Source organism: Clupea harengus, chromosome 10 (assembly GCF_900700415.2).
Source record: "Clupea harengus chromosome 10, Ch_v2.0.2, whole genome shotgun sequence".
Classification (NCBI taxonomy): Eukaryota; Metazoa; Chordata; class Actinopteri; order Clupeiformes; family Clupeidae; genus Clupea; species Clupea harengus.
The window spans coordinates 23,551,448-23,667,026 of record NC_045161.1 but is presented as its reverse complement, the minus strand read 5'-3'; the positions used below and the strand labels follow the sequence as shown (position 1 = coordinate 23,667,026).

At 43.9% G+C, this 115,579-nt stretch overlaps 8 protein-coding genes across 18 annotated transcripts; 7 read left to right on the top strand and 1 right to left on the bottom strand.

Annotated features, from left to right (window-relative positions):
- The first annotated feature begins 7,614 nt into the window (after positions 1-7,614).
- Positions 7,615-18,988, top strand: st6galnac5b (ST6 (alpha-N-acetyl-neuraminyl-2,3-beta-galactosyl-1,3)-N-acetylgalactosaminide alpha-2,6-sialyltransferase 5b). 2 transcript variants are annotated; one of them, XM_012821765.2, is made up of 5 exons: positions 7,615-7,831; positions 9,242-9,418; positions 14,332-14,735; positions 15,792-15,899; positions 16,314-18,988. In XM_012821765.2, the coding sequence occupies exons 1-5, from the start codon at positions 7,823-7,825 to the stop codon at positions 16,546-16,548; spliced, it is 933 nt and encodes a 310-aa protein (XP_012677219.1). In that variant the 5' UTR covers positions 7,615-7,822; the 3' UTR covers positions 16,549-18,988. The 2 variants fall into 2 exon arrangements, with proteins under 2 accessions (XP_012677219.1, XP_012677220.1); XM_012821766.2 differs by having other exon boundaries at positions 7,615-8,982.
- Positions 18,989-26,347: 7,359 nt separating this feature from the next.
- Positions 26,348-29,807, top strand: ptgfr (prostaglandin F receptor (FP)). Its single transcript, XM_012821598.2, has 2 exons — positions 26,348-27,160; positions 29,475-29,807. Exons 1-2 carry the CDS (start codon positions 26,348-26,350, stop codon positions 29,805-29,807), a joined length of 1,146 nt encoding a protein of 381 aa, XP_012677052.2.
- Positions 29,808-31,136: 1,329 nt separating this feature from the next.
- On the top strand, positions 31,137-35,274 carry btf3l4 (basic transcription factor 3-like 4). 3 transcript variants are annotated; one of them, XM_012821768.3, is made up of 6 exons: positions 31,137-31,235; positions 31,788-31,849; positions 32,279-32,392; positions 33,948-34,149; positions 34,351-34,410; positions 34,699-35,274. In XM_012821768.3, exons 2-6 carry the CDS (start codon positions 31,796-31,798, stop codon positions 34,743-34,745), a joined length of 477 nt encoding a protein of 158 aa, XP_012677222.1. In that variant the 5' UTR covers positions 31,137-31,235; positions 31,788-31,795; the 3' UTR covers positions 34,746-35,274. The 3 variants fall into 3 exon arrangements, with proteins under 3 accessions (XP_012677222.1, XP_031430328.1, XP_031430329.1); XM_031574468.2 differs by lacking the exon at positions 31,137-31,235 and adding an exon at positions 31,333-31,410; XM_031574469.2 differs by lacking the exon at positions 31,137-31,235 and adding an exon at positions 31,362-31,386.
- A 104-nt stretch (positions 35,275-35,378) lies between these two features.
- Positions 35,379-45,089, top strand: zfyve9b (zinc finger, FYVE domain containing 9b). Of its 3 annotated transcripts, XM_031574465.2 has the most exons (17): positions 35,379-35,720; positions 36,950-37,010; positions 37,220-37,820; positions 38,157-38,256; positions 38,442-38,596; positions 38,791-38,914; positions 39,079-39,201; positions 39,408-39,563; positions 39,956-40,180; positions 40,808-40,890; positions 41,009-41,113; positions 41,327-41,477; positions 41,782-41,862; positions 42,149-42,311; positions 42,445-42,550; positions 43,129-43,305; positions 44,066-45,089. In XM_031574465.2, exons 3-17 carry the CDS (start codon positions 37,224-37,226, stop codon positions 44,225-44,227), a joined length of 2,508 nt encoding a protein of 835 aa, XP_031430325.1. In that variant the 5' UTR covers positions 35,379-35,720; positions 36,950-37,010; positions 37,220-37,223; the 3' UTR covers positions 44,228-45,089. The 3 variants fall into 3 exon arrangements, with proteins under 3 accessions (XP_031430325.1, XP_031430326.1, XP_012677053.2); XM_031574466.2 differs by having other exon boundaries at positions 36,950-37,820; positions 38,442-38,590; XM_012821599.3 differs by having other exon boundaries at positions 36,950-37,820.
- An 804-nt stretch (positions 45,090-45,893) lies between these two features.
- Positions 45,894-62,401, bottom strand: elovl1b (ELOVL fatty acid elongase 1b). 2 transcript variants are annotated; one of them, XM_012821865.3, is made up of 10 exons: positions 62,266-62,401; positions 61,718-61,831; positions 55,317-55,425; positions 50,584-50,686; positions 49,452-49,642; positions 48,164-48,244; positions 47,997-48,053; positions 47,776-47,881; positions 47,069-47,205; positions 45,894-46,774 (listed from the first exon to the last, which is right to left on the bottom strand). In XM_012821865.3, exons 4-10 carry the CDS (start codon positions 50,642-50,644, stop codon positions 46,424-46,426), a joined length of 984 nt encoding a protein of 327 aa, XP_012677319.1. In that variant the 5' UTR covers positions 50,645-50,686; positions 55,317-55,425; positions 61,718-61,831; positions 62,266-62,401; the 3' UTR covers positions 45,894-46,423. The 2 variants fall into 2 exon arrangements, with proteins under 2 accessions (XP_012677319.1, XP_031430327.1); XM_031574467.2 differs by lacking the exon at positions 55,317-55,425.
- A 1,417-nt stretch (positions 62,402-63,818) lies between these two features.
- mob3c (MOB kinase activator 3C) lies at positions 63,819-70,525 on the top strand. Its single transcript, XM_012821825.3, has 4 exons — positions 63,819-65,388; positions 68,080-68,594; positions 69,454-69,656; positions 69,851-70,525. The coding sequence occupies exons 2-4, from the start codon at positions 68,177-68,179 to the stop codon at positions 69,878-69,880; spliced, it is 651 nt and encodes a 216-aa protein (XP_012677279.1). The 5' UTR covers positions 63,819-65,388; positions 68,080-68,176; the 3' UTR covers positions 69,881-70,525.
- Positions 70,526-70,920: 395 nt separating this feature from the next.
- On the top strand, positions 70,921-79,708 carry mknk1 (MAPK interacting serine/threonine kinase 1). The gene is made up of 14 exons (XM_012821824.3): positions 70,921-71,051; positions 71,906-71,968; positions 72,990-73,089; positions 73,216-73,317; positions 73,492-73,589; positions 73,713-73,792; positions 73,900-73,973; positions 74,220-74,324; positions 74,416-74,471; positions 74,897-74,992; positions 75,754-75,948; positions 76,741-76,905; positions 77,094-77,137; positions 77,715-79,708. The coding sequence occupies exons 1-14, from the start codon at positions 70,932-70,934 to the stop codon at positions 77,932-77,934; spliced, it is 1,518 nt and encodes a 505-aa protein (XP_012677278.2). The 5' UTR covers positions 70,921-70,931; the 3' UTR covers positions 77,935-79,708.
- Positions 79,709-80,108: 400 nt separating this feature from the next.
- On the top strand, positions 80,109-84,356 carry LOC116222039 (transmembrane protein 275). 5 transcript variants are annotated; one of them, XM_031574464.1, is made up of 2 exons: positions 80,109-81,450; positions 82,564-84,356. In XM_031574464.1, exon 2 carries the CDS (start codon positions 82,648-82,650, stop codon positions 83,245-83,247), a length of 600 nt encoding a protein of 199 aa, XP_031430324.1. In that variant the 5' UTR covers positions 80,109-81,450; positions 82,564-82,647; the 3' UTR covers positions 83,248-84,356. The 5 variants fall into 5 exon arrangements, with proteins under 5 accessions (XP_031430324.1, XP_031430321.1, XP_031430323.1 ...); XM_031574461.1 differs by having other exon boundaries at positions 82,262-84,356; XM_031574463.1 differs by lacking the exon at positions 80,109-81,450 and adding an exon at positions 81,474-82,329.
- Positions 84,357-115,579: the final 31,223 nt, after the last annotated feature.

Genomic DNA, 115,579 nt, shown 5'->3' with positions numbered 1-115,579 from the left:
ACCAGATATGAATTTCTGTGTTACATTGTGAGTGTATTTGCACCGTTGCATTTGCAGCTGATGATACTGACTGACACCAAAATGCCATATCTGTGGTCTGAACATATCTGTGCAGAGCCAGCAATAAGTGCAGATAAGTGTTGCATCACTTCAAACGGACTAGAATCTGGAATGACCTGAGGTAACAGTAAAAGAGACGATTTTGATAACATTATCTCTAAACAGTTTTAGGTCATAAACTCAATGACCCATATTTTAGTACAAGTATTGACTTCAATGCATCTAGGTCCTGGTAGCTGGTAATATACCATTATGATCGTGATCAATTTACTTCAAAGGCACTGTATGACTGAATCCATGGTTTGGCACCCCAGGGTTGGCCTGCATACATACTTCTGTGCATTATGGCAGTGATAAAAAATCTTATTTTAAAAGCATAAAACATTGTCAAATTTCTATTATCTCTCGAGAAGAACCCTACTACTAAACTACTAAATCCCATATTTTTAAAAAGAGAGAAAATCTGAGCGTATCTCCAGTGAAAATGTGTTCATGTATGACTTCGATTATAAGAGAACTAATTCACGCTGAGCCATTTACTCCCACAAGGGGGCAGTATAACATTACTCTTAGTTACTAATTGAAATTTCCACTCAAAAGTTTCACCATGGTGAAAGCTTAATCACAAACACTGTGGTGTAAAAACTGCACAGAAGCTGTTTAAAGTTTGTGAGGTCAGCAGCTAAAAACAGCATTAGTCTGCATGCTCTCTCTTTTTGCCAGTTACTGTTTAACAAAGTTGTTCAAACTATTTTTTGTCAAATGTGACACGAATTAATGATTACGTAGTTGGCTCCTATACCAATACTTTAATGAAGCTCTAGGCATCTGCTGTGAAATGTACATTTTTAAATTAAAAGTGGTTTTCATAAATATACATTTTTTTTAATTGAATTGAATCAATTGTATTACTCTGATGAGACTAATGTCAGCATGTATACCTCACTACCATCAGTGCTATTTCCACATTTTAAACACAATCCTCTGTCTAAAACATATACATAAGGAATGTGATCTACTTGCATAGTATCACACTGCTGCATCACTTCATGATTCAGTGCACAGGTGCAACGGTTAAAGACAATCAATGCCAAGTGGCATGTCAACGAACATCTATTAAAGTGCAAATCAGAACTCCACCGCGCAGAGAAAAAAATGGAGCTGCGCTGGGCTCAGCGAGGTGGCAGCCAGAGTCTTGGGGTGTTTAATCTCTTCTCCTAGGGTGCAGTGCTCCCAGGAGGCCTGAGCACATTTCTGTTCTCAGGGGGCAAAGAGCAGGGAGGGAGGGCAGGGCGGGCACCGCCTGGGCTCTGCCAGACATCTGCTGTGAATATATTAACATCCAAAGGCTCTCCAAGTGGCTGCCCCTGTTCCCTCTCTCCCATCTCTGCCGTGATGCCAGGGTGTCTCAGAAAAACACACTCGTTGGAACGGGATAGAAGCAGATTGTAAGCATATTTTTGACCCCAAGCACAATTCAAGGCAACGGAAAATACAATGATGATCATAACTAGTTCAAAGCAAACACAGTTTTTATCCATTGGTTTTTATGTGAGGTATAAACATGTCCTACCATTAAGTACAATTACTTCTCTCAGTTGTTCATGCATAATATTTCTAAGTATTCTGGATGGCAATTAACTGACTGCATATTTATAAAATAAAAACATAATTTGCCATGGCACCCCACATGAATTGTTTGGAACTGCTTGAGTGCATATGCAGTCTGTCGTGTCATTGGAAAGGAGGACTAGCTTCATTAAAATAGTGCCTGTTCCAGAGACAGCATTTGCAATCATGGCCACGAAATAGAGCCTAAGCCTGTAGCCACAGGGAGCAGTTTAATTACACACATATTGATCATAAACAGTGTAAAACTAAAGGGAGTGATAAAAGAATGCTGCAGATGAAAAATAATAACATTCCATTATTATTCCTATCTCATGCTTTAAGTGTGCTCCATATGGTCTTTGTTTCTTCTTTGCCAGTCTGAACTACATTTCAAATGAACTCCAACTGCTGGGTTTATTAGTGTTGCTGTCAATGAAGTTGCTGCTTGATTAAAGGTGCCAACGCCTCAGGGAGAACTCTATTTCTGAGGAACAGATCCTTTTCGGTTCTGCTCGGTGATTCTTTATCACTGCACTGGCATTAAACTCTCAGACAGGAGTCTGGCAGTCCTCATTGGAAACACGCACAGAAGACCCCATTGCTGCCAATCTTAGGATTGTTCAAGCGTTATTGCATTATATTTGAGCCAAAGCACACATCCATACCCTTCAACTCTTCAAGCTTCTAGCTAAACTAACCTCTTAAGGTGACTCCCCTCCACCGTGTAAGCAGTTTCCTGGGTCTTTCATTGACCATTTTATTAAACATTTAACATAATGAACTGCTAATCTTTTTTGGCAACTACAACTACATTTGTAACATGAATAGGGATGAGAATCGAGAACCGGTCTTTTTTAGAACCGGTTCCTAGTGAACCGATTGTTTGGAATCGTCAGCCAAATTCTTTAACGGTTCTGCTATCGGTCCTTTGTGGCGTTGCGCATGCGCGAACTTTTTTAGTTTCTTCTTCAGACTGCAGCAAACATGGCAACTAGGCAGAAGCGTTCTAAAGTTTGGCTCTATTTCACACGACAAAAATGACACCTACGCCACTTGTAACCTGTGTAAAAAGTCTATTTCGTCGAAGGGAGGAAATACAACAAATATGAATAAGCATTTGAACACACAGCATGGAATTAAATTACAGGAATGTCATGTCTTCGATGCATGCAGCAGCTCAGCTAATGTCGGCGCTTCATCTCTTTCTGTCCAAGGTAAACTCTTCAAAAGTGATCACAACCACTCACTGTGTGAAGCAATTTGCCTTTATTGTGTGTAGTCGATCAAGTTATCTTCTGTCCCTTCGTTTGAAGCATACATTTTAGCTCCGGCATTGGTCTCCCATTATTGATCACTTCACGTTGGATTGAAAGTCCAGTTTTGAGAAATGTTTGATCGTAACGGTGTTAATTATCGGAGGGCGTGTGTTATCAGCAAACGTTCGCGTTTTCGTGTCAACCCATTATTAAACTGAGCATATCGTCTTTTAATCAATTATTAAACTTAGCATATAGCTACGCTAGCTTGACTATAGAATCTTCCATTTTCAGCCCCCTACATTGAGGCAGAGGTAGTGTTTGCCTCCCCTCTTAATGTGGCTTTATGTCAGCTCAGCAAATTCAGCGATTTTGTTAGTGCCATTTGTTTCATTGTGTAAACGAGCTTTCACTATATAGATAATTTCCATCCAATTTAGCTGATGACGTTCAGTCAGACCAGTTCAGAGGCTGGTAGTCTGTCTGGGTCACAGGCTACAGCTAGCACGTCATGTACACCTCTAGCCCATCCTTTCTTCGAGGCAGGGAAAAATAAAATTACCGAGGAGAGGATCAACGAATGTCACCGAGCAGTGACTAAGTTTGTGGTGAAAGGTTTGCACCCTTTTACTACGGTTGATGCCCCAGATTTTCGTTAGGTTAATTTCTAGGAACATGTTTAAATTAAACCGAATACATTTTATTTAAGTTATGTAAGTTTTATTTTAAGTTCAAGAGGAATATGTATAAATGTTTTTGGATGTGTATATACATACTGTATATGGTGTGTGCAGCATTATAGAAAATTATATAAAAGAAAATTAATGTAAATAAACTCTTTTTTTCACCCCTTGCCCAATAAGAATCGATAAAAGAATCGATAAGGAATCAAATCGATAAGCAGGAATCGATAAGGCATCGGAATCGTTAAAATCTTATCAATTCTCATCCCTAATAGTATATGGGGTTGGAATGCTCACCCGTTCTATATTTTGGGTGACACTTTTGGTGCCTATTTCAACAGAACTGTCCTGTCCCAATCTTTAACAGAATGAGCACACAAAATAGCATGTTTGCGTAGGGCACTCAGTAAGACAGGACCACTGCCGCTGAACCAAGTTCAACTTGTTTGTTTTCAAAATGCAATCAGTGTTTACCCCAAAGCGTTCACCCACAGTTCCTGTAATCAGACCGTGAAGTCACAATCCTTGTAACCGTGGGCATGGGTTTGTAGGTTTGTACTGCACAGATTCATGTGAAGCTCCACAGCCTTCTGGTACAAACTTAATTTGACACGGTATGGGGGCGCATCAGTGCCCACGGCATGGGTGACTTGCATATGTGTGAGGGTATCACTGATGCAGAGGTGTGTGCAGGGATTTGAAGAGAGACATACAGTATGCTGCCATCAAGGCAACGTATTTTCCCGGGAAGTCCATGGTTATTTCAGCAAGACAATGCCAGGCCTGATTCTGCATGTGCTTCAACTGGGTGGCTTCGTAGGTACAGAGTGTATGAGCTTGACTGGCCTGCCAAAAGTCCAGATCTTTTTCCTATTGAAAATGTATGGCGAATCATGAAAAGGGAGAATCAGACGATGGCAACCACTGACTGTTGAGCAGCTGAAGTCTTGTATCAAGCATAGAATAGGCAAAAACTCCAATTGCAAAACCGCAACAATTAGTACCCTCATTTCCCAAACTATTAAAAGTTCAAAGTACTTTATTTGTCATTGTCACAAAAACAACGAGACAGTAGAGGCAGCATCAGACAGCTAAAAACTAAAGTTGCTGTGGACATTAACTGCCACAGCTAAATAATAATAAATAGCAATTAATAAATAGATTAAATTAAAAATAAATATATACATTGAGGTGCATCAATAGTTGCAGGGTGTTAAGAAGTGTAATTATAAGGTGATTAGTGGTAAACTTGCCTCTGTCCCAACCTTTTTTTTGTATATTGCAGGTGTCAAATTCTAAATTTGTTCATATTTACAAAATACATTTAAATTTGTCAGTAAAAACATTGGAACTCTTTTGTTTGTACTCTTGTCAATCAAAGGGTCAGGTGAATTAACAGATCACAGATTCTTGTGTTCATTCATGTTAAGTTCAGTTGTTTACATGACACAAGCCAACGATATTTCCCTATAGGTTAATATGTTGTAATGATGTAGCAAAATATTAACATTCACATTTAGGGGCCACTTTCACTCTATAGTGCAACCTAGTGGTAAAGTAGTCTTGCCTTTTAAGTGTATCAGTGCAATTATACGGCATGGAAATCAGAGATGGAAAGAAAAGAACGATCATCCTCATTTCCCAGCATTTCCAGGCTATGCTATAGCTTCCAGCAAATCTGCCCTCCCCTGAGGAGCTCCACTGAACCGTTTGCCATTTTTAGAGGACGGGTGGGGAGATGGTATCTTTTACATCATTTACTCCCTCTACTCCGGACGCTCTTTAGCACATTAGCTTCCACTGTTTTAAAAGACACACACTTAGTCCTCTCCCCAGATGTGGCAACCCATCAGTCCTCTCCCCAGATGTGTTAGAAATACAACTTCTCAGAGTCCCCTCTGAATGTAATTGCAACTTGTGTAACTGTTGAGTAACTGTTGGTTTGTATTGTGACACATATAAAATCCCCAGTCGCTATGCCGGAAGCAGAGATAAAGGACTGACACAGATGTCATGAGTAAGAACAAAGGCCTATTGGAAGAGAGGCCTATTGGAACAGAGGCCTATTGTCCAAACCCTTGTTCACTTGTTTATGGTGCCTCTGAATTGCAGGCACTTCATGTGTCCCTCTTCATACCATTATATTAGGGGTCCTGTGGAAGAATCCATCCCCACTGGTAGGTTTTGTGTGTTTTATCAGCCATGGCTATTGGTCCCCGCCGAAGCACCCCCACCCTTTCCTTCCCTCCCTCTCCTGTGCTTAAAAATTTGACTGACATTAAAGGGGCCCAATCCCTGACTTTTATCTTCTGATGGGTCACAGGCCGTGCCTTGCTGAGAAATTTCATATCTCTTTAAGACTGTCCAGGCTGTCTTACAAAAGTCTTCATGACTGCTACCAATGGGGTGCATCTGGTGCGGTTCTGATCGGGGCTGCTACCAATGGGGTCCATCTGGTGCGGTTCTGATCGGTTGCTACCACTGGGGTCCATCTGGTGCGGTTCTGATCGGGGCTGGACCCCCTTGTGACTCATCTGTTATCTGAGATTTACAGTAATAGACATTTAAGAGCTGAGCCTCCATGTTTGGTTTAAGAAATACAGCTTTAACGCAGACATATAAATATATATGAAAAGGGTACATTTCTAACTCTGAAGACATACACCTACGTACATGCATCATCCATCAAACAAAGTCAACATGCTTTTGCAAACTGTGAAGATATACAGCCTCTGTTTTCTATTTGTTTTTTATATTTTATTGTGATTTAATTGTACAGCACTTGGGCAGCGTGTGTTGTTTTTAACAACAATAAATGTGCTTTATAAAAAAATTGGACTTGACTTGACATCATATCTCTGTTTGCTCTGAGCTAGCATATTTTCCATCTGCAGGTTTACACTACACTACAACATCTCTTAGTAATGCCTAGGCCTATATGAATGTGCTTTTGTATGTGTGAACTTATTAAACATAGTGTGTTCCAATTAACCTATTTCTTTCTGTGTCAGACCCTTGATAATAGCTTGTTGTGACAAACCGATCTACTTCAGAAACTGGTAACAGACTAATTATGGTATATGGGTCGAATTTTACAAATGAGTACATGGGTATCAGCTACCCCTCTGTGTTTTCACTTAATAAATGATGGCAAGCCACTGGTGCCCTGCAGAATGAGCTAACACTTTAAATCTTTAAAGAATGTCATGCTGGGCCTTAAACGCTTGCTTCAGTGTCATGTTATGAAACAAACACAGTCGTGCTATTTGTTGTTACAGCAGTTTTATTCTCCAGAAATCAAATCACATAATGAGTTATCCGGTTCAGAGCAATGCCCTGCTCACAAATAAGGCCTCTGTTAAAGGCCAATCGAATAACAAGAGCATTATTTTTCATGATGTTCCCAAACGAGACCTTGCAGTGCTGTGGCTGTCCTAGGGTCACCCCAGAAGGGGACACACACTGATGAAAGATCCGATAATTAATTATGTGGTACATTCAGTGACGGCAGATTAGATTAGTTTTAGGCTAGATTGATTTTTTGAATTCAGAAATGCCTTGCCTCCAGTGATCACTGTTATAAATTTCAAGAAAAAACTGGGTTGTGATGTCTGTGTGTGTCCGGACTCAACTGATAAAAGTTTCTTTTTGTGTCAGTTTCTGATAATATACACAAATCAAAACTCGGTAAAAAGTGATGAGAATGAGAAAAGTAATGAGGTAATCTTGGACATTGTGTTGTTCACAAACCACTATAACTCACAAACAAAGCAGGGTTGTACTAGCCTATACGCACTATGAGTCAATATCATGACTTTATTTTCCAACGCAGCAACGTCGTTACAAAAATCAACAATAGTACAGTGTGTCACACAAAACATGCATATCCTGCATATTTATCAAGTATTTAAAGTGGCAAACGAATAGATAAAAGATATAGCCTCAAGCGTTACAGACGGATACAGAACTGTCTTTGCTCATTGGACCGTGTGTCAACTCCCCGTGGTGAGGGGCTACGGTAGCCTATCTGCGAATACGGCGCGTTTTAAGACCATGCTTGCACAGTTGAGTCCGTAACATCGAGTACAGCACTCACTGCACACCCTCACTATTATTTTTTTGGTTTTGGTTTTCAATTTCCGTTGAAAAGTCGAGATGTTGAGGGAAGAAGACAACGTGTGTTGAAAAAAGGGATACAACATTCTCTCAAAAATGAAAACGGTAATGTAGGCCACAGAAACACAGTAAGCTCTTCATGTATGTTTGTGGCGTTTTTGACGTAGTTTGGTGGCCGGTAAACATTGTCATTTCTCTCTCAATCGTTCCCACAGTCAGATAATTAATATAATATTTTGTAATATTTTCATGTACTCGTTAAAAAATGATTTCAGGTCTATACAGGAAATGTTAATGTTAGGTAAACTTTAGGTGCTCTTGTCGCGATGTCTGCGCGAGCTGTCAGTGGGACTTGGACTTTGTGTCAGTGGGATCGGTAGTGCCGTAAGATGCAGTTTAACTTTGATGGTCTGGTAGGCTTACACGATGTGTCAGGATAACCACTTGCCTACACTTACGAGACAGATCATGTGGGTTTGTGTTAAACATTAAAAACCGTTTTATAAGATGCGTAGGTGCATTAGAACAGCTAATGCTGTCAGCAATGTGTAAGTTGTTCTGACAAAATGCGACTACTGCGAATAAAAGAAGGACAAATTGCAACTGCTGCGTCTTAAAATATTATTTTTTCCACTGGTAAACTTTTTTTATAAATCAATTATATACGTTGGAAATGTGAATGCAATTTGACTTTTGGAGTGATATGCCAGTAGTACTTTGCATGCGAGTAAGATAAGATGTGATAAACTTTTATTAATCCCGTGAGGGAAATTCAGTTGTCATAGCAGCAAGGTAGTAGGAATAGGAATCAAGTCCACCACCAGCTCTTTGGTCTTTCTGATGTTGAGCTGGAGGTGATTGGTGTCACACCACCCTACAAAACTCTCTACCAGAGCTCTGTACTCCACCTCGTTGTCATCCGTGATGCAGCTGACGATGGAGGAGTCATCGGAAAACTTCTGTAGGTGGCATGTACTTGAATTGAAGCGGAAGTCGGAGGAGTAGAGGGTGAAGAGGAAAGGTGACAGCACAGTTCCTTGGGGGGCGCCGGTGCTGCTCACCAGCACATCCGACAGGCTGCCCTGCAGTCTCACGTATTGTGGTCTGCTGGTGAGGTAGTCCGTGATCCAGGCCACCAGGCCATGGTCCACCTGCATCACTGAGAGCTTCTCAGCTAGCCGAGGTGGCTGGATGGTGTTGAAAGCGCTGGAGAAGTCAAAGAACATGACTCTCAAGGTGCTGCGCGGCTTCTCCAGGTGTGTGTAGGCTCTGTGGAGCATGTAGATGATTGCATCATCCACACCAATGCTTGCCTGATATGCGAACTGCAAGGGGTCCAGGAAATCATTCACCAGGGGCTTGAGGTGCTGCAAGACCAGACTCTCAAAGCTCTGCATGATGTGTGACGTCAGACTAACTGGCCTGTAGTCATTGAGGTACAATACAATATACTGATACAATGTATCCCAGATTTTCATTGTATTGCTGTTATCGCTTGTTTGCCTCTGATTCCAGTGTCATGTGTTGCTCCTTGCTGTGATCACCACCATGTGCACGTGCCTGTTGCTCATGTACAAGAGCACCTTGACTGACCCACCCGCTCCTCAGACCAGACCCACCACACCCCAGACCTCACCATGGAGATCTTCACCATTAATCTTGGATGGTTACAACAGCATTGTTGACAATCAGGTACTAAGACAACTTACTATAATTAAGAATTAAGTAAGAATAGTAACGTCTGTAAAGTCATTTTAAAAAGTGTACACCAGTATGTATATTGCATTGAATTTAATGCATGTCCAATAGTTCATAACAAATACACTTCATATAAATCAGTAGATTCCACAGGCTCAGAAGTAGGTCTTTGGGGTGTCTCTGACTGTAAAATACTGGACATTCTCACTGATTTCCTCACTCCACCAAACTGACTCATGGCAGGGGTCCTGTAGAGCACAGGCATGCATGGCCCAAACTGACTCATGGCAGTTGTCCTGTAGCGTGGGAACACAGGCATGCATGGCCCAGAGGTGTGTTTAGCTCTGCAGAATGGCAGCACCTTTATGTGGTAAATTGCTTCCAGTAACAGAACTTGCAGACTCATAAGCTGTGTTTGTATTGTGTTGGCTTTCTAATTAAGTCATTTTAAAGTGCCCCTCATATCTTCATTTGCACAATTACTGCTATTATTGCAGTGTGGTGAGAGCACCCTTTTCCATTTGGCCAGCTTTTTTTTCTGGCAGGTCCAATTTATATGTTAATATACTCCCACAATTCTACATGGATTTTTTTAAAGCAGGGATTGTAATGTGAAAGGCTTCATGCACTCTGTCCTCCCTTTCTGTAATAGGCATACCTGTCTGCTGTGCAATTTAAAAAGAAAAAAAAATCACTTCACCTTTCCTTTTCCCATTCGGTTGTGAATGAGCCCAGGCTGCTCGGCCACGCTAGTTTACCCCAGGCATCCGAGTTAGACTTCACCAGGCATCCGAGTTAGACTTCACCAGGCATCCTCTAAACATGCACGGCAGCCCACTGCACCTCTGTTCATTTCCTTCTCTTCGACCGAAGCGCGGAGAATCGCTAAATTGATCCGGAGACCTTTCGCGCCCGGTATCAATCTCCAGATGGTGGTGAAAGCTGCAGTCTCCAGACTCCCCTGTCAGATAACGCTACCTCTGAGAGTCCGAGGAGGCTTTCAGCTGTATCCCCGTGGTGATCCATCACTTTACTACCTATTAACTCACACACAGGGGTCATTCAGCACACGACCAGGAGGATCTGTAAGAACACCACTCTGTGTTATTTTGTGTTAGTGTTATTGAGCCTGTTCTTAATACAGCAATCGATACTGGAAAGCTATGCTGTGCTGTTGACTACATCATGTTTATTCAAGATATTCGGTGTATTGTGCATGGGGTGAGGTCCAGAAATGACTGTTTAAAAGTATTTATGTATAAGTGTGCATGTATTAGCTATGGCTTAGTAAGTGTGTAGGTCACTTATGCCCTCCCCTGATTTCCTCCATGTTTGGTTTCTTAATTGCTTAGTTGTCCTGGCATGAGGTCTGTTGGGTTGAGTTGCACTCTCAGATTTCGCTATGGCTGAGGATCTGTTCTGTTGATGATTGATTGGATTTAGTAGATTTCCAACAGGAACAATCAGTGTATTACAGGGACCATGAGGAGCAATTTGCTGACAAGTATATAGATTTAGCAATTAGATCCTTGTAATCAGTCATGCGCATAAAGTATTAATACCTGTGCAGAAAATTGTATTTAAGGGCTAAAAATCTCGCTCTCCCCCATGGGTTTGGGTTAAGTATGAACCAGCCCACTCTACTTATCTTTCTCACAAGCACAGTTCCATACACCATATAAAAGTGCCAGCTCATTTAGAGTAACTTTGGCCTGTGTCCATTAGCGATGACTCTAAACCAAAGGACTGCTTATGGAGGTAAGCCAGACCATTGTGAATCCAGTGAAAACTGGAGGATGGCAATACCAGGTCAGCCAAATGCATTATGGTTGGCGACTGGATAGCTGCTACTTACAGGAACAAGTAGCCCTTAAAACAGCTGTTTCGGTGAGTGAACGTTATGCATTATGCAGTGTTTGCCTACTCTGTCTGTCTGATGGAGTGACAACAACTAAAATACAAACTGTCGTGTTAAAATATGAGTATAGCAGATGAGACAAACAGATCGATAGAAAGACGCATGCTAATAGAGAATGATTGGTTATTATTAGTTTGGGTAAAGGGCAAAACAGATTGATGCTGGCAAGTGAAAGCATCTCATTCTTTTAACCCGGAGTGGATTAAAACGGTTGTCTCGTTACAAAGGCCCTTAAGTTCTAATATTTCAGTGAATGTTTTTTTCTCCTCTTAAGCAAGTTATAGGGATTATACTTCTCAGTGATTCTAAAGAATGAAGGTTGGACTCATGTCCCCTGAGTTATATGATCTGCCCTATTTGATATTATGATGACATTAATGTTCACTACGCCACCTTTTCACCAGCTCAGACCACCTCTATAAACTTCTTAGTTACCTCTGAAGATTATAGTTTTACCGTTTGACCTACGTCCTCCTCCATTGGCTGGCCGTTTGACCTACGTCCTCATCCATTGGCTACTCAAACCGTTCAGTTGGCTTTTTGTGTTTGTAAGGGATTGAGCAAAAGTGGTGCAGAGATGTTTTTGTCGTGGCCATGGTGTAATGGTCAAGGATGCTGAATCATTACTGGCCTGACTGTAGCCCATTTCAGAACCTGTGTAATTTGACTGAAGTGTTTATTTATTTATTTATTTATTTATTTATGTTTACAGTTGACTCAGACCAGGGGCTTCCTTTAGATAAGAAAGGCTCAATCTAACAAATAGCAAAAAGCAATTTGATTTTCAAAGTGGCATTGAAGTTGAGATGCTCATTTTAGTGAGTGTTCTGTCATAAACTGTTTGTTGTATAAGGGGAATTTTCTCTCTCTTATATTGTTTATTTAAACATTTTCACATTTTAGTCTATTATCTAACTGTTTGAAGCTGAGTCATCCATCAGCACACATAATATATTTCTGGAAAAGTCAATGGCACCTAAAGCTAAAGTGAAAACTAGCTGCACGTAATTGTTCTAAAAGCCAAGTGCTCTCCCGTTATTCTGTGAGTGTTGAGCAGCGTAAGGCTAATGTCTCCATGTGGGTGTGAATTCACAGTCTTAGAACTACAATGCAGCGAGTCCATCGCCCTCACAGACAAGGCCCTGTTCCCGAAAGAGCATCAGATAATGTGTTGAAAATGTCAGGCCAAAAGGCGGCCATATGACTCCAGTAGACTCCAGTCTGTCTGAGCTGCCTACACTTCAAGTCTGTGGTATTTTCTTTCCTCTGTGACTTTTATGAGTCTATTAGTCTTACTTCTATCACAGGGACGGCCAGGTCTGGAAATGGTCTCCATTCTGAACCTTTTTCCATTTTTATCTTGAAACCAACCCACAATTCCTTGGAACAACACTTTAGAAAACTGAAAGGAGGATAAAAAAAACTGTCCAGTATGGATTTACCGATGAGCACAGAACCTTTGTGTCGGTATGGATCGTAATGAAATCAGATTTGGAATACAGGAAAGTACCCAGTAGTGAAGAATTGATTAAATAAGCCCTGTATGCCTGTCTTACATCTTTTTCAATGTAACGTATTGACTGTATTGCGGAAACCGATGTGTGTGTGTTTGGACTGTATTAGCATTTCTATGCATGAGAGGGTGTGTGTTTCGCAGTTTGACTTCTCCCAGTGGGGATGTGATGTCCTCTTTGTCCACATACACTGTAAGCCCCAATAAGTTGAGTTTACTTAAAACATTTGAGGAAAGTGGTTGCCTTAAAAACATCGAGTAATGTCTAATGAAAACTTGAGTACATTTAACTTAAAATCTATTGCAATATCAACTGCTTTGCATAGTGACTACACTTAAAGCATTAAGTTCAATGAACATTAAAATTCCAAGTTGATTCAACTTAAAATCTATTGCAATACACTAAGCCCAGATAAGTTGAGTTTACTTAAAAAAATTGAGGAAAGTGGTTGCCTTAAAAACATCAAGTAATGTGTAATGAAAACTTGAGTACATTTAACTTAAAATCTATTGCAATATCAACTACTTTGCATAGTGATTAAACTTAAAGCATTAAGTTCAATGCACTTAATTCCAAAGTTGATTTCACTTAAAATAAAATCGCTAAAAAAATCGCTTTGCATAATTACTACGCTTAAGTGTGTAAGTTCAATGCACTTAATTACAAGTTCAAAATTACAAGTTTTTTTATTTCACTTTCATTTCAACACTTTTTAGAAAACCAAAAATACAAAAACGTAAAAAATAAATAAAAAAATAAACGTTTTTTTTTATTATTGCAACCAGTTAGCACCTACTCGCAAGCGTGCATCTTGTGTCAGCTTGCATTTCCCCAAATTAAGCATAACCTGAACGTACACAGACATTACTGATATAAACATGGAAAAGGCTCTGTTCTTGCTTAACTTCCATGTTTTAGTCTATAATGTTTAAATAGCTGTGCTCTCTTTTCACAGCTATGAGGACAGTACTTGCACTTCCAAAACATTGTAAAAAAACAAGAGGAGCGATTCAATTAAACATGCTCCGCATTCAAGTTGTGACCACGTTAGGTTAACCACGGCTGATTTGTAGTTTGTTTTTTTGCCAAATTAATTACAGACTTAATTTACTTAATGCTTTTCAGCTGTCAAGAGCATTCACATTCCCACAATGCACTCTGGTCATTATCTACAAAGTAGTAGAATATACTTAGAATTTTTTGGTAGTAATATCATAAAACTTAAATTCTTTTAGTGAAAAAAACTCAGTAATTTAAAGCCATTTCACTTAAAGTCATTCACACATTCGACTATATCTACAAATTGGTAGAATATACTTAGAAACTTGTAGTAATGTCATCACACTTAGTAGAATATACTTAACATTTAGTAGTAATGTCATAAAACTTAATTTTTTTAAGTGCACTGTAATTAAATTGTTTACGCACAGTAGACTTGATAAGAAATTGGGGCTAACAGTGTACCTCCCTTTCAGCCCCTGGGGATGCACTGTAACTCCTGTTCCCTGGTGACGAGCTCCGGTCACCTCACAGGCAGCGGGCGGGGAGTGGACATCGACCGCGCAGACTGTGTGATCCGGATGAACGACGCCCCGACCGAGGGCCACGAGCAGGACGTGGGCCGGCGCACCAGCCTGCGCGTGGTGGCCCATTCCAGCATGAACCAGGTGCTGCGGAACCGCCAGAACCTGCTCCAGTCCCGCCAGGACTCGGTCTTCGTGTTCTGGGGTCCCAGCTCCTTGATGAGTCTACAGGGCTCAGTCTATAAGAAACTACAAGGTATCAAGAAGGCATTGCCCAAGCTCAAGGTGTATATAATTTCCCAGAAGAAGATGCAGCAGCTGGACAAGGTCTTTAAAGAAGAGACTGGGAAGGACAGGTGAGCCAAAGGTGTTCAGTCTGCTGGCAGCTTAGGCCCTAAGTTCTGTGAAGCACCAGGAAACAATGTTCATTGTTAATGGCAATATTTAAACAAATAGTTAGAAGAAAAGGGGCTTTGATGGAGTGTGCACTCCATATTTGACATTCATGCAAGCTTCTTTGATCAGACTTCAGTCGCAGTTAATTGTTTAAGTATACGTGCCTGAAGATGCAATTTGGAGGGTTCCTGAGAGTTCAAATACTAAAAACTGACTACACAGGCCCAGGAGAAGCCTTTGGTACCGTGGTTCTCAAACTCTAATATATGTTGCATCTTGACAAACTATATTATTAGGTGAAAGAGAGCACTCACTTATAAACCCAGATCCAATTGCAAATTTGATTGCACAAAATCAGATTGTCCTGAAGATTGTATTCCAAGAAAGAAGAAATTCTACTGCCATTGATTCAGCCTATATGGCCTTCACCAGGGCATCAGTATAGGGTTACAGTGTGTATTTTAAGACATGTGTCAGCATGGAGATGTTTAAAGGTCAACCACTACATGGTAGACCAAGGCCTGTTAGACTCTTTTAGGTAGTCTGACATGCCTTGATGTTTTTGTATATTTCACTGTATATCTCACTAAAAACATTGATGCATTGTGGCATATATGATTATATTCTCGAAGACCTCAGCAATAATAACATGAGAGTAAAAGGAATGTAGTAAAATAATGTTTTATTTAAATCAAATGTAAACATACCCTTATAAAACCTACTTTCAGAGGTGCTCAGACTCTGTACATACATACATTGTAAAGATTTCGGGCCAAGACTTTTGAACACCTGGTAAACATATGTGTTAGCTATATATAGGCTCTTTTAGCATTCAGAAAGTGTGTGTGGTTTCACTACAAAATATTAGTAACTTCAGAGTAACCTTTTCTCCTCCTAAACCTACTACTACTACACTGGCGCTGTAACCCATTGCTAACCTGCGCTAACCTAAAATAGAATATATGTCTCTTTCTTAAATTCTTGTTTTCTGTGTGTTTTTTAATTCCACTCCGCAGACGAATATCTCAATCCTGGCTGAGTACTGGCTGGTTCACCATGATTCTTGCCATTGAGCTTTGTAACAGGGTTAATGTGTATGGCATGGTCTCACCTGAATTTTGTCAGTAAGTTACTCTTGAACTTCAGTACTGCTTTCCTCTCTCTCGTTGTTGCAGCTGATTTTAGTTTAGTTTAGTTAGTAAGTCAAAAAACAGGCTGTAACTCAGCCATATAAACTACTGCTTTCCCCTCTCTCATTGTTGCAGCTGATTTCAGTTCTCAAGTCAATAACACGCTGTAACCCAGCCATATAAACTACTGCTTTCCCCTCTCTCATTGTCGCAGCTGGTTTTAGTTCTCAAGTCAATAACGCGCTGTAACTCAGCCATATGAACTACTGCTTGTGGGCCGCATGTTGTAGATCAGCATCTCTGACTCTCAAAGCCAGAGCATGTTTATTTCCTTGTTTAGTAGATTTTATCTCGGGATAGGAAGTGTTCAGGAGCTCTAATAGCTTCCCCCTTACTTTTTTTGCACAGGGATTCCACCCACACTGTCCCCTACCACTACTACGGGCCCTCAAAGATCCTGGAATGCGCCATGTATCTGTCTCACGAGCGTGGCAAGCGTGGAGGCCACCATCGCTTCATCACAGAGAAACAGGTGTTTGCCAGCTGGGCCAGAACTTTTAACATCCACTTCCACCAGCCCGACTGGACTCCCATGCTGCCTGCACAGAACAGCACAAGTACCTCAGTTACCCAGGGGTCCTGATACGGTGTGCAGAGTGTCTGATGGTCTGACTGCGACTGACTGCCCTGTGGGGAAACCTGGACACGAGATGGAGGTTCTCTTGATGTATTATTCTTGCTGTCAGGCTAGGCTGTTCGTGGCTCATTTCGTGCCAATCTGGGCGAACAGACAGACAATCTGAATCCAGTTACTGCAGCAGAGAGCTGTGTTACATAAGGTCTGAGAGGCCAATAGAGGAGTCAAAGCCAGGACACTGCCAACTGTAACGAGCTGCAGGTTTGCTAAGAAGGCCATTGCAGTGAAATAGAAGTGAACGTTTGTCTTGAATTTAGTTTTTCATCAGGGGGATGTTACAGTGACGCCTGTGTTTGTTAATCAACCAACATGAATGTTAATGGGAGAGTGATTGACACAGATATGTGTATTTGGGCAGCAACAAACAATGGAATTTTGACCAGTGGCCATAAAAAGGTCCAGCAGACTCACGATTTTATTATAATTTAAAAATTGATGATGCGTTTCTTCTGACATTGGAGGAAAGATTTGCGCAATTCACATAACAGATAACCATTCATCATGAAGACTTCAATTAGGCCCATGCAATATACTAATACAAATTCCAAAAAACATCCAAAGAGATAATCAGCACATTACACATACAAATGCTGGAGCCACATGGTCATACTAAAGAAGAAATCCAGTTTCAGTCTTAATAATAAGTGAAATATGAAATAATAGTGAAATATGAAAGAGACACCCAGCCAAAATTAAACCACAGTGCGCCACAGGAAGGTGTAGAGAGCATTCATGCATCAAGGCCTTGAGAAAATAGTTTAATATGCGGTTAGGCAGGTCTGAACTGCTTGAGGCAGCATGTTAAAACACAGTTTTACAGCAGGACGGTTTAAAATAATTTCTGAACATGGTGCATTACATCTTGAAAACAATCTTCATGTTACGTGCCTGTGAGCTGTCAGTTGTTTTAGAAGGATTATATTTAAAAGGTCTTTATTTTAAATAAGGTGTCAGGGTGTTATAAGAGTCAGGTGCTCTTTGGTGTCAAGGGAAAAGGGACAAGGTACGAGCTACTACGCGTGGGCACTTTAGCCCAGTTAGGACATGTCGATATAATAAAAACATTTTTTTCTAGCTTTTTCTTCAGCTGTCAGTTGGTACTTCAGCTTCAGTTGTCAGCTTTAAGAGAAGGAGACTAAAAGTGGATGAAAAATGGTTGTAGAATGTACCACTGCTCATGTTTTGGTATTTCCATTCCTCTGACTCTGCTTCTGCTTCTGTTAAATTATTTAATAATTTGTGCTTTTAGCAACAACTAGAAAGATATTTAGGTCACATTGTTCTTAATCTAAAAATGTAATCGAGTCATGTTCATAGCATAGAAACTGCCAGGCCTGACGAGGCTGACTCTTCATTAAGCATAAGTGGGTCTAGTGGGAAATTCAAAGGTAAAATTCCATTTTGTGGTCATTAAAAACAAACAACACTTCTATGAGGCGTTGACCATCACGGTTTCTGTTTCTCCTTTGGTTTGGCTCACTTAGCAGAGGCAGGTGTTTGTTTACGTAACTTCACACCCAGGTGCTCCTTCCTCTGCTTCCTTGTAACAGTTGCTGGCATGTCACCTGACCTAAACCTCTTTTTTATTATTATTATTTTTTTTTGCCTTTAATCAGATAGGATAGTGAAGGTTTTGACATTAAATTAGCTGGAGAGAAGAGGTGGGGAGTGGGATCGGGACATGAACACGGGTTCGGATTCGAACCCGGGTCCCCGTGGGCGTTCAGGCCCGTATATGGTACGGGGCTGCTGCTTGCGCCACAGCTCCTTTAGGAAGCAGCTTACTTTGGGATGGGTCTGTCCTGTTCCGGCCACAGCTACTATTTGAGGACAGCTCAGTGATCAGAGAGCCTAAGTGAAATGCTAATGCGCTGTCATTCACCCCTTTGCCTCCACTCCTGCCCAGAAATGCCATGCTGAGTGCATTTGTTCTCTCTGGAGCTCAATTGCTTTACTCAACAGTGCCTTTATAAATGACAGTGGGACTTTTGGGACATTTCGATTTTAAGGCTTCAAAGAGAGTCCTCTTCCCCAGCTCCCCTGCTATCAGACCACCCCAGGGTGGCACCGTGATTACTTCTGACCTTCCTACATTAAAGAGAAGGGGGATGGGAGCCTGCTGGACGTATTTCCGGGTAGGAAATTAAGCTCACCCCAAAACTGACCCTGAAACAGTAGTGATGGTGTATAAATGAGGACATAGTTTTTATCCTTTCATGCATGGACATGCTGTTGATTTGTGGTAGTCTTTATTGGTTTGGGTGGTTTAATAATTGAATCCAAAGCATGTAACTGTGATCTGTGCTGTAAGTTGAACAGGTCAGTCATCCTTCCTCTGAGAGGGCAATGCTGATATGACAATAAAGTTGATCTGTTTGGGACTGCACTCTGGGAAAGTAGTTCGATTATGGTAACAGATTGATTTTTGCTAAATTGATCTAAGTAATGTAATGTTGTTAAACCAAATGGGTCATAGCCTCTGTCAAGCTCATACCTCTTTTGCATGAGTTCCATGTCACTTGATTATGGCATGTCTTCCAGATTCCACAGAGGATGATCCAATATTTGCCTTTGGTGATATAACAATTGCCTTACATCACTGGATAATTACGAGGCCATTTTAGATCAAAAGCACAAGCTGAAGTTAAACACTTTCAATCTGCAGCTCCTTGCAATATAAATGTTCCAACAATGAAGATTATGTTGTTATGGAAACACCCACCGTGTTTCAGCTTGTTTGAGCTGGTGAGTCCCCAGATTCAGAATATTTTAGTTGCAAGGAGTCGCACGTAGGTTGCAACGTATCTTTAACATAAGCCTCTGAGGCCGTGTCGCTCTGCTTACTTTATCTTTTCAGCTTTAATCTGCTACATGTCTTTCTCCTTGCACTGATCATACTAGTCTTGTCTTTCAACTGCAAATAACAAAATAGTTTATAATGTTGTATTGTTGGATGTGTAGCAAAGGAGGATATGTTTCATCCCTTCCCCGTATTTATTCATCACCCTAGTCATTAACTACAACATTCCTATTTGAATTCTAATCTTTGGTTAGATTCAAATCCCTCACATTTATTACTTTCAAGCCTTTGTTTATTTAACATTGTACAGACACACAGTATAAACAGTGTGTGTGCAGACTTACTATGACAGTGCCATGGAGTACACCCATGTAAGTCTATCTCATTTAACTCAACATACACATCATTAACAGCTAGTGATTGCAGTACCCAACATACACATCAACAGCTTCTGATGGCAGTGAGTATTTATATAATTTAACTCAACATACACATCATTAACAGCTAGTGATAGCAGTACCCAACATACACATCATTAACAGCTAGTGATAGCAGTACCCAACATACACATCATTAACAGCTAGTGACATATCATTAACAGCTAGTGATAGCAGTACCCAACATACACATCATTAACAGCTAGTGATAGCAGTACCCAACATACACATCATTAACAGCTAGTGATAGCAGTAAGTATTTTTCAGTGTGTTGAGCTATTGGAATATTTCCTCCACAGTCTTGTAGGTCTGTGATGGATGGCCTACACCCTGTGCCAGGATGGAGAAGGGGATCAAGCAGAACAAAGCACAGAGGGAGCATGAAAACCTCCTATGAGATATGGGTCCTCATCAAGATGACAGACAGTCAGATTCTGTTGACTAGAGAGGAGGCAACACAATATTTTAATATTTATCTTTTCATCTATGTATCATAGATGGATGAGGACTCCAGGACTATGTGCACTGCAATATTTATAATAATAAGGATTTATAGAAGAGAAAGAAAGAAAGAAAGAAAGAAAATGATTACAGTGGAGTTAACCTCAATGTTATTGCAATGTTTACTAAATAATCGTGGCTCTTAGTAATGGGCTGCAGAAAGATTTGAAGTTGAGGGATACTGCCAATGTATTAATGCCAGAGATGGAGCATTGCTAAATAAAGTGAAACCAATGACTGTATCTGTCCATGAGTGAAACTAGCAGACAAAACACTGAGCTTGTTTCCCCATCTAGTGGTCAATCATGGCTTCACACTGTGTTTTAATTTGGTTGTAAAGGTCCTGTCATATACTGCGTCTTCAAATGAGCCAATAAACACAGACAAGACCCAGCAATCCGTTTGTATTGATTGTGCTTTTCACAGTTTGTACAGCTCTTGTTCCCTGAATTGAGAAATTGTTAAATGGGGACATTTTGGGGATACATCCCTGTTTTCCTTTACGTCCTGCTTTTCTCAGGTCATCCCAAAACTAGACATACCCAGCCTGAGATTTAGTTTTGATATAAAATCACACATTTTTCTAATTACTGGTTGAAGAATGAAGGCCTATTCACTATTCTTAGAAACCCATCAGCACATGCACAATGGGAAATCTCACAGTCCCTGACAGTTTAAGATAAGGCTGATGACATGAGCATTAGTACGCTACACTCTGTGCTTGAACACCATGTGCCGGTGACAAGATATTTCTCAGAAACTCACATCTCATACTCATTTCAGCCACCTGGAAATGGCAGGTAACGTGACATCTGTTGTATCATCACAGACACAGCAAAGTAAGGGTGGCAGGCCTACGTAGTTTTCCATTGTATCTCAGTGATGTGGTGGCAGAAGCAGCACTTGGCGATTAAGTTTCCATGTTACTGAACATCCATTATGACTGTATGACTGCCTCCCAGACACGGGCCAGATGAAGACGGCATGTGGTCCGATAGCAGCAGCTCCTCTCCAGGCTTCTGCATGCATGGCTGGACTTAGGGGTGCAGGGAAGAAGATGACGGTTGACAGGAACAGAGTAATTGAGCCTGGTTAGCAGACCTGATGCCATTGGTTTGGTATTAATGAAAATCAGAAAGCTCAAATTGCAGGGCCATTTCTCCTTCAGTCTCCAATCCCGTTGTGTCCAAGAGCATTACCGGAGACCCCATTTGGCGCCACTCAGAAGTGCTGGTGATTGCCGCCGCGTCCGTGCCGGTTGCTGTGACCTAACACCCACAGACTCTTGTGCCAGAGGAAGTCTTCCCTTAGCACCACTGCCACATTACCCACTTAAAGAGGCCTGCTGCTTTCAGCAGTGCTCCATAGCCCGGGGTTTCAGACAAAAAAAGAAAGAGAGACGGAAAACTATCATCTCCCGATGCTGTGATGAAGACATGGTTCCCATCAGCCTCTTCAGAGGAAAGGAACATTAGAGGAGCTCTCAGGAAAGACATTTCTGGGTTTTTTTTTCTCTCTAGAAAGGAGCCTTATGTTTCTGACAGATAGATTCACTCCTCCAATTTACTTCCATCTGTGATATCCAACACCTCCTCCCCTTAGGACCAGGTAACAATGGCAGTTGTATGTGAGTGACAGGTTTTCTGATTGGGTAGGTCATCCTGAAACTGCTGCACTCCAAGCCTTACCAGGTAGAAATCTTCAGGCAAAACAAGGTGGGGGGGGGGGGGGGGGGGGGGGGGGGGGGGGGGGGGGGGGGGGGGGGGGGGGGGGGGGGGGGGGGGGGGTCCATGTTGTTCATCTTCATTAATACTATTTTGGAATTTCACTTAAAAAACTCAAGCATCCTGAATGAAAATAACTTAGTTATGTTTAAGTTTTAGCAACATTGCTGATGTTTTAGACTTAGTAAATTGAGTTTGATTCTTTGGGAAACATTTTTGCATGCATTTTTAACCATATTCGAAGCACCGGTTGAGCATTTCAGACTCGCCCTATGAACTTCTCACAACAGGGGAGTTTGTATTTGTCCCATGTTCAGCAGACACAACACAAACATAACTTGTCCATCCGTATGGAAGACACAGAACTTCTTGAGTTAATGCCGTCTCCATAGTTACAGTGCAACTTCATATTGCCTCAACAGAAATACGGTATCATTAAAGCTGATTAATGATAGAAATGTCTTCAGCTGTTTTGACATGGCTGGAACTCTCTAATGACTAATTTACTTCCCTGCAGCCACTAGATGGAATAGAAACATATTTAGTTTAGCCACAAACCACATAAGCCAGTTACTGAAAACGCGTTCACTTTCACTTTCCCTGAGTTTGAAAGGTACTCATATTGAAAACCCTTTCCCTGAGTTGCTGGAAGTGTTCCCTGTCAGTTACAAATCAACATTACTGTGCTGGTAAACAAACAGCTCGCCAGACAGTGTAATTAGAATAAAAGAGCTCAATCTGTTAGACAATTACTCCGAGCAAAAAAAAAAAAAGGATTCATGGCAACAAGGGAGTCGATTTTGAATCCCAGTCCAACCCAGTAACATCATTTACAAGACATATTACTGTCTTATAGTGTTATTTACCATGGGAACATGACATGGACTGCTACTTCATAAATTGTCATACATAATTGGCGTCTGGTCTGGATGAGGTACATTTTTTAAAGTTACACCTTTGCACAACAAAATATAATTTACCAAAGGGCATTGCCATTGATTATATCGTTTCTATGGAAGTAAATGTCTGTACAAAAACACACAGGAAATTTGCAGCTGCAGTGATATTTCGCTGGCTACATTTGTTTGGGAGGACTGAGAGAGAATGAGCCTTGTGGATCAATGCACTGCCTTCTTCTTCCCATTATCTGAGAAGTTGGAGGATGACAAGCTGCACCCCTCTCCACACACAAAACTGAATTCATGTCTACCTCTCGAAGAATACTTGGAAATCCTGCCATACATACCAAAGTAACTACACAGGTAATGCTAGTGTCCCCGAGCTTAACAAAGACAGGTTTACTTCGAGCTTGTGGTGCTGTACATGCCATACGTTATTGTCTCCCCATTACGGTTTGTCTACCAAAAACATGTCAATACAAATACTGCGGTATTCCCAGGAGGATTCTCATGATTGCACAAGACCACCACAACATTACTGAAGTAATCTATTAGGTCCATTATCTGTGCCTGCACCATTAAAGGTGATTGTGGGTGAATCAATAGAGGTTCATTCAACCGCATTGAGAGCTCTTTGCTATTGTAAGACTAAATCATAGGCCTATTTCTACTGCTAGTATATTATCAGTCTTGACTAATGCCTTTGCATTGAGTTACATATACATTATATACATGTATACATATAAACATTTATTACAAATGGCTTAATGTAAGGGAGATCAGGTACAGTTGTACCTTGCTAGTTGCTTGCTGGATAGTTTTACCTTGCTTAATTTTTAGTTGGCATCTTAAACTCACATCCTCAGCATGCTAAATTTCAGTCTGTGTATCAATCTCTGTCAAAACGTATTGACAGCAGATGTTTTGTGGGGCACATTTATAACTTGTTTGCACAAATGCGATTTGCAATTTTGACTGCAGAATTGGTGCATTTTGGCAGGGACACAAGTAACAGGTGGTTATGATCAATGGTTTCCGAACTAGATGCTAGTATAATTATTAGCTGCAATATGTTATATTCCAACTATTTCACCAAATATAAGGAGAGGTCGGCTGGGGACAATTGTAACTGTGTGTGCTGGGGAGGCAACATAAAGAAGAGGGATGCAGGGCGACTAGACAGGCTGGTGAGAAGGGCAGGAGCTGGCACCAAACTGGACTGCCTAACAACAGTGGCGGAGAGAAGGACCCTGAGTAGGCTGCTGACCATCTTGGACAATGACCACCACCCACCACCCACCACCCACTACACAGTACTCTTAACGGACAGAGGAGCATATTCAGTGGCAGACTCCTGTCACTGTCATGCTCATCGGACAGGCTGAGGAAGTCATTTGTCCCCAGGGCCATACAGCTTTATAACGCCACGCAGAAGGGGAGGGGGAGGGAGATGGACTTCTCTGCATGAATCTACCTCAGTCTGCCCTTCTCTTCTCATCTCATTATATTCCACTTTCTACTGGCTATACTAGCCCCTTGCACAGACTTGACTTTACTATTTATATCACTTTGCACTATCCTCACACACACAAGCACAAGTACTCTATCTTTGCACTATCCACACAAGCACATGAACACTATCTCTCTGCACTCTTTGCACTAGTTTTCTCGTGGACATCAACACTGTCACAATCAATGCACACTGTAATATAGGGCCAGATCTATCCTGTATCTGTATACACCCCACTCCCTGTGAACATGTTCTCCCTATGTGTATTGTTTTTTTACTGTGATTTATGTATGTATGTTTGTGAGTTAAGTGTATAAGCTACTGGATGACCTAAATTTCCCTCGGGATTAATAAAGTATCCATCTATCTATCTATCTATCTATCTGTAACATGCATTACAATCGGTTGCAATCAGCAGCAGGTGCAATAGGCTAGCCACTTTGCAAAAACGTGACACCCTTGGTTTGTAAGCTCCCCTACTGCATGTACATTAATCCACACTTATACATTTTTTCAAATTAATTTTCATCCACCATGACAAAACAACAATATAAAGTGCAGCACTAACAAACGCTGAAAGCAATATATGTGGTGATGCATAATTGAGGGTCAACGCCAGAACATTACTTGAGGGATAATAATTATATTTTGGCAGCGGCATTATTCATTTGCTCACTCAGCTTCCAGGTATTTGTAGCCTGGGTATACTTCACCGTGTCTAGCCTCAAACACTGCCACTTGTTGACAGAACCTGTTCAACCAAAGACGGGCAACAGCACGTCCAGTCGCTGTGTGTGTGTGTGTCAGCACATGCAGCTCTCAGTGTCTCATCTTCAGCTTCAAGGGTATACAGAAGTTTTACTGGCACCAGCCAGGGTTCATCAGGTGCGGCACACGGAACCTTGTGCATCTAAGTAAGAGAAAGGACCGACCTCTCGACTAACGAAGATTAGTTAAATCACACAGGCCCATGGATGTTACACTTGTGTTTCCCACGAAAGTTAAAGAGTTATCACGCTTTTGGAGGATGCGATGTGTATCGCCTCGTTAATGAAACTAGCCTATTCTTGCAGTCCTAATTCCATTCATTTGGATCGTCGCCTTCCTCCGTGAAAGTCACCGATGGTAAATAAGAGAACTGAGATCGTCCTGATCAGCAACATCACAGAGTGTGTAGTCATGGTCGATATAATCGGAAGCTATTATTGTCATTACTAAAGAAAATCTTCTGAAGATACACACTCACTCGTCAAAGGTAAGACACTTTATAACTGGGGAGACCTTTCATCTGCTACACTAGCCTACCCTAAAAGTTAAATGAATGTATGTTTTAGTTTCTGTTAGAGGATGAATACGTGCGTTTTGCTATTTACTCTAATAGGCTACAGCATAGGAACAGGGAAATTATAATTATGTTATTCAGTTATAATTAAAAACAAAGTTGTGTAGTAGAGATGCAATATCTCGGCACATATTACCTGAGACGATATTTTAAACATTTATCATAGAAATTTTACTATCAGGTCAGAATTAAAATGTAGCTATTTCAGAATTATGAGAGTGATTTGATTTTACTTCACTTCAAAGCATAACTGTACTTGTAGCATATATTTCGTAGCTTTTGAATGTCTTTTCGCAAAATGTTTTAGAATAATAAGGCGTTTAAGAAAATAAACTTATTGATGAATTATATTTCTTTTGTCATTTATAATATATAATATCACAATATAACTGAAAAGGCTGGTTTAAAATGTATCTTCTATTCTGTGTGTATAAATGGCATACTTATATATCACAGAAATAAAAGACAACAATCTTACCAATCTTGTCCATGCTTGCATTATGTCCACTGCAGGTAAACCTGTTGGCTAAGAATGATCCAGAACAGGAGCTCAGAGACAGGGTGTCTCTCAGGTGGCAGCACCTCCAACGGCACCAGAAGCCAAGCCGAAGTCGCTGTCATTTCCTCAGTCATATCCATGTCTGTGGGCATCCTCTCCAATACTCTCGCCCTCTTCATCCTGGTCAAAGCTTACAAGCGCTTCCGCCTTAAGTCCAAGGCCTGCTTCCTGCTCTTCGCCAGTGGCCTGGTGGTCACCGACTGCCTGGGCCACCTCATCAACGGCTCCCTGGTGTTTTATGTCTACGGCTACAGCAAGGACTGGGAGGCCTTTGACCCCAAGCGGATCCTGTGTGGCGTCTTCGGCGCCTCCATGGTCTTCTTCGGCCTGAGCCCCTTGCTCCTGGGGGGCGTGATGGCCGTTGAGCGCTACCTCGGGGTGACCCACCCTTTCTTCCACGCGGCCTTCATCGCCTCGCACCACATGAAGACGCTCATGGGCTCCACCTGGCTCCTGGCCCTGTTTGTGGCCCTGTTGCCCATCCTGCTCCGCCGGCCGTACCAGGTGCAGTGCTCGCGCAGCTGGTGTTTCTTTCGGATGGTGGGCGAGCGCGACTGGCTGGACGCCCTCTCTCCGGTGCTCTTCTCCACCCTGGGGCTGCTGGCGTTGCTCGTGTCCATCGTGTGCAACACCATGACCGGGTTTGCCCTCCTGCAGTCAAGGCAACACAGCCATCGTGACCGACCCCGTCATCACCACCGGAAAAGCTCTGGCCACCACTCTGAAATGATCTGCCAGCTGTTGGTCATCATGATCGTGTCCTGTGTTTGCTGGGGCCCCTTTCTGGTAAGAGGGGGTTATTTTCTGGGATTCTGGGAACTCTTATCTCTGGCATGCGCATAACAACAAGAGAATGTCAAGTTAAATTTCGGCAAGTACTCTGACATTTATCTTGTTGGGACGATATGAGGGATAAAAGCAAACTATGCGTGACAAATAGTTTGCGCTTAATGTTTGATCTAATGATTCTAATGAGAAGATGTAGAGGTGGATCTCAAAAAATTTGAATATCGTGGAAAAGTTAATTCAAAAAGTGACACCTTCATATATCCTAGAATCATTATACATAAAGTGGCATGTTTCAAGCCTTTTTTGTTTCAATCTGGATGATTACGGTTTACAGCTCATGGAAATCAAAAATCCAGTATCTCAAAATGTTAGAATAAAGAATTTAAAATACAGAAATGTCAACCTGAGAAGAGCTCTAATCAGCTAATTAAATAAAAATACCTGCAAAGGTTTCCTGAGCCTTCAATGTCTCAGTCTGGTTCAGTACACACAACCACATTCATGGGGAAGACTGCTGACTTGACAGTTGTCCAGAAGACACTCATTGACACCCTCAATGAGGAGGGTAAGCCACAGAAAGTAATTGCTGAAAGGGTTGGCTCTTCGCAGAGTGCTGTATCAAAACATATTTATGAAAAGTTAACTGGAAGGGAAAAGTGTGGTTGGAAACAGTGCACAGGCAACAGGGATGACCGCAGCCTTGAGAGGATTGTCAAGCAAAGACTGATTCAAGGCCGGAATCAGTGCATCAAGAGCCACCACGCACAGATGTGTCCAGGAAATGGGCTACAAGTGACGCATTCCTCGTGTCAAGCCACTCCTGAACCAGAGACAACGTCAGAAGCATCTTACCTGAGCAAAGGAGAAAAAGAACTGAACAGTTGCTCAGTGGAAATTTTGCATTTCATTTGGAAATCAAGGTCCCAGAGTCTGGAGGAAGAGTGGAGAGGCACAGAATCCAAGTTGCTTGAAGTCCAGTGTGAAGTTTCCACAGTCAGTGATGATTTGGGGCGCCATGTCATCTGCTGGTGTGGGTCCACTGTGTTTTATCAAGTCCAGAGTAAATGCAGCAGTCTACCAGGAGATTTTAGAGCACTTCATGCTTCCATCTGCTGACAAGGAAAATGAGATCCACCAGACCCAACAATACAGACGAGCTGTAGGCCGCTATCAAAGCAACCTGGGCTTCCATAACACCTCAGTAGTGCCACATTGCCTCCCTGTCACGCCGCATTGATGCAGTAATTTGTGCTAAAGGAACCCCAACCAAGTATTGGGTAAACAAATGAACATACTTTTTCGTGTTTTGAGTTAATGAGTTGATTAGACCTCTTCTCAGGTCGACATTTCTGTATTTTAAATTCTTTATTCTAATATTTTGAGATACTGGATTTTTGATTTCCATGAGCTGTAAGCCGTGATCATCAAGATTAAAACAAAAAAAGCTTGAAACATACCACTTTATGTGTAATGATTCTAGAAAAAATGAAGATGTCACTTTTTGTATTAAATTACAGAAAAAAATTAGCTTTTCTACGATATTCAAATTTTTTGAGATGCACCTGTACTATCTTTAGCTACATTTGTGTCATTGGCTTGAACATTTAAGGGACCCACATTGCATTTGTTTTCTGTAATACATGCTATACATTACATGCATTTTATTGTTTAATTACATAACCTGTTAATTGTGTACCTGACCTACTTTTACAGCTGGCCATAACCAGATGTTAAGGTCCCTTGGTAATCCCTGCAATAAAACACAGTATATTCTTTTGAATGATATGAAGATTTCTGTAATTAAGTGATCAGTAAATTTTATTGCATTGTCAAAACAGCTGATAGGTACAGATGAAGGTCACCTGAATAGGTGTAGCAGTGCTCTGCCTCTTCATGTCTTGTGTGTCAGGGTTTAAAAGCCAAATAGCCTTAAGATATGTACAGTTTCTAAGGTGGTTCAGTAAGGGTTAAGTATAACTGCGCATGTGACATAAACACCAATTATCAGTAAGTACAAGCCAAACAATGGGTGTCATTCCCCTGTGGGGAAGAATTTACAGCACAAGACACGTGGCCAAGTGAGAGGAGCAAAGCCATTGTTTTCTGCTCCTAGCACTTCAACTATGTGGAGCTGTTGCCATTGATCTTAGAGGCTACCAGAAGAATCCTCTCTGTTGCCCCTGCTGAAATGGCTGAGTTTTTGCATCATTAAGGAACTGATAAGTAAAGTACAGCATGTGGTCTTTACATGTCACTTGTGCAGGATGTTGTTGGTATGATCTACATCCTAACAGGCTTTCTATCCCTCCAGGTCAATGTCATTATCCTGAGCATCAATGATCAAGATCAGCGCGCCTACACCCGTATGCTTCTCACAGTGCGCATAGCTACATGGAACCAAATTCTGGACCCGTGGGTTTACATCCTCTTGCGCAAGGCCGTCCTGAGGAAGCTGTTCCTGGTCACCCACCGATGCTGTGGCTCACACCCTCAACGACTGTACACCTGGAGGTGTGAAACTCTGATGAGGTCGGTGGAGATCAGCACGTCTGTCATCAGCAGACCTGAGTCTCTTTGTCCAGATGAGGGCGCTATACCTGAGAGTGACACACAGTCTGCTGTTAACCCTGAAAACAGGATATGACAAGACATGGCCCCTGAGATTAAACTAAGTGGGATGCATAGCATAGACATATATACATGTATATGTATACTATGTCTATGATGCATAGTATATAGACCATAGACATATATAGGCCCTATATACGTCTATGGTGTACACCCTATATTACTGAAGGTGTCTCAAGGTCATTGTGTCACTGGCAAGACAGACATAAAAGTGCGAATCACATAGTATTACCATTCTGCCATTTAACAGATATGTGGACACAAGAAAAAATAAACAAAATAAAAGATTATTTTCACCACATAATTAAACCAATGTCTATAAGTTAAACCTTTGTATTTTACTGTGGCATTGTGGCATTTTTTGTTTTGTTTGTTACAACCTCTTGCAGAGTTGACAGGCCAACGTGCTTGAAATTCACCAATCTAGGTAACTCTTAAACTATATCACACTTGAGTGGTATAAGGACTGTGATACAACAGTTATAGGTAATACCCGTGCAGAAATGCTTCTTGGAGAGACTGATCAAATTCAGCAAGCAATGCACTTGCCAGATCTCAATTCATGTTAAGCATATTCAAATCTTATTTTATTTTATTTGACTGTGGAAATACTCATAAATGAATTCAGGCAGTTGAAAATTAACCACAACAATGCCCCCAAAAGCATTTGTTGTGTTTAATATCATGCAAAGCACAATTAAACTGACCCCAACCCTGGGTTGCATCATATCTAAAACATTTGTTATCATAATGTTTGCATGCAACATAAATTATTTGGACACATTTGTGAATATGTGTAACTGATACAAAGTTCATAAAATTGGCTTTGAAAGAGTTAGCTTTGTGTTATTAGCCTAATGTCAACGTAATTACGTAAGGTAAGCCTAATGTCGTAATGTAAACAACTGACTGCAGGAACAAACTATTGGACTGTACCGTGTATTCTTTTTTTTGCCAAATTTGTATGTAAATTGCCATTTTGTTTTATTCTTGATTGTTTGGCCAATATAAGTGTTAATTTGTATATGCTGTAATACATTTGATCATGCTGTGTAAATTATATGATTTAAATAATGTTTTAATTTTCTATGTGCTTTGCATTTCCTGTGGAAATGTTTTTTTTTGCAAATTGCATATTGAAATGTTTTAATGATATATAATTATTTCCAATAAGTTTCCTGTTATACACATGTGAAAAATCATGGAAAACAAAGTAAAAAAAATAAATGTGTGACGTAGAAGCAGGCTCTTGGTCACTGTTGTTAGACCCATGAACATATAAGACAAATGTCATTACATCATAATTTCACTGCAGGCAGACCATACACGAATCGCCGCATCCCAGCTTCTAAAAAAAGAAAAGTCACGTGATAGCTAACGTCAACATTTCCTCATATCCGCCATCTTCCTCCGCCGCATGCTTTCTCGTCTGATTGTGGAACAGGTCTGTGAAAACAAAATGCTCTTGGTTCGCTAACATGTAATGTGCGATCTAATTTGATGACGACACCTATTTATTTCATAATTTCGGTTTCCGTCGCAGTAATGTCTATAAGATTTGACTAGCTATCGATTAATATCTAAAGACTTTGCAGGTAACTTCGCTAGTTAGCAACGCGGTAAGCAGCTGGGAGGTTAGCTAGCTAACATCATGTTGGCACTTGTGAGCTGACGTTTTGTCAGATTGATGCTGTATTTTGGTCAGCTGCTCAGTTCATGCCTTTGTTACTAAAATATTCAGTATCTATCTTAAGTATACATTGGCAGCGTTTCGGCTAGCCATCTTGGCAATTAAATATCACAATGTGCTAGCGAGTATTTGCTAACTTGTTCGTTAACATTAGAGATTGTCTGATGGATGTAACGGTAGCATGCCTGCTCAGCGATATTCCTAGCTAACGTTAACGCGTTTACTGGGTAATCCTCTGCTTACCTGCTTGTCATGCGATTTTATTGTTGACATCCCCTCTTAACTATACGGTGTCCTTCATTGCAGGTTACATCATGAATCAAGAAAAATTAGCCAAACTTCAAGCCCAAGTCCGAATAGGAGGCAAGGTGAGGTAACGTTACTCGGGTTCGGCTATTCAACCAACGTTAGCTGTCGAGTAATGGCTGTATCTTTTATATCCTGAATTATTCAATTTAACGTTGTCTTATTTCACAGAATTATCACCTTGTGTGTAGATGCTAATGGTAAAACTATACTTAACGATCCAAACCAATGGTCGTGAGTTTCAGCTGCTGCTGAGTCGTTTTGTGATTACTGTGGCTAACTAGCTAGTTAGCTAGCTAGCATAATTAAAGAGGGTCTGGCACTGTATAAGCAGCATAATGGTTTTAGACACTTTCATGGTTCCATTTTGTCATAAATTAAAGCACAATATTGAGTTACTTTGACCAAATTAGGAATAGTGAATATGTCCTGTTGCAGTCTTTGTAGACATTACATTTCCTTTGCCTAACATGTTTATATATTGCGTGTAGGGCACAGCACGTAGGAAGAAGAAGGTTGTGCACAGAACGGCAACTGCTGATGACAAGAAACTGCAGAGTTCTCTGAAGAAACTTGCAGTCAATAACATTGCTGGTATCGAGGAGGTAAGGATTCTGAGTTTGTTTGTTAGCTAATAGTTAACAAAAGCCTTTGTGGTGAACATGAGGTAAAATTGTATAATAATAATATAGGCTGTGTGGTAAGCACAGTAGACCTACATATAGGACACATCTACATGTAAGTGGCACCTATTCACACTAGGGATGAGAATTGATTTTTCCGATTCCTGCTTATCGATACGATTCCCTATCGATTCTTTATCAAGTACAAACGGGTTTATTTACATTATTTTTCTTTTATATAATATTCTCTGAATAGATGATGCACAGCATATACAGTATGTATGTATACATTTACATGTTTTAAAAAACCAAAAACAAATATTGACATCCTCACGAATAGTTCAACAAACTCTCAAAGTTGGGTCCAGAGACCCATAGCTTAGGGATCCTTTTCCTTGATGGGGTGCCAGGGGATCATAACAAAGAAAACAATTATTAGTTTTAACTATAATTCCAACCATAAGTAACAGAATGTTTGACTGATTTGGTAATGGGATTCATACAATTTTTGTAATAAAACATCTAAACTCAAAAATCTCATCAGATGGGGAGCCTGGAAAATAATCTATCATATAGGGGTCTCTCCCTGGTCTAATTAGTGGCAGTTTAGGGGGCCTTGAAATACAACCGTTTGAGAACCGCTGTGCTAAATAATATTTGAACATGCCAATTACTGTTTTAAAAAAATTAAAATTATAAACAAATTCACCTTAAACTAAAAATATAACTGACATAAACAAATAGTGAAAGATGGTTTACACAATGAAACAAATGGCACTAAAACAAGACTGTTGGAGTTTATCTTCCATATTAACAGATGAAGCGCTAACGTTAGCCACGCTGCTGTTGCTTGGTTGAGCTTCATTAACGTTATTGTCACTCCGTAGCGCTCAAAAACGTGACATTCCTGTAAAGTTATTGCATGCTGTATGGACAAATGTTTTCGGCATAATGGTAGTATATCCACCCTTTGCGAAATAGAGTTTTTGCAAGCATTGCAAGTGCCCCTGTGGTCATCTTTTCGCGTGAAATATAACCACACTTTTGAACGCCTCTGCCTAGACACCATGTTGGCTGCAGTCTAAACAAAACAAAGCTGCATCCGCGTGACGTCATCACGCATGCGCAAACGGCACCTACATCGATAGCGGAATCGTAAAGGACTTTGGCTAACGATTCCAAAGAATCGGTCCACTGGATCTACCTTACAAAATCAAAAGCATTTTAATGTGATTCACAGACTTTTAAACCACAAGCAAACCTGTGATGTTTTTAAATGCTATAGGATCTGATGTAAGAATAATGTTAGGAAAGGGAAAACTGGGAAAAGAAATGTGACTATCTCTCTTATTGTGATGCACCTGTTGGCATGGCACATTTTGAGTTGTGCTAATTTCTAAACATGTTCTACTTTTGAGGAAGCACGCCAGAAAATATGTTATTGTGTTTATGTGACTTGTGAAATGAAGCGCTCATAAATAAAGCATTATTCCCTAAAATTAGTTTCTGTCCAAATCCTTTCCCATTTTCTCTTCAGGTGAACATGATCAAAGATGACGGCACTGTGATCCACTTCAACAACCCCAAAGTGCAAGCGTCTTTGTCGGCCAACACTTTCGCCATCACAGGCCACGCTGAGACCAAGCAGCTCACAGAGATGCTCCCGGGCATCCTCAGTCAGCTGGGAGCAGACAGCCTCACAAGCCTGCGCAAACTGGCGGAACAGTACCCGCGGCAAGGTGCGTGTTGGAGGGCACGTTGGCACACAAATGCTATAAATGGACTGCAGCATGGGGTGGTGAGGGCAGGCGGGGTGGTGGGGGGGTGGTGGATTGCTACAGACACAAGAGTGATTTTATGCATAGGTGATCTAGCTGAAGTTTTTGTGTGGGGGTGAAAATCAGCTCAACCCTTTTTTTTTTTCCTGCTGTCATTTTTAGGCCTTGACAACAAAGCACCAAAGGCAGAAGATATTGAGGAAGAAGATGATGACGTCCCAGGTAATGACTGAGTCCGATTTGGGCTTTTAAATGGGTTTCACAACTGTTTACTTTTATTCACTTAGCAGGAATGCTTTTCTTTGCCTTATTTTATAGTTAACTTGATACATTTTATTAGTATGTTTACTCTCTGGGAATTGAATCCATGACCCCTAGTTTCGTTGTATGCAAATACAATGACACTAAAGGCTTTTCTATTTTATTCTAAAAGCTTTGGCACATAAATAGTTCAGTTGGATTCTGAGTGTTTTAGAGGTTTCTAACATGGGTTTTATTTTTTTACCACAGATCTCGTGGAGAACTTTGACGAAGCTTCGAAAAACGAGGCGAACTGAGTCCCGTCACGTTTTTGAATGGGACTGCAATTTCAAGTCGTGGCTTGTCAATTCAGTGTTTTTAATTTAGATGAACGTGACATCATTTCAATGCTATCCAGCAAACCAGAGAGACTTTTGTATTGTGACCGGAAGTCTGACCCAGATTATCCTCTTCAAAAACGGTCTTATGCACTTAAAATAAAGACCACGCTATAGTCGAAAAGGGGGGATTGTGTTACGCTATTCCTGAAGAGCTGGGGTGTGGGGGGTTTAGTGCACCCCTCTTCTGATTTGATGGTAGAAATAGTTTGGTGAGAGAAAAGGCTGGCGCTTATTCAGGCCTTAATTGCTTGGAGACTTGAAGGTTACCCAGAAAACCAGCACGCTGCAGTTGTCCGGGAATAGGGTGCCCTTCCTTGGCCCAATTAACGGTTCAGTACCTTTTACCACATTGCCAGTCTTGATTGCAGTGGTTATGAAATGTAGTCTTAATTATTATGTTTATTTTTTTTTGGTTTATGAAACACAATAAAACTAATTAACCTTTTTACATGGTGCTGTGGTCAATATAATGGAAAGTAAAATAAAAAAAATACCTCCGATGTGTAAGGGTGAATGTTGAGTTATGAATTGTATAGAATTAAATCTTATTCCCAGGGGGTTTGACAACCGTCGCCCCGTAAGTAGCGGGTAGTGATGAAAACGCGTTTCAGGTCAGTTTATATTACGTATATAATCCTATGCATTGCAGTCAGTTTGAAGGTATAGGGACTACTGCTGGCGTAGTTCAGCAGCACATGAAAGGTGTTTGGCAGAAAAATTATTCAGAGACGACTGAGACCACAACTCGGTTCAGCAGACCCTGCGAAATCTGGTGGGAGGGATTGTGATGTGAACGCTTTCCGTCAGGTGTTTTGGTTTGTCGCCACTGCAAATGCACAATTCATTCGTCTGCACAGAAGCGCCCAGGTGCTGGACACGAAGGAGAAGCGGGTAAGCTGTAAATGCGTGCCTTGTTTCGACTGGGGATTTTAAAAATAAGTTTTTGAAATATATTTAGTAGGTTAGCTCACGGCTATTTTGCCATATGGCGATTTTTTTATCGTATGAATCAGCATGCATCAAATCATGCCGCTCCTATTTCTTATAAATCACTGGAAATCGCTAGGCCTATTCTAATTGGTTGGTGTTAAATTATATGTCCTGATCCGGACAACAACGATGGAAAAGCTTACAGATGAGAATCCTAGGACTGACAAATTGTCGCATTGCCGTATTCAGTGGTCGATATAGCAATTAATTGCCATCGCGACAAGAGGGGCACCACACGTGCACCAGTTATTTACAAGCGCGTTACATTTGCGTAGCATTTCCGTGTAATCTTTCATAAAAGCAATGTTGTGGTGTACCGTGCATTGAACAGTCAGTATAATATCATGACATGTAACGAAAGGAGGGGGTTTCGATGAGGGGAAAAGAGTCTGCAATGCAGTTGTCAGATATTTTTACAGAATGTAGAAGAGGTTATTTCATCAGTGGAATTATATTCCAAAGTTAATAGTAGGTTTGACCATTGGTGTGACGACACTTTTCGCTTATAGTGAGGAAAGACCGTGCTTTATCCTGTATATTTGCGCCCATTGATCGAGTAGTTTGACGACCAGTTTCTGTCACTAGCTTAGCTGTTGGAGTGGCGTGAGATTAGCTTCCCAGTGTTTTCGTCGTCATATAAACCAGAAATTAATTTTTAACAATGAAGGAATCGTTACACATTATTGAAATAAGAAAATCAGCGTTTCCTATATCGTATTGATACTGCAATTAAACATGTGGCATATGACAAGGAAGCTTTGCACCGTCGGTGTTACTGCAGTGGGTTCATGAAGCGTATAGGCTACAGCAGCCTCAATGATTGGTGTTATGGGGCTGAGTAGCATCCAGCTTACTGCAGCTGCAGGGAAGAACTCTCGCAAACTCAGCAGAATCACCCACAGACAGTTGTAGGATTGTGTGTGGTATGCATGTTTGACGAGTGAGTGCTTGTAACGCCTCCTAGGGTGAGAGATGAGTGGGCAAAAAAGGGAAAGGCTATGTCTCACTGGGGTGGAGATAAGGGATGCTACAGTCTGATAAGGAAGGGAATGAAGCAAAAAGATGTCCACCAGGTATGCAGAATTATAAACAACGATCTCATTTTTAATGATTTGGACTCTCTTTCACAGGCACCAGTGAATTTAATGGTGAAAAGTGATGTACAACTCTGAACATTTTCCTTGAAGAAAAGTGAGTTTATTTAATCCACTTATGCACTGCATCAGCATGGATCCCACTGATTCAAGACTTATAAATGGAAAAACCTTTAGCTTGCACCTAACCCTGAAAAGCATGCAGAAAATACAATGATTTGCCCAAAGCTCTTTGGCCACTTTAGCATTGAAAGTAATGGTGAATAATGACCAGTTTGGAAAAAGGATGTGACTTGCCCCGTCAAGCATTATGAGACAAGCGGTGACCACGCTCTCAATGTGGGGGGAGAGGCACTTTGGCTACACCACCTTGAGGGATTCCACCGAGACACTGGGCGACGAGAGATGGCCCCAGATACCCCGTCTGAAGGAGGACTCCGTCATTGAGGAGAAGGAGGTGGAGGAGGACAGCGGCCTGGAGCAGACGCCCACCTCCGAGGAGCACGATGCCGTGGTGGGGCTGGCCTCTGTCCTGCCGATGGACTCTCCCCACGGAGGAGAGCAGGACCACGACCTCAGGCGCCAGCTGGAAGCCCAGCCCAAAGTCTGCAAGCTGCCTTTCGTCGCCAAGTCCGAGAAGGAGCCAGGTATGGATGGAAGGGGTGGCGTGGGTGGAGGAGGAGGAGGAGGAGGAGGAGGAGAAGGAGCAGCGAACTGTGTGGCTACTCCCAGCCCTGACAATGACCACCCGGCTGGGATCCTCGATGAAGCCGCCACGCCGCCTTCCGACTCCCTGGGAGAAGTGGCCCCCGTGTGGGTCCCCGACTCCCAGGCTCCGGCCTGCATGAAGTGCGGGGCCAAGTTCACGTTCACCAAGAGGAGGCACCACTGTAGGGCCTGCGGAAAGGTCAGTGTGAGCGAAGCCGGAGTGCGATAACAAGCCTACTTTACTCTCTCAATTACACAGAACAATGGAGTCTAATGACTCTTGGGGCTAGCTGCTGCTCTTGTATGATAAAATCCTGTGGATTAGCATTCGTATTTGTGTGTGTGTCTGTGTATTTCTCAGAGTGTGTGTCGTGTGCATATGTCTCTGTGTGTGTGTGTGTGTGTGTGTGTGTGTGTGTGTGTGTGTGTGTGTGTGTGTGTGTGTGTGCACGTGGGTGTGTATTGTGTGTGGGGGTGTGGGTGTGCATTGTGTGTGTATGTCTCCTCTGACGGTGCTTCTGTCTGTGGCATGCAGGTGTTCTGTGTAGTTTGCTGCGATCAGAGGTGCAGATTAACACACCTGGATGGGAAGGAGGGGCGTGTCTGTGTCAGCTGTCACTTCACTCTCATGAACCGTGGGTATTATTGGGCAGTGGTGGAGGTGGATGTAGTCACCAAACGCACACAAAATAAAATAGCTTGCAGTTGCTTACAGAGTTAAATGGCCTCGTTTGTGGGTTTAAATTTCTTAAAAGGTGTCCCCCCTCATCTACATTCATCCGTCTGTGTTCGTGTCTTCGGTGTGACTCGCCTTGTACAGGGTCGGCCCCCAAAGATCAGAGAAGGGTGTGGTTTGCAGACGGCCTCTTGCCTGACTCGGACGCCAGGGACTCCACTGGAACGCTAGATCATAGACCGTCCAACTCCTCTCAGCCAAGAAGACCTTCAGTGCTGGGGACAGGAGGAGAGGTTGTGGTAAACCATCTATCTGTTTGCTTACACGCCCATCATAGCTGCTGGTATGGTGCGCTCCACTGCCAAGACACACTGCTTCTCATTCCCATTATATTCTCCAAACAATATATAAGCAGTAAGTAAGTTGGAAATGTATAACACAGAGAATGCAGCGCTTAATTGCTGGTAAATGTGAATGTTTGTGCTCCTAACAGGATGCGGATGCTCCGTCTGGCTGGGGTATGGGTGCTCTGGTGGGAAGTCCCATTGGCAGCTCATCCAACCTGATCCCATCAGAAGGCCTTCCTCCTATTCTTACATCGACTGGAGTCAAGGGAGGTATGGATATGTCAGGTCCAAATTTTAGTCCAAAGAAGTCCAAGAGTTCATCGTGATATCCTCCTGGAGGATGTTGCTAAAGGGCTAGTTGATGCTACAGCTGTGTTTATATACATTGGAATGTCCAGCTGGGCCTTAGCCTCATCTTCCCCTCCCTACCTCAGACTACACCGTGGAGGAGAGGCCCTCTGAGATGTCCTTGATGGTGGAGCTGGAGGGGGGCAGAGCAGAGCCGCTGGTCTTCGTCCTCAACGCCAATCTCTTGGCCATGGTCAAGCTTATCAACTGTACGTCAGCTAATACGTGATTTTAATATCAAACACATTTGACTGATTTAGTCTACCAACTACATATTTCATTATATGATGATAAATATTTATAAATAGATGATATACGTCAAATTAGTACGACAAGTCAAACACACTGCATTATTACGATGTTGGCTGGTTGTTTGAAGCTGTGAGCTGTGAACACTATGCTGTGCTGTGTGCAGATGTGAACAGGAGGTGCTGGTGCGTCATGACCAAGGGGATGCACGCGGTGGGCCAGGCCGAGGTGGTGGTTCTGCTGCAGTGCCTGCCCGACGAGAAGACCTTTCCCCGGGACATCTTCACCCACTTCATCCAGCTTTATCGAGACGCCCTCGCAGGTAACCCCTGCGGCACCACTATATCGACAGGGCCCTTGTTAGGATGCTCGCCTCTGACTCGTATTTAAAGGTCAGGGATTTGAATAGAATCCATTGTACATTCCATTAAATTCAGCAAAATTCTCCTCATGCTCCTAGCTGTTTATACAGTGTGTGTGCGCTTTAAAAAGCTCTTGTGCACATTCCTGGTGCACAGTCCTGGTGCACAGTCCTGGTGGCTGGGACCAGGCATACATTATTCCTGCCAATCAACAGAAAGACTGCCAGGACTGATCCTTTTACTGTGGAAATTTGCTTTTAAATACTACAACTTTTCTCTCAGTCTCACTTGTGATATGAAATGTTTTATTTAACATTAAACACGTTTTTTTGCCAATTTCTCCTGTGACCAGGGAAGGTTTTAAATCACCTCAGCCACTCCACGGTGAGCAGAGGCCTGCTGGGTAGCAAAGAGCACGCCGGGTTCCTCTACATCCGCCCGACCTTCCAGTCCCTGGACGGTCTCCCGCTGCCCAGCCAACCCTTCCTCTTCGGGATCCTGATCCTGAGAGCCGAAACCCCCTGGGCCAAGGCCTTCCCCCTGCGCCTCATGCTTCGCCTGGGGGCCGAGTACAGGTGTAAGTGTCCCTTTCGCTCCACTGGTAGAGCAGTTGGTTGAGATTAGTGCTAACAACACCAAGACCATGGGTTCAATCGCCAATGGGCACACATTACCTATTGGTGAAAATGTACATCTGTACTGCAGGATAAAAGCGCCTGCTAAATGAGCGCTACATGTAATGTAATACAGTCATGGACAAAAATATTTGCACCCCTGCACTTCTGTCAGATAATGCACCATTTCTCCCAGAAAATTGTTGCAATGACAAATGCTTTGGTATTCACATGTTTATTTCTTTTGTTTGCATTGGAACAACACAAAAAATCTGAGAAAAAATGCCAAATCTGACTTGATTCTGACTTGAATATATATCTATGAGTTAAGTTCGTTGCAAGATCCGGAGTCAAGCACCTGATAACACTCAAATGTAGTCGCAAATCTCTGTAAACGGATACGCCTAAGCCAGAGAGGACTCAATGAGTCTTGGCATAATTGTTTTTTGTTTTTGTTCCATTCCAATTTCACAGTAATGTTTTGTGTGATTGAAATAACATATCTGGTTTCTTCCTCTATGTCAGTGGTTTCTTCAAGGAAGGGAAATGGCTGCGGACTGATCTCATTATTGTTTGTCTTCTGTTCGCAGTTTACCCTTGTCCTCTGTTCAGTGTACGCTTCCGGAAGGCTCTGTTTGGAGAAACCAGCCACACTATCATGAGATTGCTTGTGGTGAGACACACTGATCTTGACCGACCTTGAGCCTTCATTGGATCTGTGTGTTTTTTTTCAAAAGTGCATTTGTAAATCAGATGACCATGTCTTGTGTCTGGGCCTTTGTCATTTAAAGGACTTCCGTTTCTACCGCTACACGTTGCCAGTGGTAACGGGCCTGATGGTGGACATGGAGGCTCGGAGCACCTGTATTAAAATCCCCAAAGCCCGGCACAGTGAGGTAACAACCATATTTATAATAGGGACTAAAAAAATAACCTTCACAGTCTCTGTTCAATAAAGCCAGCCTGAAATGTTGTTCATTTAACAAATACTTATGCTTGTTTTAGTAATACATAAGTATACCTACTTGGTTGTGCTTTGTGGAAGTTGCGTTCAGTGAAAACATCAGGTTTATCTGCGAATTAAAAAGAATATATTTATTTTTCCACAGCTGTTAAAGGCCCTGAACAAGTCCAATGAGCATGTGTTGGCCATGGGCGCATGCTTTAATGAGAATGCAGACTCGCACCTGATCTGTGTACAGAGCGAGAACGGACAGTACCAGACCCAGGCCATTAGCATCCATAACAAGCCCCGGAGAGGTACGCACCCACACACTGCTTCAATGAGTAAGACTGAACGGTCCTGAGCAAATCACTTTATCCACTCATGGATGTATTTATGTGCATGTATGTATTCAAATATATTATAAAAATGAACAACTTCATACAACACTTAAAAGAGGTATTTTACATGTATAGAGTATGTGAAACACCCCTTATAAATCTGACATTTTCAAGATTTCAATGACAAGCTGATGCCACTAGGGGGCAGTATGTGTCTGTAGACATATTCTAGACCGCCTGTGTTTGGAGCTATTGTAAGTTGTGTGTTTATTTGTTTCAGTTACCGGCGCCTGCTTTTTTGTGTTTAGTGGAGCTCTGAAAATATCCTCTGGATACCTCGCCAAGTCGAGCATTGTCGAAGGTAACATTGTCTTTGGTGTCTGAGGTGAAGTCTGTTTTGCATCATATCAATCAGCCCGTTTTATCTTTTGCCTCTCTTACCATGTCGGTGAATGATAATCGACCTTTGTCATGTCACTGCTTTATACTGACATTTGTCTGACAATGTCTGACATTTTGGGTGTGTGTGTGTGTGTGTGTGTGTGTGTGTGTGTGTGTGTGTGTGTGTGTGTGTGTGTGTGTGTGTGTGTGTGTGTGTGTGTGTGTGTGTGTGTGTGATCATGCATGCCATTTTATCCTCCACACAGATGGTCTGATGGTTCAGATCACCATGGAGAGCATGGTGGAGCTTCGGCGCTCCTTACGGGAGATGAAGGACTTCACCGTCACCTGTGGAAAGCTCGACCAATCGGACAACCAGGAGTGTGTGTACATCCAGTGGTTGGACCAAGAGCCACGCTTCAACAAAGGGTGATGATTAACACACACACACACACACACACACACACACACAGATCCCAATGTGTCTCCGTTAGCTCAGTGACTCGCAGCGTCCCCCTGCTCTCCATCATCCTCACTGCTGTTGTCTGTCGCTGTGCCGCAGGATCTCCAGTCCCATCGATGGTAAATCCATGGAGTCCATCACCAGCATCAAGATGTTCCAGAAGTCAGAGTACCGGGCCAACGGCAAGGTCATCCGCTGGACAGAGGTGAACGAGAGAGAGAGAGGGAGGGAGGGAGGGAGAGGGAGAGGGAGACAGATTATTATTTATTATGAATCGAAAGAAAATATAACATTCTTCATTATGAGATTTGAAAAAAACTATATAATAATTGCAGAATTCCTGACCTGATAGTCCAAGAATGGAAAAAGATCATTATGCAAATAACACTACTCCATTTAGCGAATAACAAAACAAAACAATTTTGCTTGCAAAACAGTGGAGTTGTTATTATTTATATTATTTTCTGTTGTATCTAGTGATGGCATCAGCATTTAACCTGCTTCCATTCTGCATGTAGAAAGACAAACAGTCAAAGGCATGAAGGTGTAGCATCTGTCATCACAAGGCTATCAAAGCCATTAGGATGTTTATCCAGTCCTTTTGTGGTGCAGATGTGACCTGAACAGGTGTGCATGTGCGCCCACAAGTCCTGTTACCGGAGCATGCTCTACCCGTGCCGTGCCATCACGCACCCGTGAACATTAGGAACATTAAGCTTGTTTTTCTGTGTTATGTTTTTTATTTTATTTTGGGCTCATCTGGAAATACTGTGTGTGTTGCAGGTGTTCTTCCTGCAGAGGGACAAGCAGGCCAATGGGCCGGCGAACCCCACCAGTTACAGCCGGCTGACGGAGAGGCTGGCGCGGGCGTTCTGCCTGGCCTTGTGCTCCTATCTCAAGCTGCTGAAAGAGGACGGCATGGCCAAGCTAGGATTGCGGGTCACGCTGGACACCCAGCGCGTAAGAGCCTTTGTGATTGGACCACAGGGATATTTGGTCACCCTACTGCTTAAAAGAAATAGTCAGACAAGCAAGTTACACCACTTGTGCAGATAGCTATATAGTAACAGCAGTAGTTACTTGTTTTTCCACCTTCACTATACAGGGTGCAGGCAAGGATATCTTTATAACAAAAACAAAGTATCCCATGTATAGCTCCGTTTCCATCCAACTTTTCAATGCGCATTTCGAATAAGAACTCCAGAAATACTTGAAAATCGCGTAAAATCTTCTAATGCGAATACAAATGGGATTCGCTAGAGTGCGGTGGATTATCTCCCAATTTGCATAGGGTGTAATGAAACAAAGGTTGATCGAAACAGATTTATTCATATCAATTCACATTTGCTGTAATTTTGGCAGGTGTTTCTTTTAAAGTTGCCCTGACAACCTTACATTTTGAGCCCACAGCTGTTCACAACTCCTTCCTTGATTAGGAAGGCATCCATTTTTAATCTGCACAGCGGATGGCAACCCGCACAGACTCACATTTTCTTTAGCAGAATTTTAATGAATACACTTGAAATGTGCAAATGATGGAAACCCAGCTACTTACACTAAACTCAGTAGTTACTCATCCTACTGCACAATTACATTAATCACATAATATGATAATCCAGACTGGTATATATAACAATTGAGAATAAGTAAGAGAATGGTTTAAGTATGGACTCCTGTGACCATGATGATGTTGATCTAATAGGACTTGTTTACCCCTCAGACGGATTACCTCGCGGGCAGCAACGGGCAGGCCTTGCCCTCTCAGTACATGAAGATACTGGACAGCGCCCTGATGCCAGTGATTCAGGCTGGGGCCCTCCAGCGAGGCGAGGGACCCCTGGAGATGGAGTTCATCTTCTACATCCAGGAGAACATCTCCTAGAGATGGAGTTCATCGTCTACATCCAGGACAACATCTCCTAGAGATGGAGTTCATCCCTTACACCCAGGAGTCCATCTCCTATGTCCAGGAGTTCATCTTCTGCATCTAAAAGAGAACATCTCCTATGTCCAGGAGTTCATCTTCTGCATCTAAACGAGAACATCTCCTAAAGATGGAGTTCATGTTCTGCATCTAAACGAGAACATCTCCTAAAGATGGAGTTCATCTTCTGCATCTAAAAGAGAACATCTCCTAAAGATGGATTTCTCCACTTTCTCTCCCCCTGCCTGCCTCTTTTTTTCTTTTGTTTATACCTGCATCCCCTACTCTCATAGAACCCATTAGTGCCAACTGCCTCATCAACGGCAATCACCCTGCCCCAGCTGGCAGAGAACATCGCAAGCATGGTGCCATTCTTCCTGCTCCCGACAAATCATTCCCATCAAGTAGATGCCGCATGACCAGTGGCCATCTTGATTTTATTTTGAAAATACAATGCCAGTATTTTGAATAGGCCCTCCAGCTGCAGTAATCAGCCTTTAAATAAATCATGGATTCTTGGTTGGGGGAGAATATGGAAGTCTATTTTACTTTCTCCAAGCTGAAGAAAAAAAAAGACTGAGTGTCAAAATTGTTATTTATTTCTTTGAGAGAAACACGTAGACAAAACAGCTTCAATGTAACACCAAGGTCCTTTTAAAAAACGGACTTCAGATGCAATACAGTCTGTATCAGTCTCTTATCCATGTAACAGCTCATGCTCAAGTACTACTTTCTCAACTGTGAAACCCCAGGATTAAAATGCACACTTAGGCCATGGATGGAAAACAAGACAAAATAAATGGCCATGAATAATAGGCAACAGTTCTGCATGCAAGTTGTGAGCAACTAAGTTTGAGAGGCGTGTTGTTTACCCCATGCATGCATGTATGTATTAAGTAGTACCTGAAATGGAAAGGGGTGTGCACCCTTGTTTGCATGGTAGGGGAAAAAAAAGAAAAGAAAAACTTTCAAACATTCTGGCAGGCCTTGAACAAACACTGTGTCTGTGTGTCAAACACAACTCTGAATCACAAAAAGAAAAGCTGGGGAAAAAAAATAACCACGACTCACAAGTTGGTTTTGTTGCCGACCTTACGCAACCCTGTCACTGGTGGTTGTCACCCCCACACACGCTTGCTGCTGTGGGCTGCTGCGGATCTACAGGATGCTTGTTCTCCGGCTCGTCTTTCTGTAGCCTGGCCGGTCCCTCAGACAAAGGCAGAATGGTGCCCTTGTTCGAGTTCAGCGTGCTCGACATTTTTTGGATCGCAAAGACCAACGCTGCACAATATGCTCACCCACGGCCATGCTTACACAAAGTCCAAACTTTAAGTGAGCGCTTTCTTGTAGTTTTGCAGCGAGGGGTATTTTACACCATCAGTGACCTGTGGTTACATGCACTCAGGAGGACGTTTGTGGTATGTGCTGTGACCATCTTCACTCAGGGCCATTCATCTTAGTAACTTCGAGGCAGTTTAAGTTACCATAAAACCTTACTCTGTGGCTGGTATCAAAGTTAGAGAAACGTGAATGTATTGCCAGTGGTTTCCATACCAAATAGAACACTTGTAATACACTTTTGAAAACAAAATCACTCTTTTCACCTCAATTCAATAAGCACAACTTATTTTAAAATTAACTTTATTCATCACTTAATTTAGCATAGGTACTATAACAAAATTCTGCAGGACTTAACCATATGAATCTCCATTAGTCATGAAAAAGTAAAACTATTTACAGGATGTCTTCAAGTCTGTCTGACTGTACAGTGTAGTTTGCCTTTTAGCAGGGACTGTCAGGAGGGGAGACTGAGCAGAGTAGGGAGGGCCTGTGATGGCTGACAGTCAGGCCATGATGCAACTTCAGTGAACACCTAAACTCATCATTTCTCTTCATTCGTTGTGCTACATATTTACCTTCCCGAATTCAAATAATTAAATTATTGATAAAAACGAAAAATATACAAAATTAAATGAAAAAAAAAATAAAAAATACTGGGGTCTCACTCATCTCCCCATGTTTCTTGTTTTCTGTGAATATGAAAAACAAAAATACCAGAAAAGAGACACGACCAAAACATTTCTTTGGAATCCGTGGCTGGTTGTACAGGCTCTCATTTTCATGCGTTTTGGGGTGTTCTTTCCTGTGTGGGCCCTAGGCCTTCTTCATCTTGCTGCTGTGGGTGCAGCCATTCTCATGGTGGGCACTACCATTCTTGTGGGCACTGCCATTCTCCAGATGCTTGTGGCTACCGTTGGCGACCTTGGTGGCTCCGTTGGCGACCGTGCCGTTGGAGCTGGTCCCCTTGTTTTTACCGCTGAGTTCCTGGTTGTTCTTGGGCAGCCTCTTGCCCTTGGTGTAGGCCTGGTACCAGAAGTTGGAGAACAGCACGAAGAAGAAGGTGCCGTACACCCAGATGAGATGTAAGATGAGTGGGGCCTGGTAGCCACAGCTCCTCATGAAGTAATACTGGGTAGCGTGAATGGACACCAGCACAAACTGGACCTGGGGGGGGGGGGGGGGGGGAGGGAAATAAAAACCAGATTATACAGAGCTCCTTCAGCATCAATATCTACAATCTTAAAATATTCCAAGTCATCATCCCCAACATGAGGGGAAAAAGTGTGCTACTACTGAGATCATTATCTCACTTGGTGATCACACTTATGCTTCATTATTTAAGGGAGTAAATGATTAAGGGGGTCCAGGCACTGGGCTCTAAAAGCGCCTTGAGACAATTTTATTGTTTTGGTACTATATAAATAAAATTGAAATGAGTTATTTAAAACATCCCCGTACCAGCTGAATGGCAGTCATGTACTTCTTCCACCAGAGAAACTTCTGGAAGCGTGGTCCAGCAGCAGACAGGCCGTAGTAAGAGTACATGATGACGTGAACGAAGGAGTTCACCATGGCATGAAAGGAGCCCATTCCACCTGGAGAAACCAGTCAAGGATGTCCCATCAACAAACACAAGGATCTCCCATCAACAAACACAAGGATCTCCCATCAACAAACACAAGGATGTCCCATCAACAAACACAAGGATCTCCCATCAACAAACACAAGGATCTCCCATCAACAAACACAAGCACTTCCTTATCAGCACAACACATTTCAGGAGCCACTTCAAGAGGATGCAGAAGGGAATGTTATTTCGTAATCCCTTGATGCAAACTTCAAGGCTATCAAAATATCCAATCACTAGCATACATAATACCCTATTCATACCTAATTATTTTGTGCTTCCACTGTTTAATTTGGCTAGCACACCTAGCATTGTGTTTATTTTTGTTTCACAATCTGTCAAAAGTGTGGGCCAATATGTTTTTCTTCACTTGGTTAAAGATATGAAGCTGCAGATTTGTTTGATGGTTGCTTGTGCAAGGAGTTTAGTTTTGCAAATTCACCAAGTGTCAGTCAGTCAGTACACAAACTGGTGCGTCTTTAGAAAAACGAAGGCGGCCAGGATGTGGCCAATCCGCAGGGACTGATCCTGAACTCACCAGGGGCATGGCTGACACCCCACCACCAGCTCCAGGGCATGATGGAGTGATGGAAGATGTGCAGGAAGGTGATCTGGCCATGTTTCTTGCGCAGCACAAAGAACACCTGTCCAAAGCCAACGGAGAACAAGATGTGAGTTAGGATGTGAACATGCACGATAGCCCCCCTGGGGGTTTATTCTGCTGTTAAATTAAAAAGGTAAGCAACAAGAAGCTCTTACCGTGTCCATCAGCTCAATGAACTTGGAGAAAAGGAACAACCAGGCAACCTGGACCATCTGGGGGTAACCAACAAAAAAAAAAAAAAAAAAAAGATGTGAAGGATTGGCCACGGGACAGGTTTAGATTTCCAGATTTAAAAACATCTAGATATGACTCTCAGACTTACACGCTGTCCCTGAGGGCTGTCGGAGTAGTCAACCGGGTCACACCTCCAGGTGTATGTGGTTGCCCAGCCAGACATCATGAACTACAGGGGAATGAAACATTACATACTTAAAAGCATTCATCCCAACAGCATTCATCCAAGTACCCACATCACTGTTCCAAGTACCCACATTCATCCCCTTAGAATGACTGATGGGGTGTTTCGAAGGGTTCATTCCCCTCCTCTTGGCCTTGTCTAGTAACTTCCACATTACTGACCCATTTAGAGAGAGACACCACATTCCCCACTGAGTGGATCACAATGCGCTCCCACCACAGGAAAGCCAGACTGGCCAAAGAAGCCTCTAATCATTTAGAAATGTAAAAGTCCCACCAGGATTTTTGACAAAATGACAAACACTGTGTGTGCAGACGTGTACAGCACTTTTAAGTGTCCTCTAGAAACACTTCCGTTGTCGTTTGGTGTACTTACAGCACGCAGCTAATGTGTAGTCTGAATTTGCCGCATGTTTTCTAAATGCTGCAGGTGTGTTGTCAAATTGTGACGATGACATTTTCTTAATTTGCATGTGTTTTGTCAATTTGCATGCGTTTTCTTAAATTGCAGTGCATTGAGCTCTCAGTGCCACCATATCCTGGATATCCTAGATCAAGCTAGCTTGACCGCAGTCATCAGTCCATCGCGTACCCGACACCATACAAATGGGACATGAGCCGTGGCAGTGAGTGAGACAGACTGCAGAACCTTATACCACCATCAGGAGGCCACCGTCCCTTGTGCTCTCCGAAAGCCATTATTCCAGGCTACATTAAGGTCCCTCTCCTGGCATTGACTAACCCCCAAAAAACTCATCTCTGTTCCTCAAAATTACATGTTTATACTTTTTAGTTTTAATGGAAAAAAAACATCCCTTTTTGGTCTCAATATGGCTTTGATGTAGCTCTACACCTTTGCCTCATTTAGTATTTGCAGATCTATGAATATGCAAATTAAACACAGACTGTCAGGTTCCGTGTTTTTGACACCGTCGTTGGTCCGCAGCAGTTCCATGGTGGATATACTCAGACATGGCGGAGTCGCTTACATTGCTCATGGTATGTTGTATATCACATAAAACACCCCGTATGGACGTTAACAAGGTTAAAAACTTGATTGGGTCTTTAAAAAGAAAGGCCAACTGAATGAATTGGAGTTGTTGTCGTCCTAGCAGAATGCTCACACATGCATTACAGCTTGCAAGACATTTTATGGTGGTATTCACTGAAGAGGGAATGTTGGACTCTCTCACCTCATAGACTATGTATATAGACACGGCCACCAGGGAGAAGTTGTACACAATCATGACCTCCTTGAGCTGGTAGGGTTTCCGGTTGGCCATGAAGCGCGGCCCGATGTACAGCACGAATGCGAGGTAGGCAAGCAAAATGGCCGACATGTTCACAGGACTCTCCATTAGAGGGTACCCCTTTATTCTGGGGTCTAGGAAGAGAAGAGAGGATGAGGAAGAGAGGCGGTGGATAAAGCTCAGCACCACTCTGAAAGCTACCCTGTGACTGTTAGGTGGAAATTCACTCAACCTCAGGACTTGCATAATATCCTTAACCCTCCTATTACCTTCAAATTTACTAACATCTTTTATCCTTGGGGTCAATTTGACCCCAGCAATTTAAACCTCCAAAACATTATTATAATTAAATGTTTTTACCCAAGTTTATGTGTCAGGTACTTAGGTTTGTTTGTTGACTACCTAAATAGCCCTTTAAATAAAACAATCCCCCCCACCCCCCTTATACATCCAGAATACATGTTACGCGACTATGGAGAAATATCACCATAAAATCTCACTGATTGACCTAAAATTGGAATGAGATATCCTTCTGGTGTTTTATGGCTTCATATTTTTTCTAAGTACATATTGTTGTTATCTATAACATTTGGAATAAAAAACTATTTCTGTTATCAGGAATAGTAACAATGTGATGAAAAAAGTTGATATTTCTTGTATATTTTATACAATTAAAACAGCCTGGGGTCAAATTGACAGCATGTGTACAGGACATTGAAAACATATCATGTTAAATTTGTGTTTACCCAATTGTCCCCATTAAATTAGGAAAAGCAAAACAAATATGTCAATCATTTATTTAGAGACGTTAAACCTTAAATGGGGTCAAATTGACCCCAAACATAATAGGAGGGTTAAGTCATTAACAGTGTTTCGAAATGATCTCCATCAGTGACCTTGGACTTACGTATAATTCTCAAATGTCCACGTAGCACTCCCACAGTAATAATTTGCTCAGTCACATCCCAGTGACGGTACAATAGGCCATACGATCATGCGTTATGACCATCCCTAGTCCTGACTTGAGGCCCACAACATTTTCCTTAGAGCAGAGACTAATCAGAAACGTCCTTACCTGCTCCAGCCAACAGGGAGTCATAGACCTCCATGATCCTCGTTCTCGCAGCCTCAAGCATGTTGACCTGCCCTCTGCTCCAATCTCAACAAAATAAAAGCACCTGGAGAGACAATAATGAAGGCCATAAGCTCAGCTACAGCTTCATATAAAAGTCCACTGGACACTTTTTATGCAAGTTAAGCATTACCAGCATAAGATGTTGATGATAATACCAAGGACACTCATTCATAAAGACCAGGAAAAGCCTCAGTACAACCAAACAAATGTGACATTGAAGAAAAAGACATTTTTATGAGTTACAGAAGCTCTGGAGTCAGTATTAAGTTAGGACAGTTGTCATGTGATATCAGCATGTTTATGAGTAATAAAGCAGTGAGCAACATGGCTGCCCCTGAAAGACCCAGGAGGCATTTCTCCCTCAGGAGTCAGCTGTTCCCTCGACAGACATGGCCTGATGAGGGAGGGGCGGGACTACAGCCTCAGGGAGGAGCTTCCCTCCAGATGCAGATCTTAACATTCCGGCAGAAGTCAATGAGGATAAAGACATTAAAGTTTAACCATGAGCCAACCAGGCTTTATAATGCATAGCAGAGTGAATAGGCATTCGTTGTGGGGAATACTGACCAGATTAAAGATAATCTTTGATCATCTTTGAAAAAGAAACCAAGGTTTGGTTGAAAGACAGCTGCATACAATACACCACTGTTCCTGAAACCCCAGGTGTTGACCCTCAAGTGGTAGGATAAAGGGTTACCAACGTTTTTATTGTACACCAAGGACATGGGAGGAACTCCATCCGTGACAAAAATTGATTTACCAAAATGAGGAAATGAGAAACGGCCAAACGCAAAATGCACACCCAGCTTCATTTGCACAAGGTCAAAACTTCCCTCCAATCATTTGTAAGATCTGAGCCAGTTATGTAACATTTCTCACTCCTGCATTGGCGTACCCCAACACAGGGCTAAACACAGATAAAGCCAAACTAAAGCACAGGTCACGGCGTGTCACATCAGAGGCGACACTTATCATCCAAGGGCTCGACTTTAGGACTCACACCGGAGCTAATTATGAGCAAACAGAGGAGGGATGCAGGTGTGGCCCTCAATCCAGGGTACAGGCCAGGAGCCAGGGAACAGTGACACAATCGACTTTAACCGTTTGAAAAGAAAGGCAAGGAAGTGAAGGACAAGGAGGAGTCAGTCAGTCACTGACCACGCAGTTGGCAGGAATTTTACAGATAAATCGCGTTCCTTCACAACTGCCATGCGGTCGAATACCAGAACAACTGATTGCCAAGGTTACCGAGTTTAGCAACATGGCTATAGACATGCGCATTTCAAATGAGACAGACAATCGTTTCCATGACTGCAGGAAAAAGAAAGCTCTCTGAAATAATGCATTAGTGCTCGGCTCAATAGTATGACAGAAATCTAAAACAAACAGTCACTTAAGACCAATCACCAAGGAGCAGGAGGATCAGACGTCACTGTAAGGTCAAAGAGGCCATTTAATCTACCAAGTAAATATTAGCTTAAATATGAGCCATAAAGGACATACAAACCTCAAGACGTACAAAAACACTTCTTACCAAATGTTCATGTCAAGTAAAATCTGGGTAACAAATAGCTGAAAGACTTATCACCTGGTAAAGCCAAACTCACAGTAGCACACAACTCGCTAGAACGCACAACATAATACATCCCCATTTATTGTGTCCAGGTTGATTACCCCACTAAACCAAAAAACTGAAGCAACAGATTAGAAATTACACACCTCAGTTCTGGAAAAAAAGCACCAAGGTCACAACAGGTCCTCTTTACACATTAACTGGCAAAGCCAAAAGGTGTCACACACCTATTGCCAAGTACGACATCATACCCTTTGGACACTTCCCCCTGAAGTCAGACTGGATCACCTTCCTACAGGGACATTCTGCGACGGTGACTATCCGATGGGATATCAGGTTAAACCACTTTCCTCCTCGATGCCCTTGTCCTGATCCCTCACGTGATTGACTGGCGATGGCAGCATTCCTGAGATTTGTATACAAAACCTAACGGATGCAACGTCATGTCTGGATTGTGGGTACATGCGTGATGAGGTTCCATAGGGGCCAGCAGCAAGATTAGACTTTGAGGTGCGGCTTGATGGCACATTGACGATAACAGTTACGTGAAAGCCTGACCTCCTTCTGCAACCACTGCTATGGAGAATGTAGGTTAGAGGTCATTGTAGAAACGCCCGTGGATCCAACCACGAACATTCTTTTAAACCACCATATGTGCAAAAGACACCTCGTACAATAAGACAAACCCACCAGCCAGGATACAGGAGACACCAAACAGAAAGCTCTTACACAAACAGCTTGCAGATCCAGGGGAAACTAGAGAATGAGGCCATTGAGGCGGTGTGCCCGTCCCATTTCAACCCCAGCACGGGGGGAGGGGGGGGGGGGGCACTGGGTGGGCATGACTGGCGGCCTAAGCCAGGGCGGTGGCCCGCAGGCCGTGGCACAATCAGACATCAACTGTGTCATGGCAGCAATCTTGTTCTGAGGAGAAACATCACTAGTAGATTATTAGATAACACCAGAACGGCACAATTCCTGAAAACCTGTCTGTTCTTCCCCTCTCTAAAGGTGGCACACTGGGCTCTGTAGTGTCACTCTGGGAGGACAGGTTGGTGGTAGTTTCAATAAGGAACGAGCTGAAAACAGCCCACTGAAAACTACCCAGGGTGGCAGTACTTATTTTAAAAATCCAATCCAATAAATAGAAAAAAATACAAGGAATCAATAAAGAATCAGATCCCCATGTCACCAGTGTCAAGGACCATTAGGTCCAAGTGGGACTCATTTTGCCAATCATATTTTCCACTCTGCCTTGCAGCTGACTTACAGTGCTGCATCTGGGGAGGGGTAGACAGAGGAGCTTTGTGGCATTCACTACAAAAACTTTGTGTGTAGGGCTGCACAAGAACATATGAGGGATGGAATGTTATCAGTCAGAGTTTCAGTGGATACAGAATAAAAAGACAGCTTTCTTTTTTATTAATCCACATCCCAAGGCAGTAAGTAGAAGACGTACATGGTACGGAGAAAGGAAGATCGTGGTTGGGAGGAGGAGTGGGGGAGAGCCACTAACAAATTTGACACTCGACAGGAGGACAGCCTCCTCGAGCAAAACAGGCGTCTCTGCCCATATCTGCACCAGATCCATGTTCCCCAGTCATCCTTCACTTGGGGGGCAGCTCCATTGCGCCGCCCTTGTGGGCCTTCTCCAAACCCATCCCTCACACAGAAGCCAGGCTCCAGGCCCCAGGGTGAAAGCACCGCACCAAGACACCAAAGCCCAGTGTAATCATGTGAGGACAAACCCAGAGGCACACCATAGACTTAAACAGACAAGACAAGACTTAAAAGGCACTTTGTGTAGCATGGTATGACCCAAGTAGTATGCATAACATTTTAGTGACTTTGTTATAGTACAATTTAATAGCTTAGTACAAATTGCCGATCACATTCCAATAATAATCCCATGCTATCTACTTTGTACACTTGAGAATGCCACTTTGTCCTCCACTTTACAGTAAGTACTGAATCCGGAATACTACACTCAATCCAAGAGTACTACGCTCAAAAAATATTAAAAAAAAAAAAAAAAAATCACCCAAACCCCTCCAGGCAACGACGTGTATTACACGTCATCCCACACATGCTCAACCACATCTTGCAACATTTCCTTGGGTGTGATCTTCTCTGGCTGGGAGTCAATGAGCCAAATCTCTGCCCAGCCTACAAGACCTCCCAGCATCCTTTAAAGTTTAAAAGCTCTTAAAACACAGTGTGTGCTGCGGTTCCTGCTGCGGAGAAGAGGGGGTTGTAGGGAATACCGGCGCTCCTCCCTCAGGAGCAGCTGGAGTGTCTTCCCCCGGCATGGACCATGTGAGTCATGTGAGACCACTGCCTGCCCTGCCATCAGCTCCACTGGGTCAACAGTCTTAACAGTAAAATAAGGGCACAGCACAGTATAATGGATCAAGACACACAAACACACACCTTGTGCCAGCAACTGAATCTGATAAAAACAGGACCAAATGACATAGATCGATGAGGTTTATGGCTTGTATTTGAATAGGGCTGTTGGGGAGTGGTACTGTAGATTGTAGACTGCAACTGGGCTGCAACCTGACATTCCACAAACAGAACAAGAGGCAACGCGGTTCAGTGTGCCATCGAGGGAGGGAAGACTGGGAATGAATGGAAATGGGTGGCGTGCGTGAATTTGTAAAGTCTCTCCTGTAAATGAGTCATGGAAAACAGGGAACACATTCACGAGGTGGGAGTTAATAATGAACAGTGAGCAAAGTGAGGCAAAGAAGAAGAAGACATTCCAGCCTCAGACCCCATTGGGCAAACACACGGCCTAGCATCTGTTTGAACGGGTTGACAAGGTTGATCGCCTTCATGGATTAACGGAAACACACATACGCTGTAAAGTAGAACCCTCAGCCAACACAGAAGCCCACATACCATCCATGAGAAAGCACGATAAACGTTGATGCCAAAACAGTGTTATGCAGGCCCGGCAAGTCTAAGCAACACCTACTTGGCTCAGGTTTTGAGAGTGGAAAAGTTTGGGAAAAAACAACCCGACACTCAAGAACAAGTTTCACCCGATATCTGCCCAGTACAAACAGAAACAGAAGAAGTAGTCAACTCAACTCACCTTTTTTTCCTTCAGATGTTTAACCCCCCCCCTTCCTCTTCAGGGAGTGACAGTCAACGGCTGTACAATCAAAAACTCCTTCTTGCCAAGACGACCGTCTCTCTCAAACCTGAGGAGAGGAGAGGCCAGAGCAGTAGCCGGTACAGAGGGGGGAGCCAATGTGAGAAAGGGAGACAGAGAGTCAACAGGAGGGAAACACACACACAGACACACACACACAGAGAAGGAGGGCGGGAGAGAGAGTGAGAGCGTTGACGGAGTGCGACTGGTACTGCTGTCCTCCAAGGCCCCACCCTCCCTGACTCACACCAGACTGAGATGAATAACTGGCTCAGAGACACAGAGAAAGAGAGAGAGAGGGAGGGAGAGAGGGAGGGAGAGAGGGAGGGAGAGAGGGAGGGAGGGAGGGAGAGAGAGAGGGAGGGAGCAAGAACCAACAGAGGGTGAGGAAGTGAGTGAGTGAGAGAGAGAGGGAGAGAACGAGGGAGAGAGAGAGAGAGAATGAGGGAGAGAGAGAGCGAGGGAGCGAGAGAGAGAGAGAGAGGGAGAGAACGAGGGATAACTGTGCCCTTTTGACCCCCTGTGGCACAGTGCGACATGCAGCAAGCTCTCAGTTTAAAGGGACAACAAAAAGGCATTTTATGATTGGCTGGTGGCGGGTCGAGTCAACACCCTGATCTGGGTGTGGCTGTTGATGGGAGGGACGGGTAAGCTTGGACCAGCAACCCATTCGCCCCTTAGATACACTGGTACTGTACTCCCCCCCCACTCCCAGTTTGTCCTGAGCCTGATTATATTGTTCACAGGCAGAGGGCGAGAAATCAGTAGCGACTCTGTCATCATGAAGAGAACCATTGTGAAACCACCCTCTCGCTCACCTTCTTTCTCCCCCCTCCTCCTCCTCCTCCTCCTCCTCCTCCTCCTCCTCCTCCTCTCTGGGCAACATCACAACACACTCTCATCCAGGCACAAAACTATCCAGTTAACCCTCACTGCCCCCTCAAACTAAATATATCACTGAGAAGAGAAGATATGAGAATTCTTCGCCTTCTGAAATAAGTTCAGGAGTCCTTTAATGTGTGGTCCAGCTGGGTAATATGGAAAGTAAAAACCATCCCCTCCCCACTAGATGAAACACAGCCGGACTGACAGACTATCTGTGTGAAAGGCCACAAGCTCAATAAGCCACCATAATATACTGTTTATTCAAGGCTGGCCATTAAATCGAACAACCATCTCAGACTCTACCATTACGGACATGAAACACTGACTCACAGTAACTGTGTGCACACACACACACACACACACACACACACACACACACACACACACACACACACACACACACACACACACACACACACACACACACACACACACACACACACACACACACACACACACACACACACACGCGTATGTATTCAGTGCAACATTGGTGAACCACACCTTATTTTGTGCTAGTAACCGAGATATTGCCTCATTGCAGTGCCCTCAGCACAAGTATGCAGTTATGTCTACCAACACTATAATTTCCAATACCTTCACATCAGTATTTTGCTGTTGTTGGCACACTGACATCCTACACAAATTTAAAACAAAATCAAAAAGCATTTCAGAAACTTGGCAGGACAGAGCTTGTCTATACACATAGTTATACACTGTTTTGCAGTTCACAGAAAAGCGAATCAAGTGCAGTGACAACAGATAATCATCTTTATCACAGGTATAATTACTACAATAATAAGTACAATGAAGAAACTTACGAAAGTCTAAATTTAGCTTTTAAACTAGGCTTAACATGGACAGTTACATTTACACAACCGTTTTGTTTATAAACTAGGCTTAACGTGGACAGTTATATTTACACAACTATTTTGTTTATAAACTAGGCTTAGCAAAGACAGTTACGCTTACACAACCATTTTGACACATGGATTTCAAGACATGGTATTAACTTTGCATAGGTGAACTTGTCTCAAGGTAAAACTGCTGTCAGCATCCAGAGCCAGTTAGACCAGTTCTTCGGGCCAGGATAAGGGGAGAGGGGTGGGAAAGACCATGGGAAGAGGGGGAGGGGAGGAAAATTAAGCTGGCACGCACTCTCCCCCTCCTTTCTCAGTCTCCCTCCCTCACTCAGGTCACACACACACACACACATGTCTTTCTCTCTCACTCTCTTTTACCCTCCCTCCCTTAGTCAGTCTCTTTCTCCCTCTCTCTTTCTTTCTTTCTTTCTTCCTCTCACTCTGTCCTTCTCGTGAAAACTATTGGCTACTCCAGATAACTGACACACTGACAGCAAATCTCTGAAAAATGCCAATAATGTAAGCCTTTGGCTGAGGTTATGAACATAGTATTCATGATTCACTAGAGACAGAAATCCAAAATAATTGGATTCAAAATGACAGAATTCTTATTTTGATCCTTTTTTGAAGAAAAAAAAAAAACTTTAGTGACTACTTTAAAAAGTATTTTGGGGAGTCGAAGCAATCCAAACTCACGGAATATGCCTTTATCAAAACTTCACTACAAACTCTACACGTCATTGGACAGAAGACCATCCCTTTTGTAGGAGGTCATTTCTTCACAAGACACAATGCAATCTATCTAAAACTAGGCAATTCCTAAATCTTGGAAAATACAAATCATACGGTTGGCAAAGAATAGCAGACCAAGGCAACACGCAGAACAGTGAGTCCATATAGCCAGCACACACTGAACATAAGAATCAAAATGATCACATCTAACAACATCCACAACCATAATCCACTTTAAGCCTCTAATTGTTGAAGCAATGCTTAGTGCCACTATATGAAGTCTCAGCCATTATAGAAGCTGCGCCTGAATAGTGTGAGGGCCTATGGGAGGCCTGGCTGTCAGCACCTCACACCAAAGTGAGAGTACTGCAGCCCTACTGCCACAGAGAGCTCATGTTGACTTGGGACAACTCCATAGAAACAGCACAATGGCATATCAGGTTTCATAGGAAAAGCTAGTGTTAGCGTCATGGTCGATTATGGACATGATTAGCCAAGCTTCTTAATACATCTGTAGCAAAGACCAAATGGTTTCAGACAAACATGTTGGGTGTGTGTATCTTGGTAGAAATTCAAGATAAAGTGATGTGAAAAACAAACAAACAGCCAAAGCAAGATGGCAACTTCCTATGTAATGCTGTTGAACATTCAAAACAGCAAATCTGTTTGACCCTTAACATAACATAAAGTGCAACACTACAATAAAGTGCAATATCTACATACTTGATCTATGGAATGAACACAGAGTGTTCCTCTGCATGTGTTAAAACATTATTAAGTAATGTATTGGCAAAAACAATTATAAATTATAATTCCAAACACTCCACGGGGATAAAAAAAAAAAAAAACTTGCTTGACTGAAACCGATGCATCAGTCAAATTTCCAACTCAGTTTATGGCCGTAGGACAAGTCACTCACTAAGCTCTCATGCATGTGTAGACCTGCGTAGAACAGGAAGGTCTTAAGATCCTGTTATGGAAATTAAAAAGTCACAGTCATTTAAAGTCAGAATCACTAAAAACAACAGTGGGAATTAGGCCCATCTCGCTGTGCCAGCTCAAATCAAATGGTTATGCTACGCAAAACACAGAGGACGTTTCATAATCCTAAGGTAAGTTTAACGCCATAACACCCAAACAAATTAAATATTTAATTAGTCCATTCTTCTCACAAATACTCATAAACCAAGTGCCATGAACACAAATGACTACTGAGCAATCAAATGAGCAATCAATGACTGATTCTAAAAAGCCAAAACACAAGAGTGCCTCAAGGAAAAATACAACTTTGGATTTCCCTCAAGTCAAAGCCATTCACTGTTATTACAGGGCAAACACGCAATTCAACATCAAACCACAGATTGACAGGCAGCAATGCTGAAAATGACACTGCATCTGACTAACCCCTGCAGGATGGGGCTGGTATTGCTGGTTTGGCAGGAGGAGGAGGAGAAGGGTTGGGGGCAGCACCTGGATAGCCTGTCTCACACACACACACACACAAACACACACACACACAAACACACTCCCTTCCTCCCTCTCAACACTCCTATCCGCCTCTTCTGGCTGCTTCCATCAACAGGTTCCCAGCTCAGGTTTCAAACATATTCCATTGTGTTCCCACAGAGATGCTACATGTTTCTATGGGGGGGGGGGGGGGGGGGGGGGGGGGGGATAGCAAACATATGCATGTTTTACTGTACACAAAAGAACACCTGGCTGGTGAATGGTAACGATTTAGAGAACTGCCACTGGAATGGGGTGCAAAAGGGGCTCCCAAGCCACCATAGGCCAAACTGGAAGAGTACTACAGAGACATAAGATCTACAAAAATATTTTTTATAACAATCACTCGTGACTCCTTCCATCTAAATAATTAGCATCTACTGCTGCCCCTATAAGGGGCAAATTAAGGGTGTATACTATACAAGTGGAGGGCAAAAAAGCCCTTCACATTAATAATGGCCTAAAAAAAATGACAGCTAACCTCCGCCTTGCCATCGGCAATCACACCTGCTAGTGATGGATGCATGTGTGCCAATAAGACAGGCTGCATGGTTTAGAGTCTAGTGTTTAGAGTCTAGAGTTTAGAGTTTAGACAATGGTTACGAATACGACTCATTTCCAAAACTTTTCCCCCAAATGAACTCACACGAGGACAAACTAAAATGGAGACATGACAAAATGTAAAATGTCATGTAAAGTCACACGTGGGGCTCGTTGTGGTGCAAGTTAGATATAGACCTCCTAGTAACTAGCCTAGCCTATATATCTACACTAAGATTCAAGGCTTTCCCCATCTGATAAACACAGGGCAGACACTGAACTAAATGAAGACGAAAATCTCACTTCAACAAGATCAATGAGAAAAAAACTACATGCTGCTTAAGAGGCAAACTTGACATGTCAGGAAGGTAAACTGCCGTTATTGCTTAACACGATACAATGAATGGAATGACACCGTATCTCAAGAATGCATACCCTGTGGTATGAAAAGCATTAGCTACAACACAATGCTTAAAGCATGAATCACTTCCCACAATGACATCAAACACTGAAGAGAGATTATTCTATAACCCTTAATGGATATTTAAAATTCCTTCAGTCCCCTACCCACACAGAAGACATAGGTCTAACAAAGCTAGGCCTAGAAAATAAATGTACAAACTAATAGCACTTTGTGCATCAGTTATTTTATTTGAAACGTCCTTAATGGATGCATCTCAAACTCCATACCACAGATTACAATACTGAAAACAGGAACAAAAATCTCTCTCAAACACCAAAATGAAGCAATAACATCAGCTGCAATATCACAACGGAAATTGTGAAACTGAACTGAAAACTGCGACCACACAAGCATATTACTATTAAAACACCCTCTGCAAACTTCTCTCATTTCTCCAATTGTTTACACCACAAACCCCGCGGCAGAAATTGACACCTGAAACCGAGCCAAAACAAGGGAGTCTAGAGGTGGCTAAGGGAGGGAAACGCAAACAAAAGTAATAGAATCACGCGGGATCGCCCCCAGGCCTTGGCACCCAGTCACAGGGTACAACTACAGTTGCATTCGGCCGCTCAAATCAGTGAGCGCCATTGAGATCCCATTTCATCCAAGCAACTGGACGAACCCATTGAGTCAGCTGATTTACTCCGAATCTCAACAGAGGGAAGATTTTCACTGTGTTGGACAGGCAGACGGGCCTTGGCCTCTTTGTGTAATATCCCATTCCTGCTCACGAGTTGGGAGAAATGGGCCAATTCAATTTCACCATCACATGATTAAGGAACATGTGCTGGCTGAATGACTGTAATGGTATGAACACACACACAAATCTAGAGTGACTCAAACCATCAACTCAACAAATTCCTTTGCTTGCTTGATTATAAAAGTACTATAGAAAAAGAATGTCACCAATGACGATCATGCCATTAATCAAACTGACTTCAGTCACATTGTGCCACAGATATAGCAATAAGCCTAACCCACCTTAAACCACATTATAGTACTTGCTAAATAGCTTTGTATACTTGATTACAGCATTGAATTCATATTACCTCAGTAACACTTTAGATTCACCAATAATCTGCGCTTTTGAGACACTGCTGGACTCAAAGGACTGCATTTGATGTCATTTAATATGGAGCACCACCACTACTTTAAATATCCATGGGGAAAAAACAACAACAATTATCTAGCAATTAAAAAAACCATGCCAGAAAAATACACTACTGATAAATTCACTCCCATGTTTTAACACTGAAAATGTGTGGCTGACAGTTGTACATATTTGCTATAAATAAATGTATTTAGGATGAAACAGGTGAAGCTAGAGCTTGCTCGGTAGAAGTGCTTACATTGAACCGCAGTTGCCCCTTCCTTCCTCTCAACCCGTCTCTCTAAACTGCAAAAGTTCGGTGCCTGAAGCGGAGATGATGTGCAACAGGTGGGATCTGCACGGCTTGATGCACCTGAAAACGAAGACAGACGGAGAGCTCGCATAAACGCGAGTCAAACAGATATTCAGGTATTTTCAAATCAAAACAAATGCCATATAGGACGCACGGGTGGGCGAAATGGATAGGACAAACATTCGAAATGTAGGTTATCGTTAACTAATTTGCGCTGTCAAGAAACCCACGGTGCTTTCCTGGCCTACATCCGCTCGAAGTTTAAACAAGTGCAGTTTCAGAGTTCATCAAATGGGATACTGTATTATGTGCACAATTTGTAAACCAGGAACAGACCCCAATAACAATAGGCGAAATCTTCGTAAATGTTATGATTCGGTGTAAAGACATAACACTTTAAATAAAGTATTTTAACCACAATCTGTTATGTAGGCTGCAACATCCATCATACACGTGTCTGTTTGAATTGAAAGCATTTCACCGATGTCACCTACCTGGATTAGATGCGAAAACAATTTGGGTGGAACCAGTCGCGACAGCCTATGTAACAGCTCACTTCCTCTCCTCACAAGTGATTTCCTTTCAAAGCCTTTCCTTCCTCTTTCACTTTGTAGCCTCCTATACCCAGCCCTTCGAGACATGAAAGGGGCGGTCAACACAGGAAGCCACAGGGACCATTCATAGTTGATTTCAGTAAACAGCACCTTTATTTGACAGCTACACAGGTACACGCAATACACATGACCAATTGTAAATATGTCAGTTTAGAACTTGTTTAAAAGGTCAGGTGTATAGAAAAACGACATAGAAAGAAAAAGAGGAAAAAAGTGCAGGAATGTAACTGCTGAAGTGCAAGTTAAGTACTAGTCAAGGTGCCAGTTAGGAGGGGAGGTGCTCTCTGAAGAGTTGGGTCTTTAAAAGCTTCTTGAAGGCCCTTGAGATGGAGCAGGAGGAGGAGTTGGTGATGTTCTAATGGTATGTGAGCAATGAGAAGCTTCAACAAAAGTAGTGCAGGAAGTCTGATCATAGACATATATGTCTATGGGTCTGATCAAAGGCAGAGTGGGCTGGGAGGAAGGTCAGGGGTCAGACAGAGTCATGAGGGGGGCTGGCTGACTGGTTTCACTTCCTGTTCCGCTGGCAAGAATGAAAAGGTTGAGATGCCAGTGGCCTTTCTCATGGCAATAGCAAGTTAAACCAAATCTAGACCAAAGGTAAGATGATACAGGTGTACGTACAGATGGAGCTTATGCAAGAGGGTGAATGTTGTGTTGACACCTATTTTACCCACACAAGCGCTCACATGTACAATCACAAACATGTGATGCATGAACAAATACACAACTAGGCCCTGAAAGTATTGTTTTCTTTTAATTGTGTAACCTTCATATAAATAAACAAAGCTTTTTTTTACGTTTAAGTTTAACCACCAATTCTGATTAGGAGTAACACTGGGGGGAAATTGATCAAGCTACATTTGGAAGCTACATTGTTTTCATCTCACTTGCAGAAAAACTAGGACCCATCCGGCAGTCCCTTCTTCTCTGTGATGGCTTAAAAATGCTGAAAAGAGTACAGATTGTTACTGTTACCTAACCTTATTGCAAACTCTATGGGTATCAACTCAATCGGACCATTTTTATATAGATGGACCCATTTTGCACTATACTGCGCCCTAGTGGCCATATGCCACATAGTATCCCTGTAACTTTTGAGCACACAGGGAAACTAAAGAGGCATTTCTCTCTCCCTCTCTCTCTCTCTCTCTCTCTCTCTCTCTGTCTGTCTGTCTGTCTGTCTGTCTATCTAACAGCTTGTTAGTGTAAGGAAGATATACTAAGCATAGTAAAAAATGAAGATCTATTTTGATCATTCTATTCTGTAAGATCATTCTATTCTGTAAGTATTTGGTAGTTGATGCATGTGTTTTGGTGCAGTTTGCAGCATGTGATTTGAAATTATTGAAAGCAGTTTAACACGTGCTTTCAGTGACAGCCTTCAGCTGTTATTTGATAGTGCCTATAATATAAACTTTATATCCATGCTGACTTAACAGTGTAAGAACTACAGCTCTTTTTGTACGTAAAATAAATGCGTCGTTGTTCATGCATACTTATGCACATAAAACCGCCTCTGTGTACTGTTAGCATACATGCACTCTTGTTGACCACTGAGATGCTTATCAGCCATTGAAATCCCAAATTACAAATTGCAGGATGAGAAAATAGCTCCATCTAGTGACACTTTTAGGTTTTGCATCGACTCATATCATGGAATGATTCTTCAAGGACAGAAGTTATATTCTGGGATTCCTGAAAGCATTATTTCACCAATTTATATCGTTTTAAGTTAAATTAATTATTTTAACATTAGTCGATCATAGTTTACTGGTATTCATCTTACGGCAACCCCAATGGCTAAACCTATCAGAAAGCCATTCAGATCACTCAGTAAAAATCAGCCTTCCACTCTCTTATCTCACTCTACAGCCATTCATGTGCAGTTCAGCAAACAGTTATCAGTCCAGACCCGGCCTCCACCAGTCCAGTTGTGAATAGGTTTGGTTCACTGCAAACACTGTCAAATCAGGCAATCAGGACAAGAGCCTTCCTGGAACACACCTGGACTTACAATAAAGAATAAGCAATTGGTTCAGTCAAACCTTAGTGACCGGAGTATCTTTATCCTTGCTTGCCATGTATGAGTGGTATGTGTTTTCTCAGAAAGTATGTGTTAAAAAGGATAAACAAATACACTTTTGTCTGATTTTATGGGGTGTATCAGATGTCATTTAACAGAAAATAGATGACTGCTCATGTTTTCAAATGCATTGAAATGTTGTTTTTCAGAATGAATGCTCATTGTGGAAAATCAAGTATGCTGTGTGTCTTGGTACTGAGAAGCAGCAAGTGGTGGGAAATGGTTGTAAGTTCCTCAGCCTAGGGCTTAAAATGCATAAGCAGAGCCCACCACTGAAACTCTGCCCTGTTTGGGCAGTGGGGTGTCTGAGGAGGGTGGAGGGGGTGAGAGGGGAGCACAGGAATGAGAAGGAGGAAGGAGGAGCATGAGGAGGGCCTAAGACGGCCCCCTTGGTTCCGCTACTTGCAACTCAGTTCTTCCCCCTCCTCTCAAACTTTATAGTTCCTCTCAGCACACAAGTCCAGACTATTCCACCACACACACACACACACATACACACACACACACGCACGCACAAGAACACACACACACACACACACACACGCATGCACAAGAACACAGTCACAGACAGCGGCAGAAGGGGGCCAACCAGACAAAATCAGGATGTGACATCATTCCTAGGAAGAAAAGCCAAACAACTTTTTTTTTTCTCGTATTTTCTTTCACTTTTTCCCCCTCCATTGCTCCGTTGTGTTGTGTGCCACTGAGTGAGATCGGAGCCTCCAGGTCTGGTCTGCTCGGGTCTGGTCGGGTGCCGTCTGAAAGGGAGGGAGTGCCCGGAGGCGAAAGAGGGGACAAATCAAATCAGGATCCCGTTCGTGGCGAGTTCTATTTAAGCCACTGACACAGGAATTCTCCCGAGCCTTCCCACGACTCGCCATAACATTCCAAGCCATTCAAAGTGGGACTCAGGCCAGGTACTGTAGGAAAATCTCTTTCATTTTCTCTCTCTCTCTCTCTCTCTCTCATGTGCGCTCTCTCTTTGATGTGTGAAACTTATTTGTTGCCAACTTACTTTTGAGACAATGGCATGAAAGTGTTCAGTAAACACTCAGATATAGGAGGCTTCTCAGAAGGGATTCTTTGGAACACGGCAAGACAAGTAGATATCTAGAAGAGTGCGACTAAAGAAAAAGAGCCTAAAACTAAGCTCAAACAGATTGTTTTTTATATATATATTTATGTATATATGGCCCAGGACATCAACAGTAACCCCAGTAACAGGACCAGTAACCTCATAAGGCAGAGAAGTACTAACTATTGCTATTGTGGGGAAAACAGTAACTGTCTGTTTTTATGTAGAAAGGCTCTGCATTTTCAGGCCTCCGACTCCAGACCAGTTTCAAAATCTGGAGTTTTCAGAATCAGCAGAAACTCTTCACTAATGCTGTCTTCAATAACTCTTCACTAAGGTGGTCTTCACTAACTCTTCACTAAGGTGGTCTTCACTAACTCTTCACTAAGGCTGTCTTCACTAACTCTTCACTAAGGTGGTCTTCACTAACTCTTCACTAAGGTGGTCTTCAATAACTTCACTAACTCTTGACTAATGCTGTCATTACTAACTCTTCACTAAGGTGGTCTTCAATAACATTTCTCTAAGGCTGTCTTCACTAATGCAGTCTTCACTAACTCTTCACTAAGGCAGGTTTCACTTACTTTTCACTAAGGCGGTCTTCACCAACTCTTCCCTTACTTTTCACTAAGGTGGTCTTCACTAACTCTTCACTAAGGTGGTCTTCACTAACTCTTCACTAAGGCGGTCTTCACCAACTCTTCCCTTACTCTTCCCTAAGGCGGTCTTCACTAACTCTTCACTAAGGTGGTCTTCAATAACTCTTCACTAACTCTTGACTAATGCTGTCTTTACTAACTCTTCACTAAGGCGGTCTTCACATACTCTTCACTAAGGCGGTCTTCACCAACTCTTCACAGAGAAAATGTTAAAGAGGAGGGCAAAATTGTCTTTTGACCAGTAAAAGAGCGAAAGAATTAGCCAATAGCATGTGACAGTGTTAGTTTTTTGTTTTGGTTGCACAGGCATGTATTGTGCTGTTGTGGGTGACTGGTCTGAGGCAGGTCAGATTACTTCCTGATGTATGAACAGAGGGGAAGTGTATTGCTCTCAATATCTGAGTGCATTTGAAAGACCTCCAGACAAACAAGGCTTACTGTGGCTTTCGGACACTCAGGCGATGGGAGAACAAACACAGGAAGTGTCAGAAAGCCGTGATGTAAAACAGGACATGGGTCCCTCATGAGGACGCAGCTCTAGCAATTGGGAAGCTCTATGGGACTTGTCAGGTCACAGTCCTCTTCCAGGATGCTGCACAATAGTAGCTCTGGAATTGATCCTTATCACATTTCATAATAGTTTCTTGTCCTGATTGTTTATTTCCTCTGGACTGTTTTCCCTCCAATATGGTATCTGTCTGATGAGCCTAGATTTCATTAGGAACTCGTGTATACACTGGGCTGTTCACTTGATACCCAGCACATGGTGTGTTTATCTAGGGTACCAAATGGGCAATTACACGTAGCCCCTCCAGAATCACGCTTATTTTCTCTCTGAAACAATTAGACGTTTTTCAGCCCTCCCCCTCATCAACATCAAGTCATTTTCAGTTTTTTTTTTACGTTTGCTGCGCCATGCAGAAATGTCAGCTCCATTCGATTCAATTTGATTGCTCTTGAACTCTGGGGAGGGCTAATGTTTACCCATTATCTTCCTGATAGACTCATGGCTAATTGCTGTCAGAAAGGGCCCACATCAAGCGCATCATCACGGTTTTCTCATACAGGCTTGCAGTCGTTGCTTTGTTGTTTTCTGCTGAGGTCTGCAACGTATTTAATGTGATTACTGACGGGTCCCTTGTTACTCAAAGCTCAAAATGTATTAATTATTTAAACACCAAACTAAACTGGAATATAAATTTGCATTAATTAACAGCAACACTGTTCTCCCATGAAGTAATACTTTCCTTCCTGTTTGGCATTTGTTGGCATAGGGAATAATTTGTCTGTCGTTATTACCACTCTCTCTGCTATCCAACAATTCAAAGGCGGTTAAGAGAACAGAAGTACAAGGTGGTGAGACACATTGTGCTGAGGCACACAAGATCTAGGTAAAAGCTGCTTCCTCCTGTATTCACGGACTCTTAGCTCCGGGCAGTGTGCCTCTAATTTACTAAATTACATATGAAGCCCTGTGTAGATCAGACTTCAGCTCTATTTCTGTACAGCTCCATTTCTGTGCTCTTAACATATCCTAATTTCATTTCAGATCTTGTGACAATCGCACACAAAAAATGTTGAGGTGGATTTAATCTACTATAATCCTTTAAAAAACCTGTGTGTGTACAATTTGGTAGTCTCTCACCCGTATTTTAAGCTATGTCATTTAAAAACTGGATGCATTTATTTGGCTTTTTGTGATAAATTATGTTTTTTGATGGAAAAACAGTGGATGGTACCAGTGGTGATACAAACACAATAGTATTTTGTCTTTTGTGTGATAAGTCAGAAATTATAGAACCACACAGTTGTTGGTAGTCAAAAGGCTACTGTATTTCTTTCAAGGTATCAATATGTATCTTATTTTTTCCTAGGGAGAGTTTCCACAGTCCACAGCATGAAATAAAGATCCTGAAAGAGGATACTTCACAACATTCCTGTTGTTCCACTTTGGCTGAAAAAAAAACCAAGATGAACCTCTGCCTTGGGCAAGTCTTCAGCAAAGATAAGACGTTCAGGCCGCGGAAGCGCTTCGAGCCCGGCACCCAGAGGTTCGAGCTGTATAAGAAAGCCCAGGCCTCGCTCAAGTCAGGCCTGGACCTGCGCAAAGTGGTGCAGCTCCCTGAGGGTGAGAGCATCAACGACTGGATCGCCGTGCATGTGGTGGACTTCTTCAACCGCATCAACCTCATCTACGGCACCGTCAGTGAGTTCTGCTCCGAGCGCACCTGCCCCATCATGTCCGGCGGCCCGCGCTACGAGTACCGCTGGCAGGACGGGGACCACTACAAGAGGCCCACCAAGCTGCCCGCCCTCATGTACATGAACCTGCTCATGGGCTGGATCGAGACGCTAATCAACAACGAGAACATCTTCCCCACACAAATAGGTGTGTGTGTGACGTCTGCAGCGTTGTTTTGGAATTTCCAATTAACCATTGGGAGCTGGGAGGGAGGGACGGGGTTGGGTTGGGTTGGGTTGGGTTGGGCGCCTGTCATGGCAGTTGACAAGTGGAAACAGCAAATCACTGATAAATGGTCAAGGCCCTAGAGGTTGTGTTGCCATAAGCTCTGAGGCACTTGACGTCAGTCCAGCAAAAGGCCAACAGCACATCAGATTGGTTATGTAAATTACTCGTTCAGTGCGCTGCGATGCTTTGGCACCAAAGGAATCGAGACTGACAGTCATATTATGTGTGTGTGTGTGTGTGTGTGTGTGTGTGTGTGTGCGCGTGTGTGTGTTTGTGTGTGTTAATAACTATGTGTGTCAAAGTGGGATCACAAAGAGGTTAATTACACAGTGTTCAAATGACATTTGAAACTAATTGTGTGGCAAAATAAGGAGCAGTTCATTGTCAAGCAGACATTGGTGTTTCACAAGGAGCATAGCCTACCTTAAACATCGATTACAGATGTGAAAGAGGCAATTAGTTTATACTATGGAAGTCTTCACTCTACTGGCAGATACACTTGGTGTAGATCCATTTCCCTGAACCTCAAAAGCCAATAAACCCCAGGACATCAGTCATTTTTCCCCATACACAAAGAAAGTGTCTAAGCATTATCACACATGTGAACAGACAGTGGTTATTTAACAGTTCGTCCTTATTAAATTATTATTTAATAATATTATTATTAAAAAAAATGCTTTTCAACAACTTATAATTTTCGAAAATTAAATTAGATTTATAAAGCAAAAAGCAATGAATATACATCCAATGTAACACAGTGTTTTCTTATTCTTTGTAGGTGTTCCCTTCCCAAAGAACTTTCAGCAGGTGTGCAAGAAGATCCTGAGCCGACTGTTCCGAGTCTTCGTCCACGTATACATCCATCATTTTGATGTTATTTGCAGTATGGGTGCTGAGGCCCACATTAACACCTGCTACAAACACTACTATTTCTTCATCTCTGAGTTCAGCCTCATCGAACACTCTGAACTTGAGCCTCTGGTGAGGAAGAGATTGAGAGAATATTGATATTAAGAGATCATTTTACAGCGGATAGACATTTGAGTTTAGGCAGTTTTTTTTTAAATAAAATAACATTAAGCAAATAACATTTGTTCAATACTCTGACCAGAAAGTGAGTAACTCTGTAGAGATGTGTTTCTAATCTGGATTTATCCTCTATCTTCCAACAACAGAAAGAAATGACAGAAAAAATCTGTACCTAAGGAGTGACTGTGGAGCCTTAGAGAACTAATGGACCACCAGCATCACACCAAAAACCAAGATCCAATGAAGTGGACTGTAGCATACTTCAAGAGACTCTGATTCATTCTGATGATGGCATGCCCCTTTTCTTGACTTTCGTATTACGGTCATAATAATTATTGATGCTGTTTCTGCAACTGTGTTTGCTATCTGTTTTTTTCCCCAGGGTTATTTATGCATGTTAAGTTTCAGTACAGTTTTGGACAAGAAATGTGATTTTTCTCTTAAACAATACTTTTTTTCTGCATGACTTGGATAGCAGGAAAGATGAGCCAGAATTCTTATACTACGTTCACTTGAACCACTCCATTCCAGTGTTGTATATGTTGTTGTTAAAATATGTCTCCGAACACACAGTTTGGGATAGGCACTGTGAAACGATGTCTCACCACAACAATTGTTTCCGCTGAAAGTGTTTATCAAGAATCCTTGTTCTAGAGGTGCCAGTTGGCTAGTAGCTTTATTTATTGTTCAGATTAAATCTCAACCAACCTTTAAATAGTTCATCTTGGTACCATGCTTAAGAAGCAGTGTATTATTTTTGGCATTTGTCATGACGCTGATTTTTATTACAAATAAATGCAGTATTAATTGTATTTTGAAAATGTCTTGCTTACTGAGTTATTATACTTTAAGACATGGGCTACGTAGGTCTTCCCCCAGCAGGATTGAATTATAATTCTATGAATACACCTGGGGTGCACAATCGGCCGTTGTTGATAAACGTTTTAATATAGAGCAGTTTCACTGCCTTTATTATTATCAGGCTATATTTAGCACCGAATCACTGACTTTTGAATTCTAGTGACATCTTCACATTATCCAACATCAACACCTGTCTCTCAAAACCTGTGTGTGACGTAAAATGGGCTTGGCAATGCAATCTCTCTCTGCAATCCTGCAATCTTCTAGCGACATCGACGTGTACTTTCCCCAAATATATGACGCAGAATCGTCCTCTGTGTTGGACCAATAGAAATCAAGTGTTCTCCATGGGGGTGGGACTAAATAATGTTTTGCATTTGCAGTTCATCTGCAGCAGCGGCGCGCCAAGAATCACGAACAAAACGCTATGAAAAGGGAATGGCAGAAGGGCTCACTATCGATTCATTTGGACATTCCATATCACAGGTTTGATTTATAACGTATAAGAAAACAGCATTATATTGTAGATATAATTGTTGAAACTACGATGTCTAACTAGTTAGGAGTCGTTGAGGTAATGGTAAGCTATATTATACTCACGGCTGATAGGAGGACAGACTTCACATTACGCAGCTATCACCCGTTAGCTAAATTAGTGTTAATCGACGACGATGTTATTTTAATTCAGATTGGTTTACACTCAGAATGAGTGAGCTTTTCTTTTCATAAGCGTACTTGTCGCGGAAATATTTAGAGCTGATGTAATGGTAAGGCATAAAGCTATGTCTATGGTAACGTTAAATAAATTAGTGATGTCTTCACCGAATGCTAGCTAGAAAAAGCGTCACTTTAGCAAAACGATTATCTGGGAAGCTCATTCAAAGATTATAAAAGTGTCCGTTTTTCCCTAATCGATGCTCCAATTTATTTATAATCTTGGTAGGTAGCCGCCACCTCACCTGTATGAGTAAATATAGCTAGCCAGCTGAGTGGCTTGAAAGCGCTAACCTAGCCAGAAGTTTGCTAAGACTGCTATTAATAAACAGCCAGCTAACAGCTTGCTACTGTGTCAGCTGCATGTTTATCCACAGTTCCAGTTACTTTTCGGTTATGTAGAAAGGCAGGCTCTTTGCTTTCAGTGGTGACTGGACCTTTTACAATTTTATATGAATTCGAAGTTTTAGCATGTCTTAAAGCGGGAAAGCGGGTGGTATAAAGGGTGAAAAGCAGTCAGTCTTCTGTGAAATACCTTTGCAAGAGAACGCCTGTCAGCGTCACAGTTGGTATCTTCAAATCTCCCGTTGCCTGTGGCTGATTCGGGACTGTTCTCTGTGTTGCAGTTAGCAGACATGGTGAGACACAGCCAGATTGCCGAGCTGCAGGCTTTCCAGTACTCCCTTCAGGTAATATTCAATAAACCTGACAGACTGTGTATCACTCCAGTTTTAACATACCCATGGCATTTAAAAAACATAATTTTTGGTGAAGGTGTAATGTAGTAGTTATAACTCAAAATAAAACGTGGTTCCCTTACAGTATTTTACATGTACATGTTGTTTTGATTCTGCTGGTTTTAACTTAAAATCTGCTAAACTTAAAAGTTTTTCTTGAAAGTTGAAAATCTAATATTGTAAATGGTCTAGATTGCCTTTTAACCATGGTGATACATTTTTACTGTATAGGCCAAGTTGTGAAGGTGTCACTTACACCTTCCTGTGGGAAGGTTTTAGCATAAGTAAATAACTAAACCTTGTTAAGACTTGGCCAGAAAGCTTGTGTACTTTATCTAGTGGACCTTCTCTGACCAACTTCCTGTAAGCTCATGCAACACTGTGGCATAGTGAGTTTGAGGAACAAACTCTGCAGAGCTCATCAGTATATCTGATCGGAAGTGTTACCACACTCCCTGTGAAGTTACGAAAGAGCAAATAGAACCGGGAATCTCCCCATGTCAGTTAAGGACTGACTGACCGACTATCTTCTCCATACCCACATATCATATCACCTCATTTCCCGTGACTACTGCATTTGGCTGCCTGCCTGCCACGTGAATAGACGGTCTTCTTTGAACGCCGCAGGCTGGGTTGGGCCGCTCTTTGTAATTACACAGTTCACTGGCTGTTTGTATCCAGAATGTAGCTCCCCGCAGTTTATGGGTCTGCTGCAATACAGCCTGGAACTTTGTTTTTGTTCTTACTGTGACACCTCACACAATGATCTCTGTTATTTTTGCTCTTTATTTCACTTTTTTTTTTCCTTACCTTCTGTCTCACACCATTACTCTCTTTCTCTCTCACTTGCTCTCTCCCTCACTCCTTTACTCTCTTCTCCTTTTCTTGACTTTGCGTCTTTTTCTTTTTTTTCCCATGTATGTGTGTGTTACGTGTTGTTTATATTTCCACCCTCATCCCTCTGCTTCCTCAGAGTAACTCCCTGGCGTCGGGCTCAGTGGGAGATTGCCTGCCAGCCGCCAGTGTCTCCTCTGCTCAGGCGCCTCACTGCTATCCTCAGTCCTCCACAACAGGTATCCCATCCCACCAGCCAGGCTCTGAAAAATTATGTTTTATCTCTGTCTAGACACGTCTCAGGCAGAGGCTGTTTTTGTTTTATTTCATTTTGTTTATCTCCTTCCTTGTCTTGTTGTTTCCAGCCATGGAAGCCAGCAAGCCTGTTGATATCGCAGAGCACCCAATGAGGAGGAAGAAGAAGAGGAGGACGAGAGCGACGGACAGCTTCACTGGAACCTTTACCGGTACGGCTTTAGGAAAGGTCACTCATCTCACATCGGATGGGAAATATGGAGTTGGTTCATCCCCAGTGCACTCACAGAGTCTCCGCTTGTATACTTAAAAAGAAGTTTCCATTGGCAACCTTTAAGTTGAAAGGTTTGAAGGTCATGTTTTTTTCACACCTCATTTTCCCGTAGATCTGTACAAGCTGACTGAGGAGATGCTTGGACAGGGTGCGTACGCAAAGGTGCAAGGTTGCATAAGCCTGCAGAATGGGAATGAGTACGCTGTGAAGGTGAGTGTGTGTTTGGTCAAGGTCGTAGGTTGCCTTAAAACAACCTGTATTTTGTGAGTGGAAAACATGATTCACCCTTGATCCTCTTGCTAATCAGTAGTGTGTCATTGCCCTTTCCCGTAGATCATTGAGAAGAAGGCCGGACACAGTCGCAGCCGAGTTTTCAGGGAGGTGGAAACACTCTACCAGTGCCAAGGCAACAAGTAAGAGCTCTTGAGTTGTTTACCGAGATAAACTAACTCTTAATGGCATCACATTTACTGGGATTTACTGAGTGTTTGTTCATGTTTTTTTTTTTTTTTGGTCTTAGGAACATTCTGGAACTAATTCAGTTCTTTGAAGATGATAATTGCTTCTACTTGGTGTTTGAGAAGTTAAAAGGAGGTATGCTCTTAATGTGTTCACCTTTTTCCCTTAAAATGTGCACTCTTTAGAGACACTAAATCCATCCAGAAAATAAGCACACTGGTAAACAAATTGAGTATATAGAATATAACAAACAGTATATACAAGTGTCTGTATGTAAGTCATATTATATATGTTGTGTGTTTGTGCTTATTGTTATATGGACCGCTATATATATTTATATATATATATTTGATATAACTTTCAACCTATTTTTTTGTCAAGGGTCTATTCTGACCCACATCCAGAACCGTAAGCACTTTGATGAACTGGAGGCCAGTCGAGTGGTCAGGGACATAGCTCAAGCACTTGACTTCCTTCATACCAAAGGTAGGAATCCACATCAGTTGTGTACGTTTCCTATGTGAGCTGAGCACAGTTGGAGTCAGAGTTTTGTAATGTGTGTCTGTGTTATACACAGGTATTGCTCATCGTGACCTCAAGCCTGAAAACATCCTGTGTGAATACCCTGACAAGGTAAAAAAAATGCTTTTGACTGCAGATAAATTATATCAAATTAGATAAATTAGATAAAATTATGCCTATAAATGATCAAGCTGTCCTTGTCCGTGTTTATTACCTCTCCAAAAGTAAATGTTGCTCATGTGAAATGAAATTCAGCTGTTACTGTGGACAAGCCGTGACTGTACAACGCTTTGGTACAAGTTGGTACATGTTTTTTGGTTGTTGCCACAGCACTTCTGAGGAATCTTCGTCTGGGTGAAACGCTTGTCAGTTACCCTCAATGCTAGTTTCAGTTTCCCCTCCATCGGACCACACTTGCCACATCAGAGACAACTGCTGCATCCTCATTTTGCAACTGTAAACTCTTACACGCATTGAGCTCAGGCGTGTTGCACAGACTGGTGTGTTCCTCACAGTGATGTTCCCCTCTCCTGCAGGTGTCTTCGGTGAAGATCTGCGACTTTGACCTGGGCAGTGGCATGAAGCTGAGCAGCGCCTGTACCCCCATCACCACACCTGAGCTCACCACACCTGTGAGTCCAGGCTCTCTGACTCTTGTGTCATTGGTTGATGTGGACCACAGTTCGAGTGGAGTTTAAAGTAAAGGCCACACATGTGACATAGTAGCTGAAAATTATGGTCGCTGTGTGTAAACTAACGCTAACATTTTTTTGAAGAGGCCCAGGTTGTGACATGATCCGCATGTCTGAGGTATGCTTAAATTTAGCAGGTGATGTTTCTGTCTAACGTCAGTAGTTTTCTGTTGCGGGACTTAAAAGTTCTGTCGTTATGACCGATTTCCGTCAATTGGTTTCCAGAGAGAGAGAGTGTGTGTGTGTGTGTGTGTGTGTGTGTGTGTGTGTGTGTGTGTGTGTGTGTGTGTGTGTGTGGTCTATAAAGCTTGATGATGTGTTCATGCCCTAATTTGGGCAACTGTAACCTGTTTTACAGATTGTAGATGGGGACTTAGCTTGAAAAAATATATATGATAGAGAAATGTGAAACTCTGACTTTAATCAAGTATGTAGGCGTGTTAATCATATGGCTTTGTGAGCTGAAATAAGTTTCTGTCTCTATGTCTCTTAAGTGCAGACGTTTCTAACTAAAAAGTAAAAGTATACCTTCTCTGTGTGCATAAGCAAGGGCTGATAAGAAGAACTATTAGTCCTTCTTATCTGAACTATTAGTCCTTATTATCTGCCATGCTGATGCATTACGTTGCAAAAAACATAACAAGATGACCTCGGACGTGAGAGACCCACCACGTGACTGACAGGACTTGTTTCTCCCCCAGTGTGGGTCTGCAGAGTACATGGCCCCTGAGGTGGTGGAGGTGTTCACAGACGAGGCCTCGTTCTACGATAAGCGCTGTGACCTCTGGAGCCTGGGGGTCATCCTCTACATCTTGTTGAGCGGGAGCCCCCCCTTCACTGGCCACTGTGGGACGGACTGCGGCTGGGACCGAGGAGAGGCCTGTCGCGCCTGCCAGGTATGAGGCCCTGGAGTTTTTAACCATGAGCAAAAAAGACTGGACTTAGTGGAGGTGGAATGATGACAAATTATTCTGGGATTGGAAATTCCTCAACCAATACAAACACCTGTGGAAGGCTGGGCTGGAAAAGGGATGGAAAATCTCTGTCTGAAAGCGTTGGGACATAGAAGTTTGGAGGTGGCTCTTGGAGACAAAGGCAGAGGGTGTAGCCTTAGTTAGCGTTAGCTTTCAACGTGAATCTAATCAACAGTTGACGCTTGACTCTGAGCACATGTTCCGTCTGGCTCAGCGTGACTCGCCTTGCCAAGGGAGTGAGGATGGAAATCAGCTGGTAACTGCTGCAAAACATCTTTTTTTCTCAAGATTAATGTTTTTAATTTAGGTCCCTGACAAATAAACATAATATGTTTAACTATGCTCGTGGCGCTCTGGGCACGCACACGTCAAAGCCAAAAGCTCTGGTAAAGATCATAAATAATTAAAGGCAGAGTCTGCGATTCTGGCGAAAGGTTGTTGATATTTGTGCTCAACACCCAATCAAAGTTCACCCCTTCATTCTGTGTTTCTGAAGCAGTGTGTTGATTGGCTGTTGTCTACGGCTCGGTCCAAGCATCATGTCTGTTTCCCCTTTCACAGAGCAAGGACTGTATGAACACTGCCGATTTGTTTGAGCGCACACACAGAACAGGCCAGTAGAGAGCCATGAGGGGCAAGTCGCTTGACAAAAAAAGGGTACTGGATTAGAATTGTAAAATGCCACCTTTTTAACCGGCATCTCTTCTTTTCCAGAACAATCTGTTTGAGAGCATCCAGGAGGGGACGTACGAGTTTCCGGAGAGGGACTGGGCCCACATCTCTGTCTGGGCCAAAGACCTGATCTCCCGGCTGCTGGTGCGGGACGCCAAGCTGCGCCTCAGCGCCGCCCAGGTCCTACAGCACCCCTGGGTGCAGGGGGTGAGTACGGAGCATGGCTTATGGTTACGCTTCTGTTCAACGTTCATTTAAATGCCAGATGCCCTATTTAATTTAGTCCCACAGCAGTATACAATGATGATTCATATTGTAGTCGGTGGACTTGTTTTTAAATGGTGATTCATCCGCTGTGTTTTCTGATGTTTGAAGTGTTTCTGATTATCTTCTAGAATGCTCCAGAGAGAGGCCTCCCAACCCCGCACATTCTTCAAAGGTAGTTTTGGCACTCTTAAATTCTCACACACGCGCACACACACACACGGCACTCTTAAACGCTCTGTGTTTTGGGTTGATGGGGAATGCACGTCTTCATTTCAGTTCATTTCATTTTTCAATCCCTCTTCATGCTGTGTCACACAAAGGACGAGGTTTTTGTGGTCTAAAGGGGGAGTCCACAAATAACTGTCAGTAATACAAAAAGAAAGCAAAACAGACCTATTCAGCTGTGGGGTTATATGACCTTAAACAGGACCATCAACCATATCAGGCCAGTCTACCAAAGCTACAGAAATGCATGCGATTCTTTCATTCTTAACATTTGACCTGTCTAATTCGGTGTTGCTTTGGTAGATGTTTTTGGTTTGAGGTCTAATTTCAGGTTATATGGCTTCAATGGTTAAAACAGTGAAACGGTAAACAGTTCTATTGCAGTATTGATGTAATGGAGGTAACGTTGGCAATCACAAAAAAAAAAAACCTAAATGTGAATATCTACATGGCGTAATATTTCAGGAGGTGGCAGCTGTTGTTCTGTCCTTGACATTTTGGGCCCTGTTTCTGAACTTCCCCAGGAACAGCAGCACCAAAGACCTGACGCAGTTCGCTGCGGACGCCATCGCTTTCAACCGGCAGCTGTCCCAGCACGAGGAGGAGCGTGAGGACGCCAGCGCCGTGGTGTGCTCCATGAAGCTGTCGCCCCCGTCCAACTCCAGGCTGGCCCGCCGCCGGGCACAGACCAACGCCCTCCGTGCCCAAGACTTCCTGCCCACGACCGAAGAGCCCTCAGCCTGAGCCACATCATCAGCCTCACCAACCCCTCTCATGTCTGCTAAAGGACTCCTTGCAGGTGCCGCTCCCCCCCCCCCCCCCCGTCCCTGTTCGCCCTGTTCAGAACTAAAATTGGAAGATGTTGAGCTCAGGTTGTTTGTCGCCCCAAAAAGGTGTTATCAGTTATTTACCGGAGAAACGGAACAACAGGTGCCCCCTTTGACCGGCTCGAGCTCTTAACTCGCCTCAGGTTCTACAATATTTTTCTCGGCTGACGTGTTCTTTAACAAGCATTTTTACTACAGTTACTGATGGAATTAGTTTAAATGAAGCTACCTGCTGTAAGATGCAAGGCCAAATCCACGTTTTAAGATGGGGGTGGTTATTAATTGATTAATTATTCTGTGCTGTTGGAGCATTGCTGTAATTGTCAATAACTTATCTTGATTTTAACCAAATGGCCAGTATTTGTCGGACTTTTAATTCACAAAGTCCGATTGATTTAGTTTCGTGTTTATTTATTTTTATATTAGAGGTAAGGAAGATGCTTGCAATGGCATGGTTGGAATGAAGAACTATTTTTATATTGTTGTCTTAAATTGTGTTTGTTTCTGTTACTGAAAACTATTTGTAGCACCCTACATTTCCATTCCATATCATACTTGTATAACTCCTAGAGGGTGACATACAGGCCACCGTAGTCACTTGATGACAGCAGTTAGATGACAGCAGGTGTCATTATAGCCAACCTACTCTGTTACCTACAAAATCATTACCTCAGAATCAAATTGCACGCATTTTTTGCACATCCTTTTGATATTCTGATTATCATACAAATGTTGGCCTATTAAGGACAGCTCCACATACTTAGATGCGCCAGTATTGGTGTACCAACCCTCCTCACTTATCGCATTTTATATCAGTATGTTGGGTAGTGTTAGATAATTGTATGTGTTTTTACCTTTTGTTTTTTATTGGTGGTCATGGTCATGTGAAGCCTCAGAAAGGCACTTTTATCCCCCCCCCCCTTTCCCTCTTGAACCATGATGCTGTTACTCTTTCCTGTGTTTCTGTATATTTGTGTTTTAGTGACACTTTAAAATTTTAGTGCTATTTGCACATAACAAAATGTGCCAAAGTAGGATGGTTTAAACAATGTTTTTTTTTCTTTTATCCAAGTTATACTTCTAGCTTCAGTGAAATGTTGTTGGCCTCTACATTTGATATGAAGCAAAGAGAAGAAGCAGGCTGTTAGCCCATGTGTTGCCTCACTCTAATAAAAAAACTTTGGGCATTAGCTGTTGAACAAGAATAGTTGCCTCTTGAATATATGCAGTGTTTGGCAGATTGGCGATATCAACAGGAACCCCGACGCAAAGGCAGTTGTTGTTGTTGTGTTTTTTTTTTTTTTTTTTTGGTCAGACGAGTTCTCATCCTGTTTGCTCAGAACACTGTGGCCCCTACTCTGGAACATCTTCCCACGTCACTTAAACAAGGTTACCGGGATTAGCCTCCTGAAGTTAAGTGGTCATGCCAGAACGAGTCGTTCAAGCGATATTTAAACATGTTTTTCATTTTGATATTTTTCCGAGGCAGTCTTTAGCCCTACAGCAGACTGTAGTTTTCAAGGGAGTTCAAGGTGTAGAAATGCTCTTCTGAGGTGTCTGCAGTGAACCATGACAATTCCTGAAGTTTGCCTACTGAGAGGTGCTGGCATGACAACTCGTATTGCACTTCGAAAAAAAAAAAAAAGGGTTTGACATGGAAATAAATAAATCATACATATCTTTGGGACAGATTCTGGTGCTATGTGTGTGTGTGTGTGTGTGTGTGTGTGTGTGTGTGTGTGTGTTTTTTCCTATCAAAATTAAATAAGGATAGGCTGAATTGTCACAGTTTTGGCAAATTCTCATTTGAGGAAAAAGTCATTTGATTGTCGAGGGCACTGATAGGAAATCTCATTTAATGAAGAGGTCGTGGGGTTTCTCATTTTTTTTTTATTGAGACCTGTATGCTTATGCTTCGATTATTGTTGTGTCCACTTCGTTGTTGATGTTAATATTTTGGATATATCCTTCCACTGCATATTGCAGTCCCTTTTGCCTTGATCTGGAGGATATCGCGGAGTTATTACTCCAAAAATCATCACTCACACTGACAGCTATAGCGCTTGTCCCCGTACTCGCCATGGCTTTTGGCTTGACAGTTCCGGGAATTGTGTCGGACGTAGCAACAGTAACTAAGGGGGCGGGGCCCTGGCGATCGGTCAATTAATTTCATGTATTACCCACTAATGTGAACTGTGTACGCGGATGTCTCCAGTTGCCATGGATACAAAATCCCTATAGCAACTAAGCTGCATTCATGGCCAGTCACAATCCAACAAGAGAAGGCTATCACAGCCCTGCATTATCAGGTAGGCTATCACTATGGTGCATGTGGCTTTTCACTAAACACAGCGTTGAGTGAAACATAAAACATGTCTGATTTGAAAGGCGCAGCCTTTTTATGCCAAACTGGGTACTCGATGGATAAAACTGGGCGCCAGTGGCTACGCACTGTTCTGTCCATTTCTGTTTTCCAAAAACGACCTCGTCCGCCACTGACCCTCTCAGTCTGCAGTGAAAGTGAAGTTAAAACGGCATATAGCATCCCTCAGAACCAAGCTACCTACAAAAAGGGCCTAATGTAGTCTGGCTGCCTGAGGTAAAATGCCCTACTGGAGCAGTGGTGGAAAAATTGTTTGCAAGTGGAGAAACTTGTTGAACGTTTCCATTTTTGTGATCATCGTTCATTCGGCCATGGTTTTGTAGGCCCACTCGATGAATGAATGGTGTGAGTGTTATGAATGGACCAAGAACACGAAATGACTCATCTGCCCACACGCGGATGAGGCAGCGGGACGGTGCAATCTTCCAAAGAAAGAAGTGGAAATACAGACACATTGAAGCTGTCCTTGAGAGGGGTATACATAGACCACTAACTGGTGATATAATCTGAGATGTTTTGTTCATTTTACAGTGCATGTTCCCGCGGTGTATAGCTGTCCGTGACAGTACAGTCATAAAGCTGTCAAAACCCTACAGCCCGCCTTCAATCCTCGCCCTATAAGCTGGTCTAAAATGGGTTCTTCTGACCTCTTGACCACTAAGGATGCGACACAGACCTGTTGATATTGAGATAAAATTTTCAAATCACAGAACAGGTTCGAAAATATTTCTACATTTATGGTCGGACTGACGTCAGAACATCCCCTGATCAGTTACTCAAACCAGTCTCTGCCAACAGTATGTGACGGCGCCTCAAGCGGTAGGCGTACGTTTCATTAATAAGGATCTAGGCGCGCGGTTAGACAGGCGAGCGTATTTCGGTGGATCAGATGAGTAGACCGGGAGCCTTGCCCAGCCTCTTCATGCTCAGAAATGCAATGGCCATGCTGTCGCTGTAGACACCTTGAGCTCCAGTAGCTACACTCGTTTGAGACCAAGACGCAAATTTAGCGGCTAAATGATTTGGCGGCATCATTTTTACTGTTCCATGGTAAGTCAAATCAATGATTGACCGTGATTCTCGAGCTACTGGAGTGAAAATAGCCTAATGCCTAACGTCAATAGTTGTTGCTTCATTACATGTCGATGTGGATGGATATGAAGTAATAATGATGATGATGATTTTGAACTTGACTGTGTTCTCAAAATGCTTTGAATGTCTACGAATGGTGATGATTTTGCGTAAAACTGCCAGTTGTGAATTTGCCAATGAAGTTATAGACTGCCATAGATTTCCCCGATAAGAGATGCATGAAAATTAACGATTTTACTAGTGTGATAACAGTAATAGGTTATGGTCCGCGACTCGAGGTGTTAGATAAGTGGGCTATAGTCTGGCTATGAACGAATTGTGCAAACTTGAGAAAGCGTGAGAAATCTGATATCAAGTGATAAACCAATTATTTTTACATTTCATTTGAATGAAATCCGTAATTTTGTCTGGAGTCTCGTTTCCGATGTTTGAATAGCCTACATTTACTGTGTAGGCGAAATGGTTAACATGTAGTTTCATTTAATTGCTCTCTTTGAGTGTCATTGATTTCTAAACCTGAGGATACAGCAATCAGTAAGTTAGACGTTGTCTACACTAACACTAATGTAATCTAGACTTTGACCTGATGTGGCTGTCAGTTCTTTATTGTTTGCAAAGAAGTAGTCTAGTTACCAGAGTGATATTACTATCCAAGTCCACACTAAATAAGACTTTTATGGTACCTAATTGTCTTGCTGGTCGTTCCCTTATTTACTTACCTTGTAGTAAACTGTATAGTCATATGCCTATCCTAATTTATTTTTTTCAGATTTTAATATTGCATGGGCTCTTCAAATATATGCCTGCTGCTCTAAAAGGCCTCTCAAGGATAATCAGGTAGAGAGGCATTGGTCGCCAGAGCATGCCACATCCCCTTAAGGTACCATTTCACACGAGTTGGTTGCCAGAGCACGCCACATCCCCATAAGGTACCATTTCACACGAGTTGGTTGCCAGAGCACGCCACATCCCCATAAGGTACCATTTCACACGAGTTGGTTGCCAGAGCATGCCACATCCCCATAAGGTACCATTTCACACAAGTGCTTCACGTTGTGCTGTCTCTCACAGGCTGCGTCACATGCCCAGCGTGGCTAGTGCTTCTGGTGCCCAGTGCTGTCGCAGGCCTTGAGAAGATCGCCACAAACTGCTGCCATGGTCCTTCCCGACAAGACCGTCAGGACCTCAGTCCCCAAGAAGGTGTCCAGGAAGCGGAAGCTGCGTCCCCAGGGCCTGCCCTCCCCGGCTCTGTGCTGCGCCTGCGGGCTCTGCATCATGTTGGCCGGCATTAACATCACCCTTGTGGGGGCCTTCGCGTTCGGCAAGTTCATGCCCACCCAGAACCCGCCCATCATCATCGGCCCCCTGTTGCTGCTGGTGGCGCTGTCTTTCTTCGCGGCGTGCTGCGTGTGCAGCCGGCGACCCCCGGCGCACTCGTCCCGGGGGAAATCGGGCGCCGGCGGCGGCGACAGCTGGGGGCTGATGCGCATGGGCGGGGCGGCCTTTGAGATGGAGACGAGCGAGCACACACTGCAGGACACCACCGCCGTGCAGCTCAGCCCCACCAACTCCCTCTGTTCCTCCCACAAGTCCAGCCCCACCCGCGAGACGCCCGCCAGTGACTTGCCCCGCCAGCTGCTCGCCACAGAGCTGAACAACTCGCCGATGGTCGCCGACGGTCTGATTGGAGAAGCCAACTGTCAGGAACATGTAGCTGTTGAACAGGGTCCGGCACACGACGCCTCTGACACATAGCGTGGTCACAGCGCATGGGTGTCTTCACATCCAGGAGAATCACACTTTTTCTCAAGCAGTCTGGCTTGACCTAGAGTCTTTGGCAAAGTAAAAAGAACTGTGATGGGCCTTTAAAATATCACAAAGGTTCAGAACAGGAGTCGTTTACGAGGGAAAGGTATACATAGCTAAAAAAAACAGGCATGAAATTACTTATCACACTTGATTTAGGCAGCAGATTTCAAACATCTTGGTAAAGGAGGGTGAGAAAAAAATGGAAGCCTGTGAAAGCAAGAAAGTGTGTGACAGAGAGATGACTGTGTTGCCTGAATTATCCTCAAACATTTTCAAATTGGCCTTAGTAACCCCCCTTTTCTGTTGTGCTGCTGACTGAAGAACTGGGACATTTTCTTGTCTGTGAATCATTGGCTCACCATGTCAACCTGACCCAACAGCGGGGCGGGGCGGGGCGGGAATAGCCCCTCAGCAATGATTACTCGTGGACTTTTGAGACAGGAACATCATCTGATACAAGCCCTTGGAAATAGGAGGACATTATACATTTTGTGAGAAAAACAAGGTTCCTCTGTGCCTCCTTATTTGATGCCAAGCAGTGGTGAAATTGGACTGCTTTCAGATGACACTGCTCAGGAGACCTGACATTATCTGTCTGTGTCACACATAGAAGACACAGAGAATGCAAGCAAAACATGATTCTGTGTGAACACAGAATATGACGTGATGCTCACTGAAGGAAAGATGGTAACTTAACTTTATTTTGAAACAGGGATGATTGAAGATATTCACCCAAAAAATTGAAAAATAAATGTTTCCTGTTTCCTTTTCTTGTGTTGTACTGCCTTGCTGTCGTGAGAGCATTTTCTTCCTACTCTTTTGTTTGCCTTGTATTTTATTTATTTATTTATACATGTTTTATACTTGTATTGAGAGTGTGCTGGCTAAATTTGTGATTGTTTGATGGTCATATACACTTCTAATTCTATTATTGATTATGCATTGATTAATATCAAAATGTCTTACAAAGCATAACTGCTTAGAGCATGCAATGTCTATGTATGTGTTAAGTTCTTTGTTTCAAAACAGTTAATAAAAACTCCATGAGAAAGACATACTGTGTTTTGGTGATACAAGTCTAGCCTGCTGGGATGGTGAGAGACACATAATGATGAAATCATCTCTAGTCATATTGACAAGCGGTAATGGCTGGAAATTGTGTTAGGGACAATCTTTTAATTGAATGATGGCCTAAATGACATGAGTGAGAATGAGACAGAGTAATGAGAGCTCAGACGTTACCATCCACACAATGGATATTCCACGAGGTCAGATTGCAGCTTCATCAAATTTGTCACAAATGAAAAGGCACTGTTCTATACAACCTCCTTAGTGCGAGCTGCCCACGTTTGTGCTGGATGGGCTGACACGTTGTCGCGCTAGTCTCATCTTATCGTGGAGAAACCTCTGCGGGGACGGCAAACACAGAGCCGTGTTTACCCTCAATTACTCCAGCAAAGCCCCCATCCGCAAACACTGTTAAACAACCACCGTTCCCCTGATCCGCCGGTTTCCTGCTAGTCATCAAAACGTTATGTCAACTTTGTGCTAACAGCCACCAACACATTGAAAACATCCCCAAATAAAATCATCAGAGATTATTATTTAACACACCTTGTGAAGATATAACGTTATTAATAGTTGTGATAACTACCTCACTCTCCACTGTTGTTCCAATGCTGGGACAGAACAGACAGGTGGCCATGGTGAATATGCATAGCCATGTAAGCCAGAGGCAGATGTTCTCACACTAAACACACATATATAGAGAACTAATGCAACAGCAACATCATGACAGGATAACTTGGGAGGATGGAGAGCACTATGGAACACACTGACCTAAATTTCAATCCCAGTCCGTGTCACATGATTCCAAAACAGAATCATGAAAGACATGCTTTACTGTAGATCTGAGGCAACTCAGTCACCGTGGTTTCCCACTGTCATTGTCTAGCAGCAAGGCATGAGCTGGACTATTCTGGGAAAACAAAGAGTTGGGCATTATTACCCATATGCTCTTTGCTTCCCCACCCCCCCCCCCCCTACCCACAGGTGAATGATAGGATCATTGTAGGATCAGATTTCCCTGGGGAGCAGGTAGCCCTTTCTATCCCTGATCACTGAACACCTGCACTGGCACTGCCTCCCTCCCTGTGTGCGTGTGTCATTTAGTCTGCTGGAACACTCAGGAAACTCCTGCGTCTGATGGCTGAAATGGAGCCCCATGGCTAAAGCCAGCCGTGTTTGATATGAACCGAAGGAGAACGAAGGGGAATAATGAATCTGTTTTGCAATCCTCAGTGACAGCAAATAACCGTGTTTACCTCGAAAAGGAGCCCATATTAGCATATCCAGCAGCAATGAAATGTGACCCTCCCAGAGGGCCGTAATTGCCTGTAATAAATTCATGAGGCTGTACAGTGACCCCCCCGTCGCTTGATGTTATTTGGTTTATTACAAAGCAGTGATTTGTGTTTTTAATAACACTGGGATGTCTCGCTGAAGGCCGGGGCACAGGCAAAGAATGTGTCCTTACACGACTCTGGCAACAGCTTGCTTTGTGTCAGCCATTTGTTCTGGGTCTGGATAAAAGTGTGAAATCCAATCAACGGTCACTGAATAAACTAAAACTGGGACATATGTCTTCAAAAGTGTTTACAAGTAAATAAAATAAGCAAATGATCCCAAGAAGCACACAAATGATGAAAATCTGTACTGTAAGCCACTTTCGATAAGAACATCTGCTAAATGAATAAATGCAAATGTAAATGAATATGAATACGTTTGTGACAATGTTGAATGATTATGATACCACACCCAGCATGTGAGAGAGCCTGGTGTGAAATAATTTAAGCACAACTTGTAGTGCTAGACAAATTCCACTAGGGTGCAGTATATCCTTTCTGATGCATGCCAGATGACTTCCATGTCCAGATTCCTCAGAAGCTCTGTCCATCACTGAGATAGATAGCTTGCAGAAATACCCATCAAAATCTGCTTAAGCCAAGCAAAAAACATAAGTCCTGTCTTTCTGTCTAGCATTATCCAGATCCTGGAAATAGCTGAGTCTGCCCATCCAGACATTTACTAAATGCGTAAAATGCAAGGAAAAGTGGCGCTTTGAAGTATTTCTCCACAATCTCCTTTTCCCCCCACAAATATGAGACTGATTGAGATCCATCCACTGCCACACTCAGGTTAATGTTTGTAAAAATGCCATTTTTTTATTGTGTTTTCCTCGCTCGGTGTATGAACTGGAACGGCTAAGGGCCAACCCTGGGCCGGATGAGGGCCAGGTCTGTCTCCGTGTCTGCAGCCCTCTGGGGCGCGTCCTCCTCCTTTTGACTTCTTCATTTTGAAAGGCTCCCTGTCCATAAGAGCGGCCCGCGTCGCAGACCTCGCGTGGCCCGTGCACACACACACACACACACACACACACACACACACACACACACACACACACACACACACACACACACACACACACACACACACACACACACACACACACACACACACACACACATATCCACACACATATACACATGTTCACGTTGCATTATCTTCACTCAGAATACACTGGAAGAGCTCTGGGACAAATTCCCACCAGATCAGGACACGTTGTGTTTCAGTCTCTGTTGTCATCTGGCACTCATCCTTCTTATTTTGACCTCCTATATCTGAAGGGCTCCCTGCTCATACGGACGGCTTGTGTGGCAGAGGAGTTTGGCCCTTGCACGTACACACACGTGCTCTTTATTTGATCAGACATCCAAAAGCTTCTACAAACTTGCGTCTCTCTCTGTCTCTCTCTTTTTTTCCCCGTCCGCCACGCAATGTCCTTCCCGTGGGAAATACAGGATCGACGCGCCGGAATGGAACGACGGCAAGGTGAAGGCCGTCCTCTCTGAAGCGCCGTGGACACAATCAGTAGCGCAGATGAGCTAAAACAGTGTCCATTAAGTTCCCTTAATGTGTTTTATGGTTGAGAGTCTAACCTAAATACCAAGGTTTCAGTGGTACAAAATGCACCGTGTGTGGTTCCCTTTTAACCCATAGAGGAACTTGCATTTGTATTTACCTCTAATAGGCTTTAAAGGGGCGAATCTCTCAGGGGGTCTCTAAAGTGGTACCAGGGGGATCCATTATAAAATTAGGGAAGAATTTTGCTTCTAATTAATTCCTTGGTTAAATTAAACACAGGTACATTTTTAACAGCTAATCCTGTTCATTTCTGGTGGATGAACAATGTATAGAGCTGATATTGTGATACTACAATTTAAAGTAAGAGTATACGTGGTGATATATATACCTACAAATAAAATACAAATTAAATCATCAAGCCTGGGAGGTATTTAGCATGAAAAACTCTAAAGACAATTGATTCAATTTAATCAACACTAACTACATACCTCCTACCCTCCAAAAAATAACTGAAATATTAATTAAAATCATTCATTTGCTGAGTGAAATATTCCTACCTCTGTTCCGTGAATTAAATTAATTCTTAGCTTCAATATTTTGGCTGTAATCATTCATGTTTGTTAATTCTCAATATACACATGTAATTGCATGGGTATGTTCTTTTCAAGCCTTTTCTCATAAAATTAGTGTTGCTTGATTCTTACTATTGCCAACCCATTCAAAGGTGCACTTACACAAGAAGTGTATCATTTCAGTAGAATAGAGACATTTTACGGCACATTTAGGCAAATCACCTTTAATTTATTCAGGATCAAGTAGCTGTGTAATTGTTTTTAATTGTGATTGCAATTCCATTGTAATTTAAATGTAACTGTGATTGAGACAAATTCAAGGATGAGGATGACTTTGCATGGCAGAGCTCAACTTTCATGTTTTTGTGTGAAGGTATTTGGTACAGTGAGCACTGACACGCCGGTTGTAAAAACAAATGACACCTTTGTCTTGTCACAATAATCCTAATCTATCTCTTGAAAAGAAGGGATATTAAATCGTGCGGGGGTGGATACTGCCAGCTCTTGATAAATGTACAAGCGGTCACCAAAACCTGAATCCGACATTATGTTCTAATAGCTGATTGCTCTATTAATTTCTCGCCTCGGCCTGTCCCCTGCCTCCTCTTAATGTGAAACTAGTAATATGTTGTCCCCGATTAGTATAGACACAGAGTGACAGTTGCCTCTGCTCAAGGTATTTCGGAGACATAATTCATTCATAAAGCCAGAAATGCGCTCGTTTGTCACCCCCATTTTCCTGTCCTCTCCTTTCACAGTCTCCGACTCCTCCGGGTAGGGGGTGTGGGGTGTGGGGGGGTCGGAGCAGGGAGGTGGGAATTCAGGAGTGGGATGGGGAAATGGTGGTAGCGGAGGTGGTGGTGGTGAGGGAGGGGGGGGTGAGAGGGTTTGGTTGAGTGGGGGGGGGCCGGGGGTTGGATAGGTTCTCTCGCTGATGTATTAGTTGGCATATGCAAGCAATGAATTATCAAGGAAAAGGAGTCAATTATCCACTCCTTAAAAGGAGGTCTGGGCTTGGGTGGCCTAGGGGGCCCTTCCTGAATTTACAAAATCATTTCATGGAGAGGCGTGCATAAGAACTCAGGGAGTATTGGCGAGGGGAGGAACGCACACACACACACACACACACACACACACACACACACACACACACACACACAGACGCAGGCACACACACATCCTGGCCTTCTCCTGTCTCCTTAGCTAACCAGGGCAGGAGGAACGTTTTGAACTTCTCAGTAATAATCCATTTTTATACACACCTACCCGTCTGACTGATTCGGCTGAGCTGGAATAGCCTGGCCGTGACTGGCAGCCATTTTGCCATGTCCCAATTCTCTCCTCTGCTTTCCATCAAATCAAAATGGGGCTCTGATTGACTGCGCCCTGCCTAATGGAGTGGATGGCAAATGGAATATCGAATAGCCTTTTTTAGTCCCCAGTTACCTTGCCTTGTCATTTTCTCCATTATTGGGCTGTTCTTTTTTTCTCCCTTTTTTTCTCAACTTTCCCCCCCTCATATCGCAGGCCAAGTGGCTACGCTGGTGTTGCCAGCCTGGCCTCTCTGACAAGCACCTCAGATGTGTGTGTGTGTGTGTGTGTGAGTGTGTGTGAGTGTGTGTGAGTGTGCATGGAGGGAGTGGGGGCATGGCCCCTCCACTGACTGACGCGGCTGACACTTAAGGAAATGAGGTCATTAGACAGAATTACAGGGGGTTTTGATGGCTCTGTAATGGGTTTTAATGCAGGAATTTAACATGGGAGCCCACCGGGGACAGGGCTTGATGCGTGGGCAGACAGGTCTTCGCGCACGGCGAATAAAGGCGGGAATTCTCCTGGGCTCGCCAGACGAGAGCGCCGCGGGGAGACGAGGAGAGGAGGTGAAGAGAGGAGAGGAGAGGAGAGGAGAGGACACGGCTCTAAAAATAAAGCATCAAGAAAACGGCAGCGGATAACCACCCCGCCACCACCCAGCGGCTAAGGCCTGGAAAGTTCTACGGTGGACGGATGACCTCATTATCTGACCTTTCACATCGCTGCCCCTATGCACTGTTCTGTACCGAGAGCCCTTCTTCAGAGCCTGTGCTATGCTGAATGAATTCATCACCGCGTGTCACCGTATGTGATGAGACTGTTTTATGAAACTGGCTAAATATCCAAATGCAAAGAGCCAAAAATGGAACGTGTGAGACGGTGCACAGTTGTGTCATTAAAAAACTGAGGGGATGATTGTTGGGGGGAAAAAAATGGAGGATGGTAAGAGGATTGGGTTTGTGGAAGAACTGAGGTGACCTGACAGTGCTGTGAATCCTGTTCTTACCCTACATTACAGTACAATTGTTCGCCACATTCCCCCAGTCAAGATGCATCCTGTGGTATGATGATCTTAACTTTCAAAAACTGGATTTAAAAAAAGGCAATCAGATTAGAAATTCTTAAGCAGTATGGCATGGTAATAAAAACACACTGAGATAGTCTGGTGCGAGTTTTTAAAAAGTATAAAAAAAACAGTGAAAGAAAGAGAGAAAACAAAAGCTTGAGTCCAAGTTCAGCCAGAATATCCATGCGTCTACCCGATGAGGATCAGTATAGTGTTTAAGCCAGGGCATTGTTATGCGTTTGCGTTCTATCTGGGCTGTCAGCCAGCATCCTTATCCTGCCAGTTCTCAAAGAGAGACATAGTTCACCTCAACGCCCGTCTCATTCCCCATTAAAACCAATGGCACTCTTTACGGCCCGCCTGAAACCCACATGAATAGGTAGTCTGACAGCCGAGATGGTGGTCTGGAGGCGAGGACAGCCCATTTCCGCCTCGGCCGCGTGAAATAGAGCCCGTTTTCAGAGCCGCTTACACGGGCGATGCAGGCCCTCTTTACAGCTACTCTGCTCCTCTGAGATCACTCTGTGGCCAGAGACACAAATCATCCCATAAAATGTCCACACAGATCGCAACATCCATACCTCCAGGCAAACATGTGTAACAAAAGACGCCTATAAAACTGCCACAAAACATATTACACACTGTCACCCGCTGCCCAGTGATGGTCCAATGTACGCACTTGGGAAAGGACCGGGGAAAAGAGAATGGCACTTTTGATAATTGACTTGGCTTCACTTCCAAACCTCATTGTTATATTAACTGATTCATTGAAGACCAGTTGTATTGATCACTTAACTTTCCTTGCACTGCTGTCTCTATTTGACTTTGGGCTTGACTTCCTCTACATATTGTCTATCTTTTGCCATCACTACCAAGAGGGCTGGAATTTGTTACTGAAAGTCTCTCATAACAGCTGAATATCAACTTTTTTAAATTCACTGACACTCAACATTCAGTGTTAAGTGTCATACGCATACATAATCTGTGCTTACTGGTCCAATAAATGAATTCCCAGGAATGTAAAAAAGACAGAAAATATTCACTGCGCATGCAGTGCCATTATAAAGGATTTTATGAAGGCTTTATAAATGCTTTGTACAGTGAAGCTGGACACATGCTACCTTACAATTCTTAAAAAATACATTCATTAAATTAGTGAAATGTGGATAATTAACGAGTTATTAAGTCATCAAATAGTCTTTCATGTCAATTGAAAGACTGCATTGTGAAGAAAAAAAAAGCTTCTCTGTTTCTTAGAATTTTTCGCCCCGTTCCTCTCTCTGTGGTGTTCCGGAATGTGCTGACAACGGAACCAAGAACTGCATACTGTCCTGAACACCGCAGATCCTGACGAAATAACATACCTTGCAAAATGGAACAACAAAGAGAACTCTGGTCTACCGGGCCACATTTGTGGAGGCTTACGCCGGTGAAAGGATGCTGAACACAAGAGACAGTTACACATATGAATGAGCACAATGTAGGAACTATGGAGCAATTATAACCATTTCATTTTGTGAATGTTAGCCGCGGCGGTTTGCATTGAGAGGAGATTTATGTAAAATACCCTCTCTGTGAATTCCTTCATTTGTCTTAGAAGTGCCTCTGCGACGATGCTTTTTTTGATTGCATTCAGCGGCAGATCGGATTTGTTTGTTAATCCATTTCCCTCTCCTCTTGTACAGTGCACACAAAGCACTCATTGAGAAACCCAGCACAGAGGGAGAGAGAGAGAGAGAGAGAGAGAGAGAGAGAGAGAGAGAGAGAGAAACTCACACACTCTCTCCCACTGAGAAGGTGTGCCTGATTGCTGCAGAGGGCTTAAGTGACAGGTAAATTGCAAGTTAAGTGGAGAACACAGCCTTTTAACAAGAGGCTTCAGGCTCCTGCAAATCCTCCTTAGTCTCTAATCTGAATACAAAAGGTAGGGGCGGAGGAGATTAAATTTGACCCCTGAATGAGGTGTTTGTTGCAGCTGAGGGCCCGCTCTAGCCTGGGATGAGGGAGCCAGGTTTACGTTTCCCATTGTGCTGTGTGGCGGCGTCTAAAAACAACAGCTCACAATGAGGCCTCTTCACTCGCTAATTTTCCTGCGGGACAAAAGAAAACCTTGAGCCGTTGGCTCCATCCCTCAACACCCCCCCCCCATTACCCCCTAACCCCCCCTACGTCCCACCCCACTCGCCAACCCTCCTATTTACGGGGGTCTTGAGAAAGCGGCAGGACTGGTGGCAGGCGGCAGGAGAAGAGGGTGACAGAGGGGGGAGGAGGGAGGTGTGTGTGTGTGTGGGGGGGGGCAGGGTTCTAAAGGACTGTTTATTTAATTGCGGATGAAGAGCCATAACGCGGTGCTATTATCGGCTGCGGCTGGGAAACAAATCCAGCTTTCTTCAGCGACGGCATGAAAGGAGAGCCTGGGCCAGGGTGCGGCAGGCAGGCAGGCAGGCAGTCAGGCAGGCAGGCAACGGGAGCACCCCGCGAGAAAGGCGCTTTTGGCTGTCAACGTTTTAGAGGCTTAGAGTCAAACCTATCCGGGCTCAGGAGAGGGAAGTCGGGTGTTAGGGAGGCAGAATGACTCGTGATAGAAGGTGTTTGCGGCTCAAGTCGAGGGGAATCGTCTTCGCTCGTGGGATGAGGCAGGGCCTAATTGATTCTCTGAAGTTTCCCGTCGCCGGCTGCGATTACAGGTACGTCTGGATTAAAAAAAAAAAAAAAAAAACATGGATCCAGGTTAAGAGATGTAAAGGATTCAAAGCAGGGGAGATGAGGCCTGCCATACATGGTTTAGAGAGAAAACACAACCGCTGGGGGAGTTGTGTGTGTGTGTGTGAACATATCAATATCTACACCTGTGTGCATGAGTGTGTGTGTGTGTACCTGTGTGTGAGATGACAGTGTCTCCATGAGTTAGAGTTAGTCAGTCATCCATGCATCTCACTCTCACCACGCCATTGCCTCGGGGTGCCTGTCCTCCCTCCCCACTGACCGCAGCGCTAAGACTGACTGCAGAAAAACAGCAAAGCCACTGACCTGCCTTTACTAGGGGAAGCTTATTTTTCCTCCTCCTGCTCCTGCTCCTTCCCAAGTCCAGGCCCTTGGACCAGAAGAGTTAGAGCGCATATCCTCAGCTAAGCTGTCATGCAGCCGGCTGTAAATGGCTTGTTTAGTGGCAGAGGCCAATTTGGGAGGCGGGAGAGCCATAATTCAGGAGCTATCGATTGGGGCCCGGCCAGGGCGGCTGCAGCTGCCCCCCAGCACTCTCTCCCCTGGCCCCTGATCCTGTAAAGTAATAACGGAACTCGTGTCAGGGCGGTAATTACCATTGATCTGCCGTGACGGTGACAAGTCGGCCAGACGCACCGCCGTGATTCATGCCCCTTCACCGGCGGACGGTGCCCGGTCTGTATACCACTCTTGCCAACCTTTCTCCTCTTTTTGTTTCATTTTCAGCCTTGGTGGGCACACACACACACACACACACACACACACACACACACACACTAACTCAACAGGCAGTGGTGGTGCTGGAGGGGGGGTGATAGAGAGGACCGAGGAGGAGGAAGGAGGAGGAAGGGGGCGGGGGGGGGGGGGGGGGGGGCATGGTCCTGTGGGCTCGGGCACAGCAATCCCACAGCACCAGCTCACCTCCCTCTCCCATCAACCTGGCCGCTGTCAGCGCGTTCAGGGGCACTTTGTCTTACTCGTGGTGTTTTACTGTCAGACTGTTATTAGCTGCTGATGGACTCCCCCACCCCCCTCCCCCCAACCCCCGCCTCACATCACCCCTCCACCCCCCATGACAAACACCCTGTGGGGGAGAAACGACCTCATTTTTAAGAGCATGATTCTTCCATGTTAGAGGCCCGTAAAAAAAAAGCCAAATTTCTGTTCTTTCAGCAGAGCCTCTGCGACACCTTCAGATGTACACGGGCATTTCAGCGCATAACACTGATTCAGTGACACGGGGGGCCTCCCAGTAGGGCCTCCCATCCTTCTGGACAGGATCTGGCCCTGCTCTGGCTGTGTCCCGGCCCTGATCCGGCAGACACATCTATTCCTACCCTGGCTGCCAGATCTCACCATTGCTCTTATCCAGCACACTAGGGCTGTCTGCTTTATCCCCCCCCCCCCACGTCCCTTTTTTTAGTATTCCTCTTTAAGCATAGAAATGATTACTGGCTCTCCATCATAGATCATCTCCGTTAGATCACCTACACCTGGCCCCTGAGCTCCAGCACTTACCCCTGCGTAGCTACCCCACTGTGAGGGGTTTGTCTGAGCCGGCCCTTCTGCTGGGTACCGTGCTGGGGTGGTGGTGGGGGGTAGGGGTAAGAAATCATCTCTCTTTGCATCTGCCCGCTACGCAACCAAGCAGCCGCCCCCACCCTCCGCCCCTCTCCACCCCCATCCGCTGCACCTCTCCTCCAGTGCTCATTTCACTGGATTTACAACCCCAGGCTATACTCCCCCCACTTCACACACATGCACACAGACAGACACACACATACATACACAGACACACACACGCATGCATGTGTGCACACACACACACACACACACATATAGACACTCACACACAGATACTTTACACACTCACGCACACACACACACACACACACACACACACTCACACACATATAGACACTCACACACAGATACTTTACACACTCACTCACGCACACACACACACACACACACACACACACACAGTCTCCTTCCCGATTCAGGGCTGGTGGTGAAAATGAGTTATTTATGATTATTTATGTGGCTTCATGTGGTCACCTGTGGAGAGTTAAGAAAATGCCTTTTATCAGCCTGACAACTCAAAACACTCCCACACAAAGGCTACAGCACTATCTATCTATCCATCTATCTATCTATCTACACGCACATTAATACACACCAATGCAAATAGCAAAGTTGTTCCACCTCGATGTAAAACCTGGCCCTCAGCGTACCTGGCTTATGTGACATTAGCATTCTATTACACGAGTTTAGCGTGAGTTGTTGTTATTAGCTGTTTTAAGTGTTGCCATTGTGATGCAAAGGGCTGTGACTCAGCAGTGGTGTGCAGTGGGACCCCTGAGGCCCCCCTGGGGTTCAAGCTGCATAACCCCCTCTAATGCATAATATGCATATGCAGAGCTAAATGCCTTTTAACTTGCACAAAGTGCTGAAGTGCTAGCCGCTTGAAAATAGAGCACCTTAATAGTTTTAGAAAAGGACACAATAAGCTATCACAAAAGGAAATGACTGGGAAAGCTAGCATTAATCTTGTTGACTTGTGGACTTAATGGCTCATAAATATAGACTGTGGTCTTGGCTTGCTCTCTTCGCCACGAGATGTCGTTGATCTGTGTTCTAGAGTGGGAACAAGAACAAACGATTATTTTGAATATTTCGCGAATAAATATGGGACCCCTTATTCAATTTTTCAAAATACAATATCTTTTTTATGGTTGTCAAAATTGGTATCATCCACCCTTCACGCACCTCTGACATATGGGTACCACTTAGACACATACGGCACATAGATGGGGCGGAGGGGAAGGTGGGGGTGTAAATATTTGAATTTAAATTTCACCCATGGCATTTTGAAAAACTGATGTAGGATATTAACCTATGTAGCGTGTGCATTATGTTTAGATGCATGATGATGGGGCTGGGTTGCGTTGGGATGGGGGAATGTGAGTACACAGTCAGGCCTGGTGTCTCTCCCTGCCCTCACCCTAATGAACCTGATTGATGCTACATCCCCTTTGTAACCTCCGCTCCCGAGATGAAGGGAGAAGAAAGGGAGGAGAGGAGAGGTGGAGGTGGAGGAGTCGAAGGCAGGCAGGCAGGCAGGCAGGCAGGCAATCAGTTTTCTCTTTGTGGGCGTCGGAGCAGTCGACGTGTCACCTGCAGATGAAACCCCATTTCCTCTGATTAAGTCCTCCAAAAATATTCCATTTGTCAGTGTCATGGCCCCCGAGAAGGGCCGCCACTTGCAGCCAGTCATCCGTATCTGTTGACTATGTCGCTCGCCAATTTACATCAGCTCCTGACAACATCATCTCCCTGCTAATGTCCTTCTTGCCTTCTCCGCCTCTCCGTTCCCTCTCTCTCTCTCCCTCTCTCTCTCTCTCTCTCACCCTCTCTCAGTCCACGCGTTCGCCATACCCTATTTTCTCTCTCTCTCTCTCTCTCTCTCTCTCTCTGTCTCCCTCTCTCCCTCTCTCATATTTGCCCTCATTGCAAGGTTGACTGCTGTTGTGTTGGGGGAAAAATGAGAGTGAAAAGAGATAAGACAGCTGGCCCTGTCGCCTTTGTCATTGCTTCTCTTAATGTCATTTTTCCCCTTTGTTTTGTTTTTTTGGTTTGTTCTGTTTTGTTTTGTTTCGTTTCTTTTTTATTCTCTCTCTTGTTCGCTCTGTCAGAAAGAAAACTTTTTGTCTTGACGTAAGGGCTCGGGACTGTTATTCGCACTCATGGTTCACTGAAGATAATGTATGTGTGTGTACGGCTTCCTCTCTGTCGTTTTTTTTATCATTTCAATTGCAAAATTTAATTTAGGCCCCTGAGCTTGGTTGTACATTTAAATTCAATTTGATTCCCTCATATGATGTAATTACAGTAAGGAATCATTTGCAGCCGGGCTAATGAAATAATAATCAAAAAACTTCCCTGTGAATGAGGAAGAATCACCTAGAGTTAACAAAGCAGTTCAGCCTTATGTAAAATGAAGTCAGGGAGAACAAGAGGAATGAGAAGTAATGAAAGCCAATCAGCAGGCCTGCTCCCCCGAGGTGTGTGTGTGTGTGTGTGTGTGTGTGTGTGTGTGTGTGTGTGTGTGTGTGTGTGTGAGTGTGTGAGTGAGTGTGTGAGAGAGAGAGAGAGAGAGAGAGAGAGCATGTGGTGGTCGGTGGGAGTAGAAGTGGGGGTCACTAGTTCTACGTCTTCTCCTCACTGTGATAGAAGCCTGTCTCTCCACAGGCTCCTAGTGTGTGTATGTATGTGTGTGTGTGTGTGTGTGTGTGTGTGTGTGTGTGTGTGGTGATTGGATGGGGGGGGGGGGGGGGGGGGGGGCACTAATTTAACTTCTCGTAATAGTAACATGTCTCTCCACAGGCTCCCAGTCTATGTGTGAGTGTGTGTGCATACGTGTGAGTGTGTGTGTGTGTGTGTGTAGTCACTGTTCAGCCAGTGTCTCAGCCCCTGCAGTCTCACTCGCTGCTCCCTAACTAAACTTTCCCTCCTCTGCTGCCACCGCCGCTTGGCACCACTCATTAGCATCTCATTAGCATCCTCCTAAGCAGCGGGCCCACACTCCCGCGCCCGCGCCCGCTCCCCGCGCCCGCTCCTGCGCCCGCTCCCCGCCTCGTTCTCCTTGCTCGTTTGACATTCATTTGTGAGAACAAAAGAAAGAGCGCTCCTGCCAAGGGAGCCAGAGGTCCTGGCCACACTCGGTCCACCTGTGTATTTGCTGTGCCCCATGTGGTGTAATGTTCGCTAAATACCGCGCCCGTTTTTTTTTTACCGGGAGCGGAGGGGTAGGGGGGGGCGAGTGCCCGCAGAACGCTTAATGACTGTTGAGAACACACGCGGGCAAAGCGGCACAAAGACATTGTCCGTTCACACACTGGCGGTGATTTTTCTGTCACATGAAATGCATCTAATCGCTTTTAAATTCCTTTTTAATTGTTCTGAGTAATGACAGACTAAAGGGGCTCAATTGCCTATTTATAGAGGCCTATTTATGGGAGTTGTAAACATGTAATACTTAAATCCTTCTACGCCTCAGGGGATCCATCCATATAGACATCTGGAGCGATTTATTTGTGCGTTATTTAATAAAGCATTTAATTTAATAAGGTAGTATGCAAATTTTATAAAAATTAAAAGAACACAAATTAGAATCAATTTCTGAGATATTCTGTAAAATATTAAAATGTCCTATAGTAAGATATAGTGTGTTCTGTAATGGCAAGCGTGTTTATCAGATACAGTCACTAATCTGTGGGTGGCATGGGATCCCAACATTAAAAACAGTAACTGAGCTAGTGTTTGACAAATTCCCCCTAATCCTTAGGGTCACAAAAACAACGTGGCATACACCATTTCTGATCCTTGGACATACGAAGATCACAACAAAAACACAGTATACACTATTCCTAAAGAGTGTTTGTCAGACCCTCGTGAGCACCACAGATCACAACAAAAACACAGTACACACTATTCCTAAAGAGTGTTTGTGAGGCCCTCTTGAGCACCAGAGATCCCAAATAAAAACACAGCATGCACTACCCATAGAGGAGTGTTCGTGACCAGCCCCTTATCCCTGGGGCACTCAGGATCACTTACAAAAATCATAATAAACACCACGACCGTGCCACTGTTTGTCAGCTACTGTCCCAGTCCCAGACGCTCAGGATCACAACAAAAATCATAATAAACACCATGACTGTGCCGCTGTTTGTCAGCTACTCTCCCAGACGCTCAGAATCGCGTGATGTTTGGTCGCCAACAGATCATAAGTCCAACAGATCATACTAAAACATATGGCGCGTACACTAAAGAAGTGTTTATTTCTTAGCATCTGTCTTGATCCTTGTGCTCATAGTCTCACATTAAAAACACAGTTGCCTATGCACTGGGAGTGTTTGTTTGTTAGATCCTTGTTAGGTCCTGGTGATTGTTTGTTGGGAAAGTCGGTCAGTGATATGAGCGTGGAGGGGACCGGGGTGATGTGGGTTTGCTTCTTTCTCTCTCTCTCTCTCTCTCTCTTTTTCTCTTTCTCTCTCTCTCTACGTCTCTGCCTTCATTAGCATCTAGTGTCTTTGCAGGGCCGCCGTCAGCACGGTTCAGAGGAGGAGTGGAAATTTCAATCTCCTTTCTATCATTTTCACAATCATTACTTCAAACAAGCCCATTTTCCATGCTTGCAAACCAGGGCCCCGAGAGAGAGGGAGAGAGAGAGAGAGAGAGAGAGAGAGAGAGAGAGAGAGAGAGAGAGTAAGGGGAGGGAGAACGAAGAGAATATAAAGCCAAAAGCGCAAAAAAGGGGCAGCTCATATTCTCCATCTCTCACTGTCCCCCAACTTGGAAATGAACAGGCCAAGGGAAGGTAAAAAAAGCAGAGCAAAAAAATTGTTTATACATTATAAGAAGTCTATTACAAACTGGAGACACAATCCCCCTGTCTCCCTCACCCTCCGTCTCCCCCCCCACCCCCTCGACCCCCCGCCCCCCTCGCCCCCTCCCCTTGTGCTCCTGACAGGTAGTGGGAGCGCTGTCTTGATGACTAGACTCAATCACCTGTGACAGTTTTGATTTGATGTCACTTGGCGGGCCCCCTCTATTTGTTTGAGCAGTTAAGAGGTAATTGTGTGACATGCGAGGAGGGGAAACACTTGCTTGGGAGAGCGCGCCGTGGCCGCTGAACCGAGCGAGGAGGTGGAGGTGTGCCGACCGGTTATTAATGACAGCTATTTGCCCAAACATCCTCTGATTGTGTGGCGGAGGGGGCGTGTGATGTGTGTGTGTGTGTGTGTGGCCTCGGAGAGAGGGATGCAGAGGAGGAGGGAGCCGATGAACCCCCCCCCACACCACAACCCCTGCCCAAGGGTAGCTCACCCCACCCTGATGTGATATGAAGAGAGACGTATTTTGGTGGCCTAGGTTGGTCAAAGAAAAAAAACAAACATTGCATCTGTTTTGTAAATGCATTTCTCTACTTGCATGATTCAGTAATATTATTCTTACATGCATCCAACTTTGAAAAAAAAAATTCTGCCAATACACTAAAATAAAAAATAATAATAATAATAAAAAAATACATCAGCCGAAACTCTTCAAAAGCATCCGACCATCATCTTCAGGCGTAAACTTATCTAATCATTTTACACCCTGGCAGACATCGCATCTCCTGCATTACTGGGGGAATAGCGCGGCTGGGGAGGATACTTGCTTAAGTCAGCTGAATTTGCCTGCAGCCATCAATCACGGGCCATCTCTGCAGCCCAGTGGAGAGGAGAGCTGATGAGGCTTATGAGAGATGATTTGAGAGGTTATGAGGCTTCATAGGAGATGATGGAAAACTCCAGGGGCAGCCAAGGACATGTGCCACTCGGCAGAGGCGATGATTTATCTCTGACATTCAGAGTTTAATGGTAATCGTACTTTGCAGTGAAATAAATCTGAAATCAAAATGCTTGAGTGAGTGAGATGCCAAAATGTGATGATAACTTCTGATTCACTGTGCTGAACCACCCCATTGCTCCCCATCAAAAAGAAATAAAAAAAACAAAAGAATATTTACAAGTGACCTGAGAAAAAGGTTTGTGTGTACACTTAAATATGCGCCCTCTTTCCAGGTCTAAATTGTTCTTCCTCTTTCTCTCTCTCTCTCTCCCTTTCTCTCTCTCTGATGGCAACAAAGACAGGGGACTGATCTGAAGTCTGTTCTTCCACTCTCTCTCTCTCTCTCTCCCTTTCTCTCTCTCTCATGGCAACAAAGACAGGGGACTGATCTGAAGTCTGCTGTAAATCTGATAAGAATGACCGCCATTGTGACACAGTTTCACTGGAAAGTCCATTCATCGCACAATACTTCCAAGTCCTCCGTATTTCAGCTTGGAATGCTGGCGATAATCTCCAATCCTCCTTTTCTTCTTAAAAAGAGAGAGAGAGAGAGAGACAGAGAGAGAGAGGGGGGGAGAGAGAGGAGAGAGAGAGAAAGCCGGCAGATTCAAGGCACGCCGGGTGCAAATCTGCGAACAAGCTTTTCTACTGTTTTCCAAAGCGGTCCAGCCTGTTGCCCCGTAACAGAGCGGGCCGCCGGAGGTGCGGCCCTGAGCCTGTGGGGGGGGATCTGCCATGAGACCCTCCTCATCCCCTGGCATCAGCCCACTCTGACTGCTGTCCAGCACACACCCCCACCCCCACCCAACCACCTCCCCCCACCCTACTGCCCCCCCTCCCTCAGTTCACCCACCCCCTCAATCCTCTAAACGCTCTGGAATGCCAAAGAATAGTTTTGTTGTTTTTCTCTCCCCCCCCCCCCCCTCTCTCTGTCTCTCTCTAGCGCGTTGGGCTGATCCATTTGTTTGTTATCTCAATCCTGGATTTAGGGAGATACAAAGCTGATTAGACAACAAAAGCATATGGGAAGATAAAGGACACTTAGGTAATGGGTTTAGCTTGCCTCTTTAGCACTAGCAACTCATCCTCTTTCTTTCTGCTCCAAATGCGTTTGTTTTTTTTCCCCCTCTTTCTCTGTCTCTCTCTCCTTTTTTTGCTCACTGTCTCTGTTTCCCTCTCTCGCTCTCTTTCTTTCTTTCTTTCTTTCTCTCTTCTCTTAGAGACGTGCTTTGGAAGCGAGAGAGGGGATGATAGAGAAAAGCGGGGGGAAAAGAAGAGGCTTTGGGTGAGCAATCTCGCGAGTGGCTGCCGACTCTGTCGAACAACTGCAGTAAAGTGCTCCTGAGAGTTGCCTGCTGGTTGGTTTCATACGGGCAGACTGCACTGCAGAGAGACGTGGCCTGCAGCACAGAACAGCACCCACTATATGCCCCTCTGACTTGGAAGACCGAAGAGAAAAACTTCCATCAACCCAGCCTGAAAGACGGCCAAAACAGCTAACAGGTAACATCAGGTTACAAACATTTGTTAAAAATCATGAAATATGTGTTCTGTGTATAGGGATCTTACACACAAACACACACACACAGAGAGATAGAGAGAGAGAGAGAGAGAGAGAGAGAGAAAAAAATAACCAAATTCCAAACTGTATTTGATTTAATGGGCAAAGGCAAACTAGTCTCTACATACACAAGTCATTCAGGGATCTCTGCGCATCTCACGACTTGCCAGCCCCTTCTGGGTTGTCATTACTCTGTTTGCTCTCCACTCAGTGTGCGGCACAGCATGTGTTGAGCTGTCAGTAAACATGTGCAAGGGCCGTGCGAAAGAAAGACTCTGCCTCTCGCCACGGTGAGCGCCACTAATAGCAATCTTCAGGCTTAAGGCGCCACTCAGATCCTAATACGCCTGGAGAGGTCAAGCCGGCCGGCGAGGCGAGGTTAAAACATATTTATGCTCCTCCTGCTGCTTCCCCTTATGGAAATAACCCTTGAGAGAGGTGCTTACTTAGGCGAGATAAAGAGCAAGATGAGAAGGTGCGGACGGGGATTAGGGAATGGAGACGATTACGGCCAAAAGAAGAAGGTGGAGGTGTGTGAGTGTGTGTGTGTGTGTGTGGGGGGGGTGGGGGACTGTGTGTGTGTGGAGGAGGGTGGGGGTGCGTTGAGGGCTGCGAAGGAGGGAGAAGGTTTGGGGGCGTGAGTTGATGTCTGGGCTGGCTGGATATGGAGGAATATTAATCTGGGTTTAGTGTGAGCAGGACCCCACAAACGGCTCAAGCAAACAGAGCTTAGAGGAGGCCAAGCCTCGGAGAAAGTCCTAAATCTTCACATTAGCTCCCCGCGTTTCTTCTCCTGAACCCGTAAGCTCTTTTTCTAAAGGACAGCACAAACAAACCACAAACCCCCAATACTACCCCTTGCCAGTCCTGCACCTCCCTCTGTCTCTCTCTCACTCTCTCTCACACACACACACACACACACACACACACACGCTCACTCTCTCTCACACACACACGCTCACTCTCTCTCCACGCACACACACACATACTCACAAAATCAAGACGGATTTCAGAATCCAGATTGCTGAGAATTTATAAATCCAAGACCCAAGTGGATAGAGAGAGATTAGACGGGTCCCCCTCTTAAAGCTACAGGATGCCACTGAATTGTGCTTTCTCTTTCTGAGGAGTGCCCTACTTTGGCTCCAGTCTGTCAAGAAAGACCACGGAGAGACACAGGGTGGAAAGGCGAGAGAGATAACCCGCCTCAAGAAAGCCCTTTACAGGCCTAGTCAGTGCATTCACATGATATGAGGCTGTATACAATAACAATGCCTCGCAGTCTGACATAGGGTCATACTTGAGGAAATACGGTACATGTCCCTTCTCTAACACTGGGGGTTTGAAACTACTTGAAATAAGATCAGTGAATTATGACAATGTTTTATGATGATGTGATTTGCACGGTGGTCAAAAGTATGTATTAAATCACATTTGCCATGGAAATATGGTCTCAGACCCTTCAGACAGACACAAACACTTTAACCTGGTTAGTCCATTGAATTATTAAGTCATTAGTCATTGGAACTATATAGTCTACTGAATTATTTGTCATAGAAACCAACAAACAAACAAACAAACAAGGTAAAAATTCTTGAATTCTAAAGTTGCTGCCACCACATGGGAATAGAAATGCTATCTCCTGTTTGACGACTGCATTGTGTGTTTACGTTGCTGGTAAATTAACCTGGAAAGTGTCAGTGCTTTAATCAGGGCAGGATGTGCTGGCCAGATAGCACTGGGGAGTCATATTACAGTGGATTGGCAGGATGGTCAGGGTATGGCACCGTCACGCAGGTGAGAGGGGGGGGGGGTGGGAGGGACGGAGAAGGGATAGGTGCGCTCCCAGAATCTCATCCCATCGCCCGCAGCTTCCAGGCGGGGAGGGGACCGGGAAAAGCTCCCTTCCCGCCGAGTTCCATCAACCTGACGGCATGTCCCGAAAGCCCGGGCATTAGAGCTAATCAAACAGAGACGGCGGCACTCGGCCGGTCCCCAGCGATCACCTGGGGAAGCCCGGCGAGAGGCCTCAACCCCTCGGCACGAGGGACGCGGAGTCTCATCTCTGTGGAGTCGTCTCACCGGGGGCCTGCTGCTGCTGCTGCTGCTGCTGCTGCTGCTGCTGCTGCTGATCTCATCCTTCTGATGACTGTATGGCCACGCAAAGCCATCTCTCTGGAATGCCACTGCTATAACCTACTTTGATATCAGGATTCATTTTATTTACAGAATCTGATATTTAATTAAAAAGACACTATAAAACACACTATATTATTATTTAAATGTTTTTGATCATAAAGTGGTTAGTTTTATTTTTAGTGGAGTAATTATATTAAAATGAAAGATAATTAATCCAATCAGATTTAAAAACACATAAATGAAAAAGGTGAGAGCTGTGACTTTTGGGATGGGGGGAAAGAGTGTTAAGTTCCTAAATATGATATTTCAAGCACATCGAAGAGCGGAGGGCACTTAAAGTGAATCTGCATTAACTATGAAAATATGGCGCTGGCGAGGACGAGATCTAATGCCTTTCGCTGCGGCACATTTTCTGCCGTGCGCCTCTTCCCAGGTAGGCCTTCCCCAGGAAATAAACATGCAAATGAAATACAATGATATGGTTGACTTCTCAAGCCATTAAGTTATTAAGGCAGGGTTCATCTGACCCAGTAGTTATTTGGTTACTTAGGAGTGTGTCCAATACTTTCAGCCGGGTGCCTAATACATCACTTGGGTGGCGCTGATTTAAACATCAAACAGTACAGTAAAGGGTTTTCTCCTGCACGGATGTGCCCTCCAACTTTCTTGAAAGTCCCTACGTCGCGCCGCGGATGAGGCTGATATAATGATTTTTTAAATATAACCTAGAACGTTCGCGCCTTTTTACCAATAATCAGTGAAGGTCACCAAGAACGGCACAGTTGGACTCTGACCTCAGTCATATACTCAAATACAGCACAAGCACTGTGTGAATATATACAATATGGATTCCCTCCAATGACTGCGTGCTACAAACAGGGCCTCGCGTTCGCTATACTGATGGTTACAGGTTTGCTTACAGGATTTATTGTGTGAGTTAAATATCAATTTAAAATTCACAGGAGGCCTCGATACGTGGCTAATAACAGTCTTAGGAATAGTACACGGACTAAAGGGAGGTGTCTTCGCATGGGAGATGCTGTCGGTGCGGCTGAATGGGATTTTACAGATGTAGTAGGAATGGCTGCATCAAAGCAGCTTGCGGAAGCTGCAGCAGCATTATCTTTGCCTCCAGTCTGTCAGACAACAACGCGCCGTCGAGCGCACCATGTGCGCTCATCAAAAGAGGAGCTTTCCCAATCGCAGAATGTCATTCTGAATAATCATAGTAATCGGAATAAAAATGCTTGATTCTTTTTATTTCTTTTTTTAAAGAGAAAAAGCAAATGCAGAATCAAATTCCTCACTCTCCAACCCCCATATATTCTATTTTTTCCACTGAGAAAAAATATTTTTTTTTCTGATGAAAAAAAAAAAGAAGATATACAGAAGAACAGAAGAAAATGGAGAGAAAAAATAAAGAAAAGAAAGAAAAGAAAAGAAGCGTGAATCCTGGGTTGTGTATGGGCCAGCACGCAGTGAAAGTGCACAGACTGGTGTCTCGGCGGGGTGCATTTCCCACACACGGGCTGGTCAAACAGCTGATGCCCCCGCCAGCCCCGCCGCCTCTGCCCTTCAGTAGAAGCCCCGGGGGCAGGAAGGCAGGCAGGCAGGCAGGCAGGCAGGCGTCTCTGGCCCACGGCTGGCTGCTCAGACGGCCCTCATCAGCGCAGCGGCTTCGGCAGATCAATCTTACTCTGACACTTCATTTAGACTGAATTAATTTGGAATTAGGAGCCATTATGGCTATTGGCAGGCCCTGACAGTCCCGAAACGCGAGCAGTTATCCACCCCTCCTGGGAGAGAAGCCTGCTTGAATAGAACAGATAAGGCCTCTTTTTTTCCAACCCCGCCCACCCTCCCCCCAAACCCCACCAAAAAAGCTCTGCCACAAAGCTGAATAAGTGATTTTTTTTCTTCACTCAAGCCCAGTCATCATTATTTTTAATCAACTAAAGGAATGCGTAAGGATTTTTGTTCTGCTTCTTTCTCCCTAAACCCGGAAGACGTGGAAGTCCGTTTTAGTGCCAGGATCAGCTCTATTGACCTGTCTGTGTGGCGCTAATAGCTTAGCTGCAGTTAAATGCCCAAACTGACACCAGTCGCAACACTAAACTAAGCTAATACTAAACACCTTACCGGCAAATACTGCTTCCACTGCAGCAAAGAATGTATTTATTAGTCCACCCATCCTCCCATCAGTCAAACACACTACTTTATTTTGCTTTTGGGAGACACCAGGACTATTCATTACTGGCCATTAGATTTTTGCTTGTTTATCGTTATGTAACATGACCATTAAATAAGGGTTTACACAGATTCCATTTAAAGGTGTCTTGGTGTCTTTCATGGTACATATTTTTCCTTGTTATGGTCTATGCACAGCGCATCTACAATACCTCCAGAATCTCATACAGAGACACAAACGTACACAGCGCACACAAATATACACAAATCCATACTGCTATAACGATGTCCATAGTGCTATACAGTATGAGGAAGCTAAAGCTCCTTGTGTGTTGTGGTTCCTCCAAGTCTGTAGCAGGTCTAGCATGGGGAGTGTGGGGAGCCGTTGCACTCTTAGCTGCCGGAGACAAACACAGCACGAGCGTCACCTCGTCCCTCAGAGACGTGGTTCACACCCAGACACCAAATGTGGAGCCCAACTTATACAGCTGGGAGTCCAGTGCAGGCACGCACACACACACACACACACACACACAAGCACACACGCATACACGTAAATACACATACACACACTTATACACACACAGGCATGTCCATGAGCTCATCCACTCACGCACGGGCCAGATAACAGTGGAGTCCTGAGCTGATCTGGCCCTCATCTGGCCCTGATCTGGCCCTCATCTGGCCCTGATCTGGCCCTCATCTAGCCCTCATCTGGCCCTGATATGGCCCTGATCTGTTCCAGAGTCAGTTGCCTCATCCTTCATCAACAGCCACATGACAGTTACTGTGCATACAGCAGGTCTGGCTCTCACGCAGTGAATCATACCGGAGCCTGGTAACATACACAAAAAACAATAAGGGGGTGTTTTTAAAAAGTCCTGTTGTGCAACGACTAGAGAAAAGTGATTGAGGGTTGAAATACTCTCTTGCTCAAGAATACTTAATGGGGAAAAAAAAAACATTTATCCCCACTGGAATATTACGTACCCAAAAGATATGATGAAAAAATGAATCTAGTCTTTTGTTTTTGCCCGATGTGTTTTCAAGGCAAATGGGTCAAATTTCATCAGAGATGAATCTGTGCATAATAACTAACAGACATAATTATTTCCCCGTTGAGACGTGCAGGCATCCACAGAAGATGTTATGTGGGCACCTCATCACCTCCACAGGCCCAGCAGAAGAGCCCTGTGAAGAATCACAAACTTGCTTAGACCATGAAAAGTAAGCTAGCTGTGCATGTTTCCACCGTCAAAAAAAAAAAAAAAACTGGTATAAAAATTTCTCGCCCCCTGGACTCTTTAAAATGCACGTGCTTACTGCTCTCAGCACTGCGCTTTACGGACATATGGCCGTGAGCTTTTCAAACTTTGGTGTGAGAAAAGGGAATCCATTTGGACATCTGTATCTGAGATGAGGCTTAGCAGAAATGACCCAAAAGGAGCTTCTTCTTCTCCTTCCTCCTTTTTTTTTGGGGGGGGGGGGGAGTCAGGTCACCTCCCTAAAGCCCCCCACCACCTCTCCGCCTCCAGCCCACCTCACGGAGGAGTTCACGGAGCGGGGGCCCCCCTGTGCACCGTTACTGACCAGGCGGGCAAGAGGTACACAGATACCCCCTTAAGGAGCTTTGCTCCCCGGAGGAAACTTAATCTCCTTTTTTAGCGCCATCCCAAGGCTCCTCGCCGCGCGTGAATAGAGATGGGGGGGGGGACGGGGGAGGGGTTCCGTGCTGAGTATCGCCGTCCCCACATGGCAGCCAAGTGGAAATCTGAATATCTGAGCCGCCCGCTCCGCTCCGCACCGCCGAGGCGCCTGCACGCTGGCGGGGGAATTAGCCATCCGACAGGCCGCGCTAAATCCCCCCCAACACTCTCACACACACACACACACACACACACACACCCCGCCCCCCCAACACTCTCAGCTCCCCCGCCTCTACAGCGCCCCCTATCTCTCCGCCCCCACAACCACCCATCCACTCCCCACACACACCACACACACCACCCACACCACACACACCACACACACTACTACTGCTGCCCCCCACCTCCAGTGAAAGAGTGAGACAGAGAAAGAGAGGAAATGTGGAAGGTGGAAAAAGAGAGGGGGTAAACTACGTGGGCGCATGAAGCTGGTCTTGGCTTCCTGAATCGTGTCTTCTCACTCACTTGTGTCTCTACCCATCCCCAAAACACTGCTCTTCTACACCCCTGTGTACCACAACAGCTCTGCGCCACAACACTGTCTTCCCCCCGAGCCACATCTGGTCCTCGGAGAAAGGGAAAGGGAAAGGGAGGATGAGGAGGAGGACAGGACGTGGGGAAGGGAGGAAGAGGAGAAGTGGAGAAGCACAAACACGTCTGTCTGCAGCGCCGGCCCCCATCCATCACGTCAGATCGGGGCATGAGTGCCGCTCGGCCGCTGAGGCTGCACGGAGCACGGAGCACCTCGCAGATACAAAGACGCCACATGACTCTCCCCTTGCTCCCACCGAAAGGGTCAGAGCAAATATTAACTTTGACGGACTCGTGCGAAAATCTGCACACCGTTTTTATTGGTGGTGATGGTTGGGGGGAGGTGTGACAGATTATGGATGAAGAGATTCCTCCAAGGCGATGGGGGCAAGAGCGCTTTCTCCCACCCCCCCACCCCTACTACCACCCCTACCCCCACCCCCCAGCACTCTCGCAGCATCACTTTGACAGGCTTCTTTAGCACCCTGTCACAGGAATATTCCCAGTGCAAACAGCGCCAAAGGTTTCACTCGGCAGCTCGGGCTGCGCTCGTAAATTCCCCCTGAAAAGGACTTAGAGCGTGTAAGGGCCACTCGAAAACAAGACGCGGGCTGACCACACACAGCCCGCAGCGCACCTGACCCCAGGCCCTTTCACTGGCCGCGAGTCATTCACACTGTGTTTGTGTGTGTGTGTGTGTGTGTCTGTGTGTGTGTGTGTGTGTGTGAGTGTGGGACAGGCCCATTAGACTGATCAGGTCAGGACACAAACGCAGGGCCCCAGCCTTGAGCCTGCAAGGCCCTGTTTCAGCTGAGTCTAGTGCTAAAAGTCATCAGTGGGGCTTTTTTTCCATATCCAGAAGGAAATGCACCTTGTGTCAGTGTGTGGACAGCCACAGCTGAGAATAGCACTGTAGAGTGCCCGAGATATGAGCCTGCATACAGTATGTGGATGGATGCTTAGGAGTGGCTGTGAGTATGTGTATGCGTCTGTGAGGGTAACAGTGTCCATGTTTATGCTTGTGTGATTGTGTGTGCGCGTGTGCGTGTGTTGTAAAGTGTGTGCATGTGTATGTGTTGTAATGTGTATGTGTTGTAATGTGTGTGTGTGTGGGTGTGTGTGTGTGTGTGTGTTATAATGTGTGTGTGATTGTGTGTGTGTGTACATGTTGTAATGTGTGTGTGTTATAATGTGTGTATGAATGTGTGTGTGTGTGTGTGTGTTATAATGTGTGTGTGCGTGTGTGTGTGTGTGTGTGTGTGTGTGTGTGTGAGTGTGTTATAATGTGTGTGTGTGTGTGTGAGTGTGTAAGTGTGTGTGTGTGTGTGTGTGTGTGTGTGTGTGTGTGTGTGTGCATAGCTGGCCAGAAGGCAGTGAGAACAGAGGCATCTCTGAGCTGCCCCGGCGCTGAGCTCAGGGGTCACAGCCGAGGGGAAGCAGATCGGAGGCATTTCGAGCCGCCGCGTCACATTCTCACACCGTCCCGATAATACAGTCCACACACTGGCTTAGGAGACACAGGAGGTATATGAGGAATTTAAAACCATAACAATTAGCGCCAACAAACAACACTGACAGCTCCTGCAGAAAGAAATAGAGAAATACTATCTTTGTCTGTCCGAGAGCATTTGTGTAAACCGTGCATAGGTGATATTTTTTACTGACGTGCAGCAGTAATACCTTACTTCCTCAGGACTAGAGTTTTTCCCAGAGTGTCCTCTTATTCTTTAGAGGGATCAAAGGCATGCGGGTTCGCAGGAGTTGGAGGCTAGGTGAAAACTATTTCATAGGTTGAGCTGACATGACAGGCTTAAAGTTCATGGACTTGGAGCTTTCGCGCTCTCTCTCTTTCTCTCTCTCTGTCTTTATATAACGGACGACTTCAGTCTGAGCTGTTCAAATATCCACACCGATGATCTCATCGTGAAGATATACCGCAAGCAGCTCTGCTTTTCCGCCTGTTGGCTCAGGGCCTTGTGAGGCTCAGAACGCCTGCGTTGGCCTAAACAACTCCACTAGACCGACAGAGCGGATGCCGATTTAAACAAATGCTCTTGCCTTCAGCACAGGAGGAACCGAATGTGTTTTAACGTGCTATAATTCCAATGCTATGTGGCCGATATCCTCAGGTAGAAAAACAGTTGTGCGAAGTAGTGTGAACGTGTAGCAGTGTGCTACGTTCGAGCGTGGCTTGCTCACACGTATTTAGCGATTGGCCCGGGGGCCTCTCGGAGTGCCACGCTCTTCAACGCTGATGCCAAGCGCCCATTTTCTCATTGTGGTGAGCTGGCACCTTCTGTGCCCCCTAAGGGCTAGAGCCAGGAGAGAGGAGGGGAAAAAAATCTAAACGTTTTTCTTTTTTTTATAAGTAGGCATTGGCTGGGGTATTGGGCATTCTTTTGTGTTACCACGTAGTGGTGGGGGGGGGTGGGGGGTGTGGTGTGGGGGGGGTGTTTGAAAGGAACATATTGTGCATTTAAGTGAGGTATAAATTATAGCTTCTAAGTTCTATAATTTATAAAGGGGACTGGAGGTTTTTCAAATTGAATGAAGAGGTCAAATAGATCAGAGGCCCTATCATCCTTTTTATAATCATATTAATTAGAATTCAATTAAGTGGTAATATGTGTAGGCTTGTGTCCGTGTGGGCATGAGCGAGTATGTGTGTGCGTGTGTGATTATGTGTGTGAGAGCTTGTATGTGTGTCTGCGTGCATGTGCAAGTCTGCATACGTGTGCAGGCATGTGTGTGTGTGTGTGTGTGTGTGTGGATGAGAGGAGGAGTCACCCAGCCATTTTAACTTCTCCCGTCTGAGGAAGAGCTCTGAAAATACATTCCCCCTCAAGCCCCCGAGCAGACTTAGATACACTTGTCACATAATCGAATGTGAAATACAAAGTACTGTACGGTGAAAAGGGCTGGGACTTTATTTAGGAAGGAAGGGGCTGTGTGTGTGCATGTGTGTGTGTGTGTGTGTGTGTGTGTGTGTGTGTGTGTGTGTGTGTGTGTGTAAGTGTGTGGAGGGGGTGTGGAGAATAATTGGCTTTTTTCTCGCGGTGCCTTTCATGTCATTTAGATGAGTGGCTAATAAGGCAAAGCGTTAAGAGGATTATGGTCCGTTTTGGCCACGGCCCGGGATGGGATGGGAGGTAATGCCACTACGAAGGGGAGGGGGTGTGGGGGTGGGGTTGGGGTAGGAGGGGTAGAGTGGGGGTGCATGTGTGTGCATGTGGGGGGGTTGAGGATGGGGCTGGATGTAGTGGTGAAGCTAGAGAAGAGCATCCTCCTCCTCCTCCTCCTCCTCCTCCTCCCTGTCAAGACTCATTTCCCTCAGAAGTGATCAGTGCACTGGGCATTGGGCAATCTCCCATTCAAGGCTCGGGAGGATTTCTCCAGCAGAAATCCCTATCTCCTCCCTGCATTGACTTAATGAAGGTCCCCGAAAAGTTGGCCAACCTGATCCCAGTATTGAGAGGTATTGGCAAGCTGGCGGGGGGCTCTCCTCTATGCAGTGAGAAGAGGGATAAGGGGCTGGAGAGGGAGTTAGTTTATGGGAGGGGGTGGTTTGGGGGACAGAGTCGGGATCTTCAGCCGGAAAATCACAGGTCTGTGTCTCAGAGATTGGAAGGTTCCTGGCGCCAGGAAATAGATCCCAAATCTACTCTGAACCTTTGAGAAAGGGCCTAAAGGTTCTCTTAACAAGAGTCTGAATGATTACCTTTCAACTCCAGATAGACTGTGTAAGGTCTTTGAACAGTAATATTTAGCACCTGCACTAGGTGTGGCTGGCGCCAAATAGGTTTTGATTTGAGCACCTAATAAACATGTTGCATCTTCCTCAGGTATCCCTCCTCCACAGACACACACACACACACACACACACACACACACCTCGAGTCTTCTCTGCTCTGTGTCTCCTGCTGTAACTTAGCAACGTGGCATTCCTCGGCCTGATTAGCGCCTACGTGGCACCGCCTGTCTGAGGACGCCCAACACTGGCACCGGCTCCTCACTCTGCCACGACACACACGTCCCTTTGGCGCCCGCCCCCCTATCGCCCGCGCCCCGCGTCTTAGACGCCTCTTTAATTCGGCAACTTTGAAGTGGCACTCCGGCAAATGCACTCAATCAATTATAAATGAAATAATCTCCTTATGATATTAGAGATTTTTCGGAGTCTAAGAAATACGGAGAGATTAAGGAGCCCAAATCAGTTTTAACAGTATCTAAAGTGACAGCAGGAGAATCATTGGAGGGAATGGAGAGAAACTTAAAATGATTATGTAGATCTGTGTCACCGGCGAATGTTTCTGCAAATCCCTGCAGGATCTACCGCGACGGAGGAAACAGATTATTCTTGGCCTTATTTAAAAGGGCTGGAGTTCTTAAGTGGCTTTTTCAAAGGGAAACATTTATATAAATTTATACATATATTTACTGCACTGACTAGTCACACAGAGCTCCAGCACCTACAGCTCATCTCTAACCCTTCCGTGCTTTCAGGCAGATGTTTGTGTGTGGGTCATTCTGCATTTTAAATTTATATTTCATATTTATCTACAATTTTATATATAAGATATTATTACATTTTTATTTTGAGAGTTCATAGCCATGCCTTAAAATTACTCAGTTAAAGCAAATACACCAGTATGAAAAAGGTTTGCATTTTTGAAGTTCAGTAATGTTTTGGATAGGGTCATCTAGGCTATCAGTAAAATTCTCACCCCCTGTGTGTTTGTGGACTACAGTGTTGTTTCTTTGTAAGTTTCAGTGAGTGAGGTGACTGCTGTGTGTTTGTGTGTGTGTGTGTGTGTGTGTGTGTGTGTGTGTGTGTGTGTGTGCGTGTGTATGTGTGTGTGTGTGTGTGTGTGTGTGTGTGTGTGTGTGTGTGTGTGTGTGTGTGTGTGTGTGTGTGTCGGAAACAAGCTTTAGCAGACTTCATCCAGCATCACCATTACTCAAAGATGCTGAAGCATAGCTTAGCTCACATTTCTATCACGCCACTGTTCATTCATCTTTGATTGTACCTTTCTGGAGATATAAATTAGGCCTTTTCCACTGCACGTAGTTGATGGATGGCTGGGCAAAATATGAAACATACCGATCAATATCATAGATTTTGCTCTGTGGCGTATATCCACACACCAAAGCAGAAGCCGATGGTTTCTTTCCCCTCCTTCTTGTTAAAGGCTGTAGCACAGAGCATGTGCTCACTCACAAATAATTCAGATGTGTAATTTAGCCCGTAGTCCTGTGGCATTATTTAAATAGCAAACTTTCTCCATTAGCGAACTTTCTCAAAGCTTACCACAGAATCAGACTGAAGTAATGTTATCAACTGGCATTAAATCGTCATTATGTTTCAGTGTCCTTCAACATGCCTGAGAGGGGTGTCTCCTCCCAGATGGCAATATGACTAATAGTGGGCGGGAATTGAATACGGGCCACATCCGGCCCAGATCAGGCCCAGAGTCAGCTGGATGTCGGCTGAATCCCATCTCTTAGATCTTTCCCCCCTATTGACACACTCACTCATAATCTCTGTTTCAAGCCTTCGCTCTGCTCTCTGTAGACCAAAAAACGAGAGTGAGAAAAAGCAAAAATCAATTGCGGGCTAGTTCAGAGGTCACCGGGTCACCTGACTAATATGTCAGCTAGCCATCAGCACCAAGTTAAGACGGGGATAATGCCAACACAGAGCTCCTTTCTGCTGCCAGGGGCAAGTGATTGGATGGGGGGAAAAAAGCAAAAAAGGTTAACAGAAAATTGACCCGGGTCAGAGTGATACAGAAGCGCTGACACCGTAGATACAAACATTTTTTAATATGTGTTTGTAACATTTGAAGTGAGACATTTATATAGTCCATTTGCAAGATTGTTATGGTAATTTTATTGCATCTAAATGAGGGGGTTTTGCTGGCGGCAGTTGGAGCGTGATATCTTAATGTCAGGGGAAGCTAGTTATCATTATGCAAGTCAAAGGAGGAGAAGTGCACCCCACAGCTAAAGGTGTCAGTGTTTGTTAAACTGTTTTGTCTATTTGATGGATGGCAAACGGGGGACTTGCTCCCTCCCCTGTTCTCTCAGAAGTGTGCACGTGTGTGAGTGTGTGTGCGCAGGTCTGTGTGTGGGTGTGTGAGAGAGAGGGTGTGTGTCTGCCTCATATTGTGCAGGTCCCCTGTGACTCTGCCAGCTGGCACTATTTCCCTTCACATAGCCATGCTACTGAACACTGCTGTCCGTCAGAGTCCCAATTCACACACAAACACACACACACACACACACACAAACACACACACACACACAACCCCCCACCCCACCTACACAATCAAACCCAACTTTATTTGTGTTCTCTCTCTTTATCTGTCTCTCTCTCCCTCACACACACACACACACGTACACACAGATACAGACACTTGCACACACCTCCATTCACACACAAGTCTGAAAAATAAACCAACACCAAGTAAAAACCCCAGCTAACCAGAGGCAAGCTCCTCCCTGACTCCGGAGGTGTATTGTAGTGTGTTTATCACCGGCGCGGTGTGTGTGTACTAGCGAGAGTATAATCAGCTCTCCCCCTGTGGATGCTCTTTTCCTGCACAATCATCAACAACAACACCCCCCTGAACACACACACACACACACACACACACACACACACACATACACACACACACACACACACACACACACACACACACACACACACACACACACACACACCACCCCACCATCCCCATCTCCGTCACTGCTGAAGTAGCACGTTTAGCCCATTGAGATGCATATTGACTGAATGGATCAGATAGGTGCCTGGGGGCCTGGCCGAGCCCTGCGGGCCCCGGTTGGACAGAGGGGCTGATGGCCCCATGAGGCCTCTTTAGAGCCAGTATGACTCAATTCTTAAAGACACTGGGGGATACATTTATGGGCTAAGCGCTTAGCCGCCCCTCGCTCTTGTTAGCGCCTCTAATTTAGGGTATCGCGTCGGGGAACATGAGTCACAATGATGATAACAGTTCGTAGATACACACACATTAAATGCACACTGTGTTTTTTTTGTGTTTTTTTATTCCTTGCTATACATTTTGTCCGCGGTGTGAGGATATTCTACTTTCAGTGCACGCTTTCCTCACCTTTAAAAAATGCAACACTC

Bases quoted from the DNA above. Each gene is read 5' to 3' on its own strand.
- mknk1 (XM_012821824.3), top strand. From the start codon at position 70,932: ATGTTTTGCATTTGCAGTTCATCTGCAGCAGCGGCGCGCCAAGAATCA. The intron at 74,993-75,753 runs GTGAGTCCAGGC...TTTCTCCCCCAG, and splicing joins CACCTGAGCTCACCACACCT to TGTGGGTCTGCAGAGTACAT. The intron at 77,138-77,714 runs GTAGTTTTGGCA...GAACTTCCCCAG, and splicing joins ACCCCGCACATTCTTCAAAG to GAACAGCAGCACCAAAGACC.
- elovl1b (XM_012821865.3), bottom strand. From the start codon at position 50,644: ATGCTTGAGGCTGCGAGAACGAGGATCATGGAGGTCTATGACTCCCTG. The intron at 48,245-49,451 runs GTGAGAGAGTCC...ATTCCCCTGTAG, and splicing joins CTATATACATAGTCTATGAG to TTCATGATGTCTGGCTGGGC. The intron at 48,054-48,163 runs GTAAGTCTGAGA...GGTTACCCCCAG, and splicing joins ACAGCCCTCAGGGACAGCGT to ATGGTCCAGGTTGCCTGGTT.
- LOC116222039 (XM_031574464.1), top strand. From the start codon at position 82,648: ATGGTCCTTCCCGACAAGACCGTCAGGACCTCAGTCCCCAAGAAGGTG.
- btf3l4 (XM_012821768.3), top strand. From the start codon at position 31,796: ATGAATCAAGAAAAATTAGCCAAACTTCAAGCCCAAGTCCGAATAGGA. The intron at 31,850-32,278 runs GTGAGGTAACGT...TATTGCGTGTAG, and splicing joins AAGTCCGAATAGGAGGCAAG to GGCACAGCACGTAGGAAGAA. The intron at 34,150-34,350 runs GTGCGTGTTGGA...TGTCATTTTTAG, and splicing joins GGAACAGTACCCGCGGCAAG to GCCTTGACAACAAAGCACCA.
- st6galnac5b (XM_012821765.2), top strand. The intron at 14,736-15,791 runs GTGAGCCAAAGG...TCCACTCCGCAG, and splicing joins GAAGAGACTGGGAAGGACAG to ACGAATATCTCAATCCTGGC. The intron at 15,900-16,313 runs GTAAGTTACTCT...TTTTTTGCACAG, and splicing joins GTCTCACCTGAATTTTGTCA to GGATTCCACCCACACTGTCC.
- zfyve9b (XM_031574465.2), top strand. From the start codon at position 37,224: ATGAGACAAGCGGTGACCACGCTCTCAATGTGGGGGGAGAGGCACTTT. The intron at 38,257-38,441 runs GTGGGTATTATT...CGCCTTGTACAG, and splicing joins TCACTTCACTCTCATGAACC to GGTCGGCCCCCAAAGATCAG. The intron at 40,891-41,008 runs GTGAGACACACT...TGTCATTTAAAG, and splicing joins CTATCATGAGATTGCTTGTG to GACTTCCGTTTCTACCGCTA.
- ptgfr (XM_012821598.2), top strand. From the start codon at position 26,348: ATGATCCAGAACAGGAGCTCAGAGACAGGGTGTCTCTCAGGTGGCAGC. The intron at 27,161-29,474 runs GTAAGAGGGGGT...CTATCCCTCCAG, and splicing joins TTTGCTGGGGCCCCTTTCTG to GTCAATGTCATTATCCTGAG.
- mob3c (XM_012821825.3), top strand. From the start codon at position 68,177: ATGAACCTCTGCCTTGGGCAAGTCTTCAGCAAAGATAAGACGTTCAGG. The intron at 68,595-69,453 runs GTGTGTGTGTGA...TATTCTTTGTAG, and splicing joins CATCTTCCCCACACAAATAG to GTGTTCCCTTCCCAAAGAAC. The intron at 69,657-69,850 runs GTGAGGAAGAGA...TTCCAACAACAG, and splicing joins ACTCTGAACTTGAGCCTCTG to AAAGAAATGACAGAAAAAAT.